Source organism: Cavia porcellus, unplaced genomic scaffold, assembly GCF_034190915.1.
Source record: "Cavia porcellus strain 051 isolate PalLab524CR breed Dunkin Hartley unplaced genomic scaffold, mCavPor4.1 scaffold_1, whole genome shotgun sequence".
Taxonomy (NCBI): Eukaryota; Metazoa; Chordata; class Mammalia; order Rodentia; family Caviidae; genus Cavia; species Cavia porcellus.
In genome coordinates, this window is record NW_026947484.1 from 108,457,023 (window position 1) to 108,601,201 (window position 144,179).

The 144,179-nt window shown below is 40.3% G+C and overlaps 4 protein-coding genes across 9 annotated transcripts; 2 read left to right on the forward strand and 2 right to left on the reverse strand.

The window, feature by feature from the left end:
• Positions 1-21,175: 21,175 nt before the first annotated feature.
• Psmb4 (proteasome 20S subunit beta 4) lies at positions 21,176-23,599 on the forward strand. The gene is made up of 7 exons (XM_003479011.5): positions 21,176-21,379; positions 21,611-21,817; positions 22,045-22,191; positions 22,357-22,438; positions 22,861-22,977; positions 23,162-23,250; positions 23,441-23,599. Exons 1-7 carry the CDS (start codon positions 21,240-21,242, stop codon positions 23,448-23,450), a joined length of 792 nt encoding a protein of 263 aa, XP_003479059.1. The 5' UTR covers positions 21,176-21,239; the 3' UTR covers positions 23,451-23,599.
• A 479-nt stretch (positions 23,600-24,078) lies between these two features.
• Pogz (pogo transposable element derived with ZNF domain) lies at positions 24,079-82,229 on the reverse strand. 6 transcript variants are annotated; one of them, XM_063253334.1, is made up of 19 exons: positions 82,095-82,229; positions 60,571-60,695; positions 59,474-59,632; positions 49,682-49,857; positions 48,038-48,146; positions 46,208-46,498; positions 45,909-46,100; positions 42,817-42,923; positions 41,677-42,011; positions 41,185-41,339; positions 32,907-33,007; positions 32,193-32,339; positions 29,657-29,791; positions 29,369-29,541; positions 29,055-29,195; positions 28,460-28,516; positions 28,166-28,278; positions 27,880-27,904; positions 24,079-27,754 (listed from the first exon to the last, which is right to left on the reverse strand). In XM_063253334.1, the coding sequence occupies exons 2-19, from the start codon at positions 60,692-60,694 to the stop codon at positions 26,083-26,085; spliced, it is 4,212 nt and encodes a 1,403-aa protein (XP_063109404.1). In that variant the 5' UTR covers position 60,695; positions 82,095-82,229; the 3' UTR covers positions 24,079-26,082. The 6 variants fall into 6 exon arrangements, with proteins under 6 accessions (XP_063109404.1, XP_063109394.1, XP_003479062.1 ...); XM_063253324.1 differs by having other exon boundaries at positions 45,909-46,127; XM_003479014.4 differs by lacking the exon at positions 82,095-82,229 and adding an exon at positions 60,790-61,058 and having other exon boundaries at positions 45,909-46,127.
• Positions 73,663-75,297, reverse strand: LOC101787383 (tigger transposable element-derived protein 1-like). The gene has a single exon (XM_005007968.1). The coding sequence runs from the start codon at positions 75,295-75,297 to the stop codon at positions 73,663-73,665; it is 1,635 nt and encodes a 544-aa protein (XP_005008025.1).
• A 9,661-nt stretch (positions 82,230-91,890) lies between the features above and the next one.
• LOC100730868 (S-formylglutathione hydrolase-like) lies at positions 91,891-93,107 on the forward strand. The gene is given in 1 exon segment (XM_063253354.1): positions 91,891-93,107. A coding segment is annotated over 1 exon segment (849 nt). The 5' UTR covers positions 91,891-91,966; the 3' UTR covers positions 92,816-93,107.
• Positions 93,108-144,179: the final 51,072 nt, after the last annotated feature.

Below are 144,179 nucleotides of genomic sequence, written 5' to 3' on the forward strand. Positions count from 1 at the left end.
GAGAGGACTGGTGGAGGACATTTTGGAGTTGGGCAAAGCCCACGCAGTGGTGACATCAAATAGTCCCCCCGGGGAACAGAGAGGTCTGGTAGGGGACAGCTGGGATTTGGGCAGAGCCCTGTGCCGCAGTGACATTAGTTAGCCGCTTCTGGCACAGAGAGAACTGGCAGGATCTGCTGGGGCTGAACCACGCCTCTGGTTGGGACCCAATAAGCAGATATAAAATAGTCTCGACTCTGTGACATCCACAAAGTACAGCCTAACTTGCGGATTGACTGGCACAGAGGCTGGAGGCTAGCCTGCACTGTCCCTGCATCCCTGCCTACCTCAGATAACAGCAAATTGGGGAGAGCAGCAAAAACTCAAGTCAGCACGCTTCGGAAAGGCCCTAAGCAATATGGAGAGGGCCAGGTACCCCCAGAACACACCAGTCTGAAAGAAAACAGAAACATGACAGAGATAGAAATTTTTAAAAATCTCCAGCTGCTGAACATGAGAAAATAAACCCAGGAGAAGTAAACACAGTAGCCCTCCAATACTAGACACAGCATCAGCCGAAATAAAGAAATACCTTCATGACCTCATAGACGAATTTAAAACTGTACTCCTGATCCAAGTGAGGCAAGATATAAAGAGATTAATTAAAGAAATGATAAGCCTCGCCCAAGAGAACACAGAAGAAAGAACACAGGAAATCAGAAAAGAAAAGGAAACCTCTGAAGAAGAATTTAAACATAACCTAGAATACATGAAATAGATCCAAAGAGATTACCAGGAAACTAAAAACTCCATTGAACACTGGCAAAATGCCTTCACAGAAACTAAAGTTAGCCTTTTGAAACTTGAAGAGAGATTTATGATATATGATTGTGAAAAAAAAGACCTCTTAAAAGTAATGAGGAACCAGAAAGAAATAATTCAAAGGCTAGAAGATGACAAAAGGATACATAACTTAAGAATGAAGCATGTGAGCGAGGAAGCAGGAGCAACCAAAAATGAAATACAAAGAATATTCACAGATATATTAAAGGAAAATGTCCCAAGAATAGGAAAAAGAAATGATATCCAGATAAATGAGGCATACAGAACTCCAGCCATGTACAACCAAAACAGATCTACACCCAGACATATAATAATCAAGATTTCAAAAATCCACCAAAAGAACAGAATACTAAAAGCAGCCAGGGAAAAGAAGCAGATAACCTACAATGGGGAAATTATCAAAATAACAACAGACTTTTCAACACAAACTCTCAAATTGAGAAGGGCCTGGGGGGAAATATTCCAACCCCTGAAAGAAAATAATTTGCAACCAAGACTCATATACCCAGAAAAACTCTCTCAAAATTAATGGAGAAATAGGATGTTTCCAAGACAAGGAGGAACTGTGGGAGTTCATGGCCACCAACCCAACCCTACAGAGAGTGCTGAAGGACATTCCAGAGAGAGAGAAGAAGGGATACCAGGATTCCAGCAACAGTGGCAGAGAGGCCTCAATGAACAGGGCAGACAGTGGAATGAGGGTGTAAGGTGGACAAATTATAGCAGTAAAATGGAGTAGCAGACATGAGGCAGAGACAGTAAGCTATAGTCTTTAGTATAGATAGCTTTGATACACTATTTTAAAAAAGGCAGAGGTCATTGTTAATAGTGTATCAGAATTTAAAAGTCACAGTAGTCTTATAACTCTGTTTAGTTTGAATTTATTTTGTTCCGGTCTGTCCACTCATATCAGATTTGAGGGCACAGATATCTGACCCAAAAATAGCAGGTTATACCATGGTAACTATACTTAATTTCCTATTAACTTAAACTGAAACCCTGTATTACTTACATTGTCTTACTATGACTGATCTTATTTGAATCTGATTTGTTAGACCGTGGTTTTGCCTTGGCTGATATTATTTGAATTTGGTATGCTTGATAGTATCGAGTCTAAAAGCAGAGGCAACTACTCTGAAGACGACAAGATGTAAAAGATATCCCTACCGGTTTTGATTATTAACAGCTCTCAAGTCCTACAATGTTTTCAAAGTTGTGTTTTTATAAAAATAGCTATGTAATACTATGCTTAACTATATTAAGCCTGATGATGTGGACAAGTCTATTGAAAATAACAAGAGAAAACATAGTAACTACGGTAGATCACCTAATATTGTGGTCTTATGTGTCTATTTCATTGCATGTTTTTCTAGGAATTTGTTTTGCTGTCTTGTTATGATTTGTTTTTCCCTATAATACAGGTAGGATAGATATACATGTAGAAATTCACACATGGGAAGATTTCTTAAAACTATTTATGGGAACAGATTATACAGTGCAAGATGTAATGATCAGATACTCTGAAGAAGAGACACTAAGAAACCCAATGCTAATTCTGTAGCATTATGATATAAATCTAGCAATACTATTATTCACTATTCAGGGTGATATTAGTCTAGTCTCTTAAGTTCAATTTCAGCATATGTAAAGATAAGGACAGCTAGTACGAAGAGAATGAGAGACACTATGGTAGTTATTATTGTCTTCCCGAATGTCAGATCTTGAAGACCTAAAAAGCCTTCATCATCCTGTAGTGATTTGATTAGTTCTATAATATGTAGTATGTAATGTGTGTGAAGATGGGGACAACTATTTGGAAGAAACTAGAGACAATTAGATAAACAGTGAAGATCTCCAGTGGACTTGCTTTGAAATCTTTAAATTGTTTCTTTTTGAACTGTTTTGTTCTGTTTTGATGTTTAACCCTACCCTCTTTAAGATAAAAAAAAACAAGTGTATAGGACTGATAACCATATTACTAAGTTTTTGTTAGATCATTGAGCAGAACTGTTGGCAGTGTCACTATTTGAATGTCACTTTACATACTTTAATTTTGTAACCTGAACAACTATTTCTAAGATGTCAACATGTAACTTATCAACTGGTGATTTCTTACTGTTTATTTTTCTGTAATTCTGAATTATTTCTACCCTTTTTTCTTCCATGTATTTTTTTTTCTTTCTCTTTAAATAAAAAAAAAAGAAAGTGGACTAGCAACTATGGTTATTTCATTCTGGAAAAAATTTTGTCTATGTTTTGTTCACGTACTAAGATTTTATGTGAAGCTAACTTTAAAGGTGGTGGACTAATTGATCTGATGAAGGAAATTTCAAGGCAGCCCAAGATTCAGGCTTGACCATGGGTACTACCAGCTGCATTCAGCCAGATTTACAGTAGGAATCAGGAGCAATGAGAAGAACCAAAGAACACGAAAGCTGTGCCATTTGAACAGAAAGAGCCTATAAATCTAGAGTCAAGAAGAGTATTGTTTCTATAAACATTTAATGTGCAAGCTAAATGTGCAAAAGTGTGGACTTAAATTGAGAAAAGACCAATTAACCTGGTTTCTTTTAAATTAAGAAATAAATAAATAAATAAGAAAACTTACTTATAAAGATGATATTTACAAATATTTCAGAGCTTTAAACAATTATAAGTACAATTTCAAGACAAAGGTAAGTTTATCTAGCAGATATTAAATTAGGACAATATAATCCTGGAACAAAGAGAATTCTAGATAAATAATTTCTGAATACTCTTAACTGTATTTCTCACAAGTTTTGACTTTTGTACTCTAGTAATAAAAAATTTACCATGAAACCTATGAAAACTTTGTATTTATTAACACATTCTTTTATGCTAATTAAAACTATATAGGATTTTCATTTCTTTATATAGCATTACAAATAGACTTTGTAATTTTGTTAAAGGTTGTTTGTTGAAGATGTTTTCCATAATTAAAAAATAATAGTTGGATGCACAAACTAAATTCATCTATTCAACAAATGTTAATGAAGCTCTCATCAAGCATTAAGCACTCTGCTGTATAGGATGCAGTACAATAACAATACAGAACTAACACCCTAAAAGAACCACTTAAACACTTTAGTCAACATCAGTGATGAGCTACCAGTGTAGGAAGTATTGTTTGCAGTAGCATTTTTAAAAATTAGAGTCTACACATAAATGAAACTCAACATACAAAGATGTGTAGTTTTGGTGTTTCTCGCCCTCTGTAGACTCACTACTCCTTGAACAAAGTGATTGCATTGTTATCCACAGTACACTCATATGTGAAGCAAGATGCTTGGCTCCAGGCAGGTGCTAAGTGACTGTTTTGGTAAATGAATATATATCAATGAAAATCAAACAGGAAGTTTTCTTTATATGTTGCATTGTTCCTGTGATGGCTACCAGATCTTATTTAAGAATAATGGAGAATTGTTCATAGTTTATATTATGGTACAGGAGAATCAGAGAGGAATCAAAGACTGTTTCTGAAAGAAAGAAAGAAAAAAACATCTGCAAGTGGCATGCTGTTTCTCCTACATACAGTGTTAGCTGTTCTTGTCCCAGGTAGTGAGAAGTTGCTAAGAACTCAGGTACTTGACAAGCTAGATTGCAGGAAAGCCTCCTCCACCCCAGCATGTATGTTGGTAGTTTTCTGTCTGTGTGCCTAAAAAATGAGAGTGCTAGGCTGAATATCTATGGATGCTCAGACTTCTATTCTGAGTATCTCTGACTTCAGATCTGTGTGCTTTGCTGAAGGTTGTTGATGGTCTGAATATTCTTACCCAGTCTGGATTCTCACCCTGGGAAGGCAGGACTACTGAGTGCACTCCCATGGTCAGGGGAGATTACATGTCATGAGCATCCACCTGCTCTACTGAACCTTAATGTCACTCTGTGTGTGAGCACACAAGATTGCAGTAAGTGGCATTTGTCACCCTGTGTATTTCACTGACACCATTGTTGTCATTAAAGAAGACTTGGGGGCTATGCATGATGGCACAGACCTATAAAAGCATCACTCCAGAAGGTTGAGACAGGAGATTCTCAAGTTCAACCCCAGTCTGGGCAATTTAGCGATTTCACAAGAAACTGTCTCAAAATGAATGAAAAATATAAAAGGACTAGGAATGTAGCTCAATGGGAAGGTTTTGGGTTCATTCCCTGGTGCATTTTTTTTTCTTTTTGTGCCTCTGGGGACCAAATCCAGGACAAGTTAGGCAAGTGTTTTGTCCCCAGCCCTTGGGTACATTTCTATATCAGTCACTTTATAAAATCTCTTATAATCTCTTAGATTTATCTCCTAGGACTTTTAGAAGTACAATCATGTTTGCACATAAACCTGAGTTTATTTATTTATTTTGGTACCAGGAATCAAACTGATAGCATCGTGCTCGCCAGGCAATGGTAATGGCTGTATAGCTGGCCCCAGAACTTACTTCTTTTCATGTGTTTATTTTACTTTTTCTACTTTCTTGTCTTACTCTTTCAGCTTCACCAAGACAAGTTTTTATTCATTGCTACGCCCTTACCTAAAAAATGGCAGGAGCAAACACTCTATTTGTTGAATGAGTAACTGAGCCAGCTAAAATCTTCAAAATAATATTGAATAGTTATGATGGTAGTGCATGTTTTTGCTAGCTCTGTTACTGAGCCCAAGTCTGATTACTTGGTTTTTTCCCCCATTAGGACACCATGCAGTTCATGATGATCACTTGTATCGGGGACAGTTGGAACATGTACATCTGCACCTTAATCCTTCCTATGTCCCCTTCCACTCCTCTTCTGCTTGATCCCTCCATGTCTTGGAAGTCTGTGTACTTGTCAAAAAAGACTAAATGATTCAAGAACAAGAAAAAAGACTGCATTAGAAAGTGATAAAGCCAAGAAGATGACAGCTACTCCTAATCAATTGTGTCCTCACTCAGTCTAGGCCGTGAACTCCCTGCAGGAAAGGGGAAGACTGGGCTGTTAAGTGAAGGAGGGTTGCTGGCTGGAGACTTCGAGGATTTGCTCTGCTGGTCTGAAATGAGGCTCTGTGGAATTGGCAGCAGGTACATGCTCAAGCACATGGTCGTGAGGCCCCTAAAAATCCAGAAAATATCTTAATTACTCTCATCTTGGTGTCTTCATCTTTGAACAGAAGAGAGGTGAGGTAAATTTAGGGCAAATTAATTATGACCTACCATCTTGGACAAAATTCCTTAATTGAGGAACATATTTATGTGCAGAACTGAGCAGAAATATGACCCAAAGTTCAGATTTCTAAAACAAAAGAGTCAGATACAATATGGAGGCAGAGATAGCAAGTCTTTTCACCCTACGGGATTCACACATGGACAATTTCACAGCCCAAATGAACAGCCAGTGATTTCAGCAAAAGTGACTTCAAGTGCCTTAAAAAATAAACTAAGTCCCTGCTGCCATCATAACCCACCCATCTTCTGCAGCTGAGGTGCTGGGAGACTGTCAGTCACCTGTGTGATTTCCCAAACACTTCAGCAGTTAATATATTGATTGTTGATTTTTGTCCAAGAGCTATTAATGTTTGTCTTTTATTCTTATTTCTATTTCCATAGTTTTACTAGGAAAGGCTGTTGTTTTCCTAAGTAAATGGTTTCTTTAGTAGCTTTGTCACGGTTGCCTCAATGCCCTGAATCTATTCAAAACGTTTACCATTTTGGTCATTTTGACTTTGGGGAAAATCGAGAATTCACACAGTGCCAGACCAGTGAATAGAGGGATGAAGACACACCCCAATGTTTTCATGAAACTTTCCACTGCACAGTGCTTGGCAGCAATATTCACTGAATTTTCTATTACATTATGTTAAGAGCACTTCCATAACTCAGAACATCCAGCTCAGACTTCACAAAAAAGGACTCTCAGAACTGCTTCAGAAAGGCAAAAATGATGGGATGAAAAGTTCAAAATGAGAGGGGAACTTAGGGAGGATTGTTAGCAATGTATTGTTTTAATTTTTATTTTATTTTAAAGAGAAAGAAACGAAAAATCAAGAGGCAAATAAGTTTTAAAAAACAACAGAAGCAAAACAACAACAAAGAACAATAGTTACATAGGTTTTCAAGACAAGATGATAGGAATTTAACAGTGGTTGTCATATTGCATATTGTTACCTTCAAAATAGTTGCTCAGGTTGCCAAATACAGGAATAAAATGGAACAAAACATTGGATTTCAAAAACAAGACAGAAGGAAATCTCCCATAGTTGCTATAACGTATAATGTTGTCCTCCAAATAGATGTGCAGACCACCAGCTTTAGGCTTGCAATGTCAATCAAACAATACAAGCTTTTTATTTTTTTTACTTCATTTTTTATCATCTCAGCTTGATGTCCTCCTATTAGGTTTTTGGGTGCAGTTGAGAGACAAAGTCAGAGATATGAAAAGCCTTTATTACCTGTGCTAATAAAAGCCAGCATAGTGACTTCATCTGCTAGGAATCATTACTGACTTCAAAGGGGAATAAGGGAGCTTTTTGGAGATTCTGAGCAAGAGTTTTATCTTGTCTGAGTTGTTGGGGACCAGAGGATAGGGAACAATAATTTATTCTGCTGGGCATGAGTACGCTGCATGAGTGGGCTCCTGTGGTCTCAAGGCCAGTGTGACCTGCTTTAGGAACAGAGAAGTGTGTGGAAGGCCACATGCTTCCTGGCTTCATACAGAAAGCTCCTGATGCAGTGCTCCTAACACAGGATAACAGATGCTCAGGACATTGTAAAGAATGTAAGCATCTGAGTATAGGGAAGAAGCTGCACCCCATTGTTTTCCCTGTCTACTGCAATCACTGTGCCATGAAAAGGACCTTTCTCCTGCGCTTCTCACTTGCTAATAAAAGTTGGTCAACCATGGAGATTGCTGAGCAAGTCCACGGATTGCAGGTTCCTTGTGGTTTCCCTGTGTCTTGAAATTTGTCTTTGTCTTCTCTTATGCCCTATCATGCCCCCAATGGCATCTGAGGGTCCTTTCAGATCCCAATAACTGATGCCTGAATAGTGATGTGAGACTGGGAAGGGAAAACCCACCACAATGAAGAGGAGCAACACAGATGTGGGAAAACACTGTGAGACAACTTTGGAATCAACCAAACAGAGCTGAAAATAAGTAGCAGCACCAAAGAAAAGCTTTTCTAACTGTGACAATGGGGCAGAATTGTCATAGAGGAGAAAAGACGTGTGCAGTTGCTGCATACGTTGTTGAAACAGGCAGGGGTCCAGGTCAGTATCCACTCGCTTAAAAATGCTGCAAGACACTACCTAGTATACCCTGTGGTTCCTGCAGGTGGGAACTTTGGATCAGAGCACTGGGATAGAGTGGGGAAAAGTTTAAGGACCTATGTTAGGGGAAAACAGATTGCCCTGGACATCTTTTCAACATAGAGTTTGATGAAATCCATATTGGAACCTTAGTGTGCTGAAACAGTTGCCACAACTGCTACTGCTTCCCCTAATCAGGGAAAAGGGAAAGATCTGTAAGAAAATAGAGATTCTGTCATGGCCTGCACTTTCAGAAGTTTTACAGCCAGGCACAGGCCATCTTTGCTTATCTAAGTACCAGCAAATTATTCAGCAAATTATGATGCCTGGGGACTTCATTGGATCCTATTGTTTTTCTATTATTGTAGACTAATCCCAGTAATCCCCACAAGTGATACATGAATATCACCAAATAGAGTATAACATTTAGAAAGAGTTAAAACAGAATGTAATAAATAATGGAGTTCTAGGACCATTTACACTGGGACTACTGGAGTCCATTTTGGGAACTTTGTGTATGGCACCACAAGATATTAAACATCTTGCCCATTCCTATTGGCAGGTCAATATCTCCATTTCAATATGCAACTACAAGAGCTTGCAGTAGTACCAGCAGGCAGAAATAGGGCAGTAGGAAGACCAGGAACCACAGAGGATATACTGCTGGGAATGGGAGTTTATGCAGATCTTATACAACAATTAACTTATCCTGATAAAGCATATAACCAGATAAATTTGATGGTGAAACAGAGATGGGTTATAATTCACAAGGAAGATACTTCAGTCCAGTTCTTTTTGCATATTAGAGGGGTCATGAGAGCCTTATGCTCAGACAGCTCAGGAGGCTGTCTGCAGTTGGGTACCTCATTCATGCAGCCAAAATTATTGCACTTCAGCTGGCTTTTGAGATTAACATAAAGATTGAAAACAGACACTTGGAGTGGTTAGGACCACAAAAAAATTGGAAATTATTTGAAAGTTTGTCACAATGTAAGAAGTGAGTCTTATAAAATCTCAGTGTTAGTTCAAGCAATGTTAAATCTTACAAAGGGAATAAAATATGCCAATGTCCCACATTTTAATTGTGGAAAAATAGTGCACATCTACAAACATGGCATTGTCCCACCTCCTATGGGGAGAAATACCAATCCAGTCCCCAGTTTTTGGCCAATGCAATAAAGGAAATCATTGGGCAAAAAAAATTGCCATTCTAAATATGATAAAGACAGAAGTCCCCTTTTTAGTTCAGGCAATGAGCAACAATACATCTTGAGTTCCTGGCAAAAGATTACTTTCCTCACTCTTGGAACACCAGAAAGCATAGAATTAAATCTCCCTGCTGCTCAAAGAGTAATACTTATTGGAGGGATAAACCAGCAAAGATACCCACTGGAATATGGAGACCATTATAAGAGGGTACCATTGGATTATGAGGGAAAGCAGATTAAATTTACAGGGCATTACTGTTATGCCTAGGGTAATTGACTCTGATTATGAAGGAGAAATTCAAGTTGTAGACTATTCTATGGATATTTGGGTTTTCAAGTGACTACATTACTCAGTTGATACTTCTTCCCCAACAGGATTCTTCTTGACCCAATACAGAAAACAAAAAAGAAAAGAGGACAGCTTTGGGAGCATCACTTCTAAAGAGATTTACTTTATCCAGGAATCGAATGAGGGAAAGCCCATGTGTAGGATAAAGATAAAAGGAAAATACTCCAGGGTTTTCTTGACACTGGAGCTGATGTGTCTGTCATGGCTGTTGTGCAGTGGCCTCCCCTTTGGCCTACCAAATCTACAACCACCTCATTAATGGGACTAGGTTAATCTCAACAAGCGTTACAAAGTGCAAATCCTATATCATATCCAGACCCAGAAAGTCAGAACTGTGGCTATCAACTTTATGTAGCTTCTTTACCTATCAATCTATGGGGAAGGAATTGTCTTAAAGGAATGCAAAATCATGTTTACCAATGAGCCCATTAATGTCACAGAGCAAATTATGAAAAAAAAATGGGGTCATCAATTAGGCTCAGACTTGGGAAAGAATTTGCAAGGCAGCACCAAATCACTATTAGTGACCCTTAAATTAGACTTGCAGGAATCGTCTATCAGCTCCCTTTCTGATAGGAGTCATTGATGCTTTTCCCTTAGAATGGTTTCTTCACTTCAATGGAAAACAGACACCCCCATCTGGGTGTATCAGAGGCCCCTAAATAAGAGAAGCTAGCACACTTACATCAGTTAGTATAAGAACAGATTCAATTAGGATATTTAGAATATCTATCAGTCCCTGGAACACTCCTGTGTTGATAATTCCAAAGAAATCCAGAAAGTGGAGGTTGCTACAGGATTAAGGATTGGTAAATGTCTGCTTACAGCTGATGGGAGCCTTACAGCTGGGCCTCTCATCCTTTGCAGTTGTCCTCCAAGCATGACCACTGACTATTATTATTGACCTAAAAGCCTAGTTTTTTATCATTCCTCTACATCCCCCCTGTTGGTCAACATTTTGCTTCCTCTGTACCTAGTGTCAATTTTAAAGAACCCATAAGTAGGTATCAGACAGTTTTGCCTCAGGGAGTGGTGAATAGCCCACACTACGTTAACTTTTTTTTTTTTTTTTTTTTTTTTTCAGTACTGGGGATTGAACTCACAACCTTGCACTTGCCAGGCAGGCACTTATGCTGCTGAGCTAAATACCCAACCCTACACTAGCATTTTGTAAATTGAGTCTTGACAGACCATCTACTTGATAGAAATATCCTCAGGCTTATATTATCCATTATATGGAAGATATATTGTTGTCCACAGCATTAAAAGCACAGCTACATGTTTTGTTTGTTATAGTCAAGAAGAATCTTAATAAACATGACTTCTGCACAGCTCCTGATATGGTACAGACCTCCAGCCCTTATCTATATTTAGGGGTCCTACTTACAGAATGGGTAGTGAGACTCCAAAAATAAAAATAAGATAAGATTGTTTGCTAACCTTGAATGATTTTACAGAGCTTACTGGGGGACATTAACTGGATTCAGTTTAAGTTAGATATTGAAATATCTTTACAGTACCCTACAGGGTAACCCTCAATCAATTCACCATGACAATTAACTCCCAAAGCACAGTAAGAATTACAATTAGTAGAAGAAATGTTAGAGGAATGACAGGCATATCAAGTTAATGATCATCAACCTCTTATTATTTTATGTTTTAGATAATCTCTACGCCCCTAGGCTTTTAGGATGGTTTTATAATTCTCAATTATTTCCAATTGAATGGCTACACCATTCTACTCAAATAATAAAATCTTACAGTTATACACTGAACAAATGACAAAAATAGTAGCTAGAAGAACTCATTGCAATCAATTGTTTGGTATTGACCCCTCTTAGATTATATTGCCCTTGGACTTATCCCAATATTCAGTTCTGTTACAGAAAGCTGTTTATTGGCAAATTGCTTCTGCTGATTTTATAGGACACATTCATAACCACTTTCCTAATGATGCTGCCTTTCAATTTTTTCTAAAACATCCGTGTATAATTCCTTAAATTACCTGGTTAGATCCTATTTCTGATTCACCAACCTATTTTACACATGATTCCTCTAAGGCAAAGGAAGCTATCTGAGCAAGGACTTTCAACATGTCATTTTGACCCTAGGACTATCAGCTCAAAGATCAAAAACTACTGTCATTCTGTATATCATAGAACTTATGGAACTGATTCCTATAGATATCATTAGTGATTCAGCTTATGTAGTGTTTCTTTTCTTTTCTTTTCTTTTTTTTGTACCAAGAATTAAACTCATGACCCCATGCTTGCCAGGCAGGCGCTTACGCCACTGAGCTAAACTCCCAGCTTATGCAGTGTTTCTTACACAAGAGCTAGAAGGAGCTACATTAAAAGCAACATTATATTCCCCTTCTTTTAATATATTCCTCTGATTACAGTGGGGAATTCAGAACTATTCCACTTCCTTTTATATTGGACATATTAGGTCTCATTAACCTTTAACTTATGGTAAACAACAGAATGATTCATTGGTGGCTTACAATACTCTCTTTGATCTGGCCAAACAATCCCACTCAACAATCATCAAAATATTAAAGCCCTAACAAAAGAATTTCAATGATCTCACTTTACAAGCTGGAAAAATTGTTTCCTGTCCTGCTTGTCAATGTGTCCCTCACCTCATTCTCCCTGAAGGATGCAACCCATGAGGCCTTCAATAGAATGCAATTTGGCAAATGGACGTTACTCACATCTCATCCTTTGGGCAGTAACAATACGTCCATGTTTCTATACACACATTCTCATATGATTCATGCTCCTGCCACTGGAGTGAAAAGGTAGGATATGTTCAACACTGCTTATCTGCTTTTGCTGCTATGGGAGCCTCTTGTACAATCACACTGACAATGGACCCTCATATATCAGCAAAGCTCTGTTTTTTTCAACTCTGGCATATTAGGTATCTTACAGATATTCCATAAAACCCTCGGGACCAGCCCCTAGTGCAGTGTGCATGCCTTTCCTTAAAAACACAATTATAGAAACAAAATGGGGAGTGCAGTTACCTCCACAGGCACAGGTAGGTCTTACATTTTTTAAACTTGCTCACAGAAAGTAAATACAGTCCATCAGAACTTCGCTGGAAAATGGACAAGCACACCTAGGGCAAGAGTTCTGCGGAAAGACATCCAAACAGGAAAGTAGATTGGGCCAGTAGAGTTAATAACATGGACACACAAGTATGCTTATGTATTAACAGATAATGTAATGCCCTGAATGTGCAACCATGAAGAGAGGAGAACTTCAAACCTACAGCAGAGTCTGCTGCCAGCAGGCCCATGAGTGTGAGCCTTTTCAAGGATGGCTCTGGAGGAGGCACCTCAGCCTGGCAGATGGCCCACTGGTGTTGGTTTACCATTTACTATGGAAGGAATACCTCCATTCTGCACTTGGACACTGAGGGGCAGTTAGCACGGATCTGGCTTCTGTCCCCCTTTGCCACAAGTGGCCATCATTAATACCAAACCTGGATCCCTTCAAAAGCCTTTTGGAAATTAGCTCTTTCCTAGATGTTCTTCAACCTTATACTGTTCAACACCTGCAATTGTAGAAACAAAAAGGGGTACCTGTTGGGGAAGAAGAGATGTGAAATAATCATTTAGTACGCTGGGGACATTCTCCATGACCAGGGTCCTGTGGTCTCGGGGCTGGTGGGATCCTCTTTAGCAACACAGAGGTGTGCAGAAGGCCCGAATTTATTCTGTAGAATATGTCTATTGATTAATTATTAATTTTAACTTTATGAGTTTTATTATATTAAATAATGAGTATTTGACAGGAAAAAATATCACAGAAACAAAGTATTGAAATTTCAATATTTATCATTTATAAAAAGAAAGCATCAAAATTTTCAATATTGGCTGATTTTGGTGTACAGATCTAAAAAATAATAACACAAGTGAATTCTTATATGAACTATACAATGAATATAACAATTGTGTTTTACAAAATAAATCTTTACTTCAATTATCATACCTAAGGCAGTCTGCATACATAAAAACAGCACATTTCACACTTATGTATCACACTGACAGCACAAATGTTTTCATATGGAGTTTTTGTAGCACATACATGACACTGAAGTGGTCATGCTATTTTGTCATGAAGTTCTTTCCATATTACACATTGTGTAGTGAATATAAAATATCAATAAAATGAAAGTATTAAATTCTTAGTATGTGGTGTGCATTTAAACCACCAACATTTTTTTTTATCAGTACCAGGGATCAAACTCACGGACCACGCGCTTGCAAGGCAGGTGCTTATGCCGCTGAGCTAAATCCCCAGCCCCCTAGCCACCAACATTTTCACATCAGCTGTGTATTTGCTTACGAAACTAAAAAGACAAAATGAGAAATAAATTCCTACGTGAACTACAATGAAAATACCAATAGAAATCTACAACAGTAAGCTTTGCTTCAGTTATCACATTCAAGGTAGTCTTCAACATGACAACTATGTGTTCCATGCACATATCTGGCTTACACTGACAGCACATGTGCTTAGCTTTCTTTTCCTATGCAGCAGACTTGCACCACTCTTCTTCCTGGTTTGTCAGGAGCTTCCTACTACATCGTATAGCATGCACTTAGCAGAGAAATAAGATAACAATAAAATAAAACATCAGATCTGTAATGAGTGCATAGAATAGACACTAAGCCGTTCACTTATTCACAAAAGTTAAAGAATAGCATCAAAAATAAAAACCTATGTGAACTACAGTGTAACACAAACAAAGCTCTACCTAGAAATAAGCTTTGCTTCCACTGTCACGCCAAAGGCAGTCTGGGCACAAGACAACTGCATGTTCCATACACAAACACTGCCTACACTGATAGCATGTATGTTTCATCTTCCTGCCCCTTCTTGTAGGGCACAGCTGACATCTTTTTGGTTCACACGCGTTGTGCTTGTAGCTCTTTGGGATACTGTGCCTGCCTGTTCACCTGTCAGCTCACCAATGGGCTCCACAACTTTTTCTGCATAGTTCCAAGGGCAGAAATATTTTGTTTTCCCTCTGCTGTGAATGATCTGTTATGAGCTCCAGTCCCAAGCCTCTAAGAAAATTGCTCCGTGGTAGGTTGCAGCTGTTATTTTCTCCTGAACTATCACTATCAAACTATTTATACCACACATCTAGGATCCAGTAAAACACAGCCATTGGTCAATGCTTCATGTTTCCAGTGACATCATGGTTGTTGCATGATTCATCAACGACATCTACTCCACCTCTGCCACCTCTGGTTTTATTGTAGAAAGTTTCCATCTCAGGCCTATTTAGTCAAGGTGTCCCTATCAATATTCACCATCATTATGAAATGTTGATATCAGCAAAGACAGTTTGTTTTTCTTTGCTGTATGGAGGCCAATGTTGTATCTTTCTGAAATCCAAAGACTGCATTGTACAATTCTGTTTTGAAGTTGCAACATTTCATCTGGAATTTCTGCTCTGTTCCTGTGCATAGTTCCTACACTGTCAACTTGTACTTTGTTAGCAAATCTAACATCCATGGGAAATTGGTAAACCAGGTGTCAAATGTCACATTCTAATTCGTTTGGGAGACAGGAGCAACAGGTCTGTTCACGATATCATTTATTAGTACATGAATAAAGATCTTATGGCTGAGTTCCAGGATAAATGTCTACATTGAAAGCACAGTAAGTCTTCACATTTACAAAGGCATAAACTTTATGCCATATTTTGACTCATCACTTTTCTGTAAGTCTCTTATATTTCCACGATAGCCATGAGAAAGCTCTGCTAAATACAACAGACCTATGAATGCTTTCAGTTCAGCTAGAGAGGTGTCAATAAATACATCTTTGAATACGGTTATTGGTGCACACAGAACATTTTACTTGCATTTCAACCTTTGTGTATTTCATTTCACAGCATCTTGTAGCATTTTGTCTCTTACAGTTTCCAACACTGAAAGGCAGAGCTGGCATCCTGTCCAATGTTTCCCTCCTGCCAAGAGCCTCACTGTATTTTCAGACCTAGTTCTAACATTTGATAGTTCCATTTTGATGCCTGGACATTTTGCAACAATTTGGTTAGTTATATATGTACTCAAATTGCTGTTTTCTTCATCATCTGAATCAAGGAGGCTCCATTCCCCATGTCTGTATCAGTCCATTCTCATTCCATCCCCCCCCCCACAGAATCTTCAGCTCACATGGCCAAAGTCAAAGCCATCATTATCATTATTCTCGGGCTCCTCCTCCTTCCCCATCTTTTCCTCCCCCTCATTCAATCTCAGTACTCTTCTGTATGAAAGCATGTATTTTATCATAATGGATCATTTTCATCATCCATACACATAATCTGATAATTCACTTTTGACCTCCTCCAAAACTTGCAAAACTGATTTTTCATATACCATTGTAGTGAATTCAGCTTCTACCAGAAAAACCAAAAGAAAAAGAGTTTTTAACAAATCCTGGAGTGCTGTGGGTCTACTAGACCCTCAATGCTCAGGCAAATATATGTAAAACCAGTCAGATAGAACATAACATGGGTAAACAGCCTGTTTTTCCACTTTTGCTCACATGCATACACTTTGCCATTCATCACACCAAGTGGATAAATACATAGATTGCTTTCTGTGTGCCTCAGCGAAATATACTGAGATGCTCAGCCAACTAAAATTATGCAAACGTACAGATTTACAATAGAAAAATAAGGGATGAGCGGACCTAGTATTATGGTCTTATCATTTAAAAAAAACACTAGTGAACAGAAAAAATAAGATAAACATCAACACGACTATAGCAGGAAATCTCAATACTCTATCACAAGTAGATAGATCAACTAGTTAAAAAAAAAAGAAAGAAAATGAAAGAAAAAAAAGAAAAGAAAAGAAAAGATTTGAACCAAACTTTTGAACAGAAGGACCTGATAGATATCTATGGAGTGTTCCACTCAGCAAAAGAATACACATTCTTTTCAGCAGCCCATGGAACTTTTACCAAATAGACCACATACTAGTCAAAAAACTATGTTTAGGTAAATGCAAAAGGATTAGAATTTTACCATGTATGATTCTAGTGCAGTGAAACTGATGATCAATGCCAAAAGAAACTACAGAAACTATGCTAACATTGAAATTGAACAATACACTCTTAATCAACAGGTCACAGAAGAAATCAAAAAAAACTAGACAGTGCCTAGAATCAAATGATAAAGCCAGTAAAATATATCAGCAGCTATGGACACGATGAAAGCAGTCCTAACACACAAGTTTATAGCTGTGAGTGCACACATCAGAAAAACAGACTGAGCCCAAATAAATAACCTAATGATGTACTGCAAGGTCCTAGAAAAACAAGAACAACCCAAATCCAGAGCTAGTACAATGAAGGCAATTATAATGATCAGAGCAGAAATTAATGAAATTGACACTAAAACTATACAAAGAATAGGTGAATCATAGAACTGATTTTTCAAAAGAATAAACCAAACAAACTTTTAGCCAATCTTACCCCCTCCAAACAAAAAAAGAAAAGACTCAAATCAATGCAATTAAAAATTTAAGAAGGCCAGCCAGACCCAAGCCTCCTTCTGTGAATCAGTCCCATTTGCCGACTGCAGAGGGAGGAGATCTTGACCAGGAAACCATATCATTTTCACTGTTTTGTTGGTCTGGGTTTTTGTCTTCTTTTGCTTTGTTTATGTTAACTGTGATGGCACAAGCAGCTATTTAAAAGATAGCAAGACGTGTTATGGAAGCCATTATGTATTTACTACTGGCGGTTTTGATGTCCTTTATTGCATTCTATTCTGTTCTGTTCGAATTTTAATATGTTTGATGGTAGTATCTGCAGCTATTTTGAAGACAACAAAGGCATTGTGGTAACTATTATTGATTTCATAAGGCTTAGAAATCCTGTATCACTTATTCTGGTTTATTTTTATTGATTTTATTGTTTTATTTTCCTTGGTTTTATCCTCTTTAAAAAAATTAAAAAGGCAAAATCACAACAGACACTATTGAAATCTAGAAGGTTTTTAGTAACTATGTTGAAAACCTGTACTCCAATAAATTAGATAATATAAATGGATAGATTCCTATATACATATCTACACCAAAACCAAACCAAGAAGATACAAAAACCCTGAATAATCCAATAATGGGTAACAAAATTAAAGCACGAGTAAAAAACTTATCAACTAAGAAAAGCCCAGGTCCCAGCGATTCACCACTGAATTCTATAAGAACTTTAGAGAAGATCTAACACCAATACTCAAATTCTTTAATGAAACTGAAAAGGAAGGTGAACTCCCAAAGTCATTACTAGACGCTAGCATTATCCTAATTCCAAAACCAGACAAGGACCCAACAAAAAAGACAGCTTTAGTGTACCTCAGTGTACAACTTAACTCTTCCATGATTCTGGTCAAAATCAAATTCGGCGAGAACCAAATCAAACTCAGTGATTAGGTTCATGTTGACCTTATGGGGAAATACAATTTGGTTCTTGTCCTATTTGGTTTGCAACCAGAATCATGGAAGAAATTAAGTTCACGAACCGAGGTACGGCTCTATTATCGAAATAGACTTACTTCAAAAGTTGATATACGGACACTGTGTAAAAAGTGCATTGATTCTCTGGTATGAGAAACTGAAAGTGTAAATAATGACCAAAATGTATAATAGGTTTGCAAAATAGGAAGAAATAGTCCAATGGAGAGGCGAACAAAGGAGAGGGGATGGAGAGAGGAAAGAACAATAAAAAAAAAAGGGAGAAAAGAAAGAAAATATAGAAACCAAAAATTTTATAAATGGGAAAGGAAGGAGGCATTGAAGGGAGGGCAGGGGAATGGGGAAAAAAAGTTATATCATGTACAGGTACAAATTCTCTATGATGAATGTGATCCTTATGTATATCTAAAATGTACCAATCAAATTTGATTTTAAAAATGCTGATATGTAGATTTAATGCAATTTCAATCAAAATACCAACAGCATACTTATAGAATTAGAGAAAAACCATCCTAAAATTTATATGGAACCAGAGGAGAACTAGAATAGCAAAAGCAAACCTGGAAACAAGAGCAAAGCAGGAGGCATCACAATTCCAAATATCGAGTTACAATACAAAACTACAGTTACAAAACTGAAAATAGCATGGTACAGACACAGAGACACTGGATCAACGGAACAGAATATAGGGAAGAGGAACATCCCCAGGTTCAAAGAGCCATCCAACCTTTTTTTTTTTTTCTTTTTGAGATAGGATCTTGCTACGCAGTTCAGGCTGGTTTTAAGCTTACTCTGTAGCCCAGGCTGGTTTTGAACTTGCAACAATCCTCCTACCTCAGCCTCTCAAATGCTGGGGGCCCAGCTCCAATCTTGATAGACACAAAGATGAAATAATGGCTTAACCTATGATGTGACTAATCTCCTATTACTACCACGATCTCCTCCTCTGTTCCACTGCCCTCCTCATTTTGCTCTGGCTCAACTTTCATTGTGACCATCCACTCATGAAGATATTTTCTGTACTTCGCTCAGGTCCCCATACCCTAATAGGAGCCATCTCTCCAGGGCTCACCTTCTTTATCCTATTCTGATTACACCCTGTATTAACCAAGCGGTTTCCCTCTCCCGCACACCTCTGCCATAATGTCTTTGCCTTGGAGCCAGCCAATAATGGGCTGAAACTATGAGCAAAGAAACATCTTTAAGTTGTCGGTTCTGGGTGTTGTGTCAGCAATAAGAAAGCTGACTAATACAATTTGTAAGTTAAACTGTCATAACTTGAGTAGCAGTTTTATTAGTTAGCACTTAAAAATGTAAAAATAGTGGTTGGGGAGCTCAGTAGTAGAGAACTTGCTTTGTATGCCCAAGGCCTTGGTTTCAACCTCTGGCACTGAAAAAAAGCTATCTAGACTTATCGTTGTAGTAAGGAAAACAGACAAAACAACGAACATATAGGTGAAAATATGAATAATTTAAACAGAAAATGTAATCTGAAAAAAAGACCAATTGGGAATTTGAGTGTTGAAAAATATACAAAATCTGAAATTAAGAACTCAGTGTATGGGTTTAGCAGCAAATTAGACACAGCCAAACATAAGATTAGCAAACTTGAACACAAGTAGTAGAAAATTCCCCAACCAAAACAGATATTAAAAAGAATGAAAAACAAAAGAAAGCATAAAACATGGCTGCATGAGCAAATATCTAGCAGAGACACAATTTGAGTCTCACAAGGAGACAAGAAAAAATATTGGAAATTAATGTCCAAAGAGACAGTGGCTAAGAATTTTCCAAAAGTGATAAAAGATATTTAACCCACAGGTTCAAAAATGTCAGCATGGTGGCACAGGCCTGTAATCCCAGTAATTAGGAAGGCTGAGGCAAGAGGCTCACTGTGAGTTTGAGGACAGCCTGGGGTGCATAGTGAAGTCAAAGCCAGCCTGAACCACACAGCGAGGCCTTGTCTCAAAAAAAAAAAAAAAAAAAAAAAAAAAAGGTCAGCGAAAGCAGATTGTGTAGGTACAAATAAAACCTTGCCCTCTTGTAAAAAAAAAAAAAAAGAGAGATCATGCCTTGCCATGTCCTAGTAACCTAGTAAACATACTGAAAGAATTCAGATTAAAACAAAACAAAACACAGGGGGGAATAGTGGTGAATGCTTATGACTTCAGCTCTCTGGGAGGCTGATGCAGAAGAGTCACAAAAAAGGGCTGAGGATGTAGCTCAGTGCCAAGGCATTGTGTCCAGTCCCCAGTATCAAAACACAAACAAAAAAATACTATTTATTTTCAAAGAAACAACAGTACAAGTAACAGGTAGTTTCTCAACAAAAATAATGGAAGCCAGAAGACAACTAAATTAGACTCTTAAACTTCCAAAAGAAAATATCTGTCAATTCATGCAAATGGAAATATTTTACAAAAATAAAATTTTGAAAAGCCATTTTTATCAAAGCAAGTGTGAAAAACAAAATCATGTGAGGTCTAACACGTCCAAAAATTTAGCATAAATCCACAGTAACTGAAATGGTGATATATCTGTCAATGGAATAGAATAGAAACTCCAGAATAAAATCTCCTGGATGTGATCATTTTACAACACGGCAAAACAATTAAATGGAGGAAAGGACAATTTTTTTTTATAACAAATAATGGTAGGAACTGGATATGCACATGCAAACGAATGAAATTTGATCCTTGTTTTACACTCTATATAAAAACAAAACGCAAGATCTAAAACTGGAAAACTCAGGCGTAAATATAAGGAGAAAGTTTTGTGACACTGCATTTAGCAATGATTTCTTGGATATGATACTTAAAGTATGGGCAAAAAACGAAAGTCACTCACAAAAAACAAATAAACAGGACTACAACAAAATTTAAAACTTTGTGATAAAAAAAACACCGCTGCATCTCAATCAATCCCTGTCCAGGACAATGGTACCTTCGGACATGACCTCATCAACATGGCTCCTTAAGGTGGCTCTCAGGAAGAAGAAAAGTGTAACACCGAAGATTACTTCCGTTTCCGTCGGAACAAGCGCTTTCACTTCTCCTACCGTGACTAAGATGGAAGCGTTTTTGCAGTCGCGGTGTGGGCACTGGGCTGGGGGTCCGACCCCAGGTCAGTTCTACCGAGTACCGTCCACTCCCACTTCCTGTTTGGATCCAGCGTCCGCACTCCCCGGAGACCCCATCACGCGGACCCAGTAAGTCTAGCGCCCCGGCCTGAGTCGGGGGAAGGACCGTGGGGTCTGGGGCCGCTGCCGGTTCTGCGAGCCCGGCGGGCCGGGCTGGGCGGGGCGGGGGGGGGGGGCGCGAGCAGTAAAGGGCCCAGGCAGAGCCCCGGAGAATGCGGATAATTGGAAGGACCCATCGAAAATGAGAAGTGGACCCCCAAGCCCCGGAAAGACAGATTAGAGCCCTTTTTCACACTTTAGGAACCCCATGGTGACCGGGACCTCGGTCCTCGGCGTCAAATTCGAGGGCGGAGTGGTGATTGCAGCAGACATGCTGGGCTCCTACGGCTCTCTGGCTCGTTTCCGAAACATCTCTCGCATTATGCGAGTCAACGATAGCACTATTCTGGGTGCCTCTGGAGACTACGCTGATTTCCAGTATTTGAAGCAAGTTCTCGGCCAGATGGTGTAAGTCGCCTGGAGAATAGGGAGTAGTTCGAAGTGGGAACTCCAGACTAGTTCAGGAGTGTTTTATTCCCTTAAATCGAATGGGAACAGTTGAAGCTGCAGCAATGGTTTGAGAGAATTGATGGACGTTGAAAATATATTTATAGCAGAATAGGTGGTAATGTCTTTTGGGGTGGGTGATGTTGACTTCCATTCTCATCCCTTTCTCACAACCAATTCCCTTTAAGGATTGATGAGGAATTGTTGGGAGATGGACACAGCTATAGCCCTAGAGCTATTCATTCTTGGCTGACAAGGGCCATGTACAGCCGCCGCTCGAAGATGAACCCTCTGTGGAACACCATGGTCATTGGAGGCTATGCAGATGGAGAGAGGTTGATATGAATACAAATAACTTATTTCCTTAATCACCCAGCCTAGCACCTGTGTAGTGTGTCTTTTCTTGCTTCTTCCCCTGGTGAAACCCTTTACTCAGACGCATTATTCCATTCTTCAGCTAAGAAACTGAAATGAGTTTTTGACCCATTGTGTCCTGTTAGCTTCCTTGGTTATGTGGACATGCTTGGTGTAGCCTACGAAGCCCCTTCTCTGGCCACTGGTTATGGTGCATACTTGGCTCAGGTAAGAAGTGGGTTCAGTGGTTAGGGAGAGTGGGGAGGAAAAGGTAAGGGGAGTTAGTGGTTCCTTGTGCCCCTAGAATTCTCATGAGGGACAAGCCAGCTTTTTTTTGTTTTTTGTTTTCTTTGTATCAGGAAGCTGTAATGTTAGCCCTGACATTCCAGTGGCAAAGTGGCATGCCTGGGATTCAGCAGACAGGTGTACAGAATGTATGCCCTAGTACAGTGGTGGGCAATCTTTTAGCATTTTCAGTGGTACACACAACCTGCCGTGGCACATTTGCCTTAGGTTTGCCACCACTGCCCTAGAACTTCAAGGGTCTTAGTAAGCATCTCAGTGAGACAATAACTAGAAATCATCTTTTCACATGTTTATGCTTCTTGTTTACATGTTATCAGCTAATTTTTTTCCCCTGATCTCCCTAGCCTCTGCTTCGGGAAGTCCTAGAGAAGCAGCCAGTGCTGAGCCAGACTGAGGCCCGAGAACTAGTAGAACGCTGCATGCGAGTGCTGTACTATCGAGATGCTCGTTCATATAACCGGGTGAGGAGTGAAGAGTAAAAACCTTGGCAGGCTTGGAATACTTACTTGGAACCCTCTGGGTGGTCCATACGACATAAAGGACAGATTGCCTCTGTGACTCCCGTTTTCAGACAGGGGACAACTGCTTGACTTTTGACCAGATCCTAAGGGCCTCTTTAATTTAAGGAAAGCTGTTTTCTTTCAGTTTGAAATTGCCACGGTAACTGAAAAAGGTGTTGAAATAGAGGGACCGCTGTCTGCAGAGACAAACTGGGATATTGCCCACATGATCAGGTGACTAAAATTAAAATTACAGTAGGAGAAAAAAAATGTATAGAGTTGGGACTCCTTGGCTTGCTAAACTGGACTTTTCTGAAGGAAAATTCTTAGTCTAGGTTTTGGTTGGAGGGTACAGGTGCTGTTAGGAATTGACCCCTTTGTGTGTCACAATTTTAATGCTACTTAATGCAATTTTCTTTTTTAGTGGCTTTTAATGAAATACAGATGCATTATTCGGAACTGAAGTTGCACCCCTTAACTTTGGACTTGGCTGGTTCAAAGATACTGAAGTTGCACCCCTTAACTTTGGACTTGGCTGGTTCAAAGATAGACTTTTTGTAAAATAAAGCAGTCCTTTAAAGTGCTTACTGAGTGACTTTATTGTCCAACTAGGTGAGGTCAACAGTTACACTGTCACTGAGGCAGGAGGATCACTGCAAGTTCCAGGCCAGCCTGGGCTATGTATAGCAAGTCCAAGGTCAGCCTGAACTACATAGCAAGACTATAAGATGAAAAATTACACTATATGCTCACAGAACTCTTAGCCTCGTGGTGGCAAACCCAGAGCATGTGTGCTGCAATGGACTATATTGCTGAAAGCCCTAAAAGGTTTGCCCTCTTAGGCCGAAGTACTGTGTGTTCATTAAAAGTTCCAAATGTAGCTATGAGATCCAGGCCACCTGATTTTAGCCGAGTTCAATGAATACGGTTTAGTGATACTAGTCCATATTCTCTCCAATCCTTGAGAAGGTGATTAGGCAGCAGTTAGTGAACAATTTAAGCAAAACCAAGCTATGAACATTCAGTTGTATACTTCCACATACACAGTCTCAACACAGAAAGTAGTCAATAAATACGTTTATTGATTAAACTGAATTATAAAAAAACAGAACAAAAAAACCTTCCTTCTAGTACTAAGCCATGCAGGCAGAGTCCACAAAAAACAACTTCCTGGCCAAAACCCAGCTGATCACTTTTGGTATTACGATCTTTTAAAATTTAACCCATCCAGAAAGTCAGTGTGCAGTGCACAGCATCACAACTCTACTACGGCTGTGGTTGCTGTGGAGATTACCAAAGAGTAGGCTATACACAGAAGTGACCTTAGTTCTTAAACTTTCTCAAAGGCAGAGGATTCAAAGTCCAGTCTGTCAGTAAAATAGCATCAAGCAAAAAGTTGGGGAAAGAGATGCCCAGGTGGATCCTTTGTTGTTTCCAGATGCCACAGGTTCACACAAAGCTGGCCACACTGTTCAGGGCCTGCTCCAGTTCACTATATTATAGTGTGCTGGGGGCGTTAAAAATAAAAAATAGGGCTGGGAGCAAGTGGGTGGCAACAAATGTCACCTGTCCCACCAGGCCCATCACATTTGAGCAACTCCCTATCTGTGAAGGCCTATTAAACAGGGTCACCTAGAAAAAAAAAGTATATAAATGCATTTCCCTTGTTTTATTAAATGTTCCACTTATATACATTTTAAAGATTAACCATTTACAAGCTTGTGCAGGTGGCCTCAGCTCACAGGAGGTGGAAACATTGCTGACACCTCAGGATGGACAAATGGCTATGGGAAAAGGTGAACTTCATTTTTTGTACTTTTTGTCTGTACAGTACATTTTGGTAACCATAAGCACATACTTTTAAAAAAAAAAATTCCTCATGCAAATTGTAGAAAATTTCTTTCCTTGAGGCTGGCAGTGAAAAATAGTCATGTCTTTTTGCTTTGTGCATACCCCCCATGTTTCTTCTTTGTATCAGATTCTTCTCTAAGCATAAGAGAAATAGGGGAAAATCATAGTTGGTAAGCAGGATTTCAACAAATGATCTGTCATTGCTTTTAAATTCAACATTCAGCATTTGCACAAGCTCCTGGCTGTAGGGCCTGGGGTCTCTTGAACAGGCATGCTGTCACTTAACAGGATGAGGTTCACGGAAGCAGGGCTTACCCTTGGGGCTTGCATGATGACACGAATGGGGTATGCTTTCCACCCTAACTTCTGTTTAATCACCTTGATACTTCTTGATTGCTAATGACACATGTATGATCCTTTGTCCAGAGTGATGATGTGAGAATGGGAGAAAGGGTGAAGGGTATCAAGTGCAAAAAATGTTTTTGTCATGTTTTTGTTGGAGGGAAAAGACAAATCTGTTCATCATTCTGAGTAATTAAAGGTGGTTTCATGCATTTTTAAAGCCACAACTTTGTATCTAGAGCTGCTGTAGAAACCATCATCTCTGGAGATGGAGGGGTAGGAGAAGGAAGAAAGCGTTCAGTGGGGTTTTTTCCATTTTCATTTTTATATAAAGTGTTAAGACCACAAATGAAAAAAATTTTATCCATATATATAATAAACCAGTTTGTGAGCTACATGTTTGTCTTTCCCATCTTCAGAAATGCTCTCACATTGACAATGATTAGATAGCATCATGCCCAAAGACATTGGCCACACAGTAAAAACAAAAACTCCGTACTATGATACAATTGAGGTAAATGGGAACCAAAACAATTTAACATTTGCCCACAAAAGATTTTTTTCTTTTTCTTGATTTTTTTTTTCAGAAAAATACCAAACACAGTGATTTAAATTTTTTTTAAAAAGTCACAAAAAACTTGTTTTTAGCAGAACTGAATGACCAATGGGCCAAGCTCTTGGCTCAGACGTGATCACTACATTTTTCCTAATAATCCACAAATTCACAGGAAATTTAAGTCAATGTAGGGGGAGTGGTGGCATAAAATTAAAAATATAAATCAAGTACCCCACCTGGTATACCCCCCTTTCCCTAAAGCCCTCTACCCTCCCTCACTTTCCCACCCCCAACTTCACACATTCTGATTCCAACACTCAAATCTCCATCAGATCTAGGTCAGCTTCTTCAAAGCCATAGAACGACTCCGTCTCACTCTCTCCCTCAAAGAGCTGGTGAAGGCTTTCAGGCTCCACTGTCTCTTCAGGAGATGATCTGGGTCGGGGAGTGGAAGCTGAGGGCTCCTCAGACTGTTCCCCACTCAGCTTCAACTGCTCCTCCAGGGAGGCAATGAGCTCCTCCTGCATATCAGCATTGCGTGTGGGTGAGTTAATGTTGCCATCAGGGCCTGGCAGAACACTAGCCACAAGGAAGGACCGCTGAACCAGCTCTGGACAGTCCCTAATGACGCTCAGGACCTCACCCAGCCAGACCAGCACCAGCTGAAGCAGAACATCAGAATCGCATGCATTATCTGCCATCTCCCGAGCCTGCTCCTTCCATTTTTTGTGTAGGAAGTTCTTAACAGTTCGTTTAATACACACATCTAAAGGCTGGATTTTAGAGCTACAGCCTGCTGGCACCACTGCAGGCAAAGTGCTAGAGGCACTAAGCATAGCCAGTACCTCTTCTGACAAGTGAGTGCGATGACAGTCCATCACAAGCATACCTTTGCCGCGCTGGCAAGTGGTGTGCTTCTGCCACACCCGGGTTGACCATAGCTCCATGATTTCATCATCACTGTAGCCACTCTCCTTTGCCTCTAGTAATATGGAGTCTGGCACATTAGCAGGCTGATTTATTTGTCCTCGATAGAAAACCAAAGTAGGGAGGATGGTGCCATCTGCCAGAATGGCCAATACTACATCACACCAAGATTCCCCCGTGCCCACTGTCTGAAGGGCATTCTCCTTTCGGTCATCACTGCTTAGTACCTCTGTATCCAGAAACAAGGAGACCTCATCAATGGCTACAATCATAGATAAGGGTAAGTCCTGGTTGTGAATTTGCCGCTGCACAAATTCAATGAAGAGTCCTGCATTCTCTGCCACATCCTTTGGCAAAGTGTGGGCCACAGCCCGCCGGGCATGGGGAGTCAGGTGGTGCCGCAACATGAAGCGCACAGCCCACTCATAGGAGATCTTAAAACCCCCCTCCAAAGAACGCCCTATTTTGGTGGCCTTCTGGAACAAAGTCTCCTCATTTACAGGCAGCTGTTGCTCTCGCTGAGTCAGCACCCACTCAGCCAGTTTCTCTTCTGCCTCAAAGCTAAGATATTTGCCCTCTAGATTTTCCCCCTGGGAGGCCTGGAAACGACGAAGCCAACGCCGAATGCGTCGCTGGGGGTTTCGGAAGTGTTCGGCTGCTTGTTCTGTGTTGCAGCAAAGGGCAAACAGCACTACTCGCAGCTTCTTCACCGACAGCTGCTCCTTCTTGCCCACCTCACTGCTTCCTCCACCACCTGATGCTGGCTCAGGTTCCTGGGTGAGTGGGCTCCCTTCATCCTGGTCATCAACATTCAGACATTCAGCCACCTCTGTGGCTAAGGGTGGGAGGGCTAATGGCTGTGGCTGAGTGGGGGTTGGTGGAGGGGTCGCTGTTGAGGCTGGCGATGGCAGGGCCTGGGCCATGGAGGCAGGCAGCTCCTCAGACTCAGCTGGGGTAGCACCCACAGGTTTCGTAGTGGCAGCTTTGGTGGGGGTAAAGGAGGAAATGGAACACATGTTCTTCAGGTTCCTGTCATGCCCTCGGTCACGGGCCTGTCCATGCCTGAAAGGTGAAGAGTATAGAGAGAAGGAAGATCAGCTATTAACAAGGAAACTTCAGTAATATCAGCAGTAATAAAAAAAGCAAACACACTGCAGAACAGAAATTATGAAGTAAGCTTTCATTACCTTGAATGAGACATCCAGGTGAACCCTAAGAAAGAGATAATAAATAAACGAACAAAAATGTTAGCTCAGTGAAGCTCCCCAATATAGGTTCCTTGAATTTCAGTCTATTAGACAAAAACACTCCTCCTATGGCCAACTTTCCCAATTTTATCTAAACTTCAAGTCTGAATGTTTCCAATTTGGTGTAATATATCTCAACAGGAAAGGGTGAGGCGAGAGAATGATGCTCCAGATTCATACTATGACATATTTTTGGCACCCTGTTCCCACCATCTCCCTTACTTACCCCGTGGCAGAATGCTGCTCGATCTGTGAGAGGGGTTGAATACCAAATGCTTGGCCATGGCATCGCCCACAGAGGTAACAAAGGTACAGGAAGTACAGGCCAGCTTGATTCCACTAAGAAAGAGTCAAGAATACATAACATAAACACTGCACTAAGCCAAGCGAAACTCTGAAGTTTAAGCAAAGGAGGGGCCCTTTCTTTCTAATTAATTCACATAACCACCCCACAAAATAACCAAAAGAATGTATTATAAAAACTTGAAAAATTAAGAGCATTAGTAAAGTATTTTATTACCTCACAGAATTTTTAAACAATGCCAAATACTTGGGGCTCTTCCGTGGAACATGATTGCTGAGAAAGATAAAAAAGAAATCAGTTACTACATTCTGCTGACTAACCTAGAGATCACCAGCCACCGACATTGTCCAGCAAGAGATGCCTCTTCAACTTACCCTAATTTTAAGCCAAGCCAATTTTCCTATTACCATGGTCCCATTTTTTAGATTTTGAGACAGGGTATTGCCAAGTTTCCTTGAATTTGTAATTCTCCTGTCTCACTCTCTCAAATAACTGGGATTATAGGTGTGGGACCACATGCAGTGCCTTTGCTATGCTTGTTAAATTTTAGTTATGTATATGAAATCACCTGAGGATCTATTATCATTCAAATTCTGATTCAGAAGGTCTGAGAGTGGTGAATCATTCTGAGTAGCATAGTCCTAGGGAACTGGAGCACAGATCATTAAAGCCCAATTAATGTAGATTTGGTCTACATGGGCAAAGGGGCAAACAACTCTAAGGGCTGAAGGAGGAAACAAGCTCAGAGCAGGGGAAGGAACGAAAGGAGTTCTGATAATCAAGTAGAAATACTGCTTTAATCATGACTTACTTGATCATGTGGTTGGCATAGGCTCGAGAGCAACAGGTGCTATAACGACACAGAGAGCAGTGTACATAAGTAGGGAAATGATTTGGGAAATCAGGGATCTCAAAGCTGCACTCCAAACATGTTTGTCGGCCCATGACGCTCCTGTCACACACACACACACAAAAAAAAAAAAAAATCTTATTAGTTCCTCAGGTATCCTCAAATTGTAGGCATTTTAGGACACCAGGCTTACTAAAAGGGTACCTAACTTCACTACCAGGAAAATCTACATCATTCGGTCCCCACCCTCCCAGCAACTAAAAGAAGGCGCTGACATTTTCCTCACGGCTCTCTTCTGGATGTTGCGTTGGACAGGAGGATAAAGGAAGACAGGCAGAGGGTCCGCTGAGGAGGTCAGTGGTGCTGCCTCCTGCACGGCGCTGGGAGGTGTATCACTGGAGGAGACAGGAACAGTTCGTGGTTGCCCTCGGGAAGCCCGGATTGTCACCTGAGAGTCAAGGGAAGAAACAATTAGATACCACCCATAGTCAACTTCAGAATACTGAAAATCTCTATGCCTCACTTCCCTGGGTCTGTAGAAGAAACTTCAGCAAACTCTTTACCTTGGTGCCTGGTTTCAAGCCTTCTAGCTGCTTGGGTTTACGAAAGGTTTTATGGTGCTGAAGCTTGTGTTCAATTTTGTCCTTGGCAAAGAGAAACTGCAGACGGCATTTATTGCAGTGGTAAACATTTCTCTTCTAAACGGGGAAAAAAGGAGACAAGAATTCCTTAAACATTTCCAATAAATTTTCTTCTTAAAGGTCAATGTCAAATACATCATTTTACACCTTCCTGTTGGTAATTTAAGCAAATAAGAAAGAAATACAAAAGAAAACCTACCATCAAGAAGTATCATCTCTCACACTCCCAAAGAAAGGTGGCATCAAGGCCTAGCCTCAAACCGCCCCTTTCTGACTTGTAACAATTTCGATCAGTAACCAAGTTTTCCTTGCTCTTACTTAGTCCTCACATTGTAGACAGTGCTACCTATTCCTGGACATTCTTCTTTCTGGCTTCTTTTAAAGACACTAACATGTATTATCATAAACAGAAACAACTCAGACTTTTTATTCCATACACTTTCATTCTGTTTGTCTTTAACTGATTTTCAAGTCCCTTCCATAGAAACAGCTTGTTACCAGTTTTCTGAATATTTTTAATACAGTTCATGCAAGTAACTATATAACAATCACATTCATACTGATCACTGCTCCCATTTTTTTCCCCTCTTTTTGAGACGAGGTTTCACTATGCAGTTCAGGCTGGCCTTGAGCTCACTTTTGCTGGCCTTGAACTTGCAGTAACCTTTTTGCCTCAGCCTCCTGAGTGCTGGAATTACAGGTGTGCACCTTTATACCTGACCCGTTTTTGTTTTGTTTTTTAAGTACAATACTTGTCTATATCTTGCTGTTTTTCCTTGTAACACAGCAATTATACAGATGTGTCTCCTCCTGGTCATTTTGAAGGTTAAGTCTGCCTCACATGAAAATCCTTAAAAAAATAATTGCACTCATTCACATCCATAAAGTTCTTCACTGGGATAGCAAGAAAATGTACTATCAGGGTGAGTTACCTACAGGTGACAGTCTCATCCTCCTATTCGGAACTGTACCTGTGGTATCCCAGCTGCCGCTACTGTGCAAAGTAAGGTGTGAGCAGAGGCGTGCTGCCAACTATGGTATGAACACTTACATGTGTATGAAGGAACTCCAAGACACACACACCCAACTAGTTCTCCATTTTCTATTTTCTCTTAAATAGCCTCACTCTTCTGTAGTAGTGCCTTTCTAGAATTTTGTAACAAGGTCAAATCTATTCCATCTTACAAACAAAATACAACCAAACAACCCCCACAAAGTTCACCTATTACTTCCTACCTCTGGACCTACCCTTCATTTAAAAACAAAAAGTTTTCATAGAAATGTTTTCTGTTTCCTTCCTTCTCATCTTATTAAAATTTGATTTTTGTTCTGCCAAACCAGTAAAATGGTACTTGTCAATATTGCTAAATTAAAGCTCCATCTGTTTCTACTTTGACACCTTCCTGTAACATATGACATTTAATTATGGTCTTTTCTTCAAAATACTTTCATCTCAGTTCCTTACCTCTAAACCTCTCCTAGTTTTCTAAGACTATGGTCTGGTTTTATGGATGGGGACTTCAAGGATCCTAAGCCTTGGTCTTACTCTCAACTCAAGACTTTCCTTCTAGGCTTTTGACCTATTTTACTCAACAGCTATAAGTGATGTTCACAGACACTTTGCTAACTCAGAGTATCTAAATCACAATCCTCTTCCACCAAATACATTTCTCCAGGCTTTGTACCTCAGCTAAAATAGTTCCAGTAATTCATCGAAAGAGAGAACCTTAGCAATTATTCTTAACTATTCCCTGGCTACTTCTACCTAATCCAGCTTGAAATCATCAGTGTAACATTTATTCTCAGTATCTTTCAACTCTGCCTCTTTTCCTTTATCTCAAAAGATAGTATATCTACTATCACCTGTCTCCTAAGCTATAGAAAAAGTCTTTTGGTTAGTCTCCCTAAATTCTGATCATATTCTCTAGTCCTTTCTCCTCAGATGAGTCACTGTAAAGCTGTAAATAAACCAAATCTAAACATATCACTCCAGGGCTGACAGCCTATTTGTAGCTTCCCAGTGACTTTTTTATTGTATTCAGATCTCCCGTGATCTGTCCTAACTCCCAATCTTTACCTTATACCTAGGATTTACACTAAGTATCTCTGGTTTTTGATCCTTCACAATCTCGTTCTATGACCTGGGCACACTGTTCTTCTGTTCCATTTTATCTGACTCATTTCTTTTTATCCTCTAAGTATTAAATGTTACTTCTGGAAGCCCCACCAGGCTTACAGAGTAAGTGTACGCTTTTTCTATACCTTATACTTCACCCTAACACAATATTCTTCATGCTTTTACTGTTTATCACTAAATCTCTATCTTACTGCATGGCATGTAATTAGGCAAACATATGCATGGTTTCCTCTTCCAAAATTATTTGCGTAGCTAAGCCCTGGACCCAACATCTGTTGATTAAAACAAACGAGAATACAGGAATTGCATGGTGCCTCGTACCTGGTGCCTCATATAGTGCTGCTGGAATGCATTGCCATTTTTGAAGACCTTCAGGCAATAAGGACAGAGCAGATGTCGAGTATCCTCATGGACCATCCGAAAATGGACATCTACCTCAGAGTATAGCGACGAGCGATACTGACACACCTGAGTCACATAAGGGGGAAAAGGATAAGAGTTAAATGACTGAAGGTTTAAGAAAGAAGCAGCAAAAATATTCTTAAACATGAAAAACAATTCCTAAGTGTATAGAAATTAATGATTTTTTTTTAGAGAAAAGGTTTAAAAGGTTAAAAGGTAAAAGTTAAAAACGTTCAAAAAATTAGTTTCCATCTTTCAAATACATCTATGCTTATGATAAATTTAGCTGTGACTTAAGATACAAAATAAAGAACAGGTGAGTCTGAGACCAATATTATTCTATGACTAAGGAATACAACTTTGTCTGCCTCCAAAGAGCAAGTCCAAGAGACATTCTCTTACAGCATGCACAACTTCCCGCCAAAGTAAAATATTACCTTGTGGTTATGCTCTTTTCAAGGTTTTTCTCCTGCATGGAAAATCCTAAGGATTGAAATTTTTTATTTCTTCTATTATCTCTTCAGAATTGCCAAACTGAGTATGTATAGTAGGTACCTAAATACTCATTAATGGATTCTTTATATTCAGCCTGAAAGTAAAATGGCTAAAACTTCCTGGAGAAAAAGGCAATACCTGACAAACATAAGGCATCTCTCCTGGCTTATGAGTGTCCTTCATATGCTGGAGAAATAGTGGCTCACTTTCAAATGCCCACTCACAGATCTTGCACTTGGCTGTAAGAAAATAATAATCAATAAAACCACCTGAAAACAAGATCAAAATCCCCCAGAAGCCAGGTGTGGTGGTGCAAGCCTATAATCCCAGCACACAGGAGGCTAAAGAAGGGGGATGGCTGTGATTCAAGGCCAGCCTGAAATGCATGGCGAGACCCTGTCTCAAAGACAGAACAAAAAAAGGAAGTCCTGAGAATCTTTTTTCTCACCTTTATTTCTTCATTTTCAATACTCAGTACAAGTTTCCTTCTTTCTTTAAAATGATTCTGCTTTGGCTGGTCCAATGGCAATGGGTTATCAGAACTTATTAACATTAGTATCACTAAATTTGATGCACCACTCCCCCCCACTGCTAAATTTGACTGGCTAAAAAAAAAAAAAAAAAAAAAAAGATTCTGCTTTAATATTTGTGTTGCTGATAACTAACCTACATCTCTCCCTAGAACTATTTTTACCAAAGCTCCATTAGTGATTTTAAACTTTTCTTATTTGCAGTTCTGAGGGTTGACTACAGAGTGAGCTATATCCCATCACTTTTCTTTTCATTTGAGATAGGATCACACTAAATTGCTAAACTGCCCAACCTGAGCTTGCATTTGCCATCCTCTTGCCTCAGCCAGCTGGGATTACAGGCATGTGCCATCATTTTCTTTTTTGAACTTAGTTACATTTTAAATTGGATGTTCTATCTTTACCTTAATTCAGTATCCTACTCACCATTTTCTTCTCTCACTTCACATCTTTCTAACTCAAGAGTTAGGCACCATCTCAGATTCCATACTGGGAATTATCACTTGTGGTTTTATTGGCAAAAATGTGCTAGCTCATCTGACTTGCCAGTGCTCATCAGTGGGCTTCTGATAACTCCTGGTTCCCCAATAAATTTATGCAGTATTCATTCCTTATGTGCTACTGCCAAATGTTTTTGTTTTTGGACACAAGGTGTTGCTATTTAGTTTAGTGGCTTGAAATTCACTATGTAACCCAGGCTGGCTTGAACTTAAGATCTTCCTGACTCAGACTTGTAAGTGCTGAGATTATAGATGCCTATTGCCAAATTAATTTCATTTTATTTTTTTGGTGTTTTGAAACAAGAGTCTCACTACACAGTTCAGGCTGGCCTTGAACTCACTTTGTAGCCCAGGCTGACCTCAAACCCACGGCAATACTCTTGCCTCAGCCTCCCAAGTGTTGGGATTACAGGCCTGTGCCACCACATCTGGCAAATTAGTTCTTTTTTAAAGTCTATATGACTTCATTTCTCTGTTTGAGGACAATGATTATCTCCTATGAATAATTAAACAACTACTAAGTATGAGTTAACAAGCATTTGTGCTCTAAAGACTGAAAATTATAAACAAATGTTCTTCCCTTGTTCAAAGAGTCAGGTTTCTTTCCCTGTTTAACACATTAAAGATCATTTCTGAGGATGCAACTGCAAATTTTTGGTAAAAAGTTTCCTATTTTGAATTATATAGTATAGCCTCTAAAAAGAGTATTATTTATTTTTATTCTTCTTACTTCTGCTTTTCAGTTTTTGTAAAGAAATTCTCCCTTGAAAAATGAGGAAAAGCTTTAAGACTAGAATTTGCAAGAAGAGGAGCCAAGAGAAGAAAGAAAGAAAGGTATGTTAAATATGAACGTTCAGGACATATTTGGGAAAGTTAGCTAGAAGTATACTTTCTTCTTTTCCTCCTACCTCTCAATCTGTTCTTTTGTTTTGATTGTGGTAATGAGAATTGAACCCAGAGCCTCACACATGGTAGGCAAGTACTCTGACACTGAACTATACATCCCAATTGGAAATGTAAGCTTCTCAGTTTGGATACATTAGGGAACTCCAACTTCTCAGTTTACTCATCTTTTTTTCTTTTTTGTAAAATATCTTTAAGCACTGATGCTTTCTGTTCAGGCTTTGTGATTCCATTTCCCCTGGCACATCTCATTCTATTTCAAAGGCTTTTCCACAATCTACAGATCAGCTTTACTGTCATAGCTGTCACACAACAGCAGTAATAAAAGCAGCATTACTGCAATTTCTATAGCACATATAGCATACTAAGCCTTATGCACATTATCTAATACCAAGATGATTCATGAGAAGAGAATGCAAGACATTAAGAAGTTTCACAGTTCTCTAGTGTCCTCTGACACATCAGTTTTGCAAGGGAAGGAGCTGGTGTGAGAAGATCTAAGAGGCAGGGCTCAGTGACATCTCCTGCCGTACGTAAGGAAGGTCTGAGCTCAGAGTCCTATTTGAAACAGAAAGCGTGAGCTGTCTCAGCAGCTACTACACAGTACTCACACTGTCCCTTCCAACACTATTACCCCACCTCCTTGACACCCACCATCTCCCACGTTGAGAAAACAGACACAAAGTACTACAGCTTCTTCTTCCACCTTCTGAAGTATAAAAGAACAGGTCCCTTATGTCTTTCTAAAGCTTACCCATCCCCCTCCATTCCAGGGACCCTGAGACTTTGCTAATCAATTTTCCCTCTTGTTTATCTCACAGGCTCCTTGCTGCTGACTTTTGAACCCAAAGCATACCTCCCTCAGTCTTTCCTCTTCTTCAGTCTACTGCTCTTTCTCCTTCTACCAACAAAAGATTTTTTTAACGTCACATTCTAATGATCAGAAGCCTAACCTAAGTTACCTTTAATGGATGCTGAGGAGGTGGCAGGAGTAATACCAAGAACAATGTCAGAATATTTAAAAAACACTACAGCTTAAGGAAAATTGGAGTAAGAATCAAAGGTTTTAACCATTTTTGAGTTTTGAACCCTTCTAAGTCTAATGAAATCTAAGCAACCTCTCTACTAAAAAATGTACATAGGCACAAAGTATGCATATAGTTTCAAGGGATTCACAGCATCCCCAACAAACACGCAGGTAAGGATCTCTTTATTAGATATAAATTACAACACTGTGGTGTGGATTGTGAGTAATCAGACTGCATTGTCTAGCATGCACAAGGCCCTATATTAGATACCCAGTACTACAAAAACAAAACAAAAAAGCCCCCAAAGACTACGAAATAGCACTAAGCAAACTGTGATAGGATCCAAGAGCCACAGAAACTTTCAAATAGACTACCCTTAAATGAGTGTGAAGAAAAACATAAGACTATTAAGATTACACTATTATAACTAAACATGATAAACTACTGAATGGTGGGGAAAACTTGAAAATGGACTAGATATCAAATGTTGTAAGAATTTCTGATTAATTCTGTCAGATTATGACAAAGGTACTGTGGTTATGGACAGAAAAAATATCCCTTCTTCAGAGATACATTTAAGGGTAAAAGGTCATGATGTCTGCAATTTAATTAAAAATACCTCCAAAAATAAAAAGGATAATAATTTTACCTAAAATGAAAAACAAAGCAATGAGATTTCCAAAATATTAGCACTAAAAAATAAGCTATTTTCAAGAAGGATCTGCTATGGGTGCAAAGGAAAGAGTTAAAAATTAAATCAACCACCAGGCATGGTGGTGATGCCTGTAATCACAGTTCTTAGGAGGCTGAGGCAGGAGGATTGCTGCGCCGAGTTTAAGACCAGCTTGAACTACATAGCCAGAGCCTGTCTCCAAAAAACAAACAAAATCCAAGAAGCCAGGCATGGTGCCACATAATCCCAATACTTGGAAGGGTGAGGCAAGGATCACCAGGAGTGCAACACAGCCTGAACTACAAGACGACGCCCTGTCTCCAAAAAACATTAAAAAGTAAGAATAAATCTTTACTCATAAGAAATACTATCTCTCCTTTTCTTTGTTACACATGCAACTCAGGGATTGACCTGAATCCAGTCCTTTGTACTAAGCTACAGCCTGTCTTTTTAATTTTTTTTTTTAAGTAATGTACGATATGGGGCTGAGAGGTCAATGCCTCAGGATGAGCAATGACCTAATTTTTGAGTCAGGCTCTCACTAAATTGCTGGGTTTGAAAGTATGATCCTCGACTTCCGGGAGAACATGGCGGACAGATTACAGCAACTACCGGAGGCTCTCTGAAAGGCTCGGCTCAGAAGTCAGGAATGGTGCGGACTAAGGAGACATAAGCCAGTAGAGATATGTTCTACTGACTCAGGAACGAACTGGGCTGAGAGAAACCAACATGGAATGCAGTCCTGGCGCTAAAATAGGAACAGAAAAGACTCAGTGTGGAGGCTGGACCCCACGCCATTAGAAGCCGTGATTTGGGTTTCCCGCCGCTCCGCGGCTGGCTGCCTCTACATCGGCTTGGCAAGGAGAGAGACGCTCAGAAGCTCTGTGAACGGAAGTCTGCAAACGGAGTCGAAAACAGGACGGACAGGGAGGCGTGCACTGACTTGTGGTGAGGTGAGTGAGAGAAACTGACACTCTACCACAGTTTGACTCCAGCGGAGGACTTTCTGGGCTTGGGCAGTCCTGCGGGAGCAGGGCGCAGTGGCGACTCCAGCCACACATTCCCCTCTCGGACGGGATTGGTGAAAAGTGCCTGGCCTGCGTGACGCTGCTGGCGGACTTGGTAGGCTAACCCAACCCAGATCCCAGAGCCTGACGGTGGCCCAGAGGGGCGACTCCCGCGTAGGCTGCCTTGTCCGTAACTCCCTGGTGCGCAGCGGTGGGCGGGAACACCTAGCCAGCGCAATTCGATCAGGCTGTGGCTGACAGGCAGGGAAGCTGGGCCTCCTATGTAAGCTTGCATTTTATAAGGAACAGAGAATATGGGAAAAGGCAGCAACAAGAAAGGCTCCTCGGCCCCCAATTCTGAGAAACAGGCAATAACGGACACTGCACCAATAGACATTAAGCGCCATATAGAGAGCCTCATAGACCAATTCAGGAATGAAGTTATCAACGACCTGAAGCTAGAAGTATGCAGAATAGTTAGAGAAATGCTAAGCACCACCCAGGAAAAAACAGATGGTGGAATGGAAGAACAGAAAAAGAGGGGAGAATTGTTTGATGGAGAAAACAGAGAAAGCATAGAGTACATGAAGCAGGTTCAAAGGGACTATCAAGAAATTAAGAAGTCTATCCAAGACTGGCATAACAGCTTGAAAGAAACTAAGGACAGACTATCTGAACTGGAGGGCAGACTTGTAATATGGGAGAATGAAATGAAAAACTTCTTAAAAATAACAAAGAAACAAACAGCAATAATACAAAGACAAGAAGATGATAAGAGGAGCCATAACTTAAGGATTAAGAACATAAAAGAAGAAGTAGGGACACAAACAAGTGAACTACAAAAGCTACTCACAGAAATAATCCAGGAGAATTTTCCTAATTTAGCAAAAGGTAAAGATACTCAGATGTATGAGGCATACAGGACCCCAGCCACCTACAACCCTAACAGAGAAACACCCAGGCATATAATAATAAAAATTCCAGAAATTCAATACAAGAACAGAATATTAAAAGCTGTCAGAGACAAGAAACAGACCACTTACAAGGGAACACCCATCAGAATTAAAGCAGATTTCTCTGCACAAACCATCAAATCACGAAGAGCGTGGGGGGAAATAATTCAAGCTTTGAAAGATAATAATCTCCAGCCAAGATTGAGATATCCTGCACAACTGTCCCTGGAAATTGACGGAAAAACAAGGTGCTTCCAGGATAAAGAGGAACTGGGGGAATTTGCAACCACCAATTCAACTCTACAGAGAGTATTGCAGGATATTCTAAAAAAAGAAAAATACAAAGAACCCAGAAATAGTGGCGGGGAGGCCACAACGAATGGAGCAGAGAACAAAATGAAGAAGACAAACTGACAGCTACTGACAGAAAAAGAGCTCAACAGAAATGAGACAGAGAAGATTGGATGATAGGAACAGCTATTTTGGAGAAAATGACATCTTAATAGGTAATACTGATTTAGTATCATCTTGTTTTGAAGTCTCATCTAGCTTTTGTTCTTCTGTCTCCAATGGTCTAAACAGGTTGTATCTTATTGGATTTTATTATGTACGATAGTGTAAGCAAAAACCTTTTAAAGACAAGGAGATTATACAGAAACCATTGTTCACTTTCTGTTAGTCGATTCTAAATACTCTGTAATGCTGTCATTCTCTTAAATGGTTTTACATTGTTTTGATATACTCAATGCTACAGTATACGAAGTTGTACTCAAGGACTTCAAGGAAAGAGTCAATATGGTAACTACTTTTGGGTTGGAATTATCTGGTGGTGAAACACTATTCTGCTTAAATGGTTATGTTTAAATGGTTATGTTTTGATCTGCGCTGTTTCGCTGTTATGCCCTCTTTTTTCTCAATCTCCACTCCATTATTTACTTTTTTATTTTTATCCATTTAATTAAAGGGAAAAAAATAGCAGGATATAATATAGTAACCCACTTTGACTTTCTATTATCTCGATTTGAAGCCCTGTATTACTCTCACCATCTTGTTTTTGACTGATGTTCCCCTATTCTGTTTTGCTGGATAGTATCAGGTTCGAAAGTTTAGGCATCAGCTGTGAAGATAATGAGATTCATTGTAACGCCCATTCTCGTTGACTTTTATCTACTTTTGAAGACCTACAATGTCTCCAATGTTTTGGTTTTGTCGGTTTTGTTCTTTACTGTTTTGTTCAATTGTATTATAACTAATGATATAGGCAATTCTATTAGAGATAGCGGGAGGCATTATGGTAACCATTGTTGATCACCTTGTATTATGTTTTTATATTATTATGTCCACCCTTTTGACTTGACCGATTCTGTTATGTCACATTTGGTTTTACTCTCTTCCAAAAAAGCAGTAAGAACCGTGGGAGCAATGAAACCCAAAATGTGTAATAGTCATTGTACAAAAGAGAGGAAAAGAAAATGCTCTAAACTATATAACTGCATGTATATTTAGGTGTATAAGATAGAAAATGATATCACAGAGTTTTATTGGATCATTGAACAGAACTGTTTGCAGTATCATTGTTGGAATGTCCACTCTACAAGCTTTAATCTTGTGACTTGAACAATTATTTCTAAGATGGCAATATGTAATCCATTAACTAGTGATTTCCTACTGTTCATTTTTTTCTTCTGTAAATCTGTATAACTTGTACCCTTTCACTGTTTTTTTTTTTTTCTTTTCTCCTCAAATAAAATTAAAAAAAAAAAAAAAAAAGAAAGAAAGTATGATCCTCCTGCCTCAGCCTCTCAAGTAGTTGGGTTAAGAGGCATGTGTGTATTATAGGAGTGCATCCTCTAACTGGCAGTGATCTCTTCTTTGTCTGGACTCCAGGTAATCTTGCATCTGGACATAGCGTCTGATACTAACACAGCCACCCTATCGATAACCTACAGTTAAGGGAACTGCTGAGAAACAGCAAGACAGTCAACTTCTCGGCTTAGAGTCTGCTCCACCTCCAAATCTGTAGTTAAATGATCTAATAGATATCATTAATTCATGCTGAGTCAAAGTTTTTAATTTGAGCAAATGCATCCAGATAATACACTATTTCTGTCTTTATGCTTTTGATAATGCTGTTTCCAATCACCTAAAAGCTTTTCCTCCTAGTTACTATCCTCTAAATCCTTGTGTTTGAAGACCCTAAAAGTTTAACCTCATTTTGAAACCTGGCTACAGATCTCTTTCCTTCTCTGAATTATCTCATCTGTTCCCAGTATCACACAAGTGTATGTTCTTTTTTCTGTTGGGTGAGACAGGGTCTCACTTTATAGTGCAGGCCTGCAGTGGTCCACCTACTACAGCCTTCCAAGGGCTGGGATTACAGGTGCGTGCCACTGTGTGACACTGTTTATAATATATTATCTTGTTACCAACAAACATACTTAATTTTTGTTTTCACCAAAATTAGAAACCCCTTAAAGGACATTAGAAATACTTTAAAGAGAGCTCAAATCTTCACAATGTCAGCTTACTAGAGGCATATAATAGTTTTAAGTAGATGAATTACTCTGCGCCTGTGTTTAGTCTTGCGTTTACTCTTCTGTAAGATGTACTCACCATGTATTTCATCGAAAATACTGCCTTCAGTGGCAAAATACTTAAATCAGGCTTATAAGAAAATAAGGTAAGTAAAATAAGAGGATGGCTACAAATATGCAGAAGTACTTCTCTATACTGTTATCCATGCGCACATAAATATGCTTCCCTCTGCTGCCATTCAGGGAGAAAAGGGTCCATCTCCCTAGCATGTAAGTTTTTAAACTTACTAGTAGATTCATAGGGACTATGAACATTTTCCAAGTGGCACTGGAGCTGGAAGGGAGTGGAAAACTGGCGGTAACAGTGTTGGCAGATAGTATGACCATCCACCTCACCATTCTGCTGATCAAGTTCTACATGGTGTTTCATGTGGTTCATGAATCTGTAGCACAGCACAAAGAGAAAGTATAAAAAGTGTAATCAGTAATCTTTGAAAAATACAATCGTAGAATCATAAACATTATCTGCTCTCCTCCCCTCTGGATGGGTCCTTGAAACTAAGAACTCTGGGGTAGAAGATGCATTCATCTCCCTTACTCTACCCAACGCCATCTTTTGTTACCACAATACCTGCCTTCCACAATACACCTTATTGATTTAATAAGCCCAAGTGAGACTGTACCCTAGTTAGGAGCTTTCTCTAAAGCAAAACTCAAATATGTAAGAAAATATAAGATTACTTTCATGCAGGATAACCTCTAATGCTCTTCAGCACTTACCGAATGTTATTTTTTAGCCTTTTGGTACAATGTGGGCATCGAAAAGATGTGGCAACCTTAGGAAAGTTTGTGAGCTGTGATGCTTTGCCACTATCTCGTCCATAATAGAAGTCATCTACCAGCATGATGAGCTTGGTCTGGACTGCATCACCCACATTCTCATTTGGCTCTGGTACTTTGGTCGGCGGTGAGAGAGCAGGAATAGGCGTGGAAGGTGTGGAAGTAACAGGAGCTGTTTTCTCAGGGGATGAGGGCTTTGCTGCTGATGGGACACCGGGTTCTGAATCCAGGGACTTGCCTTTCTTCTGGTATTCAACCATTTCTGGGCAACAGTACTACACAGAAAAAAATACATGATCATTCTGGTCATTCTGAGGACTACCATACAATAACTTCACTGACATTCCCTGGTAAGACGTTTGCTACTTTAAGTGGTAAAATACTCCTTTTGTGTTAGAGATGAGGTTTCTGCTGTACTGTCCAGGGGAGCCTCCTGGACTCAAGCAATTCCCCAATCCCAGCCTGCCAAGCAGGTGGAACTATAGGTACATGCTATATGCCCAGCTCAAGTGGTAAGGTATTCTTAGCCTGCTTTCATCCTTAAGTTTTCTATGGGTTTCACTCTTCTACTAGTGTATGTCCACAGCCATATAACCTCTTAACACTTTACTTTATGCTTCTCCTGCCTTAGATTCCCCCTTAACCATTCATTCACTTGCTCTGAGTTCGCTGGCAGATAAAAGTTCCAAGTTCTGCTTCTGGACCAATACCCAAAAATGAAAAGGCTTGAAAATGGGGACCATGTAAAAACTCATCAATTCACTCAATGACACAAGTCACAGAAACTTAACAGAGGGCAGTGTGGTTTGACCCTTACTTAGTAAGCCTGCTCTGTGGAGTTTTCAAATCTACCATGCTAAAGAAGTAAGGTTTCATATGTTCTGAGGTATCTGAAGATCTTTTAAATGTATCTATCCTATCACATTCCAAAGTACATAGCTCTTCTAACAGACTAAAAGAAACTCTTTAAAAACCTTCTCCATTAGTTCACAGCCCCTGCTTCGCAGGCTCTCAATATTAAAGGAGGTATTCAGCAGTAGCCATTTAAGCTGGATCCCTATCACAAACACTGTCACTTACACACATGTGCCCTCTCAAAGCTTCAGTAACACGGAATTGGGCATTACACCGTGGACATATTTTCCGTCCACCATCCTGGAGATCAAACACTGGGAGAGAAGAGGTCACTGCAAGAAGTGAAAAGAATTGCGAGGATTAATACAAGATAACCTGAGAAGTGTACAAACACACACAAAAGATCACTGTGTTTGAGGCACATTCATTTTACTGTTCTAACTCAACCAAAGTTAGCAAACCATAGCCCAGACACCAAATCCAACCCAACTGCCAGTTTCTGCTAGGTCCCTGAGCAAAGAATGACTTTTATATCTTTTTTTGGTTAGGCATATTTTTCTTTTTATAAATTATAATATACAATATTTATCAGTGAACTATTTTTTAAGTACACACTTTAGTAGTACCAAGTACATTTACATTATTGTACAATATTTAAAACTCTTTAACTTGTAGAACTAAAAAAATCCATGAAAAACTCCCCATTCTCCCTGGCCCAATAACCATTCTTTCTGCCTTCATGACTACACTAGGTACCTCATGTGAAAGGAATCAAACATTACTTGTCTTTGTGACTTGCTTATTTCAGTTATCATGATGTCTTCATGTTGTATCATGTGTCAGGACTTCCTTTTCTGGGGCCAAGGGGGCAAAGAATACTGGTGATTTAAACTCAGAGCCATTACACTGAATTGTATTCCTGGCCCTTTTTAAAATTTTGAGACAAGAGTGTCACTCAGTTGCCCAGGCTGAACTGAAACTTTAGGTCTCTCAGAAACCCGAAATTACAGACATGTTCCACTGCACTCAGCTCCAGAACTTCCTCTATAGCTAATAATATACCATGTTTTATTTACTCATTCATCATTTGATGGTACTTAGGTCGTGCTCACCTTTCAACTACTGTTAGTAATGATGCCACGAATATGGGTTGTGAAAGTATTCCAGACACTGCTAACATTAGTTTTGATATACCCTCAGAAGAAGAATTCTTCAAGCATATGCAACTCTTTTTAATTTTCTGCAGAACTACCATAAGTGTTTTCTACAATAGCTGGATCATTTTACATTCTGCCAATAATGCACAAGAATTCTACTTTGTCCAGAACTTTGCCAATATTTATTTTGTTCTTTGTTTTTATTTTGTGGGGAGGAGGTACTGGTAACTAAAGCCAGGACCTTCACACTGAGCTACACGCCCAGCCTTTTTTATTTTGCAACAACTCTAAATTTCCAGGCAGGACTCAAATTTGTAATCCTCCTGCCTCAGCCTCCCAAAGTGCTGGCATTACAGATATGCACCACCTCAACTGGTTTGTTCTGGTTTTTATTTTGCTTTTCTAGTGCTGGGAATCAAATCCAGGGGTTCACAGTTGCTAAGGCAAATGTTCTACTACTCAGCTAAATTCATTTTTTTTAAACAGTCATAACCTGAATGGGTATGAGACAGTACCTTGTGATTCTGATTAACAATTGATGATGTTAAGCAACTTTGGACACACTTAATCATGTACTTTATAATTTTCTTTGACGAAAAGTCTACTTAAATCCTTTGCTGGTTTTTTAGCTGGGCGTAGTAGCTCATGCATGTAATCCCAGCACTCAGGAGGCTGAGGCAGAAGGATCGTTGCGAGTTCGAGACCAGCCTGGGCTACAAAGTGAGCTCAAGCCCAGCCTGAACTGCATAGTGAGATCATGTCTCAAAAAGACAAAAAAAAAAAAAATCCTTTGCTGGTTTTTTTTAACTGCCTGAGTTTTTGTCATTGAGCTATCCTTTATGTATTCTGGATAGTAACCCTCAATGGGTATATATAATAGAAGTTTGCAGATTTCTTCCCCCATCCTATCAGTTGCAGTTGTCTTTTTGTGTTTCACAGTGTGGCTTATGCGTGAAAGTTTAAAATTTTTATGTAATTCAGCTTGTCTATTTTTTCTTTCTTTACTTATGCTTCTGGTATTATAGAAATTACTGACAAATCAAGTATCACGAAGCTTTTCTCTTACTGCTCTCTTCTACCTTCAAAGTTTTAGCTTAAATATTTAGGTCTTTCAATGCTTTTGAGTTAATTTTTGTATTTGGTGTAATGAGTTTAGTTCCACAGCAATATATGTGCATCCATGTTTATAGCAGCACAATTTCTAATAGCCAGATCTTGAAAACAACCTAAATATCCACTGGCTAAAGAATGGATAAAACAGATGTGATATTTTTATATAATAGAGTACTACTCAGCCATAAAGAGGGATAAACTGGAGCCTTTTATAGGTAAATGGATGCAACTTGAAACCACACTAAGTGAAATAAATCAAACACACATGTGTAAACATCATATTGTATCACTAGTGTGAGAAGCTAAAAGAAACAATATATGTATGTATACATACACATAATATACAATGCATATATCACTGTTACACCTAGCTATTATGCTTTGAAAAAAATTTTTTTCTCTTTAAAATAAGATTTGAAAAGTTTAGTTCTAACTTTAATACCATTTTAAATGGCTGGTATAAAAATAAAATACAATCTTCTGCCACAAGAAAATTACACAAAATTCAAATTTTATGTTATCAATGGCACAGCTGAGCAGCTATGACAGAAACCACATTTTACACAGAACCTAAAATACTTATATTAGGCCCTACACAGAAAGTTTGCCAACTTTTCCCCCTTTTGTATCTCTGAAAACCCCCACACTGTCTACAGGTGTATCCCCTGAACACATCTGATATCATCAGAAAACCTTTACATTATTTATATCTTTCATGTGAAAACTTCTCTACCAAATTCCAATTAAAAACTGCTCAGAAATTTATTTCTTCCATGAATCCACCTTTGATTACCACATAAACTCATCTCTGATCAAACCATTTTACAAAACTGTCCTCAAAGCATGACTACATAGAATTTCTTAGTTGATTCAGCCACATTTTTCACAAGTCTGTGTCCTTTACAAAAGTTTGTGTAAGAACAGATTATAGCAACTGTATTGTTTTATTTCTCTATTTTAGAACTCCATATAGAACTTTGATCCACCGAATAGTCTATCAATATATTTGAATGACTGGCTACTCAAGGTCTCTCTATATTACTGTACCTTTCAATGAAGATTCAGGTCCACTGGTTCTTTGAGCGCCATGGGCCGAGCTGTTATTAGATACCACTATTGGCCCAGGACTCTGGCCCAGGGAAGGGATGGTGTTAAGGGTGTTCACCAATTTAGCCACTTCATTGTTATTTTCACCTGTAACTCCAGGTCGCTTCACAGTGACAAAGCTGGCAATGCTCACTGCAGGTGGAGAGGGGAAAGAGGGAGCTACGTTGACCAAATGATAATCATCCGTTCTCCTACCACCATCCCATCCTGGCTTGCCATCTCCTTTTCCCAAGCCTCACCTAACTTGGGATTTGAGGTTTGGTTGGACTGGCCTGGAGGCTGAACAGCTAGCTGCCCCAATGAGGTCGGCTGCGTGGCAGTGGGAGTGGTGGAAGTGCTGGGAGTGGACTTGGTCTGCTGAGACTGGGACTGTGGGACGGTGCTTCGAATGGTCAGAGTAGCTGGGATGACAGTAGTGAAGGTGTTGGTGGTAGGCCTCACAGGCATTGTGGAGCCTGGTCTCACTGGGGTCATCTGAGAGAACACTTGTGGGACTCCAACTGTTGGCTTAACGAACTGGGTACCTGGGGCTTTTAAGAGATAAAGAGAAAGTCCTGGTCAATAAGCTCATCTATATATATACTGACTTGCCTTTACTAAAATATAGTATAAGAACAGAAAAAGATTACTTCCCCAAACTGATCAATTACCATCAGAGCTTACCAAGAATGGTACAGAAAAAAAAAAATCTAAGTGTTTCTTAGATGTCCAAACTCACAGAAAGAAATTATCAGTAAAGTAAAAGCATTAAACTGTAAAAGATTTCCAACAAAACTTTCCAAAACACCTTACTACACTACCTTTTATATTGTAAGAATATAATCAGTAGTTTGACTTTGGTAGTGGAAGAGAAAGAATAAAAGGCAGTATACAGGCCAAGGGGCCAGGGATATAACTCAGTGGCACAAGCACCTACCTGCCTGGCAAGTGCAAGGTCTTGAGTTTGATTCCTGGTACCAAAAAAAAAAAAAAAAAAAAAAAAACATACAGGCCAAGCAGCAGACTTGGTCCAGAATAAAAGGGATTCTTCTTTCTCAGAATAAAGTCTTCTACTCTTTTTTATAAAATAGACAAGACTATCTACTAGGATGTCCCAAAGGAAAACATTTAGCACAACTATAGATAATTCAACTAAAAAATATCATACCAGAATGTGACAGAGTAAACTGATCACACATAACAAAATGAAACAACAACAGGACAAAACAAAACTCCTGTGGGCTCTTGGAACAAAAAAACCCCCAAACATTTTAGGAAAAAAAACTATTAAATTAAGATATTGGGGGGTTTTTTGTTTTTTGTTTTTGGCCTGAGTTACAGTAAACTTAACACATAAGAAATGAAGAGAATTGGGGGAAATTATAGTACTATTTTCTGGTACTGGGAACTGAGCCAGGACTTCATCCATGCTAGGCACATTCTATCTCCAGCCCAGTCTTCGAAAAAGTATTAGTCACTGGTAATATGACCTCCAAAGGTTACAAAGACTACATCGTTTATTTAATTTATACCTAAAGCTTGCACCTTAAAAGAAAAGTTCTGAATCACAACATGTGAGTACCTGGAGTACAGACTTAAGTTTGCATTAATACCATTCCTACAGGATAACAAATATAATAGCTAACTAAACGGCAGTTACAAAAAATAACTAGATGAACCCTTCTGAAGGTTGATGAAAAGCTAACAGAAAATAAATAAAGCCACCACTTTGGCAAAGGTCAGAAAGTTTTGCTTTGTTTTTAAGTTGGGGCTAAATCATTAAAACTTTAATATTTTTTGAAGTACACTTTTGAAATGACCTAAAGCAGTGGTAGTGAACCTATAGCATGCATGTTGTTTTTCTTTTAAGTCAATAAATGTTAATGTATGAGTTGTTCTTTTCTAAACTAAAACCTCACTATTCAGGTTTAATTTCAGTGTCAGGACTTTGCAATCAGTGGGGGTTTTGGGTTGCTGTTTGGGCACTTACCACTAAAAGGTTCACTATGACTGACCTAGACCATCTGAAACAATAAAAACAAGTCTTCTGGATGCTGGTTTATTCCAAATGGATATATGTTACTCCTTACCTGGGACTAGTGTAATTGGTCTAACTGTTTGTCCTTGCTGTACATTCAGCACAATTCCAACCTGATTCATTGCATTTTGTACAGGTCGAACATTCCTTACAGGAAAACCCTGTATTAAAAAGGAAAATAATCATTAACATGGAGGCAAACTAATGCTAACATGGACCGCAGTATGACCTCCATCCAAAAAACTTTCCACATGTTTAACAATTCTTTTCTTTAGATAGGAACTTTTTTTTTTTTTGGTACCAGGATCAAACTCATGACACTGTGCTTGCCAGGCAGGCACAGGTGCCACTGAGCTAAATTCCCGGCCCCGTCTACAATTCTATAGACTGCTGTTTCATTTTCTAATCCAGTAATGAAGAAAAAAAAGAAATGTTCAACCTGGAAATAAATGTCCCTGAACTTCCTCAGCAATCACTCCAGCTGACAAGTAACTGTATTCACATCATTTGGTAATTTACTGGCTCGGGCAGCTCCAATGGTACCTTCATCCTTCTTCTGGTACCGAGGATCCGACTCATGACCATGCTTGCCAGGTAAGTGCTTATGCCACTAAGCTAAATGCCTGGCCCATGCTCCCTTTTTCTACTACAAAGCCTCCACCCTTCCTACACTGAAATCTCTGCTAAATGCAAATGATGACAATTACTGCCTTGCTATGGTAAATTCCAAATAAATGGCCTCTGTGCCTTCTCTGTTGTGTTGTCTACTTATTTCCATTGGTCTCTCTGTTACCTTGGAACTGTGACTAAGGTGAGAAATAACATCCTTTTTTGAGAGTAAGGTAAGAAAGTTTTGGAGGTTTCAGTCCACATGCAGCAGGCTCCAAGGCAGGGTGGCATGGCTGAGGGGCAGCAGTTCATGGCAGCCGCAAGCAACAAGCGCAAAAGGACAAAAAGGGGACTAGAGGAGGAACTTTTAAATGACTTAGGAAAAAATTAGGACATTCTGGCACAGTTTTGAGCAACAAAATATCAAAACTGATAACAAGCTTCAGTATATACAAGTCAAAATGAAAGTCTGCTTCTGAATTGTCAGCTTAAAAAAATAATACGCATCCACAGACTGGAGCCTAAATTGCTACAAGCATAAAACTGAAGTAAATCAAGTATAAATCCTAAGAAATTATTTCCAAAGTCCACTCTAAAGGTCATAAATCTCTGGCAAATTTATGAAAAGATTCTGTAACTCAGGAAGCCACAGGCAAAGAAAAAGAAGCATTTGCCTTTGGAGTATACATTTAGAATTAGGCTTTCAATTTCAAATCACCACATTACAAATCAAATAATCGCCTTCCTTCTCTTTCAAACATCACTAATTTCACATACATATCTCCAACTAACCCCATATGCAGAAAAAAAAAAAAGCTTTGAGGGCTAAGTGTTAAGGCTTCCTAATCCCAGCTTTCCAGGAACTTGTGCACAGAACATAAATCTCTTAAGGGTGTGACAAGAAAATCACCCAGCCCTGATTCTATGCTAGGCTTTCCACAAAGGTCAGCATCAAATTACAAAACAGTGAATGGGAAACCCAGTTCAAAAGGCAAGACTCAGAATCATTTTTAACTAAACCAAACATCCTAATGTACAATCTTCACTGTTTTTCCCTATCAGTTTCAGGATTCAGAGTCCTACTCACCTGTGTAGTGATGAATATTGGCTGTGAGGCCACAGGGGAACTGGTCACATGATTGGCATTCTGCATGACCTGAACAGGCCTCAAAACTGGTTGAGTAACCATTGTGCCCAAACCTGGCGCTGGATTCTGGGTCAGAATGAGTGGCTGTCCACCTTGCTGGACCAAAGGATTGCCAGCTGAAGGAAAAAAGAAAAAGAAGAAGGAATGCTTGAAACACTGTCAATCCTAAATTTTACAAAGAAAAATCATGGTCTTAAATAAGAAATGCTACCTCAGATATCAAAATATCTAAGTCTGCCACTCACCTCAGGTTTAATGTTACTGAACATCAAAAACTTAAGCTTCACCCCAATCTACAACTAATAGAAAAACAGATGGGTTGGAATAGAGAACTATTATCTTACCCATATCTCTTTTAGGATGAAGGACACATTAAGTAGTAAGACTTCTATGTATGTTTCCATTACCTTGACTGATGATTTAAGGGATCACCTGATCTCCCCACAACAAATCAGCAGAACAAGGGAAAAAAAACTCTTTCCATGTTTTAAGAAAACTTATTCTTAAAGAATGTAATATGCTGTTAACTAATTCTTCTTAAAACTTTAAAAGAGAGGACTATTCATCAATAAACATCAATTTAGCAAGTACACTAAATCTAAATATACAATGGTATCTCTTACTAGTGTGCCGAATCTAAGACATCTGACAGCTGTCCTGTTTGTTTTTCTTTACATCAGGACTGATAAACAGTGACTTAATCAAAAACTCATCTACACCAAGGGAAAATGTTATGATTTCAGAACATAGTGATTCATTCATGAGTATTAATAAGTACAAATGAGTAGTAGTAAACTGGACTCACTGAAATACAAAATTCATTTGTGAAAAAAGTAATTATGTATTTTATTGTATTTGGTTAACATGACATTAATACTAAATTTTCAGATTTACAAAGAATATTTAAAGAGCCAATATAGCTAAGCCAAAGATTTAAGCAAAATTCTGCCTCATCGCCAGAATGGGATGGGTCCCCCTGAAATATATTTTCCACTTGACAGATGGAATTAAAGTAGTTAGCTACACAGCTAGACCAAAAACTAGGTAAGGAAGTGGCAATTAAGGGGCCAACAATGGCTTGTCCCACACTCTAAAAAGCAGATGCCAGTAGTGAACTAGACAAGTTACTGCATCAGCAGCCTGGTGATTGTAGTCACTGACAGACACAACCAAAAATTTCACTAGGTTCTACTATCTACGCTAGTTAGTACAGACAGTACAGACAGACACTGGCAATTTACTGACTATATTGACTTAAAATTTTTAAATTTTATGATGGAAAAATTCAAACATATAATTTCATCTATACCTCCCATCCACTTACTAAGTGACGTATTATTTTAAAACAAGTCCCAGGTCATATCATCTGTAAATAATTCAGTATACATTGCTATAAGGAAAAAGTAACCATTAACATTTGTAAAAAATATAATTCTGGGGCTGGGGATTTAGTTCAACAGTGTCAGACTTGCCTGGCAAGCACAAGGTTGTGAGTTTGATTCCCTGTATCTTTCTATCTATCTATCTATATATATTTTTTTTTTACATCTAATATTTAGAACTGAAATTGTAATGGTTTTTATATATAGTTTGTTTCACAACCTAAATGCCTATCAAGTGAGAAATGGATAAAAAAGATGTGGTATTTTTTTGCAGTAGAGTACAACTCAGCCATAAAGAAGGATAAACTGGAGACTTTTTTAGGTAAATGGATGCAACTTGAGACTGTACTGATTGGTGAAATAAATAAGAGACATATATAAACATCATATTGTCTCTGTGTGAGAAGTTGAAAGAAACATATATAAAAAGTCAAGATATATTGAAAATAAAAAAAATTTTTTTTAAGTTTTTTTCAATCTAGCTATGCAAAAAGGTTCTCAAAGTACAAATGATGGACATATCTTTTAAGTATCTCATGGGTTCCCTTTTGGTTCCTTTTTACACTTTTGAAATTAATGGTTGAAAAATACTAACAAAAGCATACATTTTCTAATTAACTGTCACAGCAAAAAGAAAATAAATTATCAAGATATTATTTACCTTTAGTTTAAAAATTTTAATTGCTGGCTCCATATTGCCGTTAAATATAGTAAAGTAATAATAGAGCGCTTTTGCATTCATGTGAAACTGACCAGAATTAGCAGATGTCTAAAGACAAGCTAAGTTTCCATAAAAGCTGCATATTCTACTATTGCAAAGAATGCTAACCCGGTATTTTCTGTGAATGTTCTCTCTTGCATCAATGTCAATGTTTGTTTGTTTGCTTGTTTTTTTGTCTTTTTGAGACAAGGTCTCGCCTTGCAGTTCTGCCTGGCCTTGAGCTCACTTTGTAGCCCAGGCTGGTCTCGAACTCGCAACGATCCTCCCACCTCAGCCTCCCACGTGCTGGGATTACAGGCGTGAGCCACCACAATGTCAATGCTTGAATTTTGGTAATTGTTAAAAACCTTTCCAAAGAATATAGTACAAATTAAAAAATGAGTTTTAAAGCCCAAATTTGAGCCACAATTCAGTGGAAAGCAAAAACCAGCATGGGGCAGGTCACACTTGATAAATTATACTTATTTATTTTGAATAAGCATTTACAAGTATTTTAAAAGAAATTTTAATGATTTTTATAATCTTAAGCCTTTCCTCAAAGAAATTGTGACAATTCAGCCAGATGTGGTAGTGCACGCCTGTAATTCCAGCATTCAGGCCAAGACAAGAGGATCACTGTGAGTTTGAGACCATCATGGCCTACAAAGTGAGCTCAAGGCAGCCTGAACTGCATTAGCGAGACCCTGTCTCACAAAGACCAAAAAAAAAAAAAAAAAACCACATTGTGACAATTCAAATTTATGACAAAGTTCTACTTCCAGAGGATGAAAAAGCAAATAATTATGGGGTTTAAAAAGACTTAACCAGGCATGGTGGCACACACCTGTAATCCTAGCACTTGGGAGGCTGTAGCAGGAGAATCACCATGAGTCTGAGACCAGCATGGGGTCCACAGTGAAGTCTAACTTTTTTTCTTCATTTTGTTATGTTTACTTGCATATCCTTAAAGCCCAGAGAAAGAGCTAAATGCAATAGAAGCTGAAAATCACTGTCGTACAGTAAGAAATTTATAGTATATCACCTATGGTTCAGAATTAAGCTATATTTTACATCAAGTTTCTTTCCCATGTAAACATATTCAATCAGAATTACAAGCATAATTTCTAAATGCTGAGTACAGATCCTTAAAAACAAATAAATAATACTAAGTTTGAAAGTTGTAATCCTGAAACTTTCTTACACACACACACAGCTGGTCCCCAATACCCAGCTTAATGAGATACAATGGAACTCATTTTCAACAGTATAGTTCATTAGATTGTAGTATATTCACTGGCCTGTACAGCCATCAGCCCATTTATTTTAGAACATTTCTTTCTTTCTTTCTTTCGTGCCAAGGATCGAACTCAGGACTTTGCATTGGCCAAGCAGGCACTTACGCCACTGAGCTAAACCCCTGGCCCCCGTACGGCATAAGTGCCTACTTTGCAAGCGCATGGTCATGAGTTCGATCCCCAGTACCAATAAAAAAAAAAAGAAAAGAAACCCCATATCCATTAACAGTTACTCATCATTTTCTTCTTCAAGTTCTGACAACCACCAAACTATTTTCTGACTCTAAGATTTGCCTATTCTGAACATTTTTATCTCCCCCCCCCCCCCACCCTCTGGAGACTGGGTCTTGTTATACTGGAACTTGCTCAGGCTGTCTTTGACTCACGGGAGATCCTCCTGCATCAGCCTCCCCAGTGTGGGTATGTGCCACCATGCCCAGCTTCCATTCTGAATATTTAATAGATGGAATCAAGCTGGGTAAGTACACATACCTTTAATCTCAGTACTCCAGGAGGCTGAGACAGAAGGACCTCAAGGTCAAGTCTTGCAAGGCATCTTGGGAAGACCTTATCCAAAAATAAAAAGGGTTGGGGATTTGACTCAGGGAAGAACACCTGGGAGCCAATTCCCAGTACCCCACCACAGCACATGTATGCACATCATATATGAGCATGCACACAAAGGGATCATACAGTATATAACCTTTTTTTGTCTGGTTCCTTTCACTTAGAACATTTTCAAGGCCCTTCCCTGTTGTAGCATAAACCAGTAGTTCATCCTTTCATGGCCTCTTAACATTCCATTGTATGGCTATATTACATTTTACCTGTTTATCAGGTGATGGACACTCAGGTTGTACCCAGTTTGGGGCCATAAACTATAATCAACAACACTGGTATGAATATCTGTGCACAAGTTGTTTTCTTTGTCTCTTTTTTTTTTTTTTTTCCTTTTTAAAGACAGAGTCTCCCTATGTAATCCAGGCTTGCCTTAAACTCACAATGATCCTCCTGCCTCAGTCTCCCAAGTCTTGGGATTACAGATATGTACCATCATGCCCAGCTGTGCACAAATTTTGCATGAACATATGTTCTCAATTCTTACGAGTATACAGCTAGAAACACTGGGCACATACAAGCTCTATGTTTACCTTTTTCGGAAACTGCCGACTGTTTTCCACAACAGCCACACCACATTTTAAATTTTTACTAGCAATTTAGGACAGTTTAAATTTCTTAGTTTCACATTTTATAACATATGATATTATCCATGATAAAGGCATTCTGATTTTTATATTCCCTCTGGTATATCTTTTTGGGAAAAATGCCTATTCAGGTCCTTTGCCAATTTTTAAATTGGACCATGTGAGGTAATAGTTCTTATTTGCTAGACATATGTCTCTTCTTGGCTATGCAAATTTGCAAGTCTTTTCTCTCACTGTCAGGGTTATGTTTTCATTTCCTTAACTATATTCTTTTGGAGCATTAAAAGGTTTTAATTTTCATAAGTCTGTTTATCTTTTTTAATATTTTAGTGATATACTTAGGAAACCACTGCTTAACTCACTGTCATAAAGTTTTGCCTGTGTTCCTTTGCAAGTTTTTAGTCTTAACTTTCAAAGCCTTTGTTCTACTTTTGTTTTTTATCTGGTTTAAGAAATCTTTCCCTCATCTGAGAATAAATATCTTCTCACGTTTTCTTCTACAAATTTTAAAGTTTTGCTTTTCTCTATTTAGTCCTTATTCCATTTGAAATTGATTGTTGTGTATGCCTGAAATAGGAAAGTTTTTTTCACCATAAAAGGAACTGTCCCACTACCATTAACATCCTTGTCCCTCTACCTCCAATGTCCTGTTATACTACCTTTGTCACACATCAAGTTCCCATCTGTGCAGAGGGTTTCTACTCCGATCTACTCCAATGTCAATTTTACATGATCTTTTTAGGTTTCTTAAGTTTTGATGTCTGAATAAGGAGTTATCTACAGATAACTCACCACTCTATAGCAATGCCTAGATTCAACACAGATTTTAATCTTTTCTAATGCAAGAATCATACTTTATTTTAATTATATTATCACAAAGTCTAATGTACAAGTGCACACAATATGGATGTAAGATATGTTAAAGTAATTTAAAATCTCTGCAGATTTGAAGATCATGTAATTAGTACTTTAATAATTACCACTGATATTTCAAGCTCTGACTGACTACCCTCACATTTCCTTATGCATAATACATACAAAGTAAGCATATTAGTTGAGAAAAAAGGTTGTGTGTCAACCTGATGTGACCTCAAACAAGAAGTGACTGGAGAGTTAAGAAACTCAAGAAAAATAATTCTTAGAATGTTCCTACTAAGTAGAATAAACTGGTTTTAAACAAACACAGCATGATCACACTTGTATCTGGAATCCAAAATACAGAAACAGAAAATGGACTACTGATTAACAAAGGCTACAGGGAAAGGGCCAATGGGAAAGTGTTGGACAAAAGGGTACATAGTTTTAGTAAAGTAAGTAAGTTCTAGAGTTCCTGTTGGTACAACATGGTCACATTAATAATAATATACTGTATATTTGAACACTGCTAAGACAGTAAATCTTAAATGTTCTCACCACAAAAAGATGTACAATGACAGATAAATTAGTTCTATTTAATCATTTAATATTGTATACCAAGATATTACATTGTACACTATAAATAACACGATTTTTATTTATCAAATTATACCTTAATAAAACTGGAGAAATTGGAATCTTCCTTAAGAACAAGAGTCAAGGAAATGTTTTTATGCAGAGATGGCAAAGAAAATAAAATGATAAAAACCAAATCAATGCACAGAGAAATATAGCCTTTTGAAATATTACTAGACAGACGTGATGAGGTGCGCCTGCAATCTCAGCACTGAGGGAGATTTAAGCAGGTGAATTCCAAGTTTCAGTCTCCCTTTATCTTGTCTCAAATAAAAAACGGGGTTGGGGATATAGCTAATGGTAGAACATCTTTGGGTTTATCTTCAGTACCCCCTCCAAAAAAAGAAGAGTATAAAATAGTGGAGGAAGAAAAAACTTTCTAAAAAAAAAACCCTAGAGCACTAAGTGAAACAATACTGAGTTGCTTAAAAATTTTTATGCCAAGTTAATATTGTAATACACGGACGATGAATCAGTACTAGTATAATTAAACTCAATGCTTGAAGAACTGGGTTGTAAGAGAGAATATTTTAATCACTGCAATCTAAAGTCTCAACCTTGGGGCTGGGGATTTAGCTCAACGGCATAAGCACCTGCCTTGCAAGCAGGCGGTACCAATAAAAAAAAAAAAAAACTTTAAAGTCTCAACCTTACACTTCAGGTAGCATTTCAAAAGGGTCTGATGAAAATAGTCCCAGAATTTTCTAGGCATGGTGGACAGGCCTGGGATCCCAAGTACCCAGGATGCTGAGACAAAAAGATCACAAATGTGAGACAAGCCTGGGCAACTCCGCAAGACCTGGTCTCTAAATAAAAAATAAAATAAGAGTAGGGATGCATCCCAGAGCTCCCTGGGCTCAATTCCCAGTATAACAAAAAAGTTATAAAACTGGAGGCATTTTATCACCCCACACCACCAAAAGCTAGACAAACTGACTTTTAATTAATGCTTATTTGTATCTAAAAATGTTTTGGAAAACACACAAAACATATCTAACTGTAGTAACCAGTCTATACCCATTTTTTCTCCTTCATGAATATAAACAATTCTAAACCCTAGGCATTTCTGAATAAAATCAATTCTATGTATAAGTGTGTGTAGATATACATATTTTCATTTTCTTTTTTTCATTAGTAAATAGGCTCAGAAATCCAAGGTGCATTCAAGGAGACCTATCATCTCAGCATGTTAACGAGATACTCAGTTGTATTAATATTAGCCTTGGAACCTTGGAATCAAAGAAATGTCTGGCTATCTCAATTGTTAATCAGTTAAGAGAAACACAGGAGAGCAATGTAATACAATGGAAATATCACGAGTTTTGAAGTCTAGATAACTCCAGTCCAGTTTAGTTACCAATAATTGACCTTATATAAAATTTAGACTTTTAGGCCTCGGTTTCCATACTTGTACAATAAAGGAATTAAAGGGGCTGGGATTTAGCTCAGCGGCGTAAGCGCCTGCCTTGCAAGCAGGCAGTCGTGAGTTTGATCCCTGGTACCGATAAAAATGAAAAAAAGACAAAAGTAAAATAAAATAAAGGAATTAAACTAAGTGGTCCTCTGTCTTTATGTATTCAAGGGTCCCAGGATGGGACTAAAGAGCTTGCTTCATGCATGCATGAGGCCCTGGTTTTGGTCCACAGCATTAGAAGGTGGGGAGGGAGAGAAGGCCACAAAAGAATACACACTGTTAAAAGTTTAAAAAAAAAAACTGAAGGATTTCACCAGGTACTGTAGCGACCACCTGTTAAGTCTCGCACCATGGGACACTAAGGCAGGAGGAGGATGGCAAATTTGAGTGCTGTCTGGGCAACTTAGTGAGATCCTGTCTCCAAATAAAAACAGAGCTCATTGTGAAGGTCCTGGTCCTGGGTTCAATATCCAATATTCCCAAAAGTTTAAATATTACCTGTAAAATAGTAATACTTTTCAATATCCAAAAACTGAAAACCCACAGAAATTAAAAAGCTTTAAAGGTCTGCTATGGCTGGGCAAGATGGCATACACCTATAATCCCAGCACTTGGGAGGCTAAGTCAGGAGGATCACTTAGAGTTTGAGGCCAGAATGAACTATACTGCAAGATCTTATCTCAAAAAAAAAAAAAAATTTTTTTTTTTTTGTCTTTTTCCTTTTTATTGGTACTGGGGATTGGATTCACGACTGCCTGCTTGCTGAGCTAAATTCCCAGCCCCCCCAAAAAAATTTTTTAATTAAAAATAAATAAATAAAAGTCTGCTAATAGCTAATGTTGGCTACAAAACAGGGAAAGAGCTATTGGTGGTACTTATTAAGAGCAACCTATCAGAGCAACTTGATAATGTCTTTCAAATTCTAAATGCCTGTTTTCCCAATCTTATCTCTCAGACCACATATTTACATATTTAGATATACTTACAGAGTGTGCAAAGACATATACCCAGGAATGTTTATCACACTGTTGTAATAATGAACAATTGGGGTGTCAATAAATGTTCAAAAACAGAGAAGTACATACACAAATCCTCATGTCCAAAAATAATAACAACACACATTCTTCTAAAGTAAATATGAATGTTTTTAGTTACATTTCTAGATAGCCAATTCAGAAACGATACGGACCCAAATTATTAAAACTTGTGATGTCTTCTTTTCCTTTCTGCTAGGTAACTACTCTACCACTGAGCCATATCCCTAGTCATTCTGATGACCTTTGATCCACAATGTGATTTTTTTTTAGAACTAAAACCTAAGAAAAAATACAGAAACAGGTATTTTCATTGTAGCCCCTAAAAATAGAAATATGTCCTTTTACTACCTATTAACAGTCAATCAAATAAAGGGAAATAGTAAAAAAAAATTGTTAAAGATAACTGTACTAAAATGAGCACACTCACTACAATAACGTAGACTATGTGATCAGCATACAGAAATACATGAAAGTATACAAATAGAGAAAGAATCATAGTTATCTGCAGGTGATGAAATTAACAATTACAATTGTTTATTCTTTTTTCTACAATGCACGTATTATTCTTTCAGTAATAGTTTTTTATTTACAAAGGAAATAAAATACTTAAAAATGAAGCTCCTTCTAGCAATGAGTCATTGACTTTTTAAAAATAACTTGCCAATAACTTATTTTTAGAGTATAAAACGATTATCTGTAGTCAGACAGAAACCACTACTACATGACCTCTTTTATAAATAAACACACTAGGAAACTACAGCCCAGCCATTTCCTTCAGATGAATAACAATCCTACTCTATCTTCTTTACCCAGGAACCAACAACCAAATGAACCTGCCAGGGAAAATACAGAGCAAAGCTGCAATGGGAAAATTCCTGTCAAACAGGACCTTTCTAATTAACAAATAATAAACAAAAACAACCAACCAATATCTAACCAACAGTTAGGGACGTTGGGTTTACATTTTCTCTCCTAGAAATTATCAGCAGCAATACTCTGCTAGCCCCTAACTCGAAACATCAGCAACAATTCAGCACCAACTTAAAAGGAACAGTGCCACCTACAGAACCACCTCCTTATCAAAGAACGTATTACTTACTAAAAGTCACTCTCCGACAAGTACAACCACATCAGTTCCTAACTGTCCCTAAATTTTTAATTTTCTCACCCCTCTAGCCCAGGAAGAATTTTCCAATAATCCCACTTACCATTGTTGTTGGCAATTAGTGTGACAAGAGTCTTCTTTGTACTGTCGCTGTTCTGTGCCCCGCTGCTACTAACGGTGGTGGATGTAGAGAGGTGCCCAGCAACAGAAGCATGGGCAGCGATGGGCACTGGAGCCGAGACCTGCTGCTGGCTCACAGAAACTGTGGGGAAGGGGAGGTACAGTCACTTGGAGACAGGGATAGATGACACTAAAGGATACTGCTCTGATCTTCCCTTTTCATATTGTTATGGGTCTCTATAGCCCAAAAATTTCCTATTTCATTCATAAATCCAACTGTTCATCTGATTTCACCTAATTGTCACTTAGTCCACCACTTAGACAAGTCTTGCATTTTCTATGTCTCACATTTCCTGGTTAACTTAGGTAACAGACCCCAACGAACCATGGTTTTAGTTCTTCCTTACTTAGCACTAGCAAGCCCCTAGAACCCAAAGGTTTATTAACACCACTCTTGGTATTCATAATCATTCATATTAAGCCATTCACAATATCCTGTACTGTGTCCTATTTCAGCCTAAACCGATGCAATCTTCAGGTCTCAGAGAGCAACTGGTACAAGTTAGGGGAAAAAACCTATCACTCACTTTCTGTATTCAGGTCAATCATGAATTTAATCCTACAATATCACTTTTCTGAGAGAAAAGCTAACAAGCCTAAATCTGTAAACTGTCCATGAGACACAAAGCTATTTCTACTCAGCTCACAAAGGTAACCAAGTTCAAGTAAAGCAAAAACAAAACTCAGATCTCTGGGAACTTGTTTTAACCAGGTACATAAAAGCACTCCAACGCACACCATCACTTTGTATTCTTGAACATGCATCACTTAGTAAGAGGACTGATGTATGTTTGATAAACACTGGATAATAAACTTCTCAATGACCTAAAGACAGTTTTTTCTTCCTTTCTGGGTAAGGAAACTGAGGTGCTCCCAGGCTAGAGCATGAAGAGACCAGTGCCACCATGCACTAGATTCTTCCTCCCCTCTACCTCATACTTTTCTTAATGAATACACCATTCAATTTAATTAATTTAAACAACAACCTAAGATAGAAACAACTTGAGGTTATGTTGTTACCTGTGGTAGTTTTATCCACGGAATTATAATCCTCAACTACAGAGTCCTCAATGACATCACTGATTTTCTGCCATGGCTCCAGCTCTTCCTCCTCACATTCCATAAACAAGTCGGTGTCCGCCATGCTACAAGAAAATAAGTTTTAGTAAGATACTGACCTAAGAATTGGAGACAGTTTCATAGAAAATATGAATCAAGGTCAGGCACAGAGGTGCACACCTGTAATCCCAGTATTCAGGAAGCTGAGGCAGGAGGACCTCGGTGAGTTCAAGGTCAGTCCGGGCTGCATGTTGAGTTCAAGGCCAGCCTGAACTGCACAGTGAGGCCCTACCCCCCAACCCCACCCTGCCAAAAAAAAAAAAAAAAACTGAATTCTTGACTTCATTATAGCCTCACCCTTTGTGTAATACTATTTTAACCAACATCTCCTCATTTCCAAGGGTTCAGATTATGACTGTTATTCTTGATTACCAGAGGCTTTCCCATGGTAAATTTAATAAATTATAAAAGTTTAATGTATAATCCTTAGCACCACAAAAAAAAAAAAAAAAAAAAAAAAAACAGAGAGGGAGGGAGAGAAGTGTAATGTTAGTACCCAGAGCTGGAGTCAGGAGGAGGTAGTGTTTGCCATGCAAGTACAGGGTGGGGTCAGAGCAGGTTACGTATGTGTATGTGTGTGTGTCTTTTCTGTATTGTGGCTGACCTCAGTTGCCTTCACACTGAGCTCCATCTCCAGTTTTCTATTTTGAGCCAGTTTCTCACTAAGTGGCCTAGGCTAGGCTTGCAATCCTCCTGCCTCAGCCTCCCAGAGTCCTGAGATTAAGGAATATAACACCAGGCTCAACTATCACACACCTTCTTTTATAAAGCCTATGACTCTGCTATGCAAAGGGCTACTGCTGTCTACTGTTGTCAATTATCACCTAAGGGAGAGTTTCCTTATCTTGGAACCAGAGTACTATTACTACTCAATATTACCATAAAAGCTCTCTGTCTCTCTGTGCTATTAATGTCCTGTCTTTGCAATTGTTTTGCCTTATCCATCCATAAGCCAAAACCAAAACAAGACAACCTAACCATTTTATTAAGTAGGTCATGCAACCTGAGTGTAGTCGCTTGGGCAGTGGCAACACATGGTGTTATTTCTCTTGAAAATTTAAAATATTCCACAATTGAGTTAGCTGCTATAACCTGGAGCAGTTTTCAGAATCACATATTTGCAGGAAGGGATGAGCGTAGGTGGGTGGGGTGGTAGTGGTGGTGGGGGCTTTTTTGTTTTTTGAGGTTTTTTTGGGGGGAGGATGTCTTTTTTGTATTCAGGATTCAATCTAGTTTTGAGTGAACTATATCCCTAGGCCTTTTTTGTTTTGGGAGATTACTGCAGGAAGGGGGCGCATGGTGATCAGGGTTGCACAAAGTAACTAAATGGCCCAGACTGGGCTCAAACTTTTAGATGTTCCAGCCTCAGCCTCCTAGAGTACTGGGATTACAGGCATGTGCTATCACTGTTGGCTGAGTACACAGTACTTAATGATTCTAACTGGTTTCTAACCTTCCATTTTTATTGTGTCCATTTTATTGCCAAACCAAAATCATAAAGGGGAAGGAGAAAAGAAATAAAACTAAGGAACTGCCTTAAATTCTCTTCACTTTTAATTTATAATTAACACACAAGATAATGCTAGCCAGAAATTGAACACTGGGCAATGAACCCAGGACCTTCCCACTGAGCTACATCCTTAGCCCTTTTTAAAATTTTTTGTTAAAGTAGGATCGCATATGTCCTTAAATGGCCCACGCTGGGCTCAAAGCTAAGTTTTCTGTCTCAGCCGCCCAAAGTGCTAGCATGCACCATCAGGCTGGCTAGAAAAAAACAAAAAACAAAAAAACCAAAAAAAAAGAAAAAAAAGAAAAAAAAACCCCACAGGTCATAGGCATTTTTAAGCCTATTATCACAAAACACCTGCTCCATGACTTCCAGTCTAGTTCTAATAAAAAAATTCTAAACATTTTTCCTAACTGCTTTATTTTATGTCATTATGCTGTACTTTGTTGCAAAACTTTTTTAAAGCTTAGAGTTAATATATAATTAACAAATATCAACTACCCCGATGATTATAAACTATAGCTGATACAATCTCTGCAAATAGTTTTCAAGGACAATCTTCCAGTTCTGACAGCAACAAGTTAACTCTTCTTACACATGCTAATAAGCAAACTGGACAACTTTCCTTTGGAGTAGAGCTATCCAAATGCCTAAGTTGTCAGAGCTGGCCTAGAATTTGGGATCCTCTTGCCTTAACCTCCTGAGTAGCTGAAGCATATGTTTGTAACCCAGCTCAGGCTCAAAAAGATGATTTTGTACCTCTAACCTTTAAGAGGTTATATGCTCTGTTACTTTGTGAAACAAAGAATTTAAATAAGACTACTGCCAGCTACTTGGAAGGCTGAGGCAGAAGAATTCCAAATTCTAAGCCAGCCTAAGCAATTCAGAGAGATCATCTTAAAATACAAACATAAAAAAGAGGTAGAAGATATAGCCTGGTGCTTCCTGGATTCAATCCTCAATACTGTAAAACTTACACAAATGTTTTACCAAAATTTCTTCTGTTTGACCTGAGAGAATCGACTCCCCGTTTGTAATGTAACACCCCCCCCCAGCTATAGAACAGAGCAGTAAGGAATGTTTTACTCCCTAATTCCTCCTTGAGATATCGGAGCAGGACAGGAAGGAATACATCTGCTAGTCATTAACCACAAGATGTTCTGTCCTCTGTAAAGGTAAAGATAAGTAAAGGAATGTGCTGTTCAAACGAGACCGAGTTGTACCTGGCACTCTGAGATCAGACCAGGACCCTCAGTCTCCATGGTTACTCAGCCCCAGACCCCTCGAATCAGCATCTGCCAAGTCCTGCGCCGTTCAAAATTAACCAATGCAATCTGCTTCTGTATACCTGCTTGCTTCCCGCTTGTGCCCTTAAAAACCCTGCACAAATTCCCCTCGGGGCCCTCCGCACTTGTTTGCCTGGAGGACCCCATGTGCATGGAAATAAACCTTTTTTTCCCTCACCAAGAGTTGAGTCCTTGGGGTCTCTTTCCCTGCGGCGTCGGCCCTAACAGACCTAAGTCAAATTTTGTCTTTTTTCCTATGAAAAATATAACTCTAAAAAAACCGAAAAAAAATGAAAGGAGTAGATGACAAAGAAAGATATTTATGCAATAACTAAGTTTTTTTTGTTTTTTGGTTTTTTTGCAATAACTAAGTTTTAATCATATGAGAAACTTCTGTCCTCAGGAATAAAGTACAGCCAAAACGTCCACCGTAACTAAAATGCTCAAAATGGAAAGATAATTCAACTTACTGGTAGTATATTTTTCTTCTTTTAACAGCACAGAGGATACAGTTAACTTAGCAAAAAATCAGTCTGCTCACTGAGACTATTTTATATATGACGTTGAAACCAAATTTTTAATCACTTAATCCTAGACCTGGACCCCTGTTATCTCAGAATGTGATAATTCCTTCAATTCAGCATGTATACGGTTCAGGACTAGAAAGACTAGTCATATCACAATAGAAGTTATCAACTAAATTTAAAATTTCACAGCACTTTTTTTTTTTTTTTTTTTTTTTTTTTTGAGACAGAGTCTTAACAGGTAGCCCAGGCTGACCTTAAAATCAACTCATCAACTCTCCAGTCTCAGCCTTTTGAGTGCTGGGATTACACTGTAGCACTAGCACCACCACCACTCCCGATCAACTTTCAAACGTTAAAAATCCAAATTCAGTTTCCTTCCCATAGTTGCAGTTATCAAAAGTTTAATATGATGAAATGCTAAATTTAAAATTCCCATTGAGATACTCAAAAAAGAAAGACAATCATTCTCTGTGGTCTTTGAAGTGAACGTTGGCAAACAATCACCTTTCAACTATTTTTAAGCAGACCAAAATCACTTTATGTGTATTAAAATGTCTGGATCTTGGCCAGATACAGTAGTGTACTCAGTAAGCTGGGGCAGGTGAATGTCTGAGTTCAAGGGGGCCCTGGGCTACATAATGAGTTCAAGGCCAGTCTGAACTACATAGCAAGGCCCTGCCTCAAAAAACAAAGCAAACAAACAAAATGTATAGTTCTTCCCAGGTTACTATCATTCCACTTACGAGAGAGAGAGAGCCTTTATGGTAATATTGAGTAGTAATAGTACTCTGGTTTGCAAGCCTAGCCTAGGCCACTTAGTGAGAAACTGGCTCAAAATAGAAAACTGGAGATGGAGCTCAGTGTGAAGGCAACTGAGGTCAGCCACAATACAGAAAAGACACACACACATACACACATAATTATAAATTAAAAGTGAAGAGAATTTAAGGCAGTTCCTCTTAATTTTTCATAAGAGGAAAAAAAATTTCCTCTTCTGTATTATGTTGGTATAAAGAAGAGACATGGTCATAAACAAAGATAAACTGAGTCATCAGTGAGAGATACACTTTGAGACCATAATGTTTTTGTTTGGTTGGTTTTTTTAAGACAGGATCTCATCAGGCAATTCAGGTTGTTCTTGAACTTGCTGAGTAGCCCAGGTTGGCCTCAAACTCATAACAATCCTCTTGTCTCAGCCTCCTGTGTGCTAAGATTACAGGCTGTGTCACTACTTCCAGGCCAAAATCATAATGTTAAGTAAATCAGACACACAGCTTAAATATCAAATGGTTTCTATTATATGAGAAACCCAAGGTATAAATAAAGAGCAAAATAAAAGGTAGATAATAGCAAGTAGGGAGGATATATCTTTCTCAAAAGGGAAGAGGATATCAAGACAGGAGAGAGCAGAAAAAAAGGCAAGGGGGGACGAAAAAAAGAATTAAGTTATGTCATGTACATGCACCAAATACACACAAGGAATGTACATAGTGTGCAGTGCAGTATGTACAAAGGAAAAAGGCAGAAGGTCAAGAGATGGGTGAAGAAGGGGGAGGGAAGGAAAAGGAACTGAAAGTTCGAGTACCAACACCCCACAAGGAATGCAAACATTATGTACTAAATACATGCACCAGGCTGGGGATTTAGCTCAGTGGCACAAGCATCTGCTCAGCAAGCATGAGGTCATGAGTTCAATCCCTGGTACAAAAAAATAAATAAATGAATAAATAAATAAACTTAAAATACAGTGACATGGAACTGGACATGGTGGTATACGCCTATAATCACAGCACTTTGGGAGGCTGAGGCAAAAAAAAATCAAGTTCCAGCTCAGCCTGAGCAAATAAGGGATTTAGCAAAATCCTGTTTCAATATAAAGAGGACTGGGAATTTATCTCAACGCAAAAGTTATGGATTTGAGCCTAACTACCCCCTACTCACACCCCTAAATAGTTAAAGTGCAATAGCTGTATTCCTAACTATTCAAAAGGTTGAAACAGGAGGATCCCAAATTTAAGGCCAGTCTGGACAACTTGGTACGACTGTATCTCAAAATAAAACTTCTATTTTAGTTTACTGAGATAGGTTACAAACTATTGGTGATCCTCTGTTTTGGTCTTCCAGGGCTGAGATACAGGCACACCACCACAGCCAGCTCCAAATTAAAAAATTTTAAAGGGCTAGAAATGTAGATCAGTGGTATAGTGCTCATCTAGCATGTGTGAAGTTGAAATTCAATCCTTAACAATTCGGGGAGGCTGTTTGTTCTAAAAAGCTGCCAGCTAAAGCTGAACTTCAGCCAGGTGTGGTGGCACATGCTTGTAATCCTAGCAACCAGGAGGCTGAGGCAGGATAGCCACAAGTTAAGGCCAACCTGAACTGTATAGCAAGAGCTCATCTCAAAAACAAAAACAAAAACAAACAAAATATTTCAAAACTAAAGGCCAGGACAAGCAGAGCACACCTGTATTTCCAACAACTGGGAATTGTCAAGTTTGAATTCATGCTACCTAACTTAGTGAAAACCTGCCTCCAAATTCCAAAGAAAAAAAGCTAAGAATGTAATTCAATGTGAAGGTCTTGATTAGATCTTCAGTACCAAAGAAAGTACTAAATCAGGAAGGAAAACATGGATAGGCATTAAATTTGAGATTCCCTCTATAACCAGGGAAAGGGCGAATTTTCATCTTACTACCACTGTGAGTCTCCAAATCAAGAGTATAATGGTTTCCTTTTCTTCCCCTCCCCATGATCAGTTTTTTGCAGTGCTAGGGACCAGATCCAGGACCTTACACATGCTATGCAAATGGTCCTCTATCACTTACCTGTATTCTCAGACCTCTGCTATCTGAATGACAGTTATACTTTAGATGCAAAGTAGCCAGGTATGTAAGTCTATCACCCAATTTCTAAAACTATCAATTCAAAATAAATTGTTTCTTCTAGGTTCCCATATCCTTCCTCTGCTATTCAGAAATAAATCTCTAAAATTATATTCATAAATATTTTGGCACATGGTTCTAAAACATAAAAATTTAAACATCAAAGCTGGGAGGTAGCTCAATGATACAGCGCTTACATAGCCCTAAGAGCAGAACACTAACTTTGTCATGAAGGCGCAAAAAGTCGAGTCTGTCAGATACACTTATTCTTCCAAGTATTACTAATGCTGACTTATTAATTTTAAATTTATGAGTTTTATTATATTAAATGATGAGTACTTAAGCAAAAAAAAATCACAAAAATAAATCATTGAATTTTTAATATTTATTGTTTATTTAAAAAGCATCAGAATTTTCAACAGTTTGGTGTATAAATTCTAAAAATGAGCAACACAAATTCTTATATGAACAACAACGAGAATACTGGGGCTGGGGATTTAGCTCAGCGGCATAAGCACCTGCCTTACAAGCAGGCAGTCGTGAGTTCGATCCCTGGTACCGATAAAAAACGAAAAAGACAAAAAAAAAAAATGAGAATACCAATAATACTTCATTAAAAAAATCTTTTATCATACCTAAGGCAGTCTGCACATATGACAATAGCACATTCCATCAGTACTGATGGCATAGTACTTGATTCCCTGGCTTTTTTGAAGGATAAAGGAGATTCTTACTATACAATATGTAGTTAACAGAAATATAAAATATCAATAAAAGTATTAAATTCTTGGTATGTATTGTGCATTTAAACCACCAACATTTTCACATCAGCTGTGTACTTGCTTACAAAACTAAAAAGACAAAATGAGAAATAAATTCCTACATGAACTACAATGAAAATATCAATAGAAATCTACAACAGTAAGCTTTGCTTCAGTTATCACATTCAAGGTAGTCTTCAACATGACAACTATGTGTTCCATGCACATATCTGGCTTACACTGACAGCACATGTGCTTAGCTTTCTTTTCCTATGCAGCAGACTTGCACCACTCTTCTTCCTGGTTTGTCAGGAGCTTCCTACTACATCGTATAGCATGCACTTAGCAGAGAAATAAGATAACAATAAAATAAAACATCAGATCTGTAATGAGTGCATAGAATAGACACCAAGCCGTTCACTTATTCACAAAAGTTAAAGAATAGCATCAAAAATAAAAACCTATGTGAACTACAGTGTAACACAAACAAAGCTCTACCTAGAAATAAGCTTTGCTTCCACTGTCACCAAAGGCAGTCTGGGCACAAGACAACTGCATGTTCCATACACAAACACTGCCTACACTGATAGCATGTATGTTTCATCTTCCTGCCCCTTCTTGTAGGGCACAGCTGACATCTTTTTGGTTCACACGTGTTGTGCTTGTAGATCTTTGGGATACTGTGCCTGCCTGTTCACCTGTCAGCTCACCAATGGGCTCCACAACTTTTTCTGCATAGTTCCAAGGGCAGAAATATTTTGTTTTCCCTCTGCTGTGAATGATCTGTTATGAGCTCCAGTCCCAAGCCTCTAAGAAAATTGCTCCGTGGTAGGTTGCAGCTGTTATTTTCTCCTGAACTATCACTATCAAACTATTTATACCACACATCTAGGATCCAGTAAAACACAACCATTGGTCAATGCTTCATGTTTCCAGTGACATCATGGTTGTTGCATGATTCATCAACGACATCTACTCCACCTCTGCCACCTCTGGTTTTATTGTAGAAAGTTTCCATCTCAGGCCTATTTAGTCAAGGTGTCCCTATCAATATTCACCATCATTATGAAATGTTGATATCAGCAAAGACAGTTTGTTTTTCTTTGCTGTATGGAGGCCAATGTTGTATCTTTCTGAAATCCAAAGATTGCACTATACAAGTCTGTTTTGAAGTTGCAACATTTCATCTGGAATTTCTGCTCTGTTCCTGTGCATAGTTCCTGCACTGTCAACTTGTACTTTGTTAGCAAATCTAACATCCATGGGAAATTGGTAAACCAGGTGTCAAATGTCACATTCTAATTCGTTTGGGAGACAGGAGCAACAGGTCTGTTCACGATATCATTTATTATTACATGAATAAAGATCTTATGGCTGAGTTCCAGGATAAATGTCTACATTGAAAGCACAGTAAGTCTTCACATTTACAAAGGCATAAACTTTATGCCATATTTTGACTCATCACTTTTCTGTAAGTCTCTTATATTTCCACGATAGCCATGAGAAAGCTCTGCTAAATACAACAGACCTATGAATGCTTTCAGTTCAGCTAGAGAGGTGTCAATAAATACATCTTTGAATATGGTTATTGGTGCACACAGAACATTTTACTTGCATTTCAACCTTTGTGTATTTCATTTCACAGCATCTTGTAGCATTTTGTCTCTTACAGTTTCCAACACTGAAAGGCAGAGCTGGCATCCTGTCCAATGTTTCCCTCCTGCCAAGAGCCTCACTGTATTTTCAGACCTAGTTCTAAGGTTGGATAGTTCCATTTGGATGCCTGGCCATTTTGCAACAATTTGGCTAGTCATACATGCATTCTCATTGCTGTTTTCTTCATCATCTGAATCAAGGAGGCTCCATTCCCCATGTATCAGTTGATTCCTGCTCCATTTCATAATCATAGAACAAGTCACTGTCATCATTGTCATCATCATCATCATAGACCCAACACCACTCTTCTGTTATGAAAGCATGTATTTTACCATAATGAATCATCTTCACTGTTCATGCATGTTCATGCATGCAGTGATTCACCTGAAGATTCACTTTCGACTTCCTCCAAAACTTGCCAATCTAGTTCTCCATACTAGTTTTCCATTGTACTGAACTGGGCTACTTCTACCAGAAAAATCAAAAGAAAACTTTTTTTTAACAAATCCTGGAGTGGTATGGGTCAATTGGACCCTCTGTGATGCCTGGATAACTACATACAAACTATCACAATATCACAGATTAAACGTATTTCATGTTTTAACCCACATAGTTACCTGTATTGATATTCAACGTCTTATTTTGGCGAGTGGGAAAACCTTCTGTTGATTCCTGAATCCTTCTGACACAAACCCTGCACTGTCTAGTAAAATTACTCCTATCTCTTAAGACAAGATGTTCCAAGAGCAAAAGGTGAGTAAGAATCCCACTTTGCCACTTTTGCACATATCTTGCCATTTGTCATACCAAGTGGGTAAATACGGATTGTTTCCTCTATCCCTCAAGAAAAAACACTGAGACCACAGTTGGCTACTATTATGATAAAGTACAAATGTACAATGAAAAGTACGGAATAGGTCTGCTAGACCCAGTGTTATGCTTCTACCATGCACAAGCCTTTGGTTCAATTTCCATCAATCTCCCCCCCCCCAACACACACACACACACACACACACACACACACACACACACACACGAACATCACAGTAAAAAAAAAACCATATGCCTAAAAAGAGACAGTTCTTTAACATCAAATATCTACTCAACATTCAAATTTCAAATTCCCTCAAATACTGTGTGTTTTAAAGTTTGAATTAGGGACCAAAACAATGTCCACACGTTTTGCTTATTAAGGCTCTTAGATCTGTTTTAAGCTGCAAGTCTTTCTATATCTTTATTTTTTCCTTGCAACTTTTTGTTAAAAGAACCAGATTGCTGGGTGTGGCATACACCTGTAATCGCAGCACTTGAAAAGCTAAGGCAGGAGGATCACCCTGAGTTCAAGGTCAGCCTCAACTATAAAGCAAGATTCTGTCTCAAAAAACAGAACAGGAAAAAACAAACAAGCAAAATGAACCAGATCACTTTCTACAGTTTTCTAGTCTGGATACTGCTGATCCCATACATATTTCTTTTAATATTAGCCTCTATCCTCTGTGTACCCTGAAAAATAATAGAATCTAGAGGCTTAACTAGAGAGAGGTTTAATTTTTTTTACAACACTATTCATTGAGATGATGTTTTCTTCCATCAGGAGACCTGCTCATTGTGTACACCCAGTCATTCTAAGTCATTCCTTCTTTGTCTATTCTTGGAACACTTCCAACAGCCAGGGTAGTAGCCCACATCTGTAATGCCTGATACTCCTGAGGCTGAGGCAGGAGCATTATAAATCCAAGAGCAGTCTGGACAACTTAAGACTCTGTTTCAAAACATAAAAAGGACTAGAGATATAGTGCAGTGCTCTCTGGGTTCAACCTCCATTACTCCACTGAAAAGCAAACAATCCCAACTCATATAATTTGGTTCTCCAGTAGTATAACTCATTCAGGAGAAGTCTGGATTCATTTTATCTTGCTTGATTCTTTCCCTGCATCAGTTTTCAAAATGAGCTGGTTCAGTATCATTTCCCCAATAAACTTGTTCTTAAACTATCATGATATCATAGATTAAATGTATTTCATGTTTTAACTCACATAGATACCTTTATTGATACTCAAAGTGTCCTACTGTTGAGTGGGAACATCTGTTAGTTCCTGAGTCCTTCTGACACAACCCCTAGTTGTCTAGTAAAATTATTCCTATCTGTTAGACAAGATGTTCCAGATTACCTACATTTCCTGCCCCAGGTCTAGAACCAATCATTTCTCCAAAGAATAATATTGATGAGGAATGATATTTCAAGATCACAATCTAGAAGCTAGAGGGCTCTTTGTTCAGCATAAATATAAACTGCCTCCTAGCAAAAGAAGTCTGAGGCAGAAATATTGTCACAAATTCAGGTAAGCCTGAACTGCATAGGGAAACCTGTCTCAAAAAAACAGAACAGAACAAAAAAGGCCAATCTGGGCCACATGGTAAATCTAGAGCCTACCTGCACTGCATTAACAAAGCCCACCTCAAAAAACAAACAAAGAAGAGTAACATTCTATAAAACCACTGTCTTTTTAAAAATGCAATGTCACACACAAGTACATGCATTTACACGCAAACTGACAACATACTAAATTAAAAGGAACTAGAGACATAACCAAATCAAACATGAACTTTTACTGGGCTATGGTTCATTAAAATACTATTCAAATTTGGAGTTGTATTTGGTGGCATACACCTGTAATCCTAGCACTCTGGAAAGCTGAGGCTGAACGACAGCAAGTTTGAATCTAATCAGGGCAACTTAATGAATGAGGCCCCATCTCCCAATCAATAATAATGGGATGGGGAGGTATGTGTAGCTCGGTGGAAATCCCCGAGTTCAATCTTCCTAGTACTGAAAAAAATAACTGGGAGACCAATTGGAACATTTGAATCTAGAATAGATATCAGGTGACATTCAAAATGTGTTTTTAGGGCCAAGGATTTAGCTTAGTAGCATAAGTGCTTGCCTGGCAAGCACAAGGTCATGAGTTTGATCCCTTGTACCAAAAAAAAAAAAAAAAAAGTTTTTAATTTTCTCAGAGACAATGGTATGTTTTTAAGAAACCATTCACATTTGGCAAATACATGAACTATTTAGTGGAAATGCCTTCAGTGTGACCTTTCAAGTGGCTCAGCAAATAGGCATTTTGGTATTTTCTTATAGATACCAACAGGCCAATGTTTAGTTTTTTTGATAGCTTGCATTTGGCATATGCCAAAGTATTTCAAATCACTGTATTAGGTGGTGGTAGTTGTTTCTTGCAGTATTTTTTCACCTTTTAAAACCTGCATGAATTTTCTTAATACAAAATTGGGGGGAAAGGCTATTAATACCTCAGCTATGATACACGATACTCTGCCATTATCCTTTTATCATTAAGTAACTCATAGTCTTATTAGCTGAGTGTTCTCTTACCTTTTTCATGTTCCTGGGAGAAATTTTCTTGTAGCTTATATACAAAGTATAATGGAAAGATACGGTGAATGTTTAAATTTTAAAAATATTTATCACAGTAAGACACTGCCATTAATCCTTCTCCAAGTTCTCTGCTTCACTCTGAAAACACTTAAACACTTTATCCATCATTCTTGCCACTTTCTAAGGCTGTCCTGGAAATGCTTCATGAATGTCTAGTTGTGCTGTCATAGCTGCATTTGTGTTCTGAATCAATTCGAAGCATTTGCTTTTCATGGTCACTTTGAATCTGGAGAAGAGTCACAATTCACATAGTGCCAAATCTGGCTAAGGTAGACAAGGATATACTTTAATTTTTTTATAAGCCTGTCTTTCTATTTTATATCACTCAGCAGAAGCATTCACCCAATTTTCGATCAAATCTTACAAAGACACTTTGCAAAAGAGGACTTCCAGAACCACTTTGGGAAGTGGCAAGATCAACAGGATAAATATATTCAAAATGAGGGAGTATTTTGAAAGGGATTAATAGCAATGTGCAATTTTTTAAAAGTGTGTGTGTGTTTTGAGACAGGGTCTCACTACATAGTTGAGGCTGGCCTTGAAGTCACTATGTAGCCCAGGCTTACCTCAAATTCATAGCAATCCTCCTGCCTCAGCCTCCCAAGTGCTAGAGTGTGCCACCACACAGGCCATAATTTTAAAATGTAAACACACACCTAAACTACACTGTAAAACCTTGGTTTGTGAGTATAACTCGTTCTGAAACAAGCTTGTAATCCAAAGCACTTGTATATCAAAGCAAATATCCCTACAAGAAATAATGGAAACTCAAATTCCACACCCCAAAAACATTCATATAAAAATTACTAAACAATACAAAATAAGGAAAATACAAAATATAAAAAAAATAAATAATAACCTGTACTTACCTTTGAAAACCTTTACGGCTGGTGTGAGGGAGACAAGAGAGAGGAGGGTTATTGTATAGGACGACTTTCACTATCACTAAGGGAATCACTATTATCTATCGGCTCAATTGAATCTTTTTCTTTCCGTGCAACTTTAACAAGGAATCTATTCAATGATACTTGCTTTTGCTTCCTTTTGAGGATTTTGTGGAAATGTGACATTGCACTGTCATTAAACAGATTCACTGCTCGCCCTGCTACAGCCTCATTCGGGTGGTCCTTTTCCACAAAATTTTTCACTGTTTCCCACATCTTACATATCTTCCTAATAGTGAGGGTCTCCTCTCCATTTTTTTCCTCCTCCTCTGCAGATGAGCTCTTCTCCATAACCTTTTGCTGTTGCTCCCGATGCAGATCCATCAGTTCTTCAGTGGTCAGCTCCTTGCCATGTTCCTCTATCAGCTCCTGAATGTCATCTTCATTCACCTCCAGTCCCATGGTCTTCCCCAAGGATACAATTTCATCAATAACTGGCAGCTCCTGTTCATGAGCAAGGCCCTCTAAGTCATGTCCAAGAACACAATCAGGCCACAGTTTCCTCCATGCAGAATTGAGTGTTCTTTTGGTGACTCCATCCCAAGTTTTATCAATGATCTTGAGGCAGTTTACAATGTGGAAATGTTTCCAAAACTCTTGGAAGGTAAGGTTTGTTCCTTTAGTTACTTCAAAGCATTGCTGAAATAGTGCTTTAAAGTTCAAAATGACCTGCTGATCCACAGGTTGGAGGATTGGAGTGGTATTAGGAGGAAGGAACTTAATCTTAATGAACTTCAATTCTTCCAGTAAGTCATTCTCAAAGCCTGGAGGATGAGCAGGAGCATTATCCATAACTAGCAAGGCTCTCACCGGCAGATTCTTTTCTACAAGGTATTTTTTCACTGCAGGACCAAAGACTTCATTGACCCACTCAATGAAGAAGATACGAGTGACCAAAGCCTTGCTGTTGGACCGCCATATAATGTTAAACTGGCTCTTCTGCACCTTGCATGTCTTGAAGGCTGGTGTGTTCTTGGAATGATACACAAGCAGGGGCTTGACTTTGAAATCCCCACTAGCATTAGCACAAAACAAGAGGGTGAGACGGTCTTTAATGGGCTCATGACACGGCACTGCATTCCCTCCTGCTGTAATGTATGTCCTCTTTGGCATCTTTTTCCAAAAAAGCCCCATCTCATTGCAGTTAAAAACTTGCTCTGGCAGGTAACACTCGGTAACCATGAGCTTCTGGAACTCAGCAGCAAAGGCCTCAGCTGCCTTAGCATTCAAACTCCTGGCCTCTCTGAGCTTCACAATACTACAGAAGCCACTCCTCCTCTTAAAGTTATCAAACCATCCCCTGCTCGCCTTGAAACCATCTTCATTTCCTGCTGATGTATGTGGCAGTTTACTTGTAAGGTCAGTATACAAGGCCTTTGCCTTCTCACAGATAAAGTTCTCAGTCATAGTATCACCTGCTACTTGCTTCTCATTTATCCAAACCAAAAGCAACTTTTCTACATCTTCCAGAACACGTGGTCGTTGCTTTGATATTCTTGTGACTCCTTTTGCTGCATCAAGCCCCCTTATTTCTTCTTTCTTCTTCAATATTGTACAAATAGTTGATGTAGACTTCTTATAAAATCTTGCAATTTCAGCCACTCGCATACCTGGTTCATACTTCTTAATGATTTCTTTCTTAACTTATACTGTAATCATCTCCTTCTTCTTACCGCCTTTCTTTTCAACCTTTTTCTGTATGGGGGCCATTGTATATGCTCGCACAGATGTTGACTACAGTACAGTGTTAATAAACTCTTGCCATATATTGTATTTAATGTAATTGGCAATAAGGCAGCAGAGGAAAGGGTATATATCTGCAGGCAGCCTGACCTAGAATGAAGCAAAGCATTCCTAAGCTTACTCTTGCACAGAAAAGCAAAGGACGTCCATAGGTGCTTTGAAGTGACAAAAAAATACACTAGTGCCAGTTGTGGGCACCTTCCAATGTTCTGAAAAAATCACTTATTTCTGCCAAACACCACGGCCTAAGATCAACCATCTGAGCACAGGAGACAAACACCCACAATCTCACAGCAAGAGCAAGAGGGTGAGAGGGCAAGAAGGCAAGAGGGCAAGAAGCGAGAGAATCATTGGCTCAGTTATGATCATGTGACATTTGGTGTCATGTACTACCATTTTGCAAGATATCATTCTTCCTCTATCAAGTTAAATATTTTAGAAATGTTTGTTCACCTTGCAAAACAGTTATGTGGTAAATTACTCGTGATCCAAAATATTACTATATTTTGATCACACCTAATATACACATTTCTTAAAAGATAAAACATAAGCCAGGTGTGATAGCACATATCCGTAATCTCAGCATTGACAGGCTGAGGCAGAAGGATCAACAGGTTTCAGCTGAGTTAGCAAGACTTTGTCAAAATAAAAAATTAAAAGAGCTGTGGATATATGTACTTCAGCAGAAGGCCAAGTGTTAAATAACTAGTAACACTCACACTAAAAAATAAATAAATCTAAAGTCATTTATAATGGCTGCTAAGGAAATACTGTGAGATAAATGTGAACACTGCCTTCTTCCATTAACTGACTGTTGACATTGGTAACAGTTGGATTCTGTACTTTACATTAGTAATAACACCAGTGATATGATCTGTGTATACTCAAAGGCTTTACTTAACATTGCAGCTCACACAGAACTACTAGCAATACCCAAAGTCTCCTGTCTTGGCACTCATCCTTTTATCTAGGAGTATCTAGCTAAAGACTGTTCAAGGAAAGAAAGAACTACACCTTAAATACTAGCAAATAAAGTTTACTGTATACTCAGGTCCTATTAAATCAGCTAATCAGTAAATATGAACATAACCAAAATAGTCTACATAATTGAAAAAGCAGCTACAACAGGAATCTTAGTGATCTATTAATTTAAAGCAGCAAAAGGGCCGCATAAAAACATCTCCGCCGGGGCTGGGGAGTTAGCACAAAGGCGTAAGCGCCCGCCTTGCAAGCAGGCAGTCGTGAGTTCGATCCCCGGTACCAATAAAAAGGAAAAAAAGACAAAAAAAAAAAAAACAAAAATCTCCGCCCTTTTGAATCATCCCAAGATTACCCAATTATCCATGCTGCCAAGTCATGACCTAGTGTCTTCACTAACCCCTGCAATCATTGTACACACCCAATAAAAAAGAGTGTGTCTTGGACTCTGCCCATTCTGAGGCACTTACCTCCCAGTCCCACTTCATGTATTACTAAGTTTGTCTATTTCTTATTTCATCCTTTTGTCATACCCCTCAGATAGGCAATTTGGGATCTTGGCCAGGACCCCAATATCCAATAAATAAAATAAAATAAAGACCTGTATTCTAACACAACTCTCTATACTTGATTCTCAAAGCTTTGAATTCCGTTAATTTGCTCAGTTTTTTCATAGCTCTAACAGAAATTCCAGAACTGAAGAAATTATTGTCTAACACTTTCAATATACTGGCTCTAAATCAAGAAGAAAAAGAACATTGGGGGGGGAAGATTTTTTTTTTGAGACTGTTTTGTAATACAGTCCAGGCTGGCCTTGCATGCACTATGTAGCCCAGGCTGGCCTCAAACTTTCAGTGATTCTCCTGCCTCAGTCTCCAGAGTGCTGGGATTATCATCATGTTCAGCAGGAAAAATGTTTTTTACAAAACAAAAGAAAATCTCTTGTTTCTGAGATACAGTTTTACCTCTACTGCCTAGTTCGGTCTCAATCTCCTAGCTCAACTGATTCTCCTGTCTCAGCCTCCAGAGTAGCTGACACTACAGGCATATACAAAATCGGGTTGATAACACACTTTCTTACTGCAGTGTTGAAAAACAAGCAGTGAGGATCCTCAAAACCTCTGGCACTTGTGTTTCCATTTTACCTATATGTTTTTTACTTCAAAAAGGATTTATCCCCAAAACCCCTTAGGGTTACTCAATCTGTCCTCGAAACAGACATAATTTCTGTACACTCAAAGGCCTAACAATGCAATATAGTCAAATACTTAAGAAGCTTTTATATATCCAGTTTTTTACATTTTGTCCCTTGTAACATCTAACTGCTATTGTATCTTATATGTAATAGTGAAAGTTTTTAAATAATCCTAACTGGTCTAATAATTTCCATACTCAAAATACCTTCCCACTTGTCTGGTAGTAAAATCCCTATTAAAGAAGCACACAAATATTAGTGGTATGCTCTTTACTCAAAGGGGAAGGAGATCCTAATTTAAGCAGTAATACTCCTATTTAAAAGAAATACTCAATATTCAAGATTCCCTCCCCTATCTCCCATGGGAGACTTCACCAACAGTTGCATGTAGTTTGAATTCTATTTCTACTCCCTCAATTTCCTTTAACTCCGCTATATCCAATAGACAAGTTTCTCTTCCTATTTCTGCTCTTCTCTTGTTAGTTACATGTAAAAATAGTTCTATAGCCATAACCTTGTATCACAAAGCAGAATACCACAGAATCTACCAAAGCCTTACCATCTTGATGATTACAGACAAAGGCATCAACCAGCCCTAGGGTTTACAATGTAAATCTGAGAATTTCCAACTTCAATCAAAGAGCATTAAAAAGACATAATATGGAGAATCAAGGCTAAAATATCTGTAATTTTTTTTTTACTATAATTAGTATGTACTGTTACGCACTTCACATTCATTATCTCAATGAAGTCTCACAAGTATACGCCTTATCAAAACAGAGTTTAGAGACCAAGTAACTTCCCCAAAGGTACAGTTAGTGAATATTCCAGTCAGGTCTCAAACCATGCCTTTTGTTCTAGAAATTCTTTCAAAGTTACTACTTCTTCTATTATTAATTCCAACCAATATTTGTAAATTCTCCGGAAGAATGGTAAATGAAGGTAGATTTCGATGATCTAAAAGTAGAAGCACAGGACAAACCTAATGACTTTCGAATTCTTTTGGTCTCGAATTGAGAATCATTTTTTAGTCTCTTAAAATGATTGACTTCATGCTGGATATGGTGGCACATGCCTGTGATCCCAAGACACAAGGATCCCAAGATTGAGCTCAGTCTGGGCAACTCAGCAAGACCCTATCTAAAAATAAAAAAGAAAAGAAATGCCTGGGGTCGCAGCACAGTGCAAAGGCCCTACATTCAATCCTCTGTAAATTAAATAAATAAATGAATCCAAAGAATTTTTTACTTTTGTGTAACTTTTCCCATTTACCACATCAGAAATGAGAAAAAAATTTAAATAGCTGTCAGTGTATCTTAAAACAAACCCATTCTATGCTAATATTAAGTAACATTTACAATGAAAAAGGTACTTATTTTTCTCCAAAATACTGTTTTTCTCCTTATAAATACTTTTGTGTCTAGCTTAATAGGAGACAGTTGCATTCTCATAGCTACTCTGCATTCTGTCTGTTATTATATATTGTTAAGTATACAATGAAAATCTGGCCTTAAAAAGATGACAGTAGAAAAAATATTTTAATAAACTTTTCAGATAATGATATTTATAAATACTAGAACTAACCAATAGTTTCTTTAGTGTATGTGCTTCCTTGAGAACATAAACAAGTGTCTTACAGCTTTACATCAATTAATTGTTCATATTTTGTTACATTAAATCTAAAGGTGCTGGCTTTCAGGTCCATTCCCCCATCAACCCATGGCAACTGTCTATTCTTTTTTTTTTTTTTTTTTTTTTTTGGTAGCAGGAATCAAACTCAGGGCTTTGCACTTGCTAGGCGCTGTGCTGCTGAGTTACATACCCAGCCTTGTCTATCCTCTTTCTTGTTCATCTTTTTCTAAATAAGCTGTCGTTATACTTCAAAAAAAAAAAATCCACTGGTTTCAAGCACTGTAGCACACACCTGTAATCCCAACACCCATAAGGCCAGAGGAACACAAGATCAAAAACAGTTTGAGCTGTCTAGCAAGTTCAAGGCCAGCTCAGACCAGACAGCAATCAAAACTCTGACTCAAAGCAACAAAAGCAAACAAGAAAAAAAAAAAAACAGAAAATAATCCGTTAGTGTAACTATCATTTTGAAGGAATTATTTATTTACCATTGCACTGTTTTTGCACCACCACACACTGATCATTTAGAAAACATGTCTTCCAAATGACGTATTTCATTAAACAGTATTTTATTTAAACTATGGCTATTAACTACTGATAATGTAGTTTTATAGAAAGCCACAAAACTCAACCTGTCAACTTTTCAGAAATCCTACTTTTCACCTAAATTTTATCACTGATAATAAACACTGTCAATTGTTCTGCTAGCAGTAACAAACTCACTTCATTTTCAAAAAACCTTGTCAAGTATTTAAGTGTGAAAAAATACAGTCAGTTCTTTTATGAAAAAATGCCGTTCCATGAAACAAGCAGGTTACAATTCAAAGTTAAAAATGTTTTTCCTTGTAACAACCATACTTCCAGACAGGGCACAAATGTTTTATGTATACTTCTCATTTCATCACCGATTGTTTTGTGTTTGTTTGTTTTTGAAGCAGGGTCTCATTATGCAGTGCAGACTATCCTTAAACTCATGGTGATCTTCCCGCCTCAGCCTCCCAAGTGTTGGTATTAAAAGCATGTACCACCATGCCTGGCTAACATCACAGATTCTTAAAAATTTTAAACACGTAGTCAAAAGCTAAGATTTAATAATACTAATAGCTTTTACTGCTTCCTCAAGAACATTTTCAAGTAAGCACAGTAGGGTCTGGCGCCACAACCTTGCTTCTTGCTAAGGCACTACCAGTAGTAGCTCGCCAGCATTACTTCTGACCATCAGCAAAAATGTAAGTTTAATAAAAAGGGGATGGGGGAGTCTTATTACTGTATTTTGAAATGGTTACAACCTCAAGATTCTGGGGAGTCTTGAGGATGGGCCCATGGGATCGATCAGCTGGCCACAATTTGTGAACTGCTAGGAATTCCTAGATTATTCATTCCACTAATGAAAAGTCTACCAAAACCCTGTTCATGCTAATACTCTTTTGTTGGCTCCTTTTGAGATACACCACCAATGTAAGGGGGAAAAAAATCAAGGGCACAACCTGCCATTTAACTCTTTCAGCATATTTAGACCAGCTTTCTATGAACCCAATACGTGATTTTTAAAGTCTTGGTTACCTTCAGCATCAGTTGCAGCCCAAAGCTACAAGCATAACAATCTCCAAAGTCTCTTTATGCACTCTAAAGTCGAAAACCATTATGAAGTTAAGAACCATAAGTAGCTCCAATTGGACAGTCCAAGCTCCCAGGCCCAGGGGTGAATGGAAAGTTCACTGTTGTTTATGTTTCTCCTTCATCAGAGAAAATTCCTTTAAAAGTAAAGCCCCATTTTTTTTTTCGAGCTAAGGATACCAACCAACTTTATGGAATGGGACTGCTACTGTCTGCACTATCCTGAGATAATACAATATAACTGCATCTCAATCTTCATATAGAGCATGATTGGGCCAAACGATTTACAACACAGCTCTACCTATTTCTGAGTAAACGTGAAAAACGAGTAAGTTGAGAACTGAGCAGTGTGTTAACTGTGTGAAGGAATCCCATGTCTGGCGAGAGTGAAAATCGAGTCAACATTTAGAAAAGAGGAAAAGCAGGTGATTCACTGACATTACTCCTTTTCACTAGGGGCCAGGAATCTAACATAGTTCCTGGTATAAACATGGCGCCCACCGCGGCAGGGCACAATCACGAGAAACCAGAAGATTCTCTGCCCCATCCCCTTTTATAAATCAATGCTCCATCCCCGAAGAAATTTAGGGGCGGAGGGAGGAGACTTTGTAAACTAGCTGCAAGGCAGTGATGTACTGAGAGGCGGAGCAGGGATTACATAACACAAGGGATCGGCTAAGCAATCACTCATTTTTCCTCCCGCCGATCAAAACGAGCGCCCCGCGCCATCCCGAGCCGGGGCGGGAACCCCACGCCAGCCGCCCGCCACCCCGCCGCCCGCCCCTTCCCCAGCTGACCGCGGCCCGCGCCCGCGCCGCCCACCCCTAGGAGACGCCTCGCGCCGGGCGTGCGTGTGGACGTCGGATGTGTGCGGGGCCGTGGGGCACGAGTGCGCGCGCGCGCGCCGCAGCCGGCGCCGGGCGCTGGGGGGCGGGGGTGGCCGGCCAGCCAGCAGTCAGAGGCGTCCGCCGCCGGCCGGCCGCGCGGCTCCCGCGGCCCGGGGCGCAGGCACTCTCACACCCGCGTTCGCACGCTGCACCCCACGACCGCCACCCCGCGGGCTGCGCCGCCACTCGCGGTGGACGAGGGCGCGCGCCACCAGCCCCCTGCCCCCACCCTGGCGCGCACCCTCCCCATCCCCCTCTCATTGTCTCGCCTCGTAACGCCTCGCCGAGCGAAAAGATAACGGAACCCCCGGGAAAAGGGGGTGGGGAGAGCAGAGGCTCGCTCGCTCACTCACCTCCCGTGGTCGTCGCCGCCGGTAGTCTGACCCGAGGAAGGCGCCGTCGCCTTAAAGGGACCTTGCACCCGGCGCCAGAAGAAGGGGGTGGGAATAGGGGAGGGACGGGGGCTTGGGGGGGGAGACGAAGAAGAAGCAACCGTTGAACGCTTGTCTCCCCGAGGGTAAAAGGAAGCCTCCCTCGGGTTCGAGTGATTTGGGATGGATTTTTTTTTCCCGAGGGGGGCGGGGGGCCCCGAGGGAGGGGGTGGGGGGGCCAAGGAATGCGGCTCCGTGTACGGGAGCTGGCGCGGGGGAGAGAGACGCCGACTCCCCCCACCGACCCTCTCGCCCCGCGGAGGGATACGATTCGTCACTTCCGCCCTCCCCCTTTCTCGGCCTTTCAATTGGCTGGAGCGCGTAACACGTCATGGGCTCATCCTAACCCCTGCCCGGGCTTCTTTTCTAGTCAAGTTTGTCTGGTTCTGCAGATAAATAAATAAATAAATAAATAAATAAATAAATAAATAAATAAATAAATAAGCAAATACTAAATGGAAAAAATAATAATTAGCTTCAGAAGCAATATTTAAATTTTGGTGAGATAAATGGGATTTCCAAAGAAAATAGTCCCCAGTGTACTTGATTTTCCAGGGAAATCTTGGGAGTCTCCCCACTTTCCACTCAAGGCTTACACCTGAACAAGAGACCTTAATGTCATAGGCCGGGTGATGAGGCCCAGTAAAATCAATTGCCATTGGAACACAGCAGTGAAGCAAGACCCCACTCACTCTTCTTTGACGGTCACTTGGCCAAGCAGCCTTGTGGCAGTGGTCTTAAGAACTTGGTAAACCATATTTACCGTCAATCCCTTTATTGCTTCTGGAAAGTCTTTGCACATGATTGCTTTCCAAGATTCTTCCTAGGAGTGAAGATGTACAGTAGTTTACAGGTAAAATGCCTAGCTAGGGAACTCCTGGGTTCATTCCCTAGCAACAAAAATAAATATATATATATATATATATATATATATATATATATATTTTAAAAAGGGCTTTGTGATGAGAACTGCTTTGAGACCAGTGTGAATACCACATGCCTGTGTTGTTCAGTTCAGCAAAGGCCTCAAAGAAACTGGTTAATTGTAGACTGCCCAGCCACTACCCCTCGACACAAACAAAAACTAACCTCCAAAGAACTAAGAAATTTTGCTCTTTGTTGTCTCCTGAGATGATAAATTATTAATATTTTTCGTGGATATTTATTCCAAACAAAATTCTAAATCAAGGTGCTCTACGTGGTACAAGAATGAGGAGATCAGCACCATATTTATTCTCTACATCACTAGTCTAATAGGCATTCAAAATTGTTCTCATGTATGTGTGTATGTACACAGAAGTACACACATCACCATCCATTTTCATTCTTTTTTCCCAAAAACTTAAGTGTTTCCAACTAATTTTTCTTAGAGATATCTTCATTATCACTTCTCTTTCTGAACATACTTGTTTTGTTTGGTTTGGTCTTTTTGAGACAGGTTCTCACTATGCAGTTCAGGCTGGCCTTGAGCTCACTTTGTAGCCCAAGTTGGTCTTGAACTTGCAATGATCTTCCTGTCTCAGCCTTCCAAGTGCTGGGATTATGTTCATGAGCTACAACACTTCTGGAGCCTTTTAAACCAGACCTAGAAAAGCTCATAGAAGGATTATGGAGTCACCAAAAGAAAAAGTCTTGGTGAAACTTTAACCTTATTTTATATGGTCCTGGAAGTGATTATTATAATTTATTATATATTTATATATAGTCATACATGTTATGTATGTTATTTACCTCAGAAGGATCCCACATATTTTCCCCCACTGTAATATGGAGATTTACACTCAGCCAGTGAGGTCTAACCCAGCATACTATTCAGTTGAGCAAACACTTTCTGCATATCATACTGAAAATGTATCATGCGTTCATTCATCCATTCATTCAGTCAACATTTGTTGTGTATTTGTCTACCAGGCACTGTTCTAGATCCTGAGAATACAACAACAAAGAAATAATAATCGTTGAACTCAAAAGGGAAGGAGACATAGAACTCAGATAGAAATAAATTGTACCACTATCATTACATAACAAACAGCTCCAAAATTCATTGGCTGTAAATAATTTTATTGCCTCTCATGATTCCAGGAGGTGATAAGGCTAAGCTAAAGGGTTCTCACTTTTGTGCAATGGATGGTGCTGAAGTTACCTCAAAAAGTTCCTTATGTGTCTGATAGGTGTTAACTATTGACTTGGGCCACAACAGTTGGAGCTGTTGGCCAAAATGTTCACAATGGCCTCTCCCGTGGCCGGTGCTTCCTCATATCAGTGGCTGAGTTCCAAAAGTGAGTGCCCCAAACAGACCAGCAGAGACTTACGGCTTTTTGTGACCTAGACTCACAGGTCACAGCATCGTTTTCACCACAGTTCCGGGCTCACTTTGTGATCTGCCACTTGTTCTATAGATAAACATGTCTGTCACATGGTGATAGGTGCTATGGAAGGGAAAAGGTAGGCTAGAGGAATTGGGAGACCGGTGCAGGGGAGGAGTGGGGAAGTTGCTATATTACTTTGTGAGATTGAATACAGCCTCATCATTAAGTGATATTTTGACAAAAACTGGAAGAAAATGAAAAGGAAGTCGCTGGAAGATTTGGAAGCAAAGAGTGATGACATGACCGACCTTTTTCAAGATCACTCTGACTTCTTGTGGAGGATAACTGATGCAAGGAGGGCAGATGCAGAGAGAGCTGTCAGGACAGCACTGCAATAATCCAAATAAGATGACCATAGCCTGACCCAGGGTAGGAGTGGTGAAGCTGCTACTTTAATTTTCTTTTTTCCTTTTTTGGTGGAGGTGGGGGTGTTGAGACAGAATCTCACTATGTAGTTTAAGGCTGGCCCTGAACTCATGCAGTACAGACTGGCCTTGAACCCCTGGTGATCCTCCTGCCTCAGCCTCCCAAGTACTACCTCTGTACACTATTTTCTTGTCATTTAGTTCGTGTCCTGGGAAATACTTTTGACCCATATTTGGTAACAAAATGTGCTGGTGCTAAACCTGCCACATACACACAAAAAAAAGGAAAAATATTGCAATGAATCTAAAAAATGGGGCTTTACAGGGTCTAAAGGCAGCTTTGAAGAAATGAGTAAAGATCAACAGGCAGTAAGGAGATGGAACGGGGCACTGTGAGGTAACGGTGTCACCACAGAGAGAACTGATGAACAGTTGAATATTTTAGAGCTGGAAGAAATGATATGCACAGATATTTCAGAGGAGGTATAAAATTTGAAGTAAACTCTGCCACCTTACAGCACTAGAACAGGATTTCAAAAAGAACTACAGAGTTCACGTTCCTTCCACCAGAAATGTATTCCCTTTGCCAATACAAAAGGTCATATTAATCTGAGACATACTGGTATATTTTTCTGTCATCAGCTAACACAGATTTCTAAAGTGTGATCTGTCCTTTGAATCTTCTTAATAGTGATGGGAAACCAAACCAGTAGAACAAATATTCTGGATCAAATTCTTGAAAATCAACTCACATATGCCTCTGTAGCATACTGAGAAGAGATCTGAAAGTCAGTGTGATTTGATGTACTGAAGAAATTGGACCCCAAGAGCTACCCTCTAAGACCTACCCTACACCTCTATAAGAGCTACCCAGGTCTTCAGTAACCAGAGTAGGATGGATGAATCCTTTCCATCTGGGTTCCTAAGAAAGAATATCAAAGGTCAATGACATTCCCAAATTGGGCTTTGCATGGGGAGCAGAAGAGCATTTCTTTTCTACAGTTAATGAAAATGCTTGTTTGCTTTCTTAGCTTATGGTTTCTGCCACGAGTTGAAAACTGAAACCACTTGTAGCTTAGATCATGCCAAGGCAGGGAGACAAATGATTTCAACATGTCTTCGAAGGCAGAGTGAATTGTGGGTGCCTTCTGTGGTTTTAGACACAAAAACGTATTCTCCATTTCGGGATCAGTATGAGCTCGTGTGGGAACTGTGGCTGAGGATGAGGTAGATAAGATCCCGAGGCCACTCCAGGAAGAAAGCCACTTCAAGGGGAAAATATCAGGTTTTTAAAAAGCAGACATCCCTACTCCCTCCTTTAACACACTCCGAGTGGTTGAAGCTCAGAATTAAAGAGATCTTGTTTTACAAAATGTAAGAGAAAAGACAGTGGAGAAATTTTCACCACCAGAGCAACTCTCAGACTGAAAAGATTGATTGCGTGGCGTCTCAGAGTGAAGTCATCATGTATGAGTGGAAAGGGGAACCATATGGCTAACATGACAGGGAACTGTCATGAAATAAAGGGCAAGCAAAGATCTGTGTCTGACCAGTGCCAAATAAAGAATGAGGATCTTAGAAACTGGCTGAATTTTATTTTGAAATATTATTTCTACCTCCATATACATAAGTAGAAAAACCAGGTCCCAGGGATAAGAAAAGCTTGAGAAAGTTTTCAGACTGGGTTTCTAAAGGATGAAAAGTTTCTCATTAACTTTCAAAAAGAAGCAACTGAATGTCATTTTTTTTTTAGAAAGAATCTTGATATGTATTCAGGCTGGCTTTGAATTCACTGTGTAGCGCAGACTAGCCTTGAACTCACACCAATCCTCCTGCTGTAGCCTCCCAAGTGCTGGGATAATAGGCACACACCACCACTCTCAGCAATTGAATGTCTTTGTGTTTACATGGGTTTTTTTTCTTTAAAACAGTTTTGGCCTGTAGTCCAGGCTGGCACTAAACTCAAAATCCTCCATCCTCAGGCTCCCAAGTACCAACACACCCAGATCAATATATATATATATATATATATATATATATATATATTTTTTTTTTTTTGAGACAGGGTCTCACTATGCAGTTAAGGCTGACCTTGAGCTCACTTTGTAACCCAGGCTGATCTTAAACTTGCTATAATCCTCCTGCCACAGCCTCCCGAATGCTGGGATTACAGGCATATGCCAACACACTCGGCACTCAAAATATATTTTGTTAGAAATGCATGGGCAACATCAGGGATTTAGCTCAGTGGCATAAGCGCCTGCCTGGCAAGCACAAGGTTGTGAGTTCAATCCCTGGAAACCGCCCCACCCCAAAAAAGAAATACATGGACAACCTCATCAGTCTTCAATATTTTACTGTGAGTTACTGCATGATATCATAGGAGATAATGATTTAGTTTAACTTTGAATTAAATTAATGTCATGTAAGAGACACCCCAAAGCAAAGTTATATTCATTTCTCTCAGGTTTTTGCTTTTCAGTTGGTCAAGTATGATTATCTAAGAATTAAATCGATGTCATAAATCTTCACGAAAAGAAAATTATATTGTTTTATAGACACTTGATATATGTCTTAGTTACTTTCCTCTAATTGCTGAGATAAAACACCCAACACACAAAGTTAAAGAGGGAAAAGTGTATTTGGCTCATAGTTTGTAAAGGTTTCAGTGCATAGTCAACTGGTTCCAAGGCTGGCATGACAGAAAAGTAGCACAATGGAGAAAGAGTTCATGGTGGGCAAAATGTAGCAAAGCAAAGGAGGGACCTTAGCAGCTTCTTTCTGCCCCTGTTATACTCTACCTTTGGGCTTAGGGCAACGCCAAAGCAATCAGTGCACTGATTTAGTAATCACACAGCCTTAATCCCAGAATAACATGTTCTAGATCCAACCACCTCTGAAAAAGCCCCACCTTTGACTGCATGAGGCTTTGTGGGAACATCTAGACACAAGCCGTAAGCGGTATCTGTTATACACCTACATTTCATGACAGTTTCCCTATCATGTTAGCCATGCCATTCTCCTTTCCACTCAAATGTGATGATTTTACTCCAAGACTCCATGAAATCAATATTTTCAATTTGGGAGTTACTCCAATGGTCAAAATTTTTCCATTGTCTTTTCTGTTACATTTTCCTAAATGAATTCTCTTTGGTTCTGATAATTATAATGAATCACAAAATAAAATATAATACAAGCTTCCTCCTTTCTCTGGGATGCATTCTTTTTAAATTTAGCAATACTTGAATTTTATTATAGTCATGAATAATTTCCAGAACACAACTATGAAGAGTAAATAATTACAATTCATAATTTTGAAGTATGTGAGGATTAATATCATTGTCTTATAGATAAGAGTGAGATATCCCTCAGAATAAAGTTCTAAAGGTTTCTGGTAAAAATAAGTGGTGGGAGCCATTGGAATTTTCTCTTATTTGAAGTACATACAGTGAAGATAGAGGTGACAAGGAGGCTATGTCTTATGATAGTCAAGGATTCTTTTTTTTTTTTTTTTGAACCAGAGATTGAACTCACTTGCCAGGCAGGTGCCATGCCACTGAGCTATATCCTCAGTCCTAAAGATCCATTTTTAATGCCTTTTTGCTTGCCTGAAACATAAAGGGAATAGAATCTAAAAGTGTGAAACAACCAAGATTCACCACTTTAAAATTATTTTATAGGAGAAAAATGATTTAACCATCATTCATCCAGGAAATAAATCTCACTTGTAGGTTTATGTGTAAATGCTGTCAGAAGTGCATAGGAGTGTAGTTGTAGAAGTGCTGGGGATTGTGAATGTTTCTTCTGTCCTATGCACTCTGCTTCCCAACAGGTTCTGATGTCTGCTTCTCCTGTAGGGAGATCTTATTTCTAGCTCAGTTAAGTGAATCTTAGTCTTTTCTGCTTTATGAACTACACTGGTCACTTTCTCATCACTGAGACAAAATACTCAATATCTGAAATTTAAAGGAGGAAACATTTAGTTTCAACTCACAGGTTCATTAGGTTTAGTTCCTGGTAGATCAGCTCAGTATAGAAAACGCATGGTGCAAGGGCCACAGACCAGGAAGAGTAAAGCTGCTCATATAGCAGGCAGCCAGGAAGCAAAAAGAGAAAAGTGGAACCAGGGAGAGAATACACCCTTCCAAGTAATGCCCCATTGGCTTGACTTTTCCAACCAGGATCTATCTCTGAGCATGAGACTTTTGTGGGGACATTTTAACTCCAAATCATAACATGAACACTGAAAATCTCCACAAAAACCATGCCAGGTATGGCAGCATGTGCCTAAAATTCCAGCATTTGGGAAGCTGAAGCAGGAGGATTGCCGTGAGCCTGGGCTATATAAGGAGTTCAAGGACAACTGAAACTACATAGTGAGACTCTGTCTCAAAAAAAGAGATAAAGAAAAGGCTATTTTTCTATGAAAAATGCACATTTGTATTAACACAACATTTTGCAAACTTGAATTCCATTTATACATCTATTGATGAACTCCAGGAAAAGAACCTTATACTCTGGGTTTCTCAAACAGGACACTTCCTGAGTGTCCAAAGAAATGATATCTCTTAATAATCCTATGAGCATGTACAGTCAAAAAGCTAGAAATTCTTCCCACTTTAACAAGTGGGAATTACCACTAATTACTACTCTTTCATCTTTGCCCAAGATGTTCTTTAACATCTAAGAAAGTCCAGGAACCACTAGGACTCAAAAGATGATCATACATTTAGGTAAATTAGCTGGTGAATTGGTATCACTGACTATCCAGACACTGGAACATAGATAGCATCGTGAGGAAACAAGATGGAAGGAAGGGGGTCCCCTGGACCCAGGTAGAATCTGAAGTATGAATTGAAGCCCACAAAAAGAATGAAGAGAAAAACTTTAAGGAAGAAGAAAGCAGAGGCCAGAAGTGCCTTCAACCTGCAAAGAGACTCACTGGGAGAAGAGTTGTTCAAACCTGGGGTCACATGGTCACAGTGATGGTGACAGCTGGCAACCCTGGAGGCCTCTGAAGAGAAATGTGGCAGTGGAGGGGAGCAGCAGGCGTGGAGTACACTGCATTGGCTGATGATAAGTGCAGACGATTTAGTCCTCCCATGGGGACAGAGTTATTGACATTTTACAGCCCAGAGTCCAAAATTGCAGCCAGCTTCCTCTAACAGCTCCTCGCTGGGCACAGACATGTGGAAACTGCTTGGATGGCAGTAAGCCCAATGAGTCTGGTTTCTGACCAACCTGCTGAGATTATCCACGACTCTGCCATAAAGTGACTTCTGGCTTGCTGAGATAGTTTGGCAGGATTTGGGACTGAATCTACACAGGCTGTCTAATAGTGAAATCAGAGAGAATCCTGGAAGTGGACTGTTTTTTTTCTTTCTTTCTTTTTCTCCTTCTTTGTTTTTACATGAGTGTGAAAGTAGTTCCTAACCTCTTTGTGGGTGTGATTTTGTTCTGTTCTTCCTTTTACCTCGTCCATCTCTTTCCTTTCAGTCTTCTGTATCAGTGTCCTCAAACAGTTGGCATGATCACCTTTTGTCCTCCAGCTTATTTCTCTTTTCTTTTTCTTTTTCTTTTTTTTTTTCTTTTCTTTTTTTTTTTTTTTTTGGCACCAGGGATTGAACTCATGACCTCACATTTACCAGGCAAGCACTTGAACCACTGAGCTAAATCCCTGGCCCTGCAACCTTATTTCTAATCTCTTTCTCTTCTCCCACTTCTCTATTTTTTCCTTAGTGCATTTTAAATTTTAACACTTGAGGGCAAAATTGACACATTACAGACATATATTACATATAATTATCTTGTTTATTTTATATTTTGTTGTATGATTACAAATCTAGTTCTTACAGTTAAATGTTGCAAATTAAGGGCTAGCTAAGTTTGCTGTTTTCTAGACTGTGTTAGATGTATTGGTACTACCGTTGCCAAAACTGACATAATTGTTGAACAGCTGTTCATCCTGGTAGTCTATGACTAAGATTAACTAAGCGTCATAGAAAATATGGAAGCACAGTGTCAAAGAACCAGGGACTAGGCTAAACAAGCAACAACTTCTCATCTCCAACAAACTGAAGGGGTAAGATCCTCCAATAGACTCTAAACTCAAAAACCAACTACACCTGGAAGATACCTCAGAGAAGTAATCATCACCTAAGGGTCCTAAATACTACCAATAAAGCAACCTACCATAGGCAACCTACAAGCAGCACCCCAGGACTAAACTAAAAAAGAGAGAAAGTAAAATAAGAAGGCACTTAGTAAAAGACAACCCCAGACATCAGTTCACCAAAGACAAATCCAGGAGGCAATGAGATGGGACAATCTGAAATTCCCCCACCAGGTCTCTCTGAAATGGTAACAACAAAGCAATTGAATGAGGCTCTGGAAAAAATTAAATAAATAATCTCTCAGATAACTATAGAGTTAACCAAAATATACATCATGCTTAGTGACATTAGAGCAGACACAGACAAAAATAGATGAGCCTAAGAAAATTACAGAAGATCAGCATAGGAAAGAACTGGAATCCCTAAAACAGATTCAAGCAGAGATCCAGGAGAATAAAAACTCCATTGAGAGTATTTGAAGCAGATTAGGCCAATGTGAGGACAGGATCTTAGATATTGAAGACAGGATTGCAGTTAGTGACCAGGAAAAGAAAGAGTTCTCAAAAATAGCAAGGGACCATGAGAAATCAATCCAGCAGCTGCTAGATGAGACAAAGAATAACAAGATTAATTGGAGTCAACGAACAAGCAGGAGATACCACAATGACATAAAAAATGTTCACAGACATCATGACAGAAATCTTTCCTGGTGGAGAAAAATAATTTGACATACAAATAAGTGAGGCATATAGAACTACAATTAGCAATGACCAAAAAAATCCTATAGCCAGGTATATCATAGTCAAGATTCTGGAAATTCAACACAAGAACAGAATCCTAAAAGTTATTAGAGAAAAGAAACCAGTCGGAGCACACCACCGCCGCTGAAGACCTCCGAGGGTGGTCCTTTGGTACAGACAAGCAAATACCAATTAAACAGGAGAAGAATGGCGTTGAAGCAGATTTCCAGCAACAAGTGCTTTGGGGGATTGCAGAAAGTTTTTGAACATGAAAGTGTGGAGCTAAAATGTAAAATGAAATTTGCTGTCTACTTACAACCAAAGGCAGAAACTGGAAAGTGCCCTGCCCTGTATTGGCTCTCTGGTTTAACTTGCACAGAACAGAATTTTATAACAAAATCTGGTTATCATCAAGCTGCCTCAGAACACAGCCTTGTTGTCATCGCTCCAGATACCAGCCCTCGTGAATGCAATGTTAAAGGAGAAGATGATCACTGGGACTTCGGCACTGGTGCGGGGTTTTATATGAATGCTCCTGAAGAGCCTTGGAAAACTAACTACAGGATGTATGCTTACGTAACAGAAGAGCTTCCCAAACTCACAAATGCCAATTTTCCAGCGGACCCCCAAAGGATGTCTATTTTTGGCCACTCCATGGGAGGCCATGGAGCTCTGATTTGTGCTTTGAAAAGCCCTGGAAAATACAAATCTGTGTCAGCATTTGCTCCACTTTGCAACCCAGTGCTCAGTGCTTTGGGCAGAAAAGCCTTTACTGGATATTTGGGAACAGATGAAAGTAAATGGAAGACTTACGATGCAACTCATCTTGTGAAGTCTTATCCAGGTTCTCAGCTGGACATACTGATTGATCAAGGAAAGGATGACGAGTTCCTTTCAGACTGACAGCTCCTCCCAGATAACTTCATCGCTGCCTGTACAGAAAAGAAAATCCCTGTTGTTTTTAGAATACAAGAGGGTTATGATCATGGTTACTACTTCATTGCCACCTTTATTGCTGATCACATTAGACATCATGCAAAATACCTGAATGCATGAAAACTTCAGATGAAGGAATCTCTTCAAGATTATAATTGCTGAGAAAAGAAGAGTGTTAAATACAGGGTTTTGTAATGCTAAAAGAGCTTCCTTCTACAATTGAATCACCTTCTGAATGAATACATAAAGCATGTTTCTGATTTTTTTTTTACCATTGTTCACATAGGAAAACCTTAATAATTTACAACTTTCTTGCTGTCATTTGGAAGGCTTTATTGTATTAACCTCAGGTCACAGAATATGAGTATAATTCTGTTCAAATCATAGAATGCTAACTCTGGAACAAAGGATTTTAAAAAGTCCCTGACTTACGAACCAGTTCCGTTCTGGAGAACATTCGTAAATCGGATCCATTTGTAAGTCACGAAAGTGAGTCTTACACACCTTTGACACAAATATACAGTGTAAAGCATAAAAAAACCTAACAAAAATACTGTAAATTATTTGTACTTTTACAGTTACCTTAAAGTATACACATGTGCTAATTTAGGAATGTTCCTAATGGAAGATTGGTTCACCTGTGAAAATTCACAACTCAAATGTTTATAAGTCAGGGACTTAGTAAGATTCAATCTGAAATGGCTGAAGGAAACATACATTTCATATGTTACTGTAATTATATGGTTTTCCTTAAACATATGCAGAAATTTAACTTGGTAAACTCATCAAGAAAACTAATTGAGTTTTTTATTAAATAATAAATTGTGTTTCTTTATAAACTTAATAAAACTTGAAACATCACTGGTTTGCTTTGGTAATATAGTTGTGGTTTTTTTCTATTAACACAAAGATTACTCATTTTAAACATTCAATAAGAAATCACAATAACAAATATGGGGAATTTCCTTCTGTCTTGCTTCTGAATTCCAGTATTCTCACTGTTTTGTTCCAATTTATTGTTTTGTATTATCCAGTGTTCTGTTTTGACTGGTTTTATTCTGTTTTGTTTTATTTGATTTTGCTGTGTGTGATGGAATGGACAGCTGTTGTGAAGATAGTGAGATATCCTATGGTAGTCATTGTTGATTGCCTATTATCCTACTTCAAAGTTCTGTACCACTTTGACTGCTTTGTTTTGTTGGGTTTTATTATCTTTAAAATAAAATTTTAAAATTTATTTAAAAAATAAAAGAAAAGAAACCAGTCACTTGTAGAGGAAAATCTATCAGAATCACAGCTAACTTCTCAGCACAAATTCTGAAGTCAAGGACAGCTTGGAGTGAAGTACTCCAAGTTCTATAGGAAAACAACTTTAACCCAGATTGCTGTACCCTACAAAACTATCTTTCAAAATTGATGGAGAAATAATTCCATGACAAAGAACATCTGAGGAAATTTATGACCACCAAACCAGCATTCCAAAATGTTCTGAAGGACATTCTAGAAAGAGATAATAAGGACTTCAACTCCATGAACCCCAACAGAAGAAATACTCCAGGGAAGGCAAACAATTTGAGGGGGAGGGGAGGAGAGGAGAAACAGGAAAATAACATGACAAGAATAAGTCAATACATATCAGTTATAACCATCAGTGTTAATGGTCTTAATTCACCAATCAAAAAACATCGACTAGCAGAATGGATCAAGAAGCAAGATCCAACAATATATATAAAAAAAGGTCTAAAAGATTCAACAATATGCTGCATACAAGCAACACATTTCATTCAAAAAGAAATTCATAGACTGAAAGTCAAAGGATGGAAAACAATACTTCATGTGACAGAGACCCAGAAAAAATCAGGGCTAGCTATTTTATTTGTAGACAAAGTGAATTTCAAGCCAAGACTGATTAAGAGAGATAAAGAAGGTCACTGCATCCTTGTAAAGGGAACAATCCAAGAGGAAGAGATAGCAATCATAAATATACATGCAACAAATACCAGTGTATCCAACTATATAAGACAATTACTAACAGATATGAAAAATCAAATAAGCTCAATACAATTGTATTGGGAGACCTCAATACCCCACTATCACAAAAAGATCAACTAGACAAAAAGTCAGTAGTGAAATATTAGAACTAAATCAAACTTTTGAATAAATGGACTTAGTAAATGTCTATAGAATGTTCCACCTCACAGCATCAGAATGCACATTCTTCTCAGCTGCACACAGACATTTTCCAAAATAGACCATATACTGGCCCTTAGAACATGCTTAATTAAGTAAATGCAAAGGAATTGAAATTATCCCATGCATCAGACCACAGTGCAATGAAATTGGAAGCCCATGCCAAAGAAAACCACAAGAACTTCATAAATACATGAAAAGTCACAGAAATTAATAAATTAGACAGTTTTTACAGTTGAATGATAGCAAAACATACCAGAACTTGTGGGACACAAGGAAAGCAGTCTTAAGAGAGAAATTTATTTCAATATATACTGATATAAGGAAAACAGAGCAAGCACACACAAACAACTTAATATTGAACCTCAAACTTTGAGAAAAAAGCAGGCTAAGCCAAAAACTCATACAAAGGAGGGAATTATAAAAAATCAGAGAAGATATTTATATACCCTAGAGACTAAAGAAAATACAAAGAATCAATGAATTGTGCTAGGTACAGCAACACATGCCTGTAATCCTAGCACTCGAGAGGCTGAGGTAGGAGGATCATTGCAAATTTGAGATCAGCCTGGGCTTCAAAGTGAGTTCATGGCCAGCCTGAACTGGGATCTTGTCTCAAAAAAGAAAGAAAGAAATGAAATCAATGAATCAAAGAGTTGGTTCTTTGAAATATTAAATATATTGACAAACCCAAAGCTAACCTTATCAAAAAAAGGAAAGAGAAGACTCAAATCCATGAAAGTAGGAATGAAAGGAGTGAAATCACAATAGACTCTGCAGAAATCCAGAAGATCATCTATACTTACCTTGAAAACTTGCATTCTGGTAAGGTGGAAAATACTGAAAAAATGGACACATTCCTACATACATATGAATTACCAAAGCGGAATCAAGAAGATATACAAATCCTAAAAAAAACCAATATCAACCAGTGAAATCAAAGATATAATTAAAAGCCTGTCCACAGTGAAAAGGCCAGGCCCTGATGGATTCACTGCTGATTTCTACAAGAAGTTTAGAGAAAAACTAATACCACTACTTCTCAAACTCTTTAATGAAATTGAATGGGAAGCAATAGTTTTAAATTCATTCCTGGAAGCAAGTATTACCCTGATAACAAAACCAGAGAAGGACCCAACTAAGAAAGAGAATTAGGTCAATCTCCCTAATTAACATTGATGCAAAAATCCTTAGTAAGATACTAGCAAACAGACTGCCACAAATTGTCAAGAAGATTGTACACCGTGATCAAATGAGATTCATCCCAAGGATGCAGGAATAGTTTAATATACGTAAGTCCATAAATATAATTCACCATATTAACAGAACCAAGGGCAAAAATCATATGGTCATGTCAATAAATGCAGAAAAAGCTTTTGACAGAATCCAGCACCCTTCATGATAAAAAAACTCTACAGAAAATTGGAATAGATGGTCTTTATCTCAATCTGATAAAAGCCATCTATGACAAACTGACAGCCAGCACATAATAAATGGACAAAAACTGAAAGCTTTCACTCTAAAGTTAGGAACAAGACAAGGATTTCCATTGTCTCCACTCTTATTCGATATAGTCTTCAAAATTTTATCTGGAGCAATTAGATAATAGAAATAAACAAAAGGAATAACGATAGGAGAGGAAAAGGTTAGACTATTGTTATTTACAGATGACATGATACTCTACTTGGCAGACCCCAAAAACTCCACCAAAAAAACTACTAGATTTAATAAGCAAATTCAGTAACAAAGCTAGTTACAAAGTCAACACTCAAAAATCATAGCCTTCCTGTACATGGATAACAAACTCACTGAGAGAGAAATCAGAGAAACAATACCTTTTACTATGGCATCCAAAAAAATGAAATACCTAGGAATCAATCTAACAAAGATTGTAAAATACCTCTACATTGAAAACTATAGTACTCTGAAAAAGGAAATTGAGGAGAATATTAGAAAATGGAGAGATAACCCATGCTTTTGAGTAAGAAGAACCAATATAATGAAAATGGCCAGACTTCCAAAACTATTATACAATGCTAATCAAAATTCCAGTAGCATATCTTACAGAATTAGAGAAAACAATCCTAAAATTCACCTGGAACCAGAAGAGATCTAAAATAGCAAAGGCAATCTTGGGCAACAAAGGCAAGGTGGGGGCATCATAACCCTGACTTGAAATTATACTATAAAGCTACTATGATAAAAACTGAAAAAAAGTAAAAATAAAAAACAGTGTGGTATTGGAGGAAAAAAAGACCTGATGATCAACAGAACAGATTAGAAGATGCAGAAACAACTCCAGACACACTAAGCCACCTTATCTTTGACAAAGCTGTCAAACACATTCACTGGAAGAAAGATAGCCTCTTTAATAAATGGTGCTGCAAAAACTGGCTCCACACATGCCAAAGATTAAAACTGGACCCATATCTTTTACTATGTATTAAGCTAAAATCAGAATGGATCAAAGATCTTAATATTAAAACAGAAACATTGGGCTGGGGATTTAGCTCAGTGGCATAAGTACCTGCCTTGCAAGCAGGCGGTCGTGAGTTCGATCCATGGTACCAATAAAAAAAAAAATTAAATCTGCTAGAAGATAGAGTAGGTAAAACTATTGAAGACATTGGTGTAGGTAAAGACTTTATGAACAAAACCCTGATTTTACAAGAACTATCACAAAGAACCAAACACTGGGATCTCACCCTACTGAAAAGCTTTTGCATAGTAAGAGAAATCAACAGAATGAAGAGACAACCCACAGCATGGGAGAAAATGTTTGCCAGCTGTTCCACAGATAAAGGATTACTATTGAGAACATATAAACAACTCAAAAAAATCAGTCCTTCCACATTTAAAGACTCAATCCAAAAATAGGCATCTGAGATGAATACATACTTCTCAGATGAAGACATACACGCAGCAAATAAATATGGGAAAAAATGTTCAACATCACTGGCCATTTGAGAGATGCAAATTAAAACAACACTGAGGTTCCACCTCACCCCAGAAAGAATATCTATTATCAAGAAATCAAGCAATAACAAATGCTAGAGGGGTTGTGGGGAAAAAGGAAGACTTTTGCACTGTTAGTGGGAATGCAGACTGGTATAACCACTGTGGAAATCAGTGTGGAGACTCCTCAAAAACTGGGAATAACTGGTCCCATTCAATCCAGTTATTCCCCTTCTGGGTATCTTCCCAAAAGAATTAAACCCATCATACCACAGCAGTATATGTGTGTGTGTGTGTGTGTGTGTGTGTGTGTGTGTGTGTGTGTGTGTGTGTGTATGCTGTAAACATGCAGCAGCACAATTCGTTATAGCCAGATCTTAGAAATAACCTAAATGCCCACTGACTGAGAATGGATAAAAAGATGTGGTATTTTTATACAAAGGAGTACTATTCACGGGGCTGGGGATTTAGCTCAGCAGCATAAGGGCCTGCCTGGCAAGTGGAGGTCATGAGTTCGATCCCCAGTTCAAAAAAAAAGAGTACTACTCAGTCATAAAGAAGGATAAACTGGAGACTTTATAGGTAAATAGATGCAGCTTGAGACCATACTCGTAAGTGACATAAATATGATATATATGTATAAACATCATATTGTCTTACTAGTATAAGAAACAAACTATATATATTTAAGTTACTTATACTACCAGTTTCTCTGAATTCACTGAAGAGAAAGGTTTGTGCTGGTATTGTTTGGAGATTGAATGCAGAGGTCTGGTGCTCTGTGTGATTTGGGGATGACAATGCACAGGGTATGTAACATTTTTGCCCCTTGAGTGACGTGTTTTAAAATTTTGTTTCAGTTTTTTTTCTCCTTGAAACGAAATGGATTTGGGGGGAAAAAGAATTGATATCTTTGGCATTGAGGAGATAATCTCTGATTCCTTAGCCCTACAAAGATAGATGCCTGATCCTCCTTCATCAACCGCTTCACTGACTGTGCCTCACTGAATACTCAAAGCTTTCAGCATTTGGCATCCTCCTCTATACCAGCACCTCATGAATGAAACATTACAAATGGGAATGTGAGTACAAGTGATAGATTTCTTCTGGCCCAGAGCATTTAAAGACTGATATGCTTCTCATCTTCCTATTCAGTGAGATAATAAAGTGACAGTGTGGAGACAACCTAGATCCCTGAGTCACTCCTTGGAGGAGAGCCAAACTAATGAATTGCCTAATCTATGCTGAACTTCACTAGAAAAACAACAACAATTTTTTTCATTATGCTATAAAATGAAGAATCCAGATTAATTTGTTAAATGCAGCATAACCCTATTTGTACAGACTAATACATTGTACTAAAAGTTTAACTGAAAGAGAGGAAAGAAGGAAGAGAGGAAGGAGAGAAAGAAAGAAAGAAAGAAAGAAAGAAAGAAAGAAAGAAAGAAAGAAAGAAAGAAAGAAAGTAAGTGCCGGGAATTCTGCTCAGTGGCATAAGCACCTGCCTGGCAAGCACAAGATCATGAGTTCAATCCCTGGTACCAAAAAAGAAAGAAAGAAATTTCCAATACAGTTCTTGTATGATTGAGAATGGGAGACAGCTGGGCATGGTGGCACACACCTGTAACCTCAGCCTGAATTACAAAGCGAGACTCTGTCTCAAAAAAATAAAGCAGGGGGTGGACTGGTAACAAGCTGGATAGAATTTGACATCACTTCTATTGAAGTTATTTTTTATAAATACATAAGATATATCTCAAAATATATAAACGCCCAGGCTAATGCCTGGCTCATGGTATTTATAGCTACTATTCCATTAACAGTAGTTTTTATTATTATCAAAATATCCTATAACGTAACTACTTAGTGAGACATGATAAAATTTGAGTATACTCACAAATCACAGTCTCCTTTTTTGATTCTTTCCCAGATTTCTCATCATTGAATATCTCTTCTAAATAGTCGGGGTCTTGGGATTAAACATCCAATTTTTCTTTTTTCTTTTTGGTTTTTTTGAGACAGGGTCTCACTATGTAGCTCAGGCTGGTCTTGAACTCACACTGATCCTCCTGCCTCAGCCTCCCAATTGCTGGGATCACAGGCATGCATCACCATGTCTGGATATTTTTTTTCTTTTTTTGAGACAAGGTCCAATACGTAGTTCAGGCCAGCCTTGAACTCACTATGTATTCTAAGCTGTCTTCAAACTCTTGGTGATCCTCCTGTCTCAGCCTGCTCAGTGCTGAGATGATAGCTGGGTGTCACCATGCCTGGCTGGGATCAAACACCTTTTATTAAATTGTTGAAAGTAGCAAGGCATGGTGCTACATACCTGTAATCTCCACAGTCTGAAAGGCTGAGGCAAGAGGATAAAACATAAAAAAGGGATGGAGTGTAGCTCAGTGTGAAGCCCCTGGATTCAATTTGTACTTTATTTTATTTATTTATTTTTATTCTAAAGATAACAAAACCCAAGAAGACAAAACAGAATAAAGCCAATCAAAACAAAGCAGTGAAATTGGTACAGAACTTTGAAACAGGATAATAGAAAAACTACAATGACTACCTTAGTATATCTTGTTATTTTCATAGTCTATCAGATATAGCAAAATCAAACCAAAGCAAAACAGAATAAAACCAGTTAAAATAGAACATTGAATAAAGCCTGTAAGCAAAATAATTAATGGGAACAAAACAAAACAGTGAGAAAAATATTGGACCTCAGAAACAAGATAGAAGGAAATTCCCCATATTTGCTATACTGCATACCGTCACCCCCCAACAGAAGTTCAGACCACCAGTCCCAGGCCTGCAAAGTCAACCAAACAATACAAGCATTCAGTTGCTTTTTGTACCTCAGTTACTATCAATTCAGCCTGCCCTCCAAACCAGCCAGTTGCTTACAGGGTTTGTAAGGGGAAGTTCTTGATTCTCAGCCCGCTCACTGCTAGGCTTATGGGAGGTGCAATTTGACATCTCTCTTCCCAAGCCCTGCTTGGCTTGGTCAGCAGTACTTTATTTTTTTTTTTATTTAAGAGGAAAAAGAGAAAAACACAAAAAAAACCAAAGCGGCGTAAGGGTACACGCAATACAGAACTACAAAACACAACAAAACAAAACAAAACAAAAAACCATAACAGTAAGAAATTACCTGCTAGTAGATTACACACTATTTTCTTGAAAATAGTTCCTCAAATCACAGTATCAAAGAACACAAGGTGGACATTCAAACAGGGAGACTGCAAACAGCTGTGTTCAATGTTCCAAAAACATTGATAAAGTCAGCTATTTAACACCCCCAAACACACTTGCTGTTATATCCGTTAGAGATCTTTTTCTTTTTTTTTTTCCCTCTCTTTTTTACAACAAATTTTACACATCTTGGATTTTATTACTCCTTAGTGCTTATTACTTTCTTTGGGGGGGGGGGGAAGAATACAGTCAAATATGGCAAAACAAAGCTGTCAGTCAATACCAAGGATAGACATAGCACATGGTGTAGAACAGAGTACAAGTTTATCAACAATGGTTATCAACGTTGTCCCTTGTTTCCTTAAAAAGAATTGTCTATCTTATTAGATATTATAAAGTTGGACAAAACAGTAGAGAACAAGACCAATAAAACTTAGGCATTGTAAACATTACAGGACTTCCAAAGAAGACAATAGTCAAACCAGAATGGGTATCTTAGTGAATCTTATTGTCTTCAAAGTAGTTGCCTATGTCTTCAAACTTGATACTATCATATAGAATGGAACAGAGTCTAATCAGTCAAAACAAGATCATGGGAGTACTACAGGACTTCAAAACAAGTTAATAGGAAATCGAAAAGAGTTACTATTTATATATCCTAATTTTTTTTTGAATTTTTTCTTTAATTAAGACAAACATAAGAAATGACTAAATAATTTTTTTTGAAACAATAAGGGGGAGATTGAGATAAAACAGGACATAACAATATAACAATAGAGGTCACAGCATGACTATTTCAATAACCTAGTACTTCACCACCTTATAACCTGACTTAATAGTAGTTACCATAGTGTCTTTTTCCTTGAAATATTTGGGTAAAACTTCATATACTCTAGCTTCAAATATTTTCATATCAAGAAGCCCAGAATAAAGCCTTTCTAATTAATGAGTGAAAACTTTATAAGGCTTCAAGGCCACCTAATGGGGAATCATGATTACCACATATTTTTATATATTTGAATCATTACTTACATTAGGGAAACTATTCGGTATTCACACATGCGAGATTGATTTATTTCACTTATGAGTATGGTCTCAAGCTGTGCCCATTTATTGATAAATATCTCAATGTGATCCTTCTTTATAGCTGAATAATACTCCATTGTATAGAAATACCACAACTTTTTTTTCCATTCCTCAGTTGATGGGCACTTGGGTTGTTTCCAAGATCTGGCGATTACAAATTGTGCTGCTATAAACATAGGTGCACATATATCACTGTGGTATGATGCTTTCAGTTCTTCTGGGAATATGCCTAGAAGTGGAATAGCTGGAATAAATGGGATTTCCAGTCCCAACTTTTTGAGAAATCTCCAGACAGATCTCCACAAAGGCTGTACCAGTCTACACTCCCACCAGCAGTGCAGGAGAGTTCCTTTTTCCCCACAGCCTCTCCAGCATTTGTTGTCGGTTTTCTTGATCCTGGCCATTCTTTCAGGAGTGAGATGGTATCTCAGTGTGGTTTTAATTTGCATTTCTCTAATGACCAATGATGATGAGCATTTTTTCATGTATTTATTTGCCATTTGCATTTCTTCATCTGAGAATTGCATATTCATCTCAGATGCCCATTTTTGGATTGGATCTTTGAATTTCGGAGGTCTGAGTTTCTTTAATTCTTTGTATGTTTTAGACAAGAGGCCCTTGTCTGAGAGAGAGTTCACTAAAATCTTTTCCCAGTTTGTGGGTTTTCTTTTCACTATGCTGGAGATTTCTTTTGACATGCAGAAACTTTTTAATAAGAAGTGGTCCCAATTATTGATTCTGGGAAGTATTTCCCGTGCGGTTTGAGTCCTGTTCATGAATTCTTTACCTACTCCTATGTCTCCAAGGTTTCTACCTATTTTGTCTTCCAATAGATTTAGTGTTTCTGTTTTAATATTCAAATCTTTGACCCATTTAGATTTTAATTTAGTGCATGGTGATAGACATGGGTCTAGCTTTAGTTTTCGGCAAATGGAGAGCCAGTTTTTCCAGCACCATTTATTAAAGAGACTGTCATTCTTCCAGTGAACCTGCTTGGCTCCTTCATCAAAAATAAGGTGGTTGAGTGTGTTCGTAGTTGTGGTTGTATCTTCTAATCTATTCCACTGATCTTCAGCTCTGTTTTGATTCCAATACCATGTTGATTTTACTACTGTTGCTTTGTAGTATAACTTCAAGTCAGGGATTGTGATGCCTCCTGCTTTGTCTTTGCTGCTTAGAATTGCCTTTGCGATTCTAGGTCTCTTCTGGTTCCAGATGAAATTTAGGAGTGATTTCTCTAGATCTACAAGGTATGTTGATGGTATTTCTATTGGGATTGCATTGAATCTGTATAACAGTTTTGGGAGAATGGCCATTTTCACAATGTTTGTTCTTCCTATCCATGAGCAAGGGATGTCTTTCCATTTTCTGAGATCATCTTCAATTTCCTTTTTCAGTGTATTATAATTTTCACTGTATAAGTCTTTCACTTCTTTCGTAAGAGTAATTCCTAAATATTTCATTTTTTTGCTTGCTAATGTGAATAGTCCAGTTTCTCTTATTTCCCTCTCTGTAATTTTGTTGTTCGTGTATAGGAATGCTATTGATTTCTGAGTATTGATTTTGTATCCAGCCACATTACTGAATTTATTTATTGTATCTAAGAGTATTTCAATGGAGTTTAGGGGGTCTTCTATGTAGAGTATCATGTCATCTGCAAACAATGATAATTTAACTTCTTCTTTTCCTATCTTTACCCCTTTTATTTCTCTTTCTTGCCTGATTGCTCTGGCTAGTACTTCCAGTACTATATTAAATAGGAGTGGTGATAAAGGACATCCTTGTCTTGTACCCTGTTGGGAGCCACAGCCCCGAGCCCGGTCGCCTCACTTGGCGGACGTGAGGCCTGTAGTAAAGAGTAAAGCCTGAGGTAGATTACCCCTCCCATCGAGCACGTTAGTTTCCTGCTTACCGCGTAAGCAACCCGCTCAACAATATAGTCTGCCTGGCAACTGATGATGTTAGCCAATCAGCTTGCCTTGCTCACTTTAACATGATTGGACACTGTATCCGTATATATACTGGTGCCACCCCTGGGGGGGAAGAAGAAGCCCGGAAGTAGAAGCCCAGAAGGAGCCGCGGGGAGCGGACCAAAAGAGGCTTCGGCTGGGAGCGATCCCAGGGCAGGCTGTACGGAGAAGAAAAATAAAAGAAAAGGTTGTCCACTGCCAGACTTTGTCGTGTGTCCTTCCTGCCGGCCGGGAGCGGACATCGACATTTGGAGGCCCGCACGGGGACTGATCACCCCCGAGACGTGACAGCGGACAATGCTCCAGTACAGAGCTGCGAGACAGGTGAGTTGGGGATAAGCCTGGGCTCTGGGTGGCGCGCACCTACAGGGCTTTTAGACTCCCCTCAGGCTCACGCGTAAGTGGCGGATTCCTTGGGCCTCACGCGGTGAGTAACATATTAAAAGATGGGAAACATGCTAGGTAGCAACACTAAGAGCGAGGGTGGTTGTGGAGAAAGCTCTCAAGAGCTTACAAAAGTACGCAGGATATTTGAGCAGGCCCAGTCAGGGAGCTCCCGAGAGGGGCCCGTCAAGGGGAACAAAGATGCTAAGGAGAAGGACGGGGCTCTAGCCTCGGAGTCGTCTGACTCCGAGGACGAGGGAAAGTTGAATGGCAAGGAGGCCAAAGAGACCAGCTGTCAGGAGCCTAAGTCGCTCGATAAGGAGTCGCAGGGTTCTTTCCCAGCGTTGCGCCGTGAATTGCGCTCCGCTCAACTTGGTCTGCGGAGGAGTAGAGAGCTCCTGAGCGCTCCCCGGCGCGAGAGGGAGGCGAAGCCTTCCGCCCCACCTTGGGGGCTGTTCCCGGAGGCGATCCCTCGCCGCGAGGCGGCCGTCCGGGAGCTCCCTTCCCCTTCGCCAGAACAGGAAGTGATGCACGGGCCCCCATTTTCCGCCCAATCATGGCCGCCGTCTTATGCTCCGCCGCCGGCGGGTCGGTATTTTTACAGGCGGCTTTGGCAGGGGGGACGTTTGTCTCATGAGGTACATCCACCACCTGGGATAGATAGTGGCCCCTACGGGATATTTCCTGTACAAGTAGCTATGGGCCAGGGACGTAATGCATGGGAGCCTTTTGAGGTAAAACAGATTAGAGAACTTAAAAATGCAGTTACAACCTTTGGGCCGACTGCGCCTTACACCATTGCCATGCTGGAGAACCTGTCTTCTGGGCCCCTCACCCCCGCGGACTGGATTCAGCTGGCAAAGGCGTGTCTGCCCTCGGGCAGTTACCTGGATTGGCGAGCCTGGTACGCAGAGTTCTCTGCAGAGCAGGCTGAGAGAAACGCCAATCGGGGAAACCGGGGGTGGAACAAGGAAATGCTTATGGGAGAAGGTCGGCACGCTGATGATCAGACTCAGTTCCCCGGCGCTGTCTATGAACAAATCAACGCCATAGGGCTCCGCGCCTGGAAGCAGATAAGTGGTGCCAGAACAGCCTCCTTGTGTCTTTCAAAAATAATTCAGGGTACCACAGAGCCATTTGTTGACTTTGTGGCCCGAATGCAAGATGCTGCCGATAAGATATTTTCTGATCCGGGAGTGGCTCGACCGCTGGTAAGGCAGCTGATTTTTGAGCAATGTACAAAGGAGTGCAAGGCAGCGATAGCTCCTCATAAGAACAAGGACCTCAACGCCTGGATTAGGATATGCAGAGAGATAGGGGGGCCGCTCTCCAACTCGGGAGTGGCTGCTCTCCTGGCCGCGGCTGTACAGCAGAGGGGACCTCGCGGGTTAGAAGGGGAATGTAAGGCTAAAGGGTGTTTTGCCTGCGGGGAGCCAGGACACATTAAACGTCATTGCCCAAACAATGCAGATGCTAGGCCTCGCCCTAGGAATGAAGAACCATATGTTTGTGGGCGATGCAAGAGGGGATCACACAAAGCTGAGGAGTGTAGGTCGGTCTTTGATGCTCAGGGCAACCGTATTTGTGGACGAGATGTTAGAGGGCCAAAAAACGGCCAGAGGGGGCCCCCTTCACAGGCGGGCCCCCGCCCCAGAGACAGGACAGCTCAGGATGGCAGCCTTCAACAAGGGCCACCCCTGGGTCAGCAGGTGTGGACCTCAGTGTCGCCTCCAGACTTATATTAGTGCCTGATATGGGTGTTCAAGTGGTTGAAACCACCTTTAAGGGACCGTTACCCGAAAATTCCGTGGGTCTGGTGATCGGGAGATCCTCCACGGCCCTTCGGGGTCTCATAGTAGTCCCGGGGGTCATAGACTCAGACTACACAGGACACATTAAAATTATGGTTCAATCTCTTGTGGGTACTATGGTAATCAATAAAGGAGACAAGATAGCGCAGCTCTTGCTGCTCCCCAGTCTCCACAGGAGATTTCCCTCAAAGCAGAAAATTAGAGAAAGTCAAGGTTTCGGTTCCTCAGGGGAAGTCTTCGAGGGACTCCATATAATACTTGATAAAAGGCCCATGCTCTCACTTAAGGTCAACGGCAAGAGTATAACAGGGCTCCTAGACACAGGAGCTGACCGTTCCATTATCTCTAGAAAGGATTGGCCCTCCAACTGGCCCACCAACACTGCAGATAACACGCTGCAGGGCCTGGGGATGGTGTCAGCTCCTCAGGTTAGTGCTTCAACCCTGCTCTGGTGTGATGAGGAGGGTCATCAGGGCCATTTCCAACCATTTGTGTTGCAGTTGCCAGTGTCTCTATGGGGAAGGGACATCCTCACTCAGATGGATGTCACGCTTACGTCAAACTGCTCCCCCCAGGCTAAGGATATACTCAGGAACCAGAGATATACCCCCGGCAAAGGCTTGGGCAATGCCCTACAGGGTCGGACATCCCCAATACCAGTAGAGAACAAAAAAGGTAGACAAGGGCTGGGTTTTTCTTAGGGGCCGCTGAAGAAGCTCTCCTACCCACTTCGATCAAAATCACCTGGAGGTCAAATGATCCGGTTTGGGTACCTCAGTGGCCCCTGCCTAAGGAGAAGCTATTAGCCTTGTCAGAAATAGTCAGTACACAACTTAGATTAGGACACATTAAGCCGTCAACCTCCCCATGGAACACCCCCATTTTTATAATTAAGAAAAAGTCTGGCAAGTGGAGGCTGCTCCATGATCTAAGGGCGGTCAACGCGCAGATGCAGTCCCTGGGGGCGGTCCAGAGGGGGCTGCCAGCTCTCTCAGCCATCCCTCAGTCCTGGCCAGTTTATGTTATAGATCTTAGAGACTGTTTCTTCTCAATCCCCCTGCATCCAGAGGACACTCATAGGTTCGCCTTTACTTTACCCACCATTAACCAAGAAAGCCCTGATCTCAGATACGAGTGGATAACGCTGCCCCAAGGTATGGCCAACAGTCCCACTATGTGTCAGATTTACCTTGATTCCCTACTGGCCCCCCTACGGAAATCCTTTCCCAAGATAAGATGTGTGCATTACATGGACGACCTTTTACTCAGCGGCAGGGACCCAGACATGCTAAATAATATGCTCGGCCAGTTGGTCGAGGCCCTGAGACAAGCCAATCTGCATGTTGCCCCCGACAAGATTCAGGGAGGAGAAATGGTGACCTACTTAGGCGCGAGAATCTCCCCTATGCTAGTCTCTCCGCAGAAGGTCACCATTAGGACGGATGGCGTTAGGACCCTAAATGACATGCAAAAGCTATTGGGAGACATTAATTGGATTAGGCCATATTTACATATACCAAATTCAGATCTCAAACCCCTGTTCGACCTTCTGAAGGGAGACCCAGATATAGCCTCCCACAGGAGGCTCACTCCTGAGGCAAGAGCTGCCTTACAGAGAGTGGAAAAAGCCTTAGGTGGGGCTACCTTACACAGAATTGAACCAGGGCGACCCTTTGATGTCTGTTTGCTACAGACTAGTCTACAGCCCACAGCGGTGATTTGGCAGAAAGGACCATTACTGTAGATACACCCTAAGGTCTCACCTGCAAAAGTCATAGAGCATTACCCGGAGGCAGTCGCTTCATTGGCCCTTGAAGCGCATGATAGAGCTGTCCAACATTTTGGCTCAGGACCACAAGCCATCCGAGTACCCTATACCGCCAGCCAGATCAAGACCCTGGCTGCCTGCATAGATACGTGGGCCATTCTGAGATGTGTTTTCCATGGGGATATAAACAATCAATACCCTAAAGACCCTATCTTGTCATTTGTCACTCAGCACCCTATAATTTTTCCAAAGGTTACTGCCTCTGAGCCATTAGTCCCAGCAACTACAATATACACAGATGGCTCCAAGACGGGGATAGGCGCCTATGTGATCCTAGGCAAGCCCCCGGTTACCATACAATTTAAACCTGATCAGCCTCAGGTGGTAAGACTGCAGATCGTTAAAATGATTCTTGAACGGTTCTCAGAAGCCATTAATATTGTCTCCGATTCTAGGTATGTGGTCAATGCTATGCAAGTGCTTGAGACTGCCGGTTTAATTAGATCCACTTCCACAGTGGCTAGGCTGTTCCTGTCTATCCAGACATTGCTTCAGAACAGACACCATAAGGTCTTCACCACCCACATAAGAGCACATACATCCCTGCCGGGGCCCATGGCACAGGGGAATGCGGCTGCTGATACTGCCACTCGCCCGTTATGGATTTTTACCTTACTAACACCAATCGAGCGAGCCCGTGCCTTCCATGATAAGTTTCATGTCAATGCCAGGACACTAGCAAACCATTTCCATGTTTCCAGAGCAGATGCACGAGATATCGTGCGACTATGTGACTCCTGTGCCACATACAAACCTGCCATACCGATGGGAGTAAACCCTCGAGGTTTGATCCCTGGTGATGTTTGGCAGATGGACATCACACATATACAGGAGTTTGGGACTCTTAAATATGTTCATGTTTCCACAGACACCTGTTCTCACGTCATATTCGCAACAGCAGAAACAGGTGAAAAAGTGTCTAATGTGATCAATCATTGCCTGACGGCTTGGGCCGCATGGGGCAAACCAAAAATATTAAAAACTGATAATGGACCAGCCTATATAGGCAAAGCCTTCAATGAGTTCTGCAAAATGATGGAGGTTCAATTAAAACATGGTATCCCATACAATCCCCAAGGTCAAGGAATCATTGAGAGGGCTCATAGAAGCCTCAAAAAAATTTTACAAAAACAAAAAGGGGGAGTAGGCCAAGGCCTGGCCCCAAAGGCACGATTATCCATGGCACTATTCACACACAATTTTTTAAATTTAAATAATGATAATTGCTCCCCAGCCGTGGAGCACTGCAACCCTTCCCCCAACCATAAAGGGTGGGTGAAGTGGAAAGATGTCCTGACAGGACAATGGATGGGCCCGGATCCAGTGGTCAGCTGGAACCGAGGCGCGGTTTGTGTTTTCCCACAGGAATCGGGACGAGAACCACTGTGGGTACCGGAGAGACTGACACGGGCGACAAAGCCCTCGACTGAAGATCAGACCTGCCCTACCGGAGATCCATCACAGACCAACCAACAAGATGAATAGAAATAGCGGTAGCCCGAAATGGACAAGAAGATCCTCAGGCATATGCATGGCTCGCTCGCCTAGCCTACGACCGAGTCTAGGGACGGTGAGCTTCCCACACTCCTCCTCTAAAAAATTATGACATAGCTGGGTAGGAGAGTCAATGACGGGTAAGAGCGTACTCCCCCGGTGCAACTCAACCTAAGCCAGGCCCTACCCCATCCTGCACGTAAGCCGCTGGACTGTTAGACGCTGCCCAGGTCTAAATTTCTCTCCGAGGGGATTTCTTTACGGAGAGAAAATGAGTGCAAGCTTGTGTGCATCCAGGATCCGTCCAGTTTGTGCCTGGCCCTAGAAAAAGGACGAGGGCCTCAGGGCCTTGGCGGACCATGGGACGGCCGACCAGGGTCTAAGCCAAGGACCTACGGTGGGCCTACGCATAGGGCATAAGCCTCTGCACCCAGTCCAGGAAGGGCTACGATGCGCACATTCATAAAAAATAAAAAAGGGGGAGATGTTGGGAGCCGCAGCCCCGAGCCCGGTCGCCTCACTTGGCGGACGTGAGGCCTGTAGTAAAGAGTAAAGCCTGAGGTAGATTACCCCTCCCATCGAGCACGTTAGTTTCCTGCTTACCGCGTAAGCAACCCGCTCAACAATATAGTCTGCCTGGCAACTGATGATGTTAGCCAATCAGCTTGCCTTGCTCACTTTAACATGATTGGACACTGTATCCGTATATATACTGGTGCCACCCCTGGGGGGGAAGAAGAAGCCCGGAAGTAGAAGCCCAGAAGGAGCCGCGGGGAGCGGACCAAAAGAGGCTTCGGCTGGGAGCGATCCCAGGGCAGGCTGTACGGAGAAGAAAAATAAAAGAAAAGGTTGTCCACTGCCAGACTTTGTCGTGTGTCCTTCCTGCCGGCCGGGAGCGGACATCGACAGTACCCGATTTTAAAGTAAAGGCTTTCAATTTTTGGCCATTTAGTATGATGCTGGCTGTTGGTTTGTCATAAATGGCCTTTATTATATTGAGGTAAAGACCATTTATTCCAATTTTCTGTAAAGTTCTTATCATGAATAAGTGTTGGACCTTATCGAAGGCTTTTTCTGCATCTATAGAGATGATCATGTGATTCTTATTTTTGGCTTTATTGATATGGTGGATTACATTTATTGATTTGCGTATGTTGAACCATCCTTGCATTCCTGGGATGAATCCCACCTGGTCATGGTGTATAATCTTCTTGATGATTTGCTGGATCCTATTTGCCAATATTTTATTGAGGATTTTTGCATCTGTGTTCATTAGGGAGATCGGTCTATAGTTCTCTTTTATAGTTGGGTCTTTCTCAGGTTTTGGTACTAGAGTAATATTTGCTTCCAGGAATGACTTAGGAAGGATTGCTTCCCTTTCAATTTCATTGAATAGTTTGAGGAGTGTCGGCATTAGGTCTTCTTTATATTTCTTGTAGAATTCTGCAGTGAATCCATCTGGGCCTGGGCTCTTCTTGGTGGGCAAGGACCCAATTACATTCTCAATTTCATTAGCAGAGATTGGGTTATTCAACAGTTTTATATCCTCTTGATCTAGCTTTGGTACTTCATATGCTTCTAAGAATCTGTCTATTTCTTCTGTGTTATCAAACTTTTGAGAGTAGAGGTTTTCGAAATAGGTGTTGATGATCCTCTGTATTTCTATTGGGTCTGTAGTGATTTCTCCTTTTTCATTTCTTATTGCATGAATTTGAGCTTTTTCTTTCCTTTTTTTAATAAGGTTGGCTAGGGGCTTATCGATTTTATTTATTCTTTCAAAGAAACAACTCTTTGATTCGTTGATTCTTTGGATTGTTTTCTTAGTCTCTATTGCATTGATTTCTGCTCTGATTCTTATAATTTCCTCTCTTCTTTTGGCTTTGGGCTTGACTTGCTCTTCTTTTTCTAGCTGTTTGAGGTGTAGCATCAAGTTATTTACTTGTATTCGTTCTGTTTTCCTGATGTGGGAACTCAGTGCAATAAATTTTCCTCTCAGAACGGCTTTCATTGCATCCCACAGATTCCGGTAAGTTGTATCTGCATTTTCATTTTCTTTTAGGTATTGTTTAATTTCTTCTTTAATTTCTTCTGTGACCCACTGATTACTCAAGAGTGTGTTATTTAGTTTCCATGTGTTTGCGGAATTTTTGCAGTATCCTTTGTCATTAATTTCTAATTTCAGAGCGCTATGATCCGATAATATGCAAGGGATGATTTCAACTCTTTTGCATTTGCTTAAATATGTTCTGTGAGCTAATATATGGTCTATTTTAGAAAATGATCCATGTATTGCTGAGAAGAATGTGTATTCTGATGTTGGGTGGAACATTCTGTATATGTCTATCAAACCCATTTGTTCACAGGTGTGATTCAGTTCTGTTATTTCTTTGCTCATTTTCTGTCTGGTTGATCTGTCCCTTGGTGTCAGTGGTGTATTAAGGTCTCCTGTTACAATTGTGTTACTGATAATTTGAGTTTTCATTTCTGTTAATAATTGTTTTATATAACTGGGTGCTCTGGAGTTTGGTGCGTATATATTTAAGATAGTTATCTCTTCCTCTTGGAGTTTTCCCCTTACGAGTATGTAGTGACCTTCTTTGTCCTTTATGGTCATTGTTGGTTTAAAGTTCACGTTGTCTGCAAACAGAATGGCTACTCCTGCCTTTTTTTGGATTCCTGCTGCATGAAGAATTGTTTTCCATCCTTTGACTTTCAGTCTGTGAGTATCTTTCTGGGTTAGATGGGTTTCCTGTAAACAGCATATGGTTGGATTTTGTTTCTTGATCCATTCTGCTAGTCTGTTTCTTTTGATTGGTGCATTGAGACCATTTACATTAATGGTTATTACTGTTAAATGCTGGTTAATTGTAGGAATGTTATCTCTCTGCTGTTGCATCTTTATCTTTCGGTTCTGTTTAATTATTTGCTTTGCTTAGTGGTTTTTCCTTTGTGTATCTAAACTGTCTTTCAATATTTTTTGCAGGGTTGGTTTGGTGTTCATGAAGTTCTTCAGCTGTTCTTTGTCATGGAAGTATCCTATTGCACCATCTATTTTGAATGATAGTTTTGCAGGATATATCAGTCTTGGTTGGAAATCATTTTGCTTTAGGATCTGGAATACTTCACTCCATGCTCTTCTTGACTTTATCGTTTGTGCTGAGAAGTCTTCTGTGATTCTGATAGGTTTTCCTTTATAAGTGATTTGTCTTTTCTCTCTGACAGCTTTTAATAATCTATTCTTGTGTTGGATTTCTGGGATGGTGACTATTATATGTCTGGGTGTAGTTTTATTTTGGTTATGACTGTTTGGAGTTCTATATGCTTCACTGATCCTGATGTCAGTTTCTGATCTCATGCTTGGGAAATTTTCAGCTATTACTTCTCTAAATATCCTCCTGACATCCTTCATGTTGTCTCCCTCTCTTTCATTAATCCCTATCATTCTTATGTTATTCTTCTTTGCATCGTCTTGCAGTTGTTGAATTGTTGTTTCCTGGTTCCTTGTTATTTTCAAAAGATCTTTCCTTTCCTGTTCACTAGCTGCAATCCTGTCTTCAAGGTCTGAAATTCTATCTTCACTTTCATTAAGGCGGTTTTTACAACTTTCAGTGGAGTTTTTTATTTCCTGTATATCTCTGTGCATCTGCATTATGTATTCTGTTTGTTTCTTATATTGCTCGTCTAGGGATTCTATCTTTTTGTTTAGTTCCTCCAATTTTTTATCTGTGTTTTCTTTAGATATATTTAGAATCTCTTTCATTTCTTTTATCATTTCTTCTTTTATCTGGGAGATTATTTCGAGTTTGAATTTCTTTAAAGCTTCCTGGAGTTGCTTGTCAATTTCAGTGGCTATTGTGTCCGATATATGAGGTGGATGGGATATATTTTCTTCTATATACATCGCTCCTAGGGTTTCTTGAGATGGGCTGGAGGTTTGAGGTTGTAATTTGGTCTTTCGTTTTGTCATTTTCCTATATTTCTGTGTTTCAAGTGTTATTTGAAAGCTTCCTCAGGATCTGTTGAAAATCCCCTTCTATGTTTGGAGCTACTGGGACTCTGGCGCCGCGCTACTCCAAGCCATTAGGCCTACAGAACCAGTGGCCCTCCTCTGCCTGCTCAGAACTCCGCAGTTCCAGACAAGCTGGGCCTCAGGGACACTGTGCACCCACCTGCCCCTTGGAAGCTCCACAGTTCTTCAATCGCAGCCAGGTTAAGGTACTCACCACAGGCCGCAGTGCTTCAGGAACCTGTGGACCCTCCCTGGTTGCAGAGATATCCACAGTCCTCCAGACACGCAGAGAGGCCAGTGAGGGCACCCCAGATCTGCCCAGCTCCTCCTCTGCAGACCTATGGCCAGGCGCGGCAGCTAAACAGGCTGGGCTAGGCTGGTAGTGTGGGCCAGCCCACCTATCGGGCGCTCAGCAGGTCTCCAAATGAAGCCGGGAATGGGGAGGCTGATGTGGAAGCCTCAAACCCACCTCTCTCCTTCACTGCACCTGGAAGCCTGAGGGAACTCCAGCAGTCTGGGCGCAGAAATCCAGAGTCCTCCAGACACGCAGAGAGGCCAGTGAGGGCACCCCAGATCTGCCCAGCTCCTCCTCTGCAGACCTATGGCCAGGCGCGGCAGCTAAACAGGCTGGGCTAGGCTGGTAGTGTGGGCCAGCCCACCTATCGGGCGCTCAGCAGGTCTCCAAATGAAGCCGGGAATGGGGAGGCTGATGTGGAAGCCTCAAACCCACCTCTCTCCTTCACTGCACCTGGAAGCCTGAGGGAACTCCAGCAGTCTGGGCGCAGAAATCCAGAGTTCTCCAGACACGCAGAGAGGCCAGTGAGGGCACCCCAGATCTGCCCAGCTCCTCCTCTGCAGACCTGTGGCCAGGCGCGGCAGCTAAACAGGCTGGGCTAGGCTGGTAGTGTGGGCCAGCCCACCTATCGGGAGCTCAGCAGGTCTCCAAATGAAGCCGGGAATGGGGAGGCTGATGTGGAAGCCTCAAACCCACCTCTCTCCTTCACTGCACCTGGAAGCCTGAGGGAACTCCAGCAGTCTGGGCGCAGAAATCCAGAGTCCTCCAGACACGCAGAGAGGCCAGTGAGGGCACCCCAGATCTGCCCAGCTCCTCCTCGGTCAGCAGTACTTTAAAAAAAAATTTTTTTTCTTAAAGTAGTCACTTCCAAGGAGTAGTTTATGTGCCTAACCAAATATATAGTAAAACCTTATTTCTTCCACCTGTTAACTAACACAACAGCATAATAAATAACATAATATTGCAAGTACTAATGTGCGTAGTGTAGACTATTGAGGAGCATGATATATAAGATGATACTAAATGTGTGAGACAGTGCCTTCTGGAGAGAGAAAGTAACATTACGTATGAAGACTACTTGAAAGGAGTGTGCTCAGAACTTGTTTTACAGATGGGTAGACTTGAATGAATTAGAAAAACAAAGGCATTCCAAGTGAGCAACAAAATGAGACGGATATGGTAAAACCCAAAAAGCTTAAATAAAATGTTGGATTGAATCATTTAAAATTGATGAATTTTTTGGAAGGTCAAATACAACCTAACATCACCTATTTTGTATTATCTAATTCAATAAAAGCAGCATTTGTGGAGTGAATATACTGGAAGTTTTAACTGTATTGGCAATTTTTTAATATACTGACTGGTAGGAATAGTCCTTATGTTAGTTCTTTGGCGGAGGGTGTTCAAAGAATCAAACTTAGGGCCTTATTCTTGCCAGGCAGGTGCGGTGCCACTGAGTTAAATTCCCGGCCCCCTTTTACTAGTTCTTAATTTTCTGGTGGTTCCTAAATATGTTGTAATCATCTTTTTAAAATTATTTAAGGCTGTAAGGTGTAATGGTGTACCTCTGTAATCCCAACCCTACGGAGGCAGAAGCAGGAGGCTCACAAGTACTAGCTCAGCCTGGACATTTTAGCAAGAGTATCTTCAAATTAAGTAGAAAAGGCTAGGAATACAGCTTAGCACTCCCTGTGTTTAAAACCCAGTACCATACATACAGACATGCGCACGTTGACACAGACACACAGACACACACACTCAGTGTTAAGTCTCACCCAATAACTTAAAGAATCTCTTTAGACAATAACCACCCTCCAAGTTCTTTGGCCTAGGAGACACACATAGAAAACATAACTTCTTTATCCTTTGAGAGAACTCTTAAAACTTCCCAGAGAATAACATTTTTCTTCCTGCATTCTCAGACTTTTATCTCCAGCTTTTCTCGAAGATGCTATCAAGCCAGAGTTTATGAAACCTGTGACAAAGGAAAATAATCCAGAAATCCCCAGGCTTCATGTTCTTTGGTACCTCTGGCCTCTGAGGCAATGTCCCTTCTGTACCTGGCCATGGCTCACCCTACTGGTGTTTGGGGATGAAATCTGTGGTTTGAGACTGCAACCACGGCATGTGAACTGGAAACCCTCAGGGTGCCCAGGCCTCCTGGCTTCCTGGCTCCATGGTCCCTCCGCAATTTATCTAAAAAGCCCCATGACCCTGGGCTTGGAGTCACCTTGCCCCTCTAAATTCACCTCCTGCCACGGGCTCCTTGGTCTCTAAACCGTTGTGACTCTCACTGACAGCACCCCAGGAAAAATGACTCTCCCCTGCCTGCCAACAGCTTCCTCCCATATTCAGCTGCTGAGCCAGGGCCAAGCAGGACACAGAGCTCCCTTTGCTGCCACTGCACAGAGCCCCAGCAGGAGCAAGTCCTCACCCCTTCTCACTATGTGCCACTTGGAGTAGAAGACTCAGATCTTATTTTTTGCTCTTATCCTGATTTTTGTTTTATGTGATTGATTGATTGAGGCAGGATCTCCCTCTGTAGTTCTGGTTGGCCTTGAGCTTACTATGTAGCTCAGGTTGGCAACAAATCTGTGATGATTCTCCTGCCTCAGCCTCACAAGTGCTAGGATTACAAGTATGTGTCACCACACCAGATTTCCCATCTTCTTTCTACGATCCTCTGGGACAGAAAACACAGCGTTTCCCTCCTTTCCTCCCTCCATGTCCTCCCAGCAACAAGTACCAAGCATTGTGGCCTAGGAGACTTACATAGAAAGCATAACTTCTTTACCCTTTAGGAGAACTTCTCAATCCTCCAAGAAATTTAGGAAATCCTAACTAGCAAAGCACTGCACACTCATAAGCCCAGCATGCCAGGAGGCTGACGCAGGAGGACTGGAAGTTCAAATTCAGGCTGAGCAATTTAATAAGACCCTGTCTCAAAGTAAAAAAAAATGAGGGCAGAGGACTGAGGTTCAATGCAAAGGTGATGATTTTGATCTCTAGTTTAAGAGAGAGCGAGAGAGAGAGAGAGAGAGAGAGAGAGAGAGAGCACCCAGGAGATGAGACTTCAAGACACATGGATGTAGACCGATGTCACAACTACCTTTCAGACAAGAGGTCCTTGGGAATAAATGCTCAGGCCTAGAATTCACTGGAGTCGGTGACAGGAGACCCCAGTGTCAGATGAGGGGTTCTGTCTCTCTGTGTAAGCCGAGGCAGAGGAGTGAGACCCTGGGGTTGAACCCTGCCTGAGTCACTAACCAGCACATTGCTGCAGCTTTTCGAAGCCTCAGACTGAACTGTGAGATCAGGCTATTAGGAAGGTTCCATTGGATTAAGGCATGTGATTTGTCAGCACAGAAAAATGTCCACTACCAATATAACTGCGAGTGTTACAGTGTTGTCACCAGGGCCCTTTAATACCACAATCCTGCTACTGACAGTGGAGAGTGTTTCCTGCCCCCACATACACCTGGGCCTTCTCACTCCAAAGTTCAATTAATAAAAGGGGCAGGAGTAGAGCGAGCATGGGAAGGATAAGCTCAAAGAGAGAAAGTTCATCACACACCTTCAGCCTTGGGTACACAAGGGGACCTCCCCTACCAAGAAGGGCAAAGTCCAATTCAGGTACATCCGGGTTTTTTTTTTTTTTTTAATTACCGATGCAGGAGGATAAATTTTTTGAAATAAGTAAAAGCAAGGAATGAGATAAAGAAATACTAAAATTTGCCAGAGATGGTGGTATGTGCCTGTATTCCCCTGACTTGGCAGGCTAAAGGAAGATGATCAGAAGTTCAAGGTCATCCTGAGCTACAACAGCAAGTTCAAGGCCAAACTCAACTTCATACTGGGCCTCAGTCTCAAAAAAAGGAAATCAAAATTTAAAATAAATTAAAAGCAGCAGTGATGTACACCTGTCTTCTCAGCCCTATAGGAGATAGGGGTAGGCGACCCAGCTGGGCAGTTTACCAGGACCCGGTCTCAAAATGAGAAATAAAAAGGGCTGAAGTGTAAGTAATTCAGTGCAAAGGTTGTGAGTTCAATCCTCAACACAAAACAACAACTGCTTGGAGTTCCACTGGGGTATTTTATTACAGGATACAGCAGCAGCAGGCTGCCCGGGTTCTGCCAGAGGCTTTGCCTTCAGCACATTTGGAATGAGTCCAAGCCAGGACACCACGGAAGAAGGGGAGACAGCAAAACGGGAAGCTTAGCAAAATTGCCTTCCTATTGTAATTCATCATTTTCCTAACTGAAATAATAGCTTTCAACACACAAATTAGGGCCAGGGGTTTGGCTCAGTGGCACGAGTGCCTGCCTGGCAAGCACAAGGTCCTGAGTTTGATTCTCAGTACCAAAAAAAAGAGAGATAAATTATTCACAAATTTTTAAGAGCAAATGTTGAGATGAGGAAATGACAAGCAAGAAGGATAAAGTCTGCACTATTCTTAAAATGAAATAATAAGAATAGACTATTTCCACTCTAAGCATGTGAGAGAGAAGCCTAGGGCAGTGGCTTTTTTGTTTGTTTTACTTTTACTTTTTACATTATTGGTACATTTTAGATATACATAATGATCACATTTGTCATAGGGAGTTTGTACCTGTACCTGATATATCTTTTTTTTTTTTTTTTTTTTTTTTTTTTTTTCTTTTTGAGACAGGGTCTCTCTATGCAGTTCAGGCTGGCCTTGAGCTCACTGTGTAGCTCAGGCTGGTCTTGAACTCGCAAAGATCCTCCTGCCTCAGCCTCCAGAGGGCTGGGATGACAGGAGTGCGCCACCACACCTGACTTAGGGCAGTGGTTTTCAAAGATTTTTTTGACTGAAACCCAAAGTAAAAAGTATATTCCACAACCCAAAGTATATTCCACATCTCTATTCCGTATGCAGAACACACACTCCATATTCTTTTTATGATTCAGGTTTCAGGAAAGAATCCTGATTCTCATATGTAGTATCTTTCTATTCTCTTTTATTCCAGCTTTTTTCTTCTTTTTTTTTTCTTTCTTTCCTAACGCTCCTTGTCAAACTGATTTTGCCACCCAGTCTAAAAAATGGTCTAGTGTGTTTTCCTCACGGTGAAATATTTCTGCAGGATTCCATCCAGAATACAGAGCGAATCCAGCAATCAACGTAAAAGAACAGCTGTTAGATTTACCTGAGGACTGAGGAAAAGTCACCCTCTGGGTCCTGCCTTTCTGCCCCCAGCCCCAGCTGAAACTAGGAAGACTAGGGTAGATAACTCAAGAACCTAGTGGAGAAACTGCAAGGTCTGAAGACGGCACCATTTATTAAGTGGCATCTATTTCATACCAATTTTAAAACCTCCATCTTAAATACTTAGCACCAGCGTGCACCGAACAACCAACCTGGCCTCCAGGACGCCGGCCTGGGCCGGAGCGCCGCTTTGCACGGAAACCCCCCGCTCCACCCCCAGCTCTTGGGGTCCCCAGTGGCAGAGCCCGGCGCCTTCCCGGGTAACTTTTCCCTTCAGTAGGTGGAAGGTTACATTGGAGGAAAATAGTCCCTCCTGTGTAAAAAGTTTTCAGGGGAAAAGCGCTCGGTCGGACGTGCAGCAAGGAGGGTGGTCGGGTGGGGGTGCAGGCGCTGAGTCCTGGGTCCCGCTAGGCCCAGCGCTGCTGCACGACCCCGCGCCCGGAGGCCTCGCTGCTGGCGACCTCTGAGGGCGGGATCCCGGTTCCCGCAGAGCGGTGGAGTCTCCAGGAGCATCTTCCCCTCCCCCGTTGTTTAGGGGATTGAACCCGACGCCTTCACACTGAGCTACGTTCTCAGCCCCTTTTAATTATTTTTCTTTTAAATCCTATTTTTGAGACAGTGTCTTGCAAAATCGCGGACTTACTCAGGCTGGACTCGAATTTGAGAACCACCTGCCTCAGCCTCCCACAGTGCTGGGATACAAGGCATGCAATATCACGCTCAAGGTGAGCCTTGCTTTCAAATTGATACTTTTCTTTTGTCCTGATCTCTTCACCTCAAGTCTGCGTTAAGTAGGAGTGCAGGAAATGAGAACTATAGAGAAAAAAATTAAAATGCAATCTTTAAAATACAAATGTTCCTACTCCCCTTTTCTCTGTCAGATTACTATAGGTGTCAATTACATGTGGATAGGCACTCAGATCAGGCTCGGAAGCTCTATCTTCTGCAAGCTCTATCTTCTGCCCTCACCTGGCATCAAAATAAGGTTTTCATGCAGTAGTAATTTTGTAGATCAAAGCCTGCACCTCAAAACGACCTCCTGGTAAGTGATGAAAGTATCCATGGGTGATGACTTCGAGTTTTTGTTTGCTTCATTCTCATCTCTGTCCCTGCTTCAAGTGAGTGACATTCTACCAAGTGTAACCCAGGTTTAATTCAGACCGTCTTAAAAATTTTAGTACTAAATCATTTATTTAGTTTCTTATTCATATTCAGGAAATTTTGCCTTATTGGTACATGCATTTTAAGTATTTTCGTTGTTGTTATGTCGTTTTTAGTGCAGAATCTTGCCCCCCGCATCTCCTAGCTGATACATGTGGGAAATGCTTAGTTCGGGATACTGTTGGAAACTACAGGTGAAACATCTAATATACTTGTTAACTTCATTAGAAATAGCACTTTGTCAGGCCTAATGATGCACACACTCAGGAAGCTGAAGCAGGAGGATGACCACAAGTTTAAGACCAGCCTGGGCTACATAGTGAGTTCAAGACCGGCCTGAACTACATAGCAGAACTCTGTCTCAAAAACCAAAAAGTAAAGAAAGAAATAGCACTTATTTCTGATACGCTATGTATGAGAAAGTTTTGTAAAATAGAAATTGGTTAAATGTAGAAACCTTGGGGCTGGGGATTTAGCTCAGCGGCGTAAGCACCTGCCTTGCAAGTGCGTGGTTGTGAGTTCGATCCCCAGTACCGATGAAAAAAGAAAAAAATGTAGGAACCTTGTTTTATTTTTCAGGGAAGTGGCGTTCATCTACAGTGTTCATCTACAGTACACCTACAAAGGCATAGGAGCTGGGCGTGATGGCACATTCCAGCACGTGGGAGGCTGAGGAAGGAGGGCCAGCCTAGGCTACATAGTGAGACCCTGTCTCAGAAAAAGAAAGGATGGAAGGAAGGAAGAAAGAAGAAAAAGATTTAGGGTGTGACAGAGACTCATTTAATGATAGCTAAAAGAGTTTTGCCCTAGAATAAATTACTGCACGGTTATGACGGTGGTCTAATGTGGAAGGCCACAGCAGGATGGCCCACCACTTCCTGCTTCTTCCCCAGCCCTAATTGCAACTCCCCTTCCTGTTTGCGCAGGAAGAAAACTCCAATCAGCTTCCAGCGCGTCATCAATGCCCGTCCTAAGCTCCACCCCTGCTCTAAGGCTACATGTGTCCCACATCCCCCACCCCCACCCGCGCCCCATATTCAGGAGAAAGGAGACAGCGCAGCCACCATGGATTGTGTGCTCCTTCCCACGTCGTCATCGCAATAAACCTGTTCTTGTACTTTTGCATCTCCATTGCGCCAGAAGTGCTTTGCACACAGGGAACATTCCAGAAGCACTGACTGAATGAAGGTACCATGATAGTAGCAGCATGGGACCACTAGCAAATGCCTCATTTCTCTGTGAAGCTTCTCTAGACGTGGGCCCTCTTGAGTTCTGATGTGGACCATTTAACATTTTCACTGGAAGTCCGGTGTGGTGGCTCACGCCTGTAATCCCAGCACTTGGAAGGCTGAGGCAGGAGGATAGTTGCGAGTTCAAGACCAGCCTGGGCTACAAAGTGAGCTCAAGGCCAGCCTGAACTGCATAGCAAGACCCTGTCTCAAAAAGACAAAAAAAAAAAACATTTTCACTGGAAAAAGTGCATTAGCTAGGCAGACCTAATCTCTATCATCACCATGCCATTGGAGAAGTTTAAATGAAAAAAGTGAGGCACACTTGACACAGCTGGTGGGGTTGGAGGTTTTACCAGTTATTCTAGTTATTCTCGTCAAGATCGATTAGGGCCCTCAGCTTCCATTACCTCACTCCTTAGGGAAGTGTGTGCTGGGAACACAGCAAGTCATGTGATTCAGTGGAAGAATTAAGTTTGGGTTTGCTTTATGTCTCTGCCCCTTAGCCAAATTAGTTTTTAGTGTGTTTGCAAAAGACTGGAACTCAATGTGGAGATCTAATTTATTTTAATGCCAACAGGCAGCTAACCGGTGGAAACTTGTTTAAGAGATTTCCTGAGCTGTTTCCTTAGATTAAAGACTTTAGTGAATTAATTTAAAAGGTTCTGAGAGGTGGAACATGCCAGACCCCTACTGGTTCATAAGACTGTACTTTCTGGCTGATGTGCTGTGACAGCGGAGCTCAGTGCGAGGAAGCTGCAGTGGGGTAATGTGAGAGCTATGCTGATGGCTTCAAGTGAATGCAGGCGTTTAGCCTCTAACCAGCCCTTGATGAAGTCAACCACCAGACTCATTTCCTTTGATTCAAGTACCCTAAGCTTAGTAGAAGCTCAGCTGTTGACAAGGTGCTGAGATATTTGGTGCAAATTAACTCACAACTTTGGAAGAGCGTCACAGATTTCCATGCATTTCACGTGTTGAAAATGTTGCTTTTAGAGTGTATACCTTAAATTACTGAGTTATACCCGCGCCAGTCATTTTCTACAGCAAGAAACTGATGCCAAAGTGAACTATAAAGAGACAAACACCTATCCTTTTAGAATTGCATAAGTATTCAGTTTAAGGGCTGGGCATTACAAGCATGACACATGCTTGTAATCCCAGCAGTTGGGAGGCTGATGCAGGAGGACTGCTGTGCATCGGAGGCCAGCCGGGGCCATACAGTGAGTCCAGAACACCCTGAACTACATAGGGAGACTCTGTCTCAAAGAAGGGGGGGCTGTGAATGTTGCTCAGATGTAAGGCCCTGGTTTCCATCTCAGTATCCTAGTCCCATCAAAAATTAATAAGTTAATTAAAATAAAATTCTCGGCCAAATTCTGGGCAGCGTTTGGGTTTACCTGCTTCAGAAAGCACATTGTTTTCATCACAATGCCAACTTGAGAGCTGAAAGCCATCATCATTAGCGTATACCTGTAGTTAGGAATTGAGTGTGCCCTGGCTGATTATAATTTGTTTATTCTGCACATTTATTCAGCGGTAGGCCTTGAAGATACCTCAGTTCTTATTGTGTATACATCATTCAATAGGAAAGTAACCAGGCCCATGAATGGAATGTAAAATTTTCTACCATATTAAAAGGTTAAAATAAAACTGATAAAACTCATTTTAATGATATATTTTATCAAATATATCTAAAGTATAATTAATTGTTATATATAATTTAGAAATTTTTTAAATGTTTTAGTTTTCTAAAAAATGTTTTACATTTTTAAAAAATTCCTTCTCAGTACTAGGGATTGAATGAAGGCTTCACACACTCCAGGCAAATGCTCTACCAGTAAGCTACACCCCCAGCTCTGTTTTTTTTTGTTTTGTTTTGTTTTTGTTTTGGATATAGGGTTTCGCTATGCAGTTCAGGGCTCACTTTGTAGCCCAGGCTGGTCTCAAACTTACCACAATTCGCCTGCCTCAGCCTCCCAACTGCTGGGATTACAGGAGAGCGCCACCATGCCTAGCTTCCCCACTGTTTTTGCTGTTTATTTATTTTTGTCTTTTTGAGACAGTCTCACTATATGCAGTTCAGGCTGGCCCTGAACTCACTTGCAACAGTTCTCCTGCCTCAGCCTCCCATGTTCTGGGACTACAGGCACATGCCACCATACCCCACTCTTTTTGCGGTTTATTATAAGATGGAACTGGCTAAATTCCCATTTTGGGCTCAGACTTTCAGTCCTCCTGCCTCTTCTTCCTGCATAGCTGAAACTACAGGGATGTGCCACCATGCTGGGTTTCCATTGTTTTGAATTAAGATTTTCTAATTCTTTACAGCCCATCTCACCTTCCAGTGGCCACATCTCAGGTACCCAAAGGGCACATGTGACCGGTAGGGACCGTGCTGCATAGTCCACACTGGAGGCAAATGCAGAGAAGCAGTGGGGTAACTCTTCTAGCCCAGTGTTGTCCACTGCTTTCAGCTGTCCTTTTCATCCCTTTCTTTCTGCCGCTTACTCTTTCCTGAGCCTTTTTCAGTCAGTCTCTCACCACTGCCCTTCCTTTTGTTTTTTTTTTTCTTTTGTTTTCTATTTTTTGAGACAGGGTCTTGCTACATAGATCACACGGGTCTCAAACCTGTGACAGTCCTCCTGCCTCAACCTCATGAGTGCTGGGGTCACAGGTGCGCACCACCATGCCCAGCTCTGTCCTTCCTCTTACCACTTACCAGTCTCTCATGATTGGAAACTTGCTGCTTTTTTTGGTGGGGGGTTCTGGGGATTAAGGATGCTGAGCTAGATCCCCAGCCATTTTTTAGTTTATTTTCAGACAAGTTCTCCCTAAATTGCCCAGGCTGGGCTTGAGTTTGTAATCTTTCTGCCTTAACCTCATTACTAGCTAGGGTTAGAAATATGTGCCTTCCATTTTCTATTTGCTTTCTATTTTCTATTTCTATTTCTTTCTATTTTCCTTCCTGCTTTAGTCTATTAAAATTTTGAATGTAAATAGATTTTAATATTTGAGCTATGCAAAAATAAATAGCCTTCCTGTACACAAATAACAAATGCATGGAGAGAGAAATCAGGGAAACAATACCTTTTACAATAGCACCCAAAAAAATGAAACATCTAGGAGTCAATCTAATGAAGGATGCAAAAGACCTCTACATTGAAAGAATTAAAAACATCATACCACAGTGATATATGTGCACCCATGTTTACAGCAGCACAATTTGTAATAGCCAGATCTTGGAAACAATCTAAATGCTCAAGGAGTGAGGAATGGATAAAAAAGATGTGGTATTTTTATATAATGGAATACTACTCAGCCATAAAGAAGGGTAAACTGGACACTTTTTTAGGTTTCATGGATGTAACTTGAAACCCTGGTCATTAGTGAAATAAATAAGACACATATGTGTAAAAAAATTAGAGCTGTGATTATTTCTGTGTTTCATGTTCCTCACTTAAAAATGGAGTTCATTGGAAGCCAGGGGGCTACACAGTGAGTCTTTAGTAAACCTTTTTTTCTAGATTAATGATGGTGGGGCTACTGGAAATCAAACTCAGGAACTTGCCTTTACCAGGTAGGTGCTGTGCCACTGAGCTACATCCCCAGACCTTAATGATTTTGATGGAAAGACATCCACTATCTTCCACTTCTGGGAGGAAAACAATCCCTTTCACTATTTGTAGAGAAAAATGGAGCAATTATGACTTGAAGCCAGTGAAGTCCAGCTCTTGGCACGGCTGCTCTCTTTAGTTGGATTGCTATAGGCAGATTGCTATAGGTGGATTGCTGCTACCTCCTGGCAGGAGCAGGGACACTGGCAAGTTAATTATTCAGTACTCTGGTGGTCAATAAAGAAATGAAATACCTCATTAAATAAAACTGGTGTGCTGAGAGCCAGCAGTTTCCTTAGCTTTACAAGATTCCTTTTGAGAAGTTCTCTTGCTTGGGAGAAAGGTGACGTAGACCAAGGGCAGTTCCTTCTAGGTCCCTGAGAAAGTGGGTTTGTGTGCCCTGTGTGGTCGGCTCTGAACCAGGCCCCGGTTATGGGTTACCCAAACCCTTCTGCTGATGCTGCAAGTGGGGAGGCTCCTGGAAGTACAGAAGGAAGACGGGCACAGCAGATGCCAACACAGACCTGGACAGGTGGTCTCAGCCCAGAAAAGATTCTGCTGGAAGAAAAAGAAAAGATGCCTCTGGAAAGGGGACCCTCTCATCATCTGGGCCTGCCCCAAAGGGAAGCCTGCTGCAACGAGGATTGGACTTTAGGCTTTAGAATCAACCAGTGTTTTTTTCTAGTACTGGGGATTGAACCTAGGTCCTTTATACTAAGCTACCTACCCAGTCTTCTGTTTAAAAAAACATTTTTTTGAGAGAGAGAGGATAGCCTTGAACTCGAGGCAATCCTCCTGCCTCAACCTCCTAAATTCTGAGATTATAGGCATGTACCACCACACCTGGCTCTCTTTTTTTTTTTTTTTTTTCATTTTCTTTTTTGTCTTTTTCGTTTTTATTAGTACCAAGGATCGAACTCACGACTGTCTGCTTGCAAGGCAGGCGCTTACTGGCTCTCCTTTTTACATTTTTAAAAAATATTTGAAACAGGGTCTCACTTAAAGTTGCCCAGCTGGGATTTGAACTTGTCATCTTCCTGCTTGTCTCTGAGAGCACTGGGATTACAGTGCTGACCTAATCCCTGACCCAATTTTTAACATTTTTAAAAATATCTAATACAGCACAAGTTAAAATTTTATTTAAAACCAGATGGTATATTAGTCAGGGTTTTACTAGAGAAAACACGTAACATAAGATATGCAAATGTATAAGAAATGACAAGATTGGCTTACAATTGTCAGCCACAGAATCAGTTGAGGAAGCGTACAGAGGGTGTGTGCACCCTGGAGGATTCAATCCAGGGTCTGGAGTTCTCCCACAGCGTCCAGTGCCAGTCTGCACCAGCAGGCTGATGGGTCTGCAACAGAAGGCCAACAGGTCTACAGTGGAAGGCTGAAGAGTCAACACTGGACGACATCCAAACCAAAAGCAAAGACTGGAGCTTCTCCAAAGAATGGAATGGAATTGTCTTTCCTCCTTTCCTTTTTATACTTCCATGTGATGAGCCACCCTAGAGTGTCATCTACACCCTTGGGTGTAGAGTTGCTAAACCCATTTAATTAAGCTTCTAAATGTCTCAAATTGACACAATCAATCAACTACTACAGATAGCCTAGGCCTATATTAGGTTGAAATAAAATTCATAAAATACTAAAATTCTTAGTAAGAATAGTTCTTCACTGTGGCTTCAAATATTTCCCCATCACTGTTTCCAAGTATGTTGGCCAGACGTGGTGGCACACACTTGTAACCTCAGCACTCAAGAGGCTGAGGTAGGAGGTCACCTCAAGTGAGACCTTGACTCAAAAAAACTTAAAAAACAAGAAAAAAAGTTTTTTAAATTTTAAAAAAATTTTTGAGACCTTGTCTTAAAAAATATAAAAAACAAGAAAAAAGTTTTTTAAAGTTTTGAGACAGGGTCATGCTCACTTACCCAGGCAATTTACAATCCTTTCATCTCTACCCTTCTGTTATTTGGGATTACAGATATGCAGTACCATTCCCGCTAAGAGTTTGGGTCTTGCTGGTCACCAGAGTCATCTGACCAAAAACCTTGCCTTGGCTTCCACCAAAATCTGACATCACAAACTCTTCACTCAAATTATTCTGGGCGGGGCTGGGGATTTAGCTCAGCAGCATAAGCACCTGCCTTGCAAGCAGGCAGTCGTAAGTTCGATCCCCGGTACCAATAAAAAAAAAAAAAAAAAGTCTCATGAGGTGTCAAGAGTGGGCTCCTGGCTGCAAGTTGTTTAGGGGCTGGGGATTTAGCTCAGCGGCATAAGCGCCTGCCTTGTAAGCAGGCAGTCGTGAGTTCGATCCCTGGTACCGATAAAAAAAAAAAAAAAAAAAAATTATTCTGGGGATGGTGATGCCTGCCTGCAATCCCAGCTGCTCTGAAGACTGAGGCAAGATTGCAAGTTCATGGTCAGCCTGGGAAACTTAACTAGACCCTGTTTTAAAATTTTTTTTAAAAGTCAGGTGTGGTGGTGATATAGGGGAATGAAATTCGCAACCCACTATGTGTCCAGAATGAGTTCATCTTCTCTAAAATCGAAGAATGAATTTTAGGAACAATGGAGGTTAAGAGTAGAAGTATTTATTGAGAGAAAGAAAGCATCTCTCTGAGAGAGACAGAAGGGTTCCCGCGTGGGTTGCCAAGAACTCTGTCTTTTCTAGGGACTTTTATAGAGCAAAATCATGAGATTAGATGGCTCAAAAGTGGGGGCAAATGGGAATTTGCAAAGTGAGCATAAAGTGGAACAGAATTGTGGTCAACCAATAAGATTAACTGCTCTAGTAAAAGTGACCAAATCAGGGACAAATGGAGAAGTGAGTCATATAGAAAGTGAGCGTTCTTTATAGATCAGTGAGTGACTCTTCCTATAGGAGACTGGGATGGTAATTTTTGACCTCTCCAAGTGATCCAGATTTAATCCCTAGGGATTATACTGAAGGGTGTGGTTGCATTTGTTTTGAGATCTGGCCCACAGCAAGAGGTATCTGTCTCCTCCAAGGTCACCAGACATCTGGTCCTCTATGCTGGCTTCTTCAAGGACCTAGCCCTGTTTGACTGCATATATTTCTAACTAGCTCAGCTACCTGTAACAGTGACACATGCCTGTAATCCTGGTACTAAGGAGGCCGAGGCAGGAGGACCACCATGAGTTTGCGGCCAGCCTGAATTACAAAGTGAGACCCTGTTTCAAAAAGCCAAACAAAATTTATTTTTTGTCTTTTTCGTTTTTATCGGTACCAGGGATCGAACTCACGACTGCCTGCTTGCAAAGCAGGCACTTATGCCACTGAGCTAAATCCCCAGCCCCGCCAAACAAAATTTAAAAATCAAAAAGTTACGAAGATGCAGCTCAGTGGTGGAGTGTCCCTGACTTCTATTGCTACTACTGTCAAACAAGGAAACAAACAAAAAATCTCTTCACTAAAATCTTGCTAAAGCAATTTGGGCTTAATTTTTATATGTCATTTTTAAAATTTCATATTTCTAGTGACCAATTTATAGTGTATGTTATAAAACGTTGGATTATGATTGGCTAGAAACAAAGAAAAAAAGCTTGTTTTTCCTTATATATGGTTTGAGAAGCACTGGTTACTAGCATACCTGTAATCCTAGCTACTTGGGAAGCTGAGACAGGAGAATTACAAATTTGAGCCCAGCTTGAGTAAATTAGCAAGACCCTGTGTCAAAATAAAATTGCAAGAGGGGTGGGGGTGTAATTCAGTGAAAGACTGCTTGCCCAGCATGTACAAGACCTTGGATTCAATCCCCAGTTCTAGAGAGAGAAAAAAAAGCCTATAAAGTCATTCACAGTCCAGTGCCTTCCTATGTCTTAGGCCTCACCTCCCTACCCTGTGAGTGTCTGTGGAACCTCACCATTTCTCTAACGTTGTAGGTCCTCTTATGGGTCCCTGCCTTGTTCTTGTGTATCCATGCCCTTCAGTTCTCTGCTTTAGGTGACATCACCTGTGGAGCCTTTCTTGATTCTCAGATTTGCTGAGTGAAGCCTCCTTCTGCATGAAAACCATGTTAATTGATAAATAAGATCCAGTTGCCTCCTGAAGAATGGCTTTCTTCCCCTTGGACCATGAGTTGGAGGAAGCTAAAAACAAGTCTTCTCATGGGTATATTTCATGGGTGTGTCTTGCATAGTTTCTGGCCAAGAGTTGGTTGTCATCAGTGAATAGTTGTCTAATGAAAGAATGAACTATTTTCAACTTGTGGATCTTTAAGAGAGTGTCATGGTTTATGTCAGTGGCCCCCAGGCCTCAAGCATTTGCATTATGCATTTGTGATTGATTCATTGTTTAGCACTTGGACTGGGGGTATGAGTGCTACACTGGCCTAGGGGTGGAGCCAGGATTTAATGTAATGGCAGGAAGAAGGTGTGTCTTGCTCTCTTGCGGTTTTCTGCCTTGCTGTTTGCAGCTGCTATGAACTGTGGCCCAGCCATGCTACCCTGCCTTGGAGCCAACTGAGTATGAACAGAAACCTCCAAAAATGGTAAGAAATAAACCTTTCCTTTCCCAACTTTGGGCTTCAGGTATTTTGTCTCAGCAACGAGTAAAAAGTAACTAAGACAGAATTTGATACCCAGGAGTGGGGTCATTTGCTGTGACTATACCTGACCATGCTTTTTAAGAGACTTTGGAAATGACTTGTGGGCAGAGTTTGGAAATGTTCGGATGTGTTGCTTGGATGCATAGAGCTGGAGCAGCTTAGGCTGTTCTGTAGAGAAGATTCTGGTCAGAGCTCAGGAGACCAGAAGGCTGATAGAAAGTCTCATGGTAAAGACCAGGCTTGGGAGGTTTCTGCTGGGAAGAAGGACTGCATTGGTTATGGACTCCCCATGATGTGTGTTATGGCTTGGCAGAAAGTTTGTCTGCATTTTGCTCATGCCCAGAGACTTTGCCTGAGACTGAGATGAAGAGCAATGGACTGATTAATCTGAAAAAGGAAATTTCAAAGCAGTGGAATGTTAAGGCTGTGGCATAGCTATTGTTGGGGGCTTTTAGCCAGCTTTATGTTGCAAATCAAGAGCAAAGAGCCCAGCAGGATAATTTACAGCTCTTTGAATTTGGCCAGAAGGAAAATTCTAGGAAAGCTGTGGATTGTAAAGACAGGATTGAAGATTTGATTGTTGAGGAGAAACAGAGAGATAAGAAAGATGGCCCCAGGGCATCCCAGGAAGCAGTGGGTCTCCACTGTTTGCAGCCTCAAAACTGCAAAAGTGAAAGAATTTGCTCAGAGGAGAAAGCTACAGAGCACCATGCTCCAGAAAGGCTATGAGGCCACATGAGATTCCAGAATGGCGGCAGCCACATGAGGTTCCAGAACGGTGGTAACATAGAGAAGCTTTTCTTCACAATCAGGTTCACAGAGCTCAATGATCCAGGCAATCAACCCATACAGCCAAGAGAGAGAAAAGGCTTGCTACTGCTCCAGCTGGCAGCAAACCTCAGTGGCATCCACAAAGTGCTGATTTGAGGTGCAAGGAAAATGCATAAATTCTGAAGGTAAGATGGCTTCCACCCCAACTGCAAAGGGCCTAGGAGGTCAAGCAGTGTGCCCCTGAGAGGGCAATTTGTAAAGATGTAAGGGTGAAGCCAAAGGTACAATGGAGACCCCAGAAGTTTGGAAAAGCCAAGGATGTGGATCATCCAAGGAAAGCTGCAAAAAGTGAGCACAGAGCATTTCAGAGAGAAGCTGCAGGAGCTGATATCCCTGGAAGTGCTACAGGGGGGTGGAATCATCCAAGCCTTTTGGAGCTTGCAACCAGATTGCTTCAAATGCTGAGCATAGAACTCTAGGACTTAATGTTCATTCTGCTGGATGTTGGACTTGCTTTGTTTCCAATTCTTTATATTCCCCTGTTTGTAACTTTTGGAATGGTAATGTTTATCTTGTGCCTTTCCATTTCAGAAATGTTTAACCTTGTTTCATTTGTATAGGGGGTTACAGTTAAAAGTTTGCCATGGAACTTGGAGGAGACTTGGGACTTGGACTTTTCAGCAATGCTGAAACTATTAGGACTTTGGCAACTCTTAGAGATGGACTAAATATCTCTTGTATAAAGGATATACACATGCATCCTGGGGACAGGGATGGAATGTCATGGTTTATGTTGGTGGCCCCCAGGCCTCAAGCATTTGCATTATGCATTTGTGATTGGTTCATTGTCTAGCTCTTGGACTGGGGGTGTGAGTGCTACACTGGCCTAGGGGTGGAGCCAGGATGTAATGTAATGGCAGGAAGAAGGGGTGTCTCGCTCTTTTGCAGATTTCTGCCTTGCTGTTTGCAGCGGCCAAGAACTGCGGCCCAGCCATGCCACCCTGCGTATGCCACCAACTGAGTATGGACGGAAACCTCCCAAAACTGTAAGAAATAAACCTTTCCTTTCCCAACTTTGGGCTTCAGGTACTTTGTCTCAGCAACAAGTAAAAAGTAACTAAGTCAGAGAGTGATCTTGTTTGTCTCTGTATGAGGCTGTGCCAAAGCAAAGCTGTCTGGTTTATTTTGGCCTGGAAGCAGAGCAGGGGACCAGAGAAGGGATGACCTAAGGTCAGGCCTTTGCGACCAGCCCAGACACATCCAGGAACCTGCTTCACTAATCTGCCAGGTGTTTTCTGATCAGTGAAGATAACACATCAGGATGAATGGGCACAGTTCCCTATCTAATAATGAAAGATTTGAGAAAGATCCAACAAGTAATGGAGACAATAACAGAAAGACTGTCAAATGAGAAGACTGAACTTCACGTGTCTAGGTTGGGCTGTGAAATCTCAGGGCCAAGAGAGGGGTGACTACCAGTTCCTACTCAGTACCAATCTTTCACGCTTCCTTAGTAACAGAACCCTCCTATTACTGAGTGTGGCAATGTGCCCGGCTGAAAAACTGTATCTTGTAAACTCCATTGGAGATGGGAGTGCCAATGAGATAGAGGTAGAAGTACCCTGGTGGAACTCTTTGGAAAGTTTATTAAAGAGCTGATTTTGCTCAGAAGACTTCTCCTTCTATCTTTGCCTCATCCTCCCCATGCTTGCTGCCTAGAACATGGAGTGGCATCTACAGTGGCATCTTGCAACCAGGAAACAATGCTAGGAATAAAAGTCACGACCTAGGGATAGCAGAGCAGGGACCTGGAAGTGATACAGGCAGCTGAGCTAGTTAGAAATATTACGGGCAGTCAGACAGGGCTGGGCCCTCAAGGAAGCCAGCACAGAGAACCAAATGTCTTTGTACCTTGGAAGAGACACACACTTCTTGCTGTGGACCAGATCTCAGGACAGAAGGCAAAACAAATGCACCCACACCCTCAGTATAAGCCTTAGGGATTAGGTAGGGATCACCTTGAGAAGCCAGGTGTCACCACCCCAACTCCCTATGGGAAGAGTCACTGATCAGTAAAGAGTGCTCGCTTGCTGGGTGACTGGCTTCCCCATTTGTCCCTGATTTGATCACTTTTACCTGCACAGTTAAACTTACTGCTTGACCATAGCTCTGTCCCATCCCAGGCTGTCTGCCTTGTGAGTTCCCAGTTTTCCCCACTTTAGATCCACCTCACCTCATGGTTTTACTCTATAAAAACTCCTAGAAAGTACAGAACATACAGAATACAGCAACCCACTTGGGATCCCTTCTGTCTCTCTCAGAGAGAAGCTTTCATTCTCTCAATAAGTATTTCTGCTCTTAACCTCCATTGTTCCTAAAATTCATTCTTCGATTTTAGAGAACACAAGCTCGTATCAGACATAGAGTAGGTTGCAAGTTTTGTTTCCCCATATCAGAAGGAGCCTTGCACCGAGTGCAGTACAGTCCTCCTGGCCTTGGCTTGCCTGTTTTGTGTGTGTGTGTGTGTGTGTGTGTGTGTGTGTGTGTGTGTGTGTGTTTACATTTTTTTTTATCTTTTTATTGGTACCGGGAATTGAACTCACAACCACCTGCTTGCAAGGCAGGTGCTTATGCCGCTGAGCTAAATCCCTAGCCCCTGTATGTTTTCGTTTTGTTTTGTTTTTGAGACAGGGTTCACTGTGTAGCCCAGGCTGGCTTTAAATTCATGGCAGTCCCCCTGCCTCAGCCTGCCTCAGCCCACAGGCGTGGACTACCATGTCCAGCTTCAACTCACCTATTTTGAACCTCTTCCAAATGAGAAAAACTTTTCAATTTCTTTAACTTACTTTTGCTTAGATTTTCTGTTTTATGTAGCCAAACTGAATGTAATTAATATAAGGAGATATTTACAGAGTTCCTTTCCATGTGAAGTGTTTTATGCACTTTACTTTGTTTTATTTTCCTGCCACTACTATGAAAATGGTTCACATTGCCCTTTGCTAGCTATGTACATTGGGTAAGTGGCTTCACTTCTATGTAGTTTCATTTCCTTATCTGTAAAATGAAGTCAATCATCGCACCTCCTCACAGAGCTGTGAAGACTGCATACATTCATGTACATCAGTGCTAGAACTGTGTGCTTGGTGTATGGTAAATGCTCAGTGTTAGCCATTACTGGGTTAGCAATAACACAGAAATGTCCAGAACCCTTGGTATAGCTCAGAAAACTTTTTAAAAATTGTTTAAAATGACGCAGTTAAGTGGTAGGGCCAAGAGTCAAACCTAGGCATTTATTTATTTATTTGTCTTTTGGAGACAGGGTCTCAATATGCAGTTCAGGCCGGCTTTGAGCTCATTTTGTAGCCCAGGCTGGTCTTGAACTTGCAGTGATTCTCCTGCCTCAGCCTTCTGACTGCTGAGATTACAGGTATGTCTCACCATGCCCAGTAAGAAACCTAGGCTTTTATTTGTTTGTTTTGGTTTTGGTACCTGGGATTGAACTCACAACCTCATGCTTGCCAGGCAGGTGCTTATGCTGCTGAGCTAAACCCTGGTCCCAAAACCTAGGCTTTTAAAACTCCACATTTCCCCCATTGTATCCTGGAAGGACCCTTTGTCACAGGTTGTGGTGTGTAGGGCTAGAGTCCCATGGATGAATGAAATTCTGCCTTTGACCTCTTGTGGAACTGTGTCTTCCCAGTGGAAGAGCTGAGTCCGTGTCGCCCTCATGTGGCCATAGAACTGTCTGGGCAGTCTTCACAATTTCTGGGAAAGCCAGAGGGAAGGCTAAGTAAAGTCAGCAAACAGCTCAGCCTCTGTATGGGGAGACAGACAAGGTGGACAGCAAGTTCAAGGGAACCTTCCTTGGCTCAGTGTCCTCCTCCCCCCCTCCCCCTCCCTCTCCTGCCTCTCTCTCCCTCCCCTTCTTCCTCTTCCTTCTCCTCTTCGTCTTCCTTCTCTTGTAAGCTGCTGGTTGAACCCAGGGCCTCACATGCCAAACCACTGCACTACTCCCCCAGACCTCAGTGACTGGCTTCTGAATGCCAAGCCCATTCTCAGAACTGGGTGTGTCAGCCAGCTGATAAGATTTTTTCTGGAAACCTCAAGAGAAAGGAATGAAAGCTACACCTTCCACCCCACAACTCATCACATAGTGAAATCCTTTGGCCAATGATCAAGCAAAACTAATATGGTAAGAGTATGATTCTAGTCATTCTGTCTCGATGGGATCCTGAGAATGTTATTTAACATCTTTGTGTTTCTGCTTCCTGACTTGAAAAGGGGATAATACTGTTACCTACCTTATAAAGTAATTACGAAGATTAAATCAGGTAACATTTGCAAAGTAATTAGAATAGCAATTAAAATAGTAATAGCGAGTGCTTAAGTGCTTTTAAATACACTGAACAACTAGAGATTTTAAAATAACGTACAAGTGAAATATATTCATCATGTGGTTTAGCTCAGTAAGAATTCAGAAATGAGGGCTGGGGATGTATGAAGAATCTCTCAGCAGCAGCATTTGCCTAGCATATGTGAGGCGCTGGGTTCAATCTCCAAGTCCTGAAAAAAATTAGAAATGAGAAAAATGAGGGTTAAGGATGTAGCTCAGGGCTCTGTTTTCATCATATCTGATGCTCTGGGTTTAAACCTCAGAAGGAAAGAAAGAAGAATGGAGGAAGATAGAGGAAGGAGGAGGAGGAGAAGGAGGAAGAAGAAGGATACAAAAAAAGAAAGAAAGAGAAAGAAAGAAAGAAAGAAAGAAAGAAAGAAAGAAAGAAAGAAAGAAAGAAAGAAAGAAAAAAAAAAGAAAGAAAGGAAGGAAGGAAGGAAGGAAGGAAGGAAGAGAAAAAGTAAGTTGAGTTTGGTGGCACACACGAATCCTAATATACTGGAAACCTGGGGCATGAAGATCTCAAATTCAATCTCAGCCTGAAAAACAGTCACTTAACAAGACCCTGTCTCAAAAAATGGTGAAGGAGTACAGAGACCGGGTGTTTAATCCCAGTACCACAAAACAAAACAAACAAACAAAAAACAAAGACCACCACAAACGCACAGGTATGGTCCAGTTTTGAGGCTCACAGACCAGGGCAGCTTGGATGCAGATGGGCTGGGGAGTGAAGAGATGCCAGACAATGCGGTTGGGAGTGGGCTACAGGCAGCCGCAGGTTGAAACCTGACTGTGTAAGATTTTACAAACAGATTTGCTGTGTCAGGCTATAAGGAAGTGTTGAGATTTTTCAGAGAAAAATGACAGGATGCAAGTGGTGTTCAGAAGACTAATCTGGCAGTGGTTTTCCAGAAAGATTGGAGGAAAGATTAGAAAAGGAGAGAAGAGCTGGGGCCCAGATAAGGTGATTCTAGCCCGAGGTGGTTAGGACTTCATGTTGCACAACACATGGGGATCAGAAGAACTCGAGAGATATGTTTACATTTATTTCAGAGAACAAGGAAGAATATATTATTTAGAGGAAAAAATATTGTTAGATATAAAGAGCCAGCCAGGGCTGGGGACATAGCTCAGTGGTGCAAGCACCTGCCTGCAAGTGCAACGTCATGAGTCTGATTCTGGGTACCAAAAACAAACAAACAAACAAAAAATTAAAACCAGTCTGGTGTGGTGGTGCACAACTGTCATCCCAGCACTCAGGGCTGAAGCAGGAAGGTCACCACAAGTTTGGGGCCAGCCTGGGCTACACAATGAGTTTGAGACCAGCCTGCACTACATAGTGAGACCCTGTCTCAAAAAACATATATATATATATATATATATATATATATATATATATATAATGAAAAGCGAAGTGTCACATGCATGTACCAACTCCCCACAATGTGTCATGTACTCACAAACATGTCTTAGTAAAAATTTAAAAATCGTTTTAAAAAATAAAAAGCAAGTCTTTCTCCTCTTTCTTACCTTCAGTGTAGCCCTGCAAGGATGTCCCTGTATGTGCACACATACACACATGCACAGAGTTGACTCTTTATTTGCACTAATTATGTTCTGTAAATTTGGCACAAACCTTAAATTAACAAATATTCTTCCTGGGAGAAATTCAGCGTTTGGCCCTTGCACGCTCTTTCTTAGCCTAGAATGCTGAGTTTTCCTTAAGTCAAATGCTGTTTGGAGCCTTCTTTGACATTACCCTACACAAGGAAATAAACTTTCCTTGTATTTAAGTGTCTGTTGCAAGTTTTATCATGTAGGGGATAGTTTACAGATTTCTTTTTAAACTAACTAGTCTCTAGTACAGTTCAAAGCAAGGAGTTGTTCCTTCTAAAATCAAAGGAATTGCAAAGCTGTGTGGTGCGCACATTGATCCCAGCACCGGGGAGGCTGAGGCAGGAGAATCATTGTGAGTTTGAGGCCAACTTGGCCTACATGGCGAGACCCTATCTCAAAAAAACCTAAAACCAAAACCAAACAAACAAAATGAAAACAAAACCCAAACAAACAAAACACCCCAAGGGAACTGAGGGGGTCTGATAAATGGAGACAGGTTGGGAAGGAGAGTTGTGGTGTTCTAGGAAGTTAGTACACGTGGTTTGCCTGTGTCCTGGTTAAAGCAAAGACACACAAGTTCAGAAGTCCTAGAGAAAGTTGGAAGTATAGATCTGGCCTTAGGTCAGAGAACAGAGCTGAAGAAAAATATTAAGAGTTGTTTGCTTTTGGGGGCTTGGCACAAGCGCCTGACTGGCAAGCACAACAAAAGAGTTGTCTGCTTTTGGAAGTGAAAGTATAAACCATGGGCTGGGGATTTAGCTCAGTGGCATAAACGCCGGCCTTGCAAGCAGGCAGTCATGAGTTTGATCCCTGGTACCAATAAAAAGGAAAAAGACAAAAAAAAAAAAAAAAAAAGAAAGTAGAAACCATAAAGAGTGCATGAGCTGCTGTGGGTGGCAGAGGAAAGGAAAGACATTTTCCACAGTTAGGGGACAGGGGAAAAGGGTGACAGAGGAGCAGGGGAGGGGCTGGAGCTGGGGACGCAGGGCCTGGTACAGAGGAGGAAATAATGTGGAAAGGTTGGGCACGGAGACAGAGCCCTGACAGCCCAGGACAGGCATGCGGAAGGTTGAAAGGGCTCCTATTTCTGAGTCCTAGTACAGGGGAGGGACCAAGAGGACTTGGAACCCTGGGCATGAACTGCTCAGAGGTGGCTGACTGAAAGGACAAAATGGGAGAGCAACTCTACATTGCAGAATGCTTAGAAGATTCTCCTAAGCATCTGTGCAAAAGATATTTTCTGCAGTTCTTTTGTGCAGGTGGAATTTAGTTTCTAATTTTTAGTTTCTCTGCAAAGGGAAAGTTACAAGATAAACTGGCAAAGACAGGAATTGCTGTCTGGTTTGACTTCTGCTGTATTCCCTGAGCCTACAACAGTGCCTGGCTTCAGGTGGATATCCAATAAATAGCACTGACTATAGGGGAATAGCAGGAATTAAATCTAGAAAGGTAAGAGGGGAAGAGACTGGCTTTAGAATACAAGAAGGCTAGGCATGGCAGCAAATGCCTGAAATCCCAGCACCCAAGAGGCTGAAACAGGAGGATCCCTGGGAATTTGAGGCCTGCCTGGGCTACATAGCAAGACTCTGTCTTTAAAAAAAAAAAATTGGGGACGGGGGACGACACTAAAAGAATCCTATCTCTTTCTTTGAAATCGCAGGGAAGAGTGAGCAAGAGACTGGGAAGGAACTCATACATCCCCATGCACCATGTGCATGACTAATAAGGGGCCAATAAAGTCGGACTATAGGAGGGGAGACCTCTTAGGGAACTGAGGACAGAAATTTCTTCTGCTTCTGTATGAAGCAGCTAAGAGCTGGCTGAGCACCAGCTGGGCATTTTCTTAGCCCTTTGCATTCCAACTGAGCCCTGTGTACAAGGAGAAAGAAGTAACAGCTTTGTGGCATAATTTAGTTTAATGAGCTACTGATTACCTGCCAAGTGGGTGGGAAATTGCTTTTTTTCCTACCAGCTTTTGTATAAAATGTGTGTGTGTGTGTGTGTGTGTGTGTGTGTGTGTGTGAATGACTCATCTCACTATTTCTCAGAGTACACATTTTTGAGCTGATAATACCAGGTCAAAGGCCACGAAGACTATATCACCTCCCTCTCCCTCGCCCTACCATACCTCCAGTGTCAGCTGGATGGATATGTTCATTATCTTGATGTAGGAAGAATTTCACAGGTGTATACATATGCCAAAGCTATTCAGATGTTCACTGTCTAATACCTCAAAGAAGCTATTTTCTAAAAGGAAATAAAAGATATAATTTTTATGGTTTATTTTGTATATAAAAATCTCTCTGTATCTGTCTCTGCCTCTCTGTCTCTGTCTCTGTCTGTGTCTCTGTCTCTCTCTCCAGGAAATTGCACTACTATACAAGTGGTTCAGGAGCTTTTGGGAATGGGTGTGGGAAGAGTTTGGAAAGGTTCAGAGATTTTGCCTGCATGAGCAGAACTGAAACACCATAGGCTGTTTGTATGGGAGATTCTGGTCGGAGTTCAGAAGACCAGAGGCTGATAGAAATCCTGCTAGTAAAGACCAGGCTTGGAGGTTTCTCCTGGGGAGGACTGCATTGGATGCTGGACTCTAGATAATGGCTTGGCACAAAGTTGATCTGTATTTTGCCTGTGTCCAGAAATTGCCTGAGACTAGGATTAAGGACAGTGGACTAATTAATCTGGCAGAAGAAATTTCAAGGCAGTTGTTATGGATTAAACACTAGTGGTCAACTTGACACCAGCTGAATTAAATCAACATGGTGCTGAGTTGAGATGGCCCACCTGAGGAAAGTTGCCAGCATAAATAGAGATATGTAACTCTGAAGTTTCAGCAAAAAAAAAAATAAAAAATAAAAAATAAATAAATAGAGATACGGAGAAGAAGAGCTGGGCATTGTGGGTTTCTCTAAGTGTTGCTGTTTTGAGTTGTTGGTTCTCCTGGAGAAGCTCATCATGACTAGTTTCCCTAGTGTGAGTTCGACCATTGTTATCAGAGGAGCTCAGGATCTTGTTGGTGAGAGTGGCTGTGGTTCACTTTGTGGGAGCTCTGGTCCTTACATCGAGCATCACTTCCTAGGTCCAGAGGAGAAGAGGTGTGCCACTTAATCTCCAGGAGAAACTAGTCATTTTGGCTTTCTGGCATGTACTCGACTATTCTTATTGCCAGAGCTTGGGACCTCCATATCGCTGAGGATGGCTGTGATGCTTTTCAGGGCAATCCTGGTCTTTGTTTTGGGTGCGACTTCTCAGCTCCAGTGTAGGAACCCTCAACCTACCAGCACAGCTCCTTCACCCTTCTAGCATAGAACTTTCTAGCTTCCACCACTGACCTTTGGGCCTTCCCAGCACAGATATGTAAAAAAGACTGAAATGAGTCCTTCTTGTGGGCTCTAGACCTCCAGTTGGACTTTTGGGAGGCACTGGTATGGGTTGTACATTTTTACCTGGACTCATGCAGGACATTGCTGTGGGATCCAGGCCCTTAGCTGAATATTCTGAGTCTTTAGTGTTGTGGACAGATTTCCTGAACTTTCTTGTGTTAACTCTAGGTGACCATCATAAAATAATATTATAAATTCTGTGTCCTGATTCTAATTGTTCTCCTCACAACCCTTGACTGCACCAGCAGTCAAATGTTGGGATTGTGGCACAGCTATTGTTAGGTTTTCGCCAGTTTTATGTTGAGAAACAAGAGCAAAGGGCCCAGCAGGATGATTTAAAATGTTGTGAGTTTGTCCAGAAGATCGATTCCAATACACCTGTGGTTTGCAAAGATAGAGCAGAGGTGATCTCTTACTGAAAGGAGCAGGAGAATATAAAAGCCTGTTTGGGGGATGACAGTGCACAAGGTATGTACCATTGTTAGCCCCTGATTGACATGCTTTGAAATTTTGTTATAATTTCTTCCTCCTCCTCTTCCTCTTTTATTTGTCTTTGAATAAAATGGATTTTTTAAAATTAAAAAAAAATAGCCTGAGAAGAAGCAGCAAGTCTACACTTTGCAGCCAGAAAACTGCAAAAGTAGAAGACTTTGCTTTGAGGAGAAAGCCACAGAGTATCATGTTCTGAGTGGCGGCGGCCACACCATGTTCCAGAATGGTGGCAGCACAGAAAATTTGTTCCTCAGAATTGGATGCAGAGTGCCAAGTGATCCAGACACTGGGCCCTTACAGCCAGAAAGAGGAAGCCGACCTTGGCATCATCCTCATGGTGCTGGTTTTAGGTGCATACAAAATGCAAGAGTTACTGGATTAAAAGGTTTCCACTTTGATTTCTGAAGGCCTAGGAGGCCAGCAGTGTGCCTCTGAGAGGGCAGAGTATGAAGCTGTGAGGGTGAAACTGAAGGCACAGTGGAAACCTAGAAGTTTAGAAAATTTATCAAGGTGAATGCAAGGAGGAAGAAAAGCAGGCCTCAGAGAGAAGGGATGGAAACTGTAACCACTCCAGGTGCCTAGGGGTGGAGCCACGCAAACCTTTTGGTGCTCACAATTCTCCACAGATTGCCTCAAATGGTACACACAGACCTATAGGACTTTAGTGTTTTATCTGCTGGATTTTGGACTTGCTTTTGTTCCAGCCCTTTGTATTTCCCTGTTTGTAACTTTTGGAATGAAAATGTTTATCTTGTGAATGTTAGAAGTGTTTAACTTTTCATTTGTATAGGAGCTTGCAACTATGTTGTATTCCAGAGACTTGGGACTTGGACTTTTCAGCACTATTGAAACTGTTAGAACTGTAGCAACTCTTGTAGATGGACTAAATACCTTTTGCATAAAGGGATGCACATGAATCTTGGAAGGGTTAGGGAGGAATGTTATGGTTTAATGTAATAGAATGTTAAGACAATACTGGGTCTTAAAGATTGTTAAAAATGTGTTATAATGTGCAAATTGTGAAACAAGAATAAGCATGTTTTTATATCTTGAAACCTATTTTCCTTTTTTATTTTGAAGGTAGTAAAATACACCAGAACAAGTCAAAACAAAGCCAATGGAGACAATGCAGTGAAATTGGTACAGAACTTCACAGCAGGATACCTAAATAACAGTAATAGGTACCATAGTATATCTTCTTATCAGTTGTCCATTCAATCAGGTACAGCAAAATCAAACCAAAAAACAGAACATTATAAAACCTATCAAAACAGAATATTGAATAAAGCAGAAATAATCATAACAAAGCAAAACAGTGAAAACAATAATTGCCTCCAAAGAGATGGTAGAAGAAAATCCCCATATTTGCTATATTACATACCATCATCCTCCCAAGAGATACTCAGACCATTGCTGATTAGGGGGGGATGAGATGTTTGATTCTCAGCCCACAGCCAGTAGGTTCAGGGGAGACAATGACTGGTTCTTTTCCTGGCTTGCCTGCTTAGCCACAGCCGCTTAGCAGGAAAGAGGGCTGTTGCTTTCTTGCTCAGCACCCTAAATTCCAACATGGCTGGATCTCAGGAGATGATGTCTGGTTCTCTTCCTGGGTCACCTTTTTTTTTTTTATTCTTAAAGTTGGGCGGTTTATTTTCCAAACTTGGTGGAAACATTTTTTAAAAAATGTGTCTAGTTGCCATGTTGACAAGTGGTGGATTGTAATGGTTGATACACTGTGTTAACTTGAAGTTTAGAAGTTTAAGGGACTCAGCAGGAGTCCAAGATCGCACTTTGTAAACATCTTCATTCTGTGCAAGATGAAGGTGCTGAGATGGTATGAGTGCTACATTCTCCAGTGGAGGGATGGCCTGCTTACAAAATAAGGCAGGAAAGAAGGGTTGTTCTTCCTGCTTTTGCTCTTGTGTCTTTTGCTGTCTTCTGACACCTTGAAGTGTTGCCTCTGTGCCATGCTACTCTGGATCAAGCTGATTATGAACTGTAACTCCACAAACTGAGCTAAATAAACTTTTTCTTCTTTACTTTTGGGTGTCAGGTATTTTTTCTCAGCAACAAGAGAAAAGTAACCAAAACAACCCCCAAGCCCTAAAATCAAAGAATTATTTATAGTTTAAAAAAAAGGCCAACCCAAGGAAATAAGATACAAAGAATATCATTGCAGGATTTGTAACCACACACCAGGATAAACTAACTGCTCCCCCTCCTGGGGTAGGAACTAATTAGTTGTGGTGAGAAAATTGTGTTGTGGTCTTTTGGTAATTTTTGTTGTTGTTGTGGGGACTGAATTGAGGGCTTTACCTGTGGGAGGGAAATACTCTACCCCTGAGCTATAAACCTAGCCCTTGTAATTTTTTCTCCCCCTCCTTGTACCTCTCTTCCTTCTTTCCTTTCTGTTTTTGAGACAGAGTCTCACTATGTGGTCTAGGCTGGCCTCAAACCTTGGAACCTTCCTGTCTCAGTGTTGGGATTACAGTACAATCCAGTAATTCCTTCAACAGACTCCTGGCTTGGTTTGACCCACGTACTTTCCTTGACCCTTCCCTTTCACAGCACAGAGAAAGACATTTTCTCCTTAGAAAACCAGGTATCCAGCCATTCTGTTGGCTCCTAATATGCTACAAAATTCAAGAAACACAGTGAGACCAACCTAAAAGAAAGATCCAAGGCCTGGCTCCCCCAAGCCCGGGATTTATCAAAGAACCAGATGCTTGCTGAGGCAAGTCCTCTGTAAACTTTCCTGGAAAGATTTTAGAAATCTTTTACAAAGGAATTAAGTTTAAGTGGGAAGGATTTGAATTACACTCCATTTGGTCTCCACCACTGCAGTTTTAGAGCTTTTTATGTAAACAATATACATAAAACAGTAGTATTAGATACTGTTTCTAAGCCTACAGAGACAGGGTTGGTTTGTGACATGGACTTGAAATTCATAAAAGTCAGACTTAGATCCCTGGGATGGGGTAACTAATCAATATTTACTGTGTAAATTGGAACTGCTCTGCTTCCTGCAACTCATTTACCAGTGGGGGAGGAAGGTAAAAATCAACTAACTCCGTAGACCCTAAATTTACCAAAAATCTTCAGAGAACTGCAGAAGGAATGGAGCCAGTGAGCCATGATTATCTTCTAATCATTCAGACTTTGGTTCAAAAGCCACCTCAAAAGGACTTCCCTGATCAATGGTGACATGTCTAGTCACCATCATGTTACTCTTTTTAAAGTATCTTCATAGCCGGATGAAATGGTGCACACCTGTAATCCCAGTACTTGGAAGATTGAGGCAGGAGGGTCACCATGAGTCAAGACCAGCTGGGATACATAGTTCAAGGCCAGCCCGGGCTACATGGTGAGGCCTTATCTTCTTAGGAGCTCTAAGGAGCGGAAGAAAGTGGTAGCACAGTCAGAGAAGTGTCTGTGACCCCAAAGCCAGCAGTCAGAGAGTGAGGGAGATACTTGGAGGCTAAAAACTTCAGACAAATTAAACTTACCAGAGTTTGCTTTGAACAAAGAACAATTTATGAATCAGGCAGCACTCAAAATCAGAAGAGATTCCAAAGGCTCCACCCAGTAGCATTAGCAGCAAGCTTTTTTGGCTTGTGGCAGAAATAAAGCAATCACTGACTGACCACAGGCAAGTGCCAGCTTTAGTTGGGAGTGGTGTGATAAGTTAGCTGCCTGGAATTGGCTGAAATGTAGCCATTTGTTATATTTCTAAACTAAGTTTTGGTTTGTTTACATACTAGTGTTGGAGCTTGTTACCTAGGAATTCCGAGTATGGAGATGACCGCCT

Excerpts from the sequence above, each read along its gene's own strand:
- LOC101787383 (XM_005007968.1), bottom strand. The coding sequence starts at position 75,297 with ATGCGAGTGGCTGAAATTGCAAGATTTTATAAGAAGTCTACATCAACT.
- Pogz (XM_063253324.1), bottom strand. The coding sequence starts at position 60,694 with ATGGCGGACACCGACTTGTTTATGGAATGTGAGGAGGAAGAGCTGGAG. Across the intron at positions 49,858-59,473 it reads ACTAATTGCCAACAACAATG|CTGGCAATCCTTTGGTCCAG; the intron begins GTAAGTGGGATT and ends TTTTTCCTTCAG. Across the intron at positions 46,499-48,037 it reads ACCAATTACACTAGTCCCAG|CCCCAGGTACCCAGTTCGTT; the intron begins GTAAGGAGTAAC and ends ATCTCTTAAAAG.
- Psmb4 (XM_003479011.5), top strand. The coding sequence starts at position 21,240 with ATGGAAGCGTTTTTGCAGTCGCGGTGTGGGCACTGGGCTGGGGGTCCG. Across the intron at positions 21,380-21,610 it reads GACCCCATCACGCGGACCCA|GAACCCCATGGTGACCGGGA; the intron begins GTAAGTCTAGCG and ends TTCACACTTTAG. Across the intron at positions 22,978-23,161 it reads ATGCTCGTTCATATAACCGG|TTTGAAATTGCCACGGTAAC; the intron begins GTGAGGAGTGAA and ends GTTTTCTTTCAG.